This window comes from Larus michahellis, chromosome Z (genome assembly GCF_964199755.1).
Source record: "Larus michahellis chromosome Z, bLarMic1.1, whole genome shotgun sequence".
Lineage (NCBI taxonomy): Eukaryota > Metazoa > Chordata > Aves > Charadriiformes > Laridae > Larus > Larus michahellis.
The window spans coordinates 45,181,270-45,325,448 of NC_133930.1; the positions used below are offsets into that span (position 1 = coordinate 45,181,270).

Genomic DNA, 144,179 nt, shown 5'->3' on the forward strand with positions numbered 1-144,179 from the left:
ATTCAGTCAAAAGGGTCTATTTACAAGGTGTTCATGAATTCCATCTTTTTAATTTGGTGAATTAAAAAAAATCCTTTATGGAACAAGATGTAGTATTCAACCTCTCTCTTCAGGGCCCAGTAATACCACCATTGCAGAAGTCTTACACCTTTTCTATCTCTTTTGAGTCCTGTTTGTTTCATAATAGAGGACTTCAGAATCTTAAAATGGGGCAGGAATAAAGAAAATAGAGTAACTGGGGCAAAAAAGTCCTAAACTTCTGTATTTCTGTATTTCTTTCATGCATAATGCTGGAGTGCAAATAGGTCAGATTAATGTCTGTCTGATGGCCTGGTTTTGACAGACAGTTATGTTTATAATTCAACTTTATTCGAAGCCTGTTTTCAAGAGATTTCTTATTATACAAACCCAACCAAACTAGCAAGAAATACAGATGGGCAAAACCAAGCATTTGAAGCACAGTCAAAAAATTATACTACTGCCAAAGCAAATAAACAAATACAATACCAAAAACTTTGTTTTTGTTCTGCTAAATCATAACCTTATTTTGAAAGTTGGTATGTGTTTTGTAATTTTTTTGTTTTCTTGTTATGACAAAGAAAAGCATTCATTGGAGATTTAATTCACTTTAACATGCTGCTTGGGGATTTTTTTGGAAGCTGATAGTAAGAAAATAGCCTCTACTTTTTATCATAATTTAACGTTTTCTTTTAATTCTACAAATTTTTATTGCATTTTATTTATCAGGCTTCCATTTGAAAGAAAGGGAAAGGGATGATATGTGAACTTATATGGCTTCTGACACAGATGTCATTATTTATTTATTTTTGTTCTTTGAAAAATGTATTGAGACAATCTTACTTTTAGTTGTAACATATAGTACCAAAAAACACTAGGGAAGTCAGTGGACGTCCTCTGATTTTACAGGTATAACAGGCTAGGCTTTACCCCTGTGTGTTTATGTTTTGTAACAAGTAGTATACACTTGAAGTATTAACATATATAAACCTTATAAGGTTTATCTAGATATAATCAGTACATCTTAATTTATGACTAACAAAGAATTGCAATAGAAGTGTATCACTCTTCAAAGGAACTGCTTGTTTGTCCTCTGACTTTAGTCCTGATTTTATATTGAGTCCTTATTTTACACTTCTTGTGTTGAGAGGATTATGATTCTGCCAAAACTATTTAAAAGACTTTACATATATTTACAAAATCATCTGGGCTGTCCTTCATTCCACAACATACTGTTTTCCTCCCCATAAAAATCTTGCTCCTTAATGCCATCATATGTCAAACACTTTGGATTGTTGGATTACCAACCAATTCCTGTCTAATACTGTGTATAGTTAGTAGCAAGGCATTAATTTATTAACTGAGGCCTTAACATGTAAAATTGCATGCTACCTTATGCTATACTTCTGTTTAGAATCATAAAAACACAGAATGGTTTGGGTTGGAAGGGACCTACAAAGATCACCTAGTTACAACCCCCTGCCCTGGGCAGGGACACCTCCCACCAGACCAGGCTGTTCAAAGCGTCATCCAACCTGGCCTTGAACACTTCCAGGGATGGGGCATCCACAGCTTCTCTGGGCAACCTGTTCCAGTGTCCTCTTTCAGTTTAAAACCGTTACCCCTTTTCCTGTCACTACAGTCCCTGGAAAAAGTCTCTGTCCTTCTTATAAGGCCCCTTTATATATTGAAAAGCGGTAAAAAGGTCTTGACAGAGCCTCTCTTCTCCAGGCTGAACAACCCCAACTCTCTCAGCCTTTCTTCATAGGAGAACTGTTCCAGCCCTCTGACCATTTTCATGGCCCTGCTCTGGAGCCACTCTTGCAGGTTTATGTCTTTCTTGTGCTGGGGACCCCAGAACTGGACACCCCAGTACTGGCTGCAGTACACCATGTGGGGTCTCACCAAAGCAGGGCAGATGGGAAGAATCACCTTCCTCAACCTGCTGGCCACAATCCTTTTGATACAGCCCAGGATATGGTGGGCTTTCTGGGCTGCAAGTGCAAATTGTAATTTTTCATCTACCAATATCTCTAAGTCCTTCTCTGCAGGGCTGCTCTCAATCCATTCATCCTCCAGTCGGTATTGATACTAGATATTGCCCCAACCCCGATGCAGGAAATTGCACTTGGCCTCATTGAACTTTATGAAGTTCACATTGTCCCACCCCTGAAGCCTATCAAGGTCCCTCTGGATGGCATCCCTTCCTTCAAACGTATCAACTGCAGCACCCAGTGTGGTGTCATCCACAAACTTGCCAATGGTGCACTCAGTCCCACTGTCTATGTTTTTAATAAAGATATTGAGCAGTGCTGGGGCCAATACAGACCCCTGAGGGACACCACTTGTTACTGATCTTTGTTTGGACATTGAGCCAATTTGGGTGGGGCTAGCCAATTCCTTAGCCATCAAATTGTCCATCCATCAAATCCAGATCTCTCTAATTCAGTGACAAGGATATTGTGTGGGACTGTGTGAAATACCTTACAGAAGTCAAGATAGGTTACATCTTTTGTTCTTCCCCTGTCCCCCAGCGCAGTCACTCCATCTTAGAAGGCCACCAGATCAGCCAGGAATGATTCCCCCTTTGTGAAGCCACGTTTCCTGTCTCTAATCACCTCACTGTCATCCATATGCCTTGACATGGCTTCCAGGAGGATCTGCTCCATGATCTCACTGGGTAAGGATGACTGGCAGACAGTTCCCAGGGTCCTCCTTTTTACCCTTTATAAAAATGGGTATGATGTTTCCCTTTTTCCAGTCACTGGGGGCTTTGCCTGACTGCCATGAATTTTTACTTTGTACAAGCTATAAATCTGGCATTATTTAGAAGATAGTATTCTAAAGTTACTCTGCCATCTACACCTTACACAGAATTCTAAGGAAAACTTGTAGACCTCTCTTATGTATATGAAAAACATAACCAAAAGTTGTCTATCAGTGAAGGGTAAAATTTATTCTCAGCCTCCATTTGGAGTATAAAGCCTTTTATTTCTGCATAAAATATTGCATTTCCTTATTTAAATAATTTGCTATCCCTTACTATGATAGATTTTTATCTTTGTCCTTGATCAAAAAATACTATTTTTGCAATTAAATGGACAGTAAGTTCATATTGTGGCTATAAAATTTGTAATTATCTCTCATATTTTCTTTCTCTATAGTTTTTCTTATCTAAAAAATAAAATCAAGTATGTAGGATTATCTTTTCTTTAAGATGGGGACTCTTGTTGCTATAAAAACCGAACTCATTTATCACACCTTTCAGCAGAAATTCAGGGAGCAGGTGATCTGTATCCCATGTTCCTAAAACCAGTGAGCTTGGAATACCTTTGGCAACAAAAGGATGAAGAATAAATGCATCATCAAGTAATGGGGTTAGCAAAAGGAACAATTTCAGAAACTAATGCTCAGTCATTACAGAATTTCTAACCACCATACAGTAAACTCACTGTGAACAGTTATGTCTACAGCACTATAACTGTAGGTTTCTAAGCACTTTCCAAGTCGCTGAAGAGATTTTATATTTTCAGCTAGCTATATATTTTAAATGAATGTCATAATTTAGTCCTGGTAAGATGACCATAGTAATCCAAACAGGAGGTATTAGGACCAGGAGTTCCTATCAGAGAAATACAATCACTATCCACCAGAAAGATTAAGGAGATCTTGATCACTGAGTCCATGCCAGCGAGCTTTGAGCCACAGATGTTTCAGTTTAGTTAATGAAAGTAGTATGACATACTTCCTCCCACATAATGGGATTAGATATTAATTTAAGAACACTAAATATCCTAAATTATCAGAAGATGTTCACTTTATAAACAGGAAGCCTGTGTGCAGGACAGAGCTGCAGCAGGGTGAGAAGTTACGCCATTATGGAAAACTCAGTGAGGATTTTTTCAGGGTGCTAGAGAGGCATCTGAAATTGCCAACTACATTGCACCAGAAATTTATTACTATTAGCGTTGAAGGCTGATCGACAGCTCAGGGCAATGGTGATGAAAGCTTGGAAATTTTTTCTGAAAATAACTGTTTTGGATATCACAAAATCCGCATTTGAGTGAAAAGTACGAACTCCCAGACCTGAAACAAGAAAGACCTGCAACACTGGTTTTAAATTAAGTCAGAAAGAGGGAAGAAGCTAGTACATAGTAATTGTTTGGATTTGCTCAAGTTAATTTAGCAGATACATGAACATGAACAGGAAGGCTGAGGACACAAAGATATTCTGAAACAAAGACGGAGAGTGATAAATCGCCAAAGTATCAATGGGTAAGAATGAAGTAGAATATTTATTAGTAAAAGGATTTCTGATGATTAGTGCTAGTCTGGTGGGCTAACTCTGAAAAAAAAAAATCACTAAAAGTAATACTTTTGTCACAGAAAAGTGAGAAAGGAAAGAGCTCATAGCACTGGCAGCACAGTTCAGCAGACACTGGAGACAAACACAAGGTAAGACACAAACAGGGGCTCAGTTCTCCATGCTCTTTTGATACAAGACTTGGAGTGGCAGATGGTGCAAGCTAGAGTTGTTGGAGGATCGTTTGTCAACTAAAAATCAGGTGTTGTCAGGGCCTTGGTCTTGTCTCTAAATAATCCATCTCCTGTCCCTCATTGCTTCCACAAAGCATCACAGTCCAAAAATTGCAACCACAGAAAAATGCTTTTAAGAATAGAAGATATATCTATTGGCTCATCTAGATGAAGTAATTCTACAATACTCTTATAGCTGCATTTTAATACTTATATTTGTATTTTATAACATTAGCAACATTGTGGCATGTGGGGTAAATTTCTGGTATATGTGTACGTAAAAGTTTAAGTCTTAAAAAGCACATGTGGAAGGAGTTTGGGGAATAGTAGGACATACAGGGTCAAATTTGGTTCTCCTGTGCATGCACTGTCAACCACACAATTTTTTTCTGCAGTAAATGATTTAGGATGAATATCCAGCTGCCTCATGCGGGCAACACTGTTGCAGACTATTTCTATTAGCAATGTGTAGCACAAATATAGAGTAAAATCTGAATATGTCTCTTACGTCCCTGTTGTTGCGATGCAGTTTTTCTGTGTGCTTTATTCCACAGATTTTATTTTCAAAGATGTATTCTTACTCGCACTGCTATGAGTTGTATACAAATGGAAAAAAAAGTCTCATTTCAGAAACTGTAAGCATACAATAAGTAGACTACTTATTAAGTTCAGGGTCATTTTCTTAAGTATTACGTACTACTGCTTGCAGAAATCAGGTTTATTATTATTGATATTTCAGCTTTCTTGATGCAATGTTCAGATGACCTTCTGAAGTTAAAATTAGACTACAGGCCTGTCATATTTTAGTTTTGCAGGCGTAATGGGAAAAAAATAGTTCTGCAGTCTTTATTATGAAAACTCATGTTGCTATTCTTGGTGTATTCTTTAGCTTAATACCAAAAAGAACTCTGTATTTCATTCTGAATTTCCTTAAGAAAATCAAGATCAAAACATCTCTTTAGCAAATTCTTATGGTAGTCCCATGAAATTTAATGAAACTCCTATCAAATGTTACATACAAGGATGACTTCAATTTTATTTTAAAACAGTTCTTATCTTAGAATAATAATTAAAATTTCATACCTGGAGAAATATAAAATGTGACTTCAAACAGAATGAACAGATTTCTTGTTAACTGCAATTTCAGAGCAAATGAATAAAAATGGAAAATAAAGGCTCTGAAAATGGTAGTTGGGCTAGCTCAACATAGGTAGATGAATTATTGAGGAAAAAAATCAGACTATGGAGCTTTACCTCTTCTGCAAAATTATGCTATGCATCCATACCCTAACCTCCCACTACCTTCATCCCCATATTTTACCCCTTTCCTGCAAAGTCCATGTACTGTAAATTGTTACAAGTCCTAAACTGACTTGTCATATTTGGCATTAGTTTAATTAGTTTTGGCAAATGTTTTTTGGTGACTCATGGGAGAGTTCTTTTGGTCTCTTTACTAACAGATGTACCATTTCCTCTGCTAAAAGAAATGATAACAATGTCACATGCCTATAAAATTTTAGGAATTTGCTACTTGTAGTCCAATAAAAACAACATGCTTAAAAAAAAGAAAAGGAGATGGAAAATACATATTAGCAGAAATGTTTGGTCACAAAAGATCTGATCCTTTGTCACTTACCTAAACTTTGTATGTTGAACCAGAATTCCATATTATACAAAACTTTAACTTGGTGGCAATGATTACTTTGTGTGACAAAGAACACCGCTGCATTGCACAAAGCTGCCTCTTCACATTATGTGCATGGAATAAAATGGACACATATAAACCACTATCACTTTATTTACCAGCTCTAGCACAATTTGCTAGATGTTTCCCTGTTTATCATAATACATTTCTCCTGATTAAAGTGTTCTGATATGAAAAGCAGTCTCTGTGGAGTCATACCAGAAGACCAGAATACACCTCACAACAATTTCTAAATCACAATTTGTCCATTTACGTGTCCTTACTGTCCTTTTCTGCTTGCTTTATGCAGCAGAGAAGCCCCCCGAAGATACAGCAATAAGTTGAAGTCTAGCGATTAGCATATGGCAGTTTCTTTTAATTATCCCCAATGTCCCCTTCTTATTTGGAAGCAGAGGGGGACAGCACCTCTTCTGGGATAGGTGAGAAGAGGGAAGCAGCACCCTCCAGCATGCCATCTTCTTGTTCCGGAGAGGGCCCTGGGGGAGGCCACCAGATCCTTGCTGAACTCTCCTCTTCTCAAGCTTTCAGGGAAAGCAACTTAAACAACCAGTCACTGCAGAGAGAATTTTTCTGCCACACACCACTCACAACTATTGGTTCAATTAAAGTCCCGCAAACATGCGTATATATTCTCCATTCATTTAAATTTGCTTTTGTAAACATTCTGAAATCTTTATCTCTTTTATCAAAGAGTAGGAAAATCCTGTGAATCATCAGGAGGAGAGATTTCCATGTGAACATCTGTCTGGCCATTCTGAAATATTTTTGAGATGCCTGTGCTATTAAGCACAAACAGAACCGCGTGGCTTGTGCCCGGCTGTAGCACACAAATAGCTTTTCAAGGTGTGGTACAGGTATCTGGATGCAGGTAGCAGGGAAAGACCCTCCTACTGTCATAACCTGTGATTTTTAGACCTAGCTGAAACATTTTTTAGATAATTCAAGGAGGAAAAAGAAGTTAATGAAATACTTTTTGAATCACTTCTCAATCAGCTTCAATGACTTCATTCCCCAGTGCAATTAATCTGTCACCTTTATCAGAACCGAATTCACCAAAACAAAACAAAAATGAAGGGAGTGTATTCATCACTTAATTACAATTAAAGGTTCAGATTTAGACAAGCTGCCACAGGGAGATGTAATTTGCACATCCTAACATCAGCCAACCCTCCTATGCCAGAGGGGGCGATTCATCACTGTGGAGGGGTATTTGCTGTTTTGTGAGAGCTCTGCTGGCAGTAGGCTCCAAGTCAACACCTTTGTTAAACATCCTAGCCGTGCCCTCTTTTGGACAATGCTATCCACTCCTTCAGCTGCACCTTCAGTAGCAGGGAATACCTAGGACTCTATACTGATATTATTTATATTGAACCAGCAGTCTGCAGTTGCAGCTTCCCTACCCATCACAAGGTGGGGAGAAGAAAATTCCTCAACATCGGAAACAAGACGTCATGCCACAAATGTAAGATCACATGCACTTATTCTTTTAATCCTAAATGTCTGCATACATGAGGACAAGAAAGAGAAGTTCTTATGAAAAGATGGAGGTAAAGGTGAGACTGTAATTAAACCTGGAGTTGGAATGGTCTCAAATGTGTTTCTTGAATCACCTTCTTTTATATTTCCATGGTGCTTACTACAGATTCCTTCTTTCCACTTTGGTTTTGTATCATGCAAAAATTAAATGATTAAAAAAATCTATCTGTTATAGATAGGGGTCCATCCTGTAATATTTATTCAGACCTCACAAAGTTTCATATTTCTCACCTAACGCTCGAATATTTTCATGACATCTTCAGTATTTGATAAAACAATTCTAGCCCCATCAATCTCCATATTGTGTAAAATTTTACAAAATAAAATCACAGAAATTAGGTGTTCAGTGTTATGGAGTGCTAAACACATCTAAAGTTTTCTTTTGTGTGGAATTAAGGCTAACCTTGACTTCCTCTTTTTGGAGACTCTGGACAATGTTTGACACAAAAGGAGTTATTCTGCTAATAAAGAAAGCCTACTGTGGCCTTCACATTGTCTGTGATACAAAAAGCTCCCACCATAGCAGAAAGCAATGTCAGATTTAATTTAAATCTTTGTAATTTGAACTGTCATCAATGATAAGTTCTTCCTCATCAGCAACAGGGGAAAACGTGTCCAGTAGTTTGGAAAAGTGTGAAAACCTTTCATGTTAAGTTGAGTATTGATTTAAGGTTAAAATTTTGGTTGTATAAACTGAAGATGACTAAGCACGATTTTAATAGAGCAATAATATCTCATGTCAAAAGACATCAGAACACTTCAGGAGACCAAAAAACTTCAACTGGTAATGATTTAATTTCACAGTGCTAATGTAGATCAGTATAATTGCATCCCTTTGGGGATAGATAAACTGAATGCAGTTACAGTGCTCTTTTCTGAGAGATGTTCCCGGATCATTTTTTTGTGGGCATTTAAATTGGAATTAGGAATGCTTCATTGATAAGAAAGAGGGTCTCAGTGCCTAGTGTGAGTGTTAATGTATATTTAGATCAGTATCCGGTGGAATGACTTGAATCTTGGGCAGTAATTTAGCCTCCATTCATGTTATTTCTGTTACCTTCTCAGGAATTTGTAGCTAGGGAGTTGAGAAGCTCATTATTTACAAAATTCCTGGCAGTACTACATAGTTCATATTTTCTCCAATGGACTTACATGAATATTTGTTTCACTACCAGCTTGTCACCACTGAGCAGAGAAAAAAAAACAGAAAGTGTTTTATCCTCTTCCTGTTAAAAATCTAGACCATGCTTCTTACAAATAAAGGTTCAACTTTTAAAATCACATACATCATGAATGCAGGGTCATTATAAGTGAATGTTACTGCATTCCTATAATCTGTGTTTCAGATCTGCTCAGTAAACAAAGTAAATATGAGTCACAGAAAAAGGACATGTAACTTTAACTCTAGTTAAAGGAAGCTTATAATTTGTATCTTCATTACTGTTTAAATAACACACTCGGTTTTATGTAAAGTCATAATAAGCTTTGCTTCTTACCAATTTTTAGTATTTTTATAGCACATATCTTTTCCATTTTTCCTTAGGAAATGTTTGTGTTTCCAACAATATTGAAACTTGTTCAGGATGGCCAACTAATTTCTGTGTAAACAGTAAAAATAATCATAAGACATCATGCTGGAGGTCTGAAATACCACCCAGCGTGTATCTTATTTTTAGATGCCATTACTCATGCATTTACATTTTTTAGATACTCTTTTGGCTTTACTTTCAACTCCGCGACTCAGCTTGACTTGCCTGCCATTTTTGTATGTCAGCTGAACCAAACTGCAGTTCTCTCTCCGACAGAGCAACATCGTATAATTTTTGAAAATAGAGCCTTGCTTCAAATGGTCCTTGCTCCTGAAACCTTAGTTCTTGTACTGTGGAGAGGTAAGAGGTTTTTAGGCAATATACCCTGCCTGGAGCATTGGGCAGTTGTTAGCAATTAGGGTCAATTGTCCACTCCTCCACCCCAGGGAAACAGCACGACCGCAAATAAAACCTCTCTGATGCCTTTTGGACTTCATGTGACAACATAGTTTGAGAATGACAGAAGAAAGATAATGGTGGTAAATTCAATGCAGTAATATTATTTGCCAATGTAGGTGAAAAAAGAGTTCACATCAGTTTCCTACTAAAAGTGGCAGGACATCTGACAAGGATGGGGATTATGTTGACAATCTATTACTGTGTTAAGCACTAGGAATAATACTGAGACACTAGGCGTAACAGCCAGTAAACAATTTAAAAAATGAAACTTGAAAGCACGGGACAAGTCACCGTTCTTGGCTAATATAAAGCATAAATATTTCTACTGTATATTCAGTTAACAATGGAGAATTTTACTTCTGCAAAATTTTGAAACACAATCTTTTTATTTCCTAATGTGTGGTTTGTAATAGATAGGAAAGACGTTAGTGTGAGTCGTCGCAGAAGACTATTTTGCCCATTTTGTTGGATGATCTATGTAGTATATAATACATAGTTTTCAAAGAATAATGAATTTGTGAATGTGCATTTAAGCATATAGATGTTTACATAGCATACAACACAGACAAATGCTTCATGGCATATTTCCATACCCAAGGATTTAGAAGTTTTCTGTGTTTATCCAATCCATGTAGTGAAAAGAAAAAAGAAATTATCATCCCGATGATCCTTCTCATTAAATGTCACTCACACGCAGCTGGGATAGGTATACACAGCACTCTAAAATGACACTGAAGAAAAGGACAAATGCTCGTTCTTGGCAGGTCACTGAGTATTTCTTTTTTCCTTATTGATATTTCAGCTTATACATCTGGCCTCCAGAGCAGCTCTCTTACGGGGTCATATAAAACTCTGTCCCTTTTTGGATACTCTGAGTACAAAATAAGCACAAAACCCAAAACCTCTTTTATCGCTTTTAGGCCCAGACTTTCATTAAACTCGTCATTACAGCTAGACTCTACAAATGCTTCTGTCCTGCACAGGTTCAGGCAAGCTTAAGGTGCTTTTTGGCTGCTAAATAAGTAATCATCTCCTATCAAGCTCTACCTTTCCACAGGGAGCAATCTTCCTTAGTTCCTGGCACTCAGCCAGCGCTTGTACTTGCACAGTAACAGACTAAAAAAACTGTCTTCTTCCCACCCTTAAAGGAAAAAAAAACAACCAAACAAACCAACAGCTTTTCCTTTGACTCTTCCAAGAAGCTTAATGTTGGTCTCAGCCACTCCAGAGCTAATTAAGACCTCTTGGGACTCGCCGTGTATCTCTTATGTAAGGGTGATAAATCCCACTAGAGTTGTCTGAACCTTGGAATGCCTAATTCAAGAACAATTAAGATGGGATGTCTTTCTTCTAAAAGAAAAAGATGGTTCTACAAGAGGTGAAAATGAAGACCACATCACCATGCATGGTTCACAACACGGATTTTGAAGCAAATCATTTCAAGAAGCATGTTAAAGTGTATAGATTGAATTTATACCGTATATACAAACATACTGCGGGAATGTGCAAGAAGGGATGGAGGAATAAGCATTCCAAATGCTCATTGTACAATTTCCATTGTACCAAGGAAATTACAAGGACATGTGGCAGTAATTAGACCAAACAGCTTTGATCCGGGTGTTCGCCAAGACAGACAGGAAAGCTCTAACAAGTAAGAGTATGGGTTCACAGGATAGGTGTACAAAGGCAACAATCTGATAAGATTTTCTGATATTGTGATTGTTGCTTGCTCTTCCAATTATACTGTACATTAGAACTAACACATAAAGGTGGTCTGGGAAGCTCCAACTCTGTGCCAAAACTCTGACAGCACAAAACTCCATACATAGCAAACAACTCCATACAGCACAGTAAGATCCACAAATACTGGCATTTGTAGACACCAACGTGCTGATTTGCCCTAACAGCTCAAATCTTACTATCAATGTTTATTATGTAAAACAGTGCTTCAGGCTGTTGGTACCTTCCATATCCAACTTACTATGCATGTTGCAAAAAAAAAAAAAAAGAAAATCTCCATTGTATACACCTTTTGGTTTGTTTATTTTGTTGCTTACTGAACGAATTACTGTATATTGGCTGTGCCAGCTCCACTGCAGATCACAGGATTATGTCATTGTTGATTCTTAAATGCAATTGAATGCCTCATACGCTTGTTCCTATTGGTGGACAACTCTGTAATGACAGGTACAGTAGCAGGAAGTATTGCAATTGTAAGAACAAGTCCTGAGAAGCCACGAACATTACTATTAGATATTTTTGCCAAGCTATCCTACTTCCACATGACACGCACATCTTTCAAACAAAAGAACACGGCCAGAGGTTTAAGTAATGGCCCTCCAGCATTGGTTGGCTGCTGCCTATATGTGATATAATTGTGAATAATAATATATCATAAAGTTACTCAGTCTTAGTAACAGAACAGCTTCTTTTCAAACATATTGTGAATCTATATAGAAAAAAAACCAAACAACAAAACAAACTGAAGGAAGTGCTTGGGATATTCTTAGCCAAAGAATGATTTTGTACAGATCAAAACAGCTTCTCACCAATACTTGGAGGGCAATGCCCTACTGCAATTCATATTCACAACATAGAAAATATTATGCCATTGCAGGCTTCACTTTTCAAATGAGACTAAACCAGTACATTATGACCATTATGGTAATTAAAGAATTCATTTATTTATTTATTTGCAAGAATTGGCATGGCTGCTATGGCCTTCTGACCAAAATCCAGTCAAAAGTATCTAATTATCTGGTACATACTGAATATTTTATTCAATTTAATGAGCTGGATACCATACAGACTTCCTGGCCTACATACTTACATACTTGGTTATAGCAAGGAATTTATAAACAGTGTTGTGGAAAGACATATATATGAAGCCCGTTGCTTTCTGTGATCTGGTACTCGTGCAGTGTACTGAATGGGTTTCTCAGGAGAAATTTACATCCGCTTCTAGTCTGTGTTCCCAAGAGTGGTCCTGAAAACTAGTACCTCAAAATAACACAGGTTTATGCTCTCTTTTCATCAGTTATCCACCCCTCCTGGAAACAGATCCTGGCTTCAACCTTCCATGCTTTCTGTGGCTAACAGTGCTACTTTTGCATATATGATATGCATATCCATATGTGATAGGATTATCCTACAACTGGATATAATGTACCTAATGATTCATGCTCTTTTCTTCCCTAGAATCAACAGTCCTAACAAGATCAACATATCCAACAAGAACAGACTACATTTCAGAGACAGACAGCATTGTTCAGTTGTTTCTCTAAAATACACTGAAGTTTGTGGAGACAGTCTGAAATCAGTAAACATTTTAAATGTGCAAGTTTCCCCTGAAGAAGCAGGCAGGAACAGCAAATATCAGACAAATGCAGACAAAAACTGAAATGGAAATTATGCCTGTGCCAAAGGCAGGACTTTTATCCAGTGAAAGAAAAAAAGGAAAACAGACTTGAATTATGCCATTATTAATCTTTTTTCTTCTGCTTGGTTTAAAATATGGTTAATATAAAAAATTATCCTTTTATTTCTATATCAGACTAAAAGGAAATTAAGATTGAAGGAACATTCATGTCTGAGTGATCTCTACATCTTCCATTGCACCTACCTTCTGTTCCAGATAAAGCTTTTGGGTTTTGCTCCCATTTTTCCCTTCCACACATTTTCATGGTTGGTTTATCATTTAGCGTCTTTCATAAGAATAATGTGGCATGGATCCATTGGAGGATTGCTTTCAAGCCTTTTCTCCTTATCTTCCTGTACTTGGATGGTCTCCATGTTAACTCACCGAGGATAGGAAGGCTTTCTTCTTGAGCCTAGGCATGTGCTTTAGCACTCCACCTTCCAAGTGGGAGTTGTTCATTAAGGAAAAGGAGCAGACATTTCAAACCAAAATTGAGAACTTGCTTGACAAGAAGCAGAAAAGAGACATAAGATTGGACGGTGCACTCTAGCTAAATGGGGTGTTGCCATTTCCTCTCACTCGACACCTAGGTTGCCCTCCCAGATGTTAGTGTTAAATATCGAGTAAGTGTAGAGTGATTTCTTTTGGCTGCTGAATTGTATTCTTCTGGAGGCTATGTGGCACAGAATATAAAAGATGAGTTATTTGATGCAGAAATAATCTGTATGTCTTAAATTTCTAATCTGAAAACAAATCTTTATCTGTAACACTTGAATGCACATCTTTATAAACATGTATAGCTATAGGGATTCTAACAGTATGTATAAAGTTTGGGTCTGGGGCCTGATAAGATTTCTAATGAAATCAGTAGGAGCTGGCCCTACCACTTCGAATAAACTTTAGATAAAAATCCACTTCAGCTACTGAGGAAGCCATGAAGAACTTGAACAATGCTGTTTAATAATGTTTAATAATGATCAGATCTTCTCAGGCTGCTTTTAATTTCATATTTTAGAAGCACAGAGCAGCTTCAAGCCCTCTGTATTAAGACTGATATGCATAGAACTAAGGTGCTATAGCAAAAAAAGTTTAGGGAACAAAATGCAAGCTGAGACACAAAAGACTACAGAGGTTAGCATGGGCAAAAGGTAACAGTCAGACTTTGATAAGTTGGATAAATGACAATAGACAGCATATTAGCTCTCTCTAGTTAAAGGGCCAACAAATGCTTTAGTAAATTGCAGAGACTACAGATGTGCTAAGTTTTAGAGAGGCCAGCAAGGGGGGAAATAATTCATCCTTGGGGCTGTAATCTGGCACAGCAGATCCCTCTCCCCCTTCTGACAGCTACTTCAGTTTTGTGGCAGTCTACTTTTTTACAGCACTCAATCTTCCAGCTAGTTTATACACAGTGTAAACTTTACAGGTAGCATCCATAAGAGAATCACACAGCTGTGTCAGGATCCTCATGAAGGCTGCAGCCCTTTTCCCCAGCCAAAGCAAGAAAAGGAGTACAAAGTACTCCTGCTCCCCATATTTCAACTCTTCTATTGCCCATTTTAGTATCCTCCCTTTGTGTAGCCTGCCTCTAACTGACATAGGAGCTTACAATCTTTAATGTGTTTCCTACAGGTATTCAGAAATAAACTGTCCACTACATGGTCCAATGTCAAGACAGGGCTTACAGTCTTACGACTAAGCCTGATTGACTAGCCCTTACAAGATTAAGGTTGGGTGGCCTTCCTATGAACTTGAAAGATACAACTATGAAATTATAAGTAACAGTGACCCAGGCAGCAAGGAGAAGGAAAAGCAGAGTGTTCCCTTCCTCATATTCAGGCACTACCGTAACACAGAAAAAAAGTATTCCTTAAACAAAATACAAAGAACTCTAAAGCCAACATCTCAATTGCATTGTACACCTTTTTTTCCGGGCAGCTTTCAGTTGAGCTGGGAGATAGCATCAGTTTTTGTTTTCTGAGAATGCCCTCAATTCTACCTTAGGAGCATGTCCCTGGGGGATAAAATTTTAGTATTAGTTACATAGAAAAGGACCTGTTATCAACACAAGCTGCCTTTCAAGAAGTAAAGTACATAATTTTTTTACCATCAAATTATCTTTGGTTCATACTTTTGATAATATCCATCAGAGACAACTCACTGGTGCTAGCAGCAAGTGGAAACTTTAGTGTGTGGTCAAAAGGAAGAACTGCCTTAACTCATGATATATGGCATAGAATATATTCCATGAAACAGACTTTGTCTTCTCAGCACGTGAAATTTCTAAAAGTCATCATTATACAAGGCTATAATTATCAACTAAATCTCTCAATCAAGGATCACCAGCAATTCAGAAATTCAGATCTTTTGTGATTCACACCTTGAAGGGTTTGTTTTCCACAGAAAATAATTCCCATGTTCCATAATATTTCCAAGTGTTATTCTATTCGGCTCCATGAGCACAAGACTAATAGACGCATATGCCCAATTCGTTCATATGTGCTCCACTGAGAAGCATTTTTGTTACTTTTAGTCACAGAGGCCACTTTTGAGGCCTATCTTTCTGGACAAGGAGCATTTCCATTGTTTGGAGAATGCCAGATGCGTAGAAGTTGGCCACAAATAGATCACCTTCTGCAGCAAGAGAGAAGCACTTACCATAAAACATAATGCAGGGACTGCAGCCTAATATTACCAACACTGGGGATCATAAATTCTGCTATAAGTAATTCTTCCTGCTATTCTTCAGGCCCCATGCCCATATTGACCAGCAAGAATCTCTTCTCCATTCCTGAATCTCTCCTCAGTCCTCAGGTTTTGGGCAAAACTAGCAGTTGCCCAAAATGGATTTCTAGAGCCCCTGGCAGAGGATTTTTTACTTGTATTTTGCATATCATGAACAAAATATAATCTCATAGAAGCCAACACTAATAAAAAGGAGCCTACCTTCATATGCAAAAAGCTTTGATGAGTGGCACTGTGTTAGGATGCAGTGCTTTGTCTCAGGGCTGAGAAGCACCTCATCTCTACCCAGTCTTGAGAACCTACTTGCACAGCTCTTGCAGGTGTGGCTGATGTAGGGCTGTCTATGACTAAGAAGTCCTGATGTATCAGCAAGGAGTCTGCAGCCAAAAGTGTGTGACAAACTGTAGAACATGAAATGGACGATAACAATAATTTTAGGACATATACACCACACCCCACCTTTCTTATCTTTTTTCATGTCAGTGAGAATGGCTAATTATAGCGCAGTAGTGAAATTCCAGAAGGTGTGCTTGAATTATAGCGTCCTTTGGGGACAGTAAATATCTTCCAGCTCCAATCCATTTCTCAAGACGAAAATAAAAATGGAAGCCCCCACATGCCACAGGGATAGTGTCTGGATTGTGGCTTCCTAGGGCTAGTGGGGTTGGAACTAGATGATCTTTAAGGTCCCTTCCAACCCTAACAATGCTATGATTCTATGACTGTATGTGTTTATTAGATGTAGCAATGGAGAACATTGCAGGGAGCTGAAAATGTATTTTGGAGGGCAAAAGACCACTACCAAACAAGCAAAGTCTGCCAGTGTCATGCTACAAGATTGGTGTTTACTATTATTCTCAGTTTATGTGGTAGGGAATACAACTGCATAATCTTTCAGCTACCAGTTGTCAATTCAAAACTCCCCCTGTCTACAGATATTTCACAGAAGAGGAACTGTTGGTTTTGTCCAGTTTTGTGGTAAGAATTATCCATCCTCAAAATCTACCAATGCAGCTAATTTAGTTAACCTAATTAAATAATTTAAATCTTTTAGTTACCTATGAGTAAGCTTTGTCAGGAATGTATGGTCTACAGTTCCAGCCACTTCACTGGGGGCCTCTGTCCATGGTGCCAGGCCGGGCACCTCCTCACGCCCAGCCTGACAGGTACGTGGCACAATACAGGATCAGAAAGTATGAATACTTAGGGGTAAAGTATTAAAGGAGTCTTAAAGACACAATTTAAGATGTCTCTTTAATCTTCTGGAGGATCCCAAGAAAAATCAAATTGCAGCCATTTGTCCTTTTTCTAAAACAGGCTTTATAATAATATTCATGTTACTCTGCATGTGGAGAAAACAGGTTTGGTTCCAAAAGCCTACAATATAAGCAGATAACAGAAAAGGCACAACAGCAGAAGGTATGCAACAAGAGTAGAATGATACAGCAATGACACTCAGCCTGTGTCTCTGTTTTCTTCAAATATGCTCTTTCTTTTTTTCTCCTTCTGTATTAACTGCCATATTGAACAAAGGATTGAAGTAATAACATAAATGCAGTAGTATTAAGTGGGAAGAAAATGAAACTCAGCAAACTCAAAAGCCACTGTTCTGCATAAAACTCAACCTAGAAGATGTACCTTTTAAATTAACCTTTTCTGGAAAATTCTTGCTCCAGTAAAACAGAAGTAAATTGACAACACAACATAAGGCATCTAAACAACAAGCCCACTTGTGGAGATGCCATCCCTTTATCTGCTGCGAAAGAAAACAGGCCCTTACAAACTGCATTATAGCTCCATCTGTAGGAAGACTGGACATAAATAATTTTGCGAGTCAGCAAACATACGTATGGTTATGTTTCTCATCTATGGAATTTCTCGTACCTGTTTTTGAAAGCCTGCAGTGTCTAATTCTTGCTCCCCTCTGGTCCTAGAAATCCTTCCTGAAGTCAGAAGGAAAACAGGCAAAAGGGAAGGCAAGAAAGAAGTAAAAGTGGGATCTTAATCTATGTCTTTATCCCAGTTGACTGCACTGTTTTATATTACTCAAAGTTAGAAAAAGACTTTTTATGAAATACAGGATTGTGATGCAACTGGAACACTTTTCAAGGTTTAGTTCCTGTGCCTTTGTTCCTGTGTTCTTTGTTAACTCCAATGTTAAGGCAATGTTTTAAAGTGGCAGCCAGTTATGATTGTTCAATTAGAATAAAAGTGAGGTTTTTTCTCAGGGAAAAATATGAGTTTTGTAGGAACTAGGCACATTGACAAGTCTTTTTCCCTGTCTGAATGCCTGGGCCTTCGCTTACTCTATGAGGCCATGGTTATGATGCAATGGAAAGAAAATACGCAGCAATATCAATAAACTAGGTAGGTATTAGCATACTGATCTAAGAGCTTCACCTGTGACTGCATACCGAATAATCTAAGCTACCTTTAAAGTGGCTTCCTTGGGTGCAGTTATCAGTATCATTTCAACAAGACAGAGCAAAATGCAGGCTGTAAAGCCTATCAGAAAAAATACAAAAGCCCACCCTTGCTGAGGTCTTTTCTGATATGGCTGTACTCCTACTTGATACCCAGATTATCTAATTTAAAGCTACATCACTGTGGACAAGCTGAAGAATGCATTTCCTGGTACAATTACTATAATATAGCTACACTTCACTTCGGTACTCTTCTAATTTAAATACAATGCACACTGGCAACAGAGTACTTCTTTGGGAATGACTTACCCTATTTACCTAAACAAATTAATTCAGTAATTTCTTAAAGTTAGAAATCATTGTTAGAAATCATACTACTTATATTACAATACTGGGAGAATTTTTCAGTATACATGTAGACTAGCTGTTTTTGCCAAATGAAACTGCATTTTTCAAATGACAGTGGTTAGTTTTGGTGGTGTATTTTCATTGAAAATTATTTGTAAACTTAGTAAAACGGTACTCCATTCTCTTATCTTACAGGCACATTCAATACAAACCAGAGTGCAGAGTCAGTCACTGAGCAATATAGTCTTTTCTGGTTATGTTATGGAAATTACTACACCCACTTTAGTTGATAAAGGAGAATGACTTCGCTGTTCATATAAGATTATTTTCTTGGCATGAAATGATGCTGTTTCACTGCAGGTTTGTATATGATGTATTTCTGCAGCTAAGCTTGCAGCTGAGTTTGGGGTTCTTTGACTTCTGTATGAGTCTCAAATTTTTAGTAGAAAACCAACATGCTATGAGTAAAAGCTGATCTTAGAATTTGAGTTTATCAGTGTAAATCTGGAGTTTAGGAATGAGAAACTAAGAATTAAAGGATATTTTACTCCTGGCTACTGTAAGAATCCTTTTTTCTCTGGGGCAAGTTTTCACTGAACCTCCTCATGTTTGATTGCTTAGCTGTGAAATATCTTGCTGCTCTCAGTATATGCTGCAACGTGTTACTGATTAGGTACCAGGGATACTGTGACGGAAGGTATTGTTACTATTAACTGAAGTACTCAAAGAAAATTAATCAGCAGCAATTTCATGCAGTTTATGGTATATTTGGTTTTCAGTTCTAGGTTTATCCTGTCGCCTATTTTGCCATAGTACTTTCCGAAGCTGGTAATATAGCAAAGTGAAGAAGTAGGTAATCACATAGTTGTTTTCATAACATACTGCAGTTTGTTTGGCATTTGTAAGCTACAGTGTCTGACAGCAATTGGAAAATTCCTGTAGGCATTTTTCACAGTGGCTAGGTTTGTTTCTGGTGAGCAACTCAAAGGCACAAGATCTGTTTGCCCTCTTACTGCAACGGGGACGGCACATTACCATCAGTCCTGATCCCTGAAAATACTGTAATCTAGGTTTACACTGCACGAAATCCCCTCTCGTGAATAAGATGAAAGCAGTTCATTTCCCATGAATAATCATTCCTCATCATTTATGTAAGGGGAACAAAGTGCCAAATCTGTCGCATGAAACAAATTATACACCAGGAGATTTTGACTGACTTCTCCAGATCACACCTTTAAAGCACCTCTGATAACAATGAATTCTGGTTGTTCCAGTGTGAACTGCACGGTGGTTCACAGGACGAATTAATATTCAACTATGTGCAGTCTGTACTTTGGATCTTTCATTTTGTATTGCACCGTAAGTATTGTAATCTTCCATATGACTTTGCAAAGCACACGTGATTGTATCATCTACTTGTCCACTCTAATAATCTCCAAGTCTTTGGGCCATTTTCAACTGCAGGGAGACAGAATCACAGAATCTTTGACAAAGGGGTTTTAGGTGATCATACATCCAACCTCTTGGTGAAAGAAGGACTATTTTCAGGTTATAATGTGTTGCTCAGGACTTTGTCTGGTCAACTTCCAAAAATTTCTGTTATAATTACATTTCAAAAATTTAATGAAATTTGTCATGTGGGTAGAAAGGTCAATATAAGTGGCATTGTCAAAGGAAAAGCAGGTAGGGGCAGTTAATACACATTTTGCTTTGCTTCTGCTAGTCAGCTGATAGCTGATATTATTGTGTCCTACAAATGAACTGGGAAGAACAAACCTGTTGAACATATCAAGGAAACATTTTCCAACCAAAATAGGTTGGAAAATGAAAAAAAACCCATGTCAGTAAACAGAATTTTCATTTTTCAAATACTTTTCACTCATTAAATGTAGTTCCACTCCATGAATTCCACTAATTTTCACTTCCGGGCCTCTGAATGTCCCATTAGAGAAATAAAATACATGAAGGTTTATTGAGTGGGTGACTGGCATGCCAGTTGTCTAGCAATGGAAGACAAAAATCTTTCTAATGCAGTTTTACCTGCAGAATTTATTGCACTTTATCAAACACAACTGTCAATAAAAAAGCCTTAAAATATTTGATAGAATTTATTATATTACATCAGAGGGATTAACAAAGCAAACAGCTCAGACCAAATTTGGTTTTCGGACTGATTTCATTGCTGTTTAAATGGTAACTAGCCTCTAAGTATTAAAGAAAAATAGCTTTAAATGATAGAAATAAATCTCAATATAGAGGTAAAGGCTTACATTCGAACTACCCCAAGAAATCAGTTGTACATAAGCATGGTAACTGCGGTTTCTGCAAACCAGCACTGCATCCAGCAATACTTAGCAATTCATCACTATATATTCTTGAAAGGGAGAATGACATCAAAACCACTAAGTATTTCAGGGATCCAGTAATACAGACTGATTTCTTCTTATTTCAGATGTGGTTTGTTTAACTGACAAATTGGATTTTATTTCCTAGTCAACTATATCTTTCAATGACCGATCATCATCCAGCCCTGAAATAAATGTTACCTGATTAAAGTAGTAAAGGTTAAAACATTTAAAACACATGCTGCAGATCTCAGAAATCAAGTCAAGATGTGTAAGGGTAAGAATTATTAGAGGATTTATGAAATCCGCCCCGAACAAATTAATTCATCAGTTTAGCCAAAGGCCTGTCAATGAATTCAAGAGCTTTTCAAAAAAAGGAACATCTGTTGCATATCTAAAGGTTCTGTTTATATGTGAATGTAGTGGATTATTCTTTCTGAGGTGGGATACACAGTTTACATAAATGTATTTGGAAGTTAATTTGGAATTGCTCTCATGTCCTTGAGGATCAGGGGTAATCCATGGAGGATTCCAGCAATCACTAGTCCTCAAGCCTTTGGACTAATTGAGGAGAATTAGATCTTGAGTGAGGCTGCAAGATACATCCATAAATCTGGATAATGACATTGTCAAAACAACCTATTACAAGAGTTAATAGCAGCCTCTTTTTTTTTTTTTTTTTTAAGAAATCCAGATTACACGGCTTTTTAGAAAGAAGGTGGAAGTCTTTCTCCCTTTTGTGGTCTTTCTGAGATGACATAATAATCCAGGCTCTCATTTGTGCTAACATTATGTACTGTACATTCTCATTCTGCTAAAGCTTAAATCCACTCAGCTAAAAGTATTTGTTTTACTGTCTGTTGTGAAAGGATGGTACTGATCAGCAAAATGCACATTAAGCAAAAGTTTAAGCAGTTTAAGTTTACTTCAAGTTAAGTTTAGTTTTTTTCTTCTGTATATCTACATAAATATTTTGTTATAAACAAACACCCCAGATTCTGTAGAAAACTGACTTGATTGTGCTACCTTGTAGTGGGTATGTTAACTTCATATACATACAAGTATAAATGAATATAGCCACCTACAACTAAGATTTTCTAATCTTTGTTTATTTTGGCTGAAGTATTCTTAGAAAACATTACACGAATGCACGTAAATGCAAACACTATTCATGTGCCATACGGAAGATGCAGAACCTCAAGACAAGAATTTGGCTTAGATCTCGCCTTTGCCTCATCTTTATGGTGGCTGCTGCTACTCAATTTATTTTTATGGCTCCAGTAGTTGTAGTAGTTAGATGATCAGTGAAGTCATAATAACAGCACATCTGTCTTAACACAGAATTATTCCCTCCCACCTGCACACATAGAACTGGGTACAAGCGACAAGTTAATCTCTTCTTTAAGAAAAAAAAAGACATGTAATATGACTGACTGCCTGTGATAAGAATGCTCTTTGGAACATTTTTTTCTGCTATTTTTTTCTCTTTTAATTACACCTCTGACTGCAGATTTGGATTTTTTCCATGTCCTTTTTTTTTTTTTTGGTGAAAGTCAATGGACTACATTTGACAATTGGACTGGGGAGTCAGTTACTTGTGCCTTATACTTACAACCCATGGATGGAATCAGCCCCTAGGACTAACCCAGAAGGCTGAATTTGGAAAGGGCTGGTAAGCTCTGGACCGGCAGTAATCTTGAATGTTGTCAGAATACCCTGGTAAGCCTGTACAGAAGCACAAGCAATTGAATGCTGTATATTTTTGTTTTTCCTTTTGGCTTTATTTACTTACTATACTTAAAGCATGAATCTTCTTTGGTCTTGGAGGGCAAAATGAAGCATTCAGCATGAGAAAGCACCATGCTGAAGAAGGCAGGTCCATTGCTGAGTGCTGCCCTATGGCAGTGCAACTAACTTGATTACAAGTCTGCAAGCAATCATCCTCAGAAGCAAAAGTATTCTTCCAAACTCCAATAAATGCTCCCATTCTCTGGCCCTGGTCTGTTCCTTAAAATGCACTAGCAAAAACAGTAATTTAAACCTAAATTAATAGCAAATATTACCAAAAGAATAAAAATCTGTTCTGTTTAAAAATAAGAAAAAAACATTAAGGTTGTGGTCCAATCCCAGAGCAAGACTGAATATTTGGGTTTTATTTGGTTTCAAGAATTATTTTATAATGAAGCCTACAACCTGCCTTTGAGATAAAGTAAAGCTAGGAAAAAACACTGATGTTTTTAACAGTAACAGTGATTCCTTTTGTAAGCTACATTGTTTCTTTCTGTGGTTTATAAATAACTTATTTTATATGTGAAATCTTGAAAAAAATCTGGTATCAACTCAGAATTTACTGTATAAGGTGAATCACAGAAAATAAGAGAACAGTGCCATTCAAAGTAACTGAGAATTTGCTTACAGCTGAGGAAGCCACCTATGTTTGGACAGTAAGACTTAGCTATCATAGGATATGAATCAAGTTTACTATTATGTGGCTTTATTAAGCTTTAATTGTTGATACTTGCATTTGGAAGTCTTAATTACAAACTTGGAATGCGTGTCAGTTTGTCTGCAGGTCAGTGACATAGCATATGCATGTACTGATAAATAAGTCCTTTTGAATAAATCTAACAGAGATGTTACCTATTACAATGATCGGATACCTGACAACAATTGTAAGTGACAGTAACTAAATAAAAGGCATGCATGGCAACTTTTTTTTTCATTTAATATATAATGTATTTCTGGTGATTTCTTTGAATTAATTAACTTTAAATATAACTAGCTTAATAATTTCTTTGATGCTTTAGAAATCATATAATGGCATTTCTCCTATTTTATCTTCAACATTATCAATAAGCATACAATTGGACAATTGGAAAAGTCTACCAGTAGTATTGCTAGTATTGTGATTTGTTGCTGGTGTCACAGAAAGTTAGAAAGTTGGGATTTTGTTTGGTTGACGTCTTTTTGGTCATGGTTTCTTTCTTTTTTTTTTTTTTACATAACAGTAAACATTGGGCAGGGGCTCAGATTTTCTCTAAATCAAAAATATACTTTGCAGTGCAGTTCCTGTTATGTTATGAAACGTCTCTGTGCTTTGGTTACTGGTTTAATATATTTGTTATATTGAGAGCTGATTCAGCAGAAATAATCTCTGACATACTGGTCCCAGACGTTTGTGGTTTCTGGCACCAACAGCACTATGATCCTCCTAGTAAAAGAGGTTAACTGACTTCAGAGTTGGGGAAAAATCCCCCAGGAACCAAAATACCCCTGCCTTCCTCATGAACACACATCATTCTTACATGCTTTAGGGGAACTGACTGGTGAATTGTTTGACAAGCCCCCAGTTCAGCTTTTCTAGCTGCAGTTTACATCTTTAACATATTTGTACACAGCTATAATATTCTGCTAAAAACTGCCACTTCATCAAGTTACCCTGTTTTGCTAGATGTGTTGCATAGATAACACAAAGAAGAAACACAGGAAATAACTGGTATAAAGCACTGCATTCTACTCACAGTATTGGAATAGGATTTTTTGTTTAAACAGGAGTCATCTCTTTTTAACAGAGCTTCAGAGCTGCTTATTAGGATCCCTTTGTGTTTGTGCATATGTTTCTGCCTTTTTCCTCAAAAGTGTAACACATCAGGTGTTACACAATCAGATCACATTTGCATCTTATCTGCTTAGGAGGTTTTAAATCATGAGTTGCTTATCTCTTGAGGACAGCTTACCATGTTACACACCCCAAAAAAAGAAAATAAAAACCCGTGTCTTTACAGTTTTAGTCTTTTTTTCCTCTCTCTTTCTGCATGTGTGGTGCTTTTAAGTCTTTCCCTTCATGCTTTGCCGTCAATCAAAACTCAAAAATGTGAAATCAAACCTGAGGAAGCAAATACTTTTTATTTTTTCCTCAAGGAAAAAAGGGATTACGGGAACCAAACTCAACTGTAATCTCCATAAACCATTTCTATGACTACTACTCCTAATGGAAAGCTCTGTTCCATTTCTGAAATAATTTTTATTTGTAAAGTGAAATGTGTAACACATAATAAAAGATCCTCTGAAGAACAATTACGCTGATTTGGTTTAACCAGACCCAGACCGTAACTGAGACTGGTCCACAAGCCTTTCGAATGTTCACATATTTTTCTGAAACATTCAAAACTGCTCTACACAAATATCTGCTACAAATCCAATGGAGCTGACAAGCCTCATTATCCAGTTCCCACTCCAGGCAATCATGAAATCTGAGTGTTGCTGACATGATCCATTTATATACAATATTTATTTAAGGACAAAACTTTACATTTTCCTCAAGTCACTCTTTAACCAGACACTCGAAGGAAATGAATCAATACTTCATAACACTTGTGGAATCAGTCTCTCAGGTTTATTCAAGCTGAGTAACACATCATCTGGCAGACAAACTTTAAAGGACAATTTTGCAGCAGGTTATAAGAATTATACTACCCTGGCTTCTAAGAGTTAGTAAAATTTAGGACTGGCTAGATTCTTTTTCAGAATGAGTTAACAATAAAAGGGGTATCTGATTTATTGAGGTAAACTCTCAAGGTGTTACCCATTTTTCATGTGTTGTGCACACATTAAAGTGTTGTGCAGCATTTCCAGACATCCTCAGTTAGCATTTTCAAGCTTTTATTTTACAACTGACGATACAAAAGAGAAGAATGACTTGAAGATCTTATGAGTCATTAAGAATAACTGGAAGATGAGACTGGAAATATGCATATAGCTAGGTAAGCACTGGTGCCATGTCTTTTCGCGTGAGGTTACAGGGAAAACGGGACTCTGGCTAATCAATCTGCCCGTATTTAAAGCTCTTAATTTTTAAATAATAGACAGCATAAGCACTTAGCCAGAACTCAGTTTGTCCTACAGACTTCAAAGAATCACAGAAGGGCTGAGGTTAGAATCAAAGAATGACATAATAGTTTGGGTTCGAAGGGACCTTTAAAGCTCATCTAGTCCAACCTCCCTGCAGTGGGAAGGGACATCTTCAATAGATCAGGTTGCTCAAAGCCCTGTCCAACCTGACCTTGAATCTTTCCAGGGATGGAGCACCTACCACCTCTCTGGGCAACTTGTTCCAGTGTTTCACTCATTGTAAAAATTTTCTTCCTTATATTTAGTCTGAATCTTCCCTCTTTCAGTTTAAAACCATTGCTCCTTGTCCTGTTGCAACAGGCCCTGCTAAAAAATTTGTCACCATTCGTTCCAGAACCTAGAGCAGGTTGTTCAGGCCTAAGTTCAGTTGCGTTTTGAATATCTCTAAGGATGGGGATTCCATGACCTCTCCAAGCAATTGTGGCAGTGTGTGGCAGTGTTTGGCCACCCTCACAGCTTTTTCTTATATTTAAATGGTATTTCCTGTTTCAATTTGTGTGCATTGCCACTTGTCTTGGGTGCCAATGAGAAAAGTATGGCTCCATCCTCTTTATACCCTCACATTAGGTATTTATACCTACTGACAAGATCATCCCTGAGACTTCTCGAGGCTACACAATCCCAGCTCTCAGCCTATTCTGGTATGGTCAGATGCTCCAATCTATTCATCTTCATGGTCTTGGACTTTCTCCAGTACATCCATGTCTTTCATGTTATAGGGAGCCAAGAATTGGATGTAGCACTTCAGATGTGGTCTCACCTGGGCTGAAAGGAGGGGAAGGATCACCTCCCTTGACCTGCTGGGCAATGCTCTTCCTAGCACAGCCCAAGATACTATTAGCCTCCTGTGCTGCTGGGGTGCACCATTGACTCATGGCCAACTTGCAGCCCACCAGGACCCACAGGTCGTTTTCTGCAAAGCTGCTTTACAAACAGTTGACCTCCAGCCTATACTGCTGCATAGGGTTATTCCACCCCCGGTGCAGGACTTTGTTGAACTTCATGAGATTCCTACCTGCCCATTTCTCCAGCCTGTCACAGTCCCTCTCAGACAGCAGCACGAGCATCCAGTCTGTCAAACACTCCTCCCAATTGTGTAGCATCTGTAAACTTGATGAGGATACACCTTGTCCCACCATCCAAGTCACTAATGAAATGGCCAGTACTGCCTCCAGTATCAGACCCCAAAATACTCCACTAATAATGGGACTGCAGCTGGACTTTGTGCTTCTGATAGCAGTACTTTAAGCCCTGAAGTTCAGCCAGTTTTCAATCCACCTCACTGCCCATTTACCTAGCCCATACTTTATCAGCCTCTATATAGAGGATGTTACGGGAGAAAGTGGTGAAAGCCCTATTGAAGTAAAGATAAACAACATACACTGCTCTCCCCTAGCCCACCAAGCCAGTCATTTCATTGTAGAAGGTTAATGTGTTGGTCAGGCATGTGTCTGATCTCCTGAATCCAGGGTTATGATCCTGCTATTTGTCTTGTTCCCCTCCCTCAAGATCCTGGACTGTACCATCTCATGGTCGCTACAGACCAGACAGAGCTCCGTGTATCCTTGCTGCTCTCACATAAAACACCAATTCTGCTCCCCACTGCCCTGGCTCATCCTTCCTCGTCCAGCTCTGTCCGCAGCAGCACTCCAGTCATGTGAGCTCTCCTGCCATATCTCTGTGATTGCAAAGAGCCTAGCCCTGCAGCAGCACACAAGGGCTCAAATGTCCCTTCTTTGATCCCTGTGGGGTGTGCACTAGGGTACACACACTTCAGAGAAGCACCATTGGCCTGATTTCCACAAAGAACTCTGAGAGTTTATTGAATACTGTTAATGAGTAATGTGTAAAATACTGTGGCAAACGAACTGCTGGAGAGACAAATGGCCTTCCAAAATGTTAATTTAGTGCACAGTACATTACCGAGTTTCTCTTTGTAGCATTTTTAATGCCACCATGCTTAATTAATACCACTGAATTGAACCACCTCTTCTTTTTTCTAGTATAGACTTAAACAACTGACTTTCCTGCATTTTCAAAAATTCTAGGTGCTTTCCTTGGGTTTCAGTTAGACTGAGAATCACTAGCTTACTTTGTTTTCAGACATACTGACTGTGGAGGATGCTGTAAATGTAACTAAACTGCCCTTTTTAGATGCACATCAGTTAATTTATCTCTTCTCTCTGTCAAAGAAGAGTGAACAGGAAGGCCACAATGTTACGTGTGAAATGCTTTCAGGGATATAGCACATATTTAAAAAGTGCTTATCCCCGCTATCCTATTCATTTTGGTTGTTATCTGAGCCTAACACTTCTCTTATGAAGTCTAAACTAAGTCAAATAGGAGCAGAGTTCAAATTTTCATATGGAGTTTGGATATATTCAACTTTCCAGTAATGGCAACAGCTTTTCAAAATGAAATCCTTTTACAAACCTTTCCCTGCAGAAACATGGTGTGAGATATTTTTGACATCCTAGAAAACAACTTCCACCCTGAGCTAGAAAGATTTCCTGGAAGGACTTTAATGCTCCAAAAACTTTGAAAGATACATAACAGAACAAACTAATTCTCTGACCTTGGAAAACTGAGCCTGGTCCTAATCCTAGTGAGCCAGCTTGTTTTCTACCTTTTTTTCAAAGTGGAATAAAGATACAGAAACTTCTTGTAATCTGTAAGAGGAATTTTAATGGTCAGAGGAAAACTACCTGTTGACATGCTAACCAACTGCTCATCTTAAGGGTGTGTTGCTCCCTTTGTTCTCCCTCTTTAAGGGAAGAGTTACAAGAGTGTACCTAACTGTAATGGGGACTCATCCTAGTGCCTTCACTGGGATTTTCAGGTGCAATTCTGTTTCCAGCTAAATTGCTGAGGTTTTACCACTGACATAAAACCAAAACGGGATCCTTGGAGTGTAGGCAGATTTTTACTGCCTGTTTATTAGAAAAATTACAAGTGTTTAAGCAAGAATTTAATCTGTTTCTTATTTCCTTCTATTGTGAAGTCATAATATTGTATTTGTGACTATAAAATAACAGCTGTACTCTGCATGAAAGAGTCCTTATTAAGCACAAATATCTTGGCAAGAATCAAATGCAACATAGTATTCATTAAATAAACACCTTGTGGTATAAACACTCATTTATCTTCAAACATGATCCAGTTTAAAGCTTGCCTTAGAATGAAAGCCTATATTCTCACTGATTTTTCTAAGATGCTCTGCAGGCTGAGGTGTATTAAACATATGAGTTTATGGTACAGTTATATTGTGTTTATTTTGCCAAATTTTTAAAATCTGAAATGTCATTCTGTTTTCAGCTTTCTTTTTGTGATGGTGTAGTTCTTGCACATTCATTTGGAACATTAAGTGCAGTTAAGTGCTTGACTACATGTATAATTTTAAAACAATATAATTTATTGGTTCTATATTACTTTTTATTTTTGAACAACCTTCACCAACATATATGGTGCCTGATATTCATCTAGTTTATTGTTGCAGCAACTGTATTAGTGCCTTCATGCCTGCTATTCTCCCATTACTCTAATACAGCTAGCTAATCAAAACCCATACATCTTTAATTAACTTCTGTCAGAACAAAATTCTGGCTAACAGCACAAAACTTAAAGAAGCAACTAAACACTGCTACAGGTCTTCATTACTCTTAGAGCAGGCTGGTAGCTGCCTGCATGTCAGCTGCATGCAGAAACAACCCGTAGACCCATGAATTAGAAAATTTATTGCCTTGCCTTGTTTCTGAAAATATTGTAGGATGTAGAATTTTGATTAGCTAGTCTTATTATCCATTATCATTGTACGCAATTTTACTGCACAAGCCCAAAAGGATGTTTTCTCTCTAATGCTTAATCCCTCCTTAACATGTCATTAAAACAATTGAAGTTATCACATAATTACAGTGACAAGAGATTAATCCCAAACTTGTGTCTCCTGCATTAAAAAAATAATCAAAGCTGCTTTAAAAATAGATCTTGCATGATATTTACATATTCTTATTTTTTTTAAGTGGTACTATTTAGTATTGCGCTATTAACTGCATGTTAAAGCATGTTGACAAAGTAATAGCAAGGATCTGAGAACTCATGCCCTTCATGTAGCATTCTATTAAATTGCTACTGAGGTTCAAGGCAATCTGGATAGATTACTTGGCGGGGCTGAATTTTTTCAGCAAGAATAAGATGGTTGTTACTGATTGAGTTTATAATTTGCAAAGTGTTACTGCATCCAATTAAGCTCTTCTGGAAATGGACAGAGGTTGAACATGGGCCTCTTTGCTTCAGCCCTTTCCCCAAATGTTAGATTTTGCTGCATCTCCAGTTTGCACCATGCTGGAGAAAAGGAGACTCAGGGGAGACCTTATGGCTCTCTACAACTACCTGAAAGGAGGCTGCAGATAGTTGGGGGTTGGTCTCTTCTCCCAAGTAAACGCCGACAGGACTGGAAGACATGGCCTCAAGTTATGCCAGGGGAGGTTTTGATTGGATATTAGGAAAAACTTCTTCACTTGAGGGTTATCAAACATTGGAATAGGCTGCCAGGGAAGCGGTGGAATTGCCATGCAGGAGGTATTTAAAAGATGGGTAAACATGATGCTGAGGGACATGGTTTAGTGGTGATTTTGGCAGGGTTAGGTTGATGGTTGGACTCGATGATCTGCAAGGTCCCTTCCAAGCTAGACAATTCTAGGGTTCTATGCTCCCATCACCCCACTGCAGCCAACTCCTCTCTACCATGCCAGAGGCAAGGCCACTGTTTGCAAGAGCATCACTTCCACCTTCTGTTGCACCTACTGTTCTCCCTGCTTCCTTACCTGCACAATTTCCTAGAAAACAACTGCAGATCCCGTTTTTCCCCTCTCCTCTGCAGACTGGTACAATGTACGGCACCAGGAGGAAAATCAGTTGCAGTATGGGTAGTACAGGTCAAGATCCCACCATGCCAGCTGGACTAGGGGTGCTCCACGCAGGCACTACATTCAGGGCCAACTACCGTGGTCCGGGACATCTGCCCCGTGCCACAGGCCCGTACACCACCACCACCACCACGCGCACCACACTCCACCTCCGCCGTTTCTGTGTGGAAAACCAACTTAATTTGGGGGGTACAACACGGCGCCGCGGCGCCCTCCCGCGTTACTCCCGGCCCTGCGCCGGTCTTTCCCGGGGACTCGCCCCACCAGCGCCCACGGCCGCCCTCCGGGCCACAGCACCGCATCCACCGGCTGCCCCACAGGGCTTCGCCACAGACGGGACCCCGGGCGGGACCGGGACACGGACAGTGACAGGCCCCCAAGACCCGACCCCTCCCCACCAGCCTCTCGCGACACCTCCAGCAAACCTCGCGATACTTGGCGCTCCTCCCCCTTCACCGCCGGCTCCTTACAGCCCGCGGCCTTTCCGCGCAGATCCTCTCGCTGCGCCCGCCCCGGGGACCGGCTGCGGCCCAGCCTGCCGCGGCGGGGCGGGGGCCAAGGGGCCGCTCGCCCCCGTCCCCGGGCACTGTTCCTGCCCACCCGGTCCTGATCGGGGCCGGCAGTGGCGCGGCGATGGAGGGGCAGGCGACGGTTTCCCTATCTGACAGGCCGTGAGGTGCCCCCCGGGCCTCCTCAGCCCCTTCCCTGCTGTGCCTTGCCCCCGGGGGAGCGTGTGGCCTCCAACGAAGGGGTGTGGGCGGTAGACGGGCCCGTGGTCCCCCGGCTGTGGCGGTAGGCCCCCAGAGCGGTGGGCTCGGCTGGCTTCTGGTCCCCAGCTGCCCCCGGGTACCCCCGCCCCCGGGCTCCGTGGGGCCTTGCAGGGCCATAAGTTAAAATGTGTGATGGTGTCTCAGGTAAGCATCTTCCGTGTGTCTTTGCAGAGCGATGTTCAGGCGCTAATTGCTTATTCACGCTTGCCCAGATGGAAAAGAGGGCAGGTGTGGAAGCTGCTGGGTATGGCTCTGCGCACATCTCTGTGCCACGGTGCTGTGAGGCCTCGCCGAACAGCGAAGCTGGAGTGTGTGTGTGTGTGAGAAGTCTGGCAGTGTATACATGTTAGAAACGTTCAGTGAGAAAACTCTGGTTTTGTTTCTCAGAAACATTTGAGTGTGTTTCTTGGGACAGGTGGAAACACGTGGTTAAGTGGACTCAAAGCATTTTAGAGATTTTTTTAGCCTCTCTTGTTTAACAACTTTGTAGTTAAGCTTTGAATTTAAGAAGGGCAATGCTTTTCTTTAGTATCCTTGAATTTTGCTGTTACAATCGTTTTTTAGGGTGTAAAAAAACCTGCACTCTGCATTAAGTGGACAAACTTCAACAGTTATAAAGCATTCATGGAACTTTTGCTCTTTTTTTTGTGTAGAGGAGTAGTTGAAATCAGCAAATGTGTGACAGTAGGCCATTAGCAGCATGAGTTAGTACAGTCAATATGGCACATTTTTTTCAACTGTGGTAAAAGGTGTAAGTATAACCAAGCATCTTAAATATCGTCTTTTTTCATTGATGGGAAGTGGCCTGTACCCATGCTATGAAGACCAAGAAGTTAGCGAATCAGGCTAGTTAAAGGAGCAATTCTTGCTTTGGCTTGGACAGCACTATTTTCTGGGGTCTTGCAACAGTGGTGTCCTTAATGCCATTACTTTTCTTCCCCTTTGTTTCATTCTCTTGTTTACCACTAGGTTTGCAGTTTGGTAATACTGAACCTGTTATCCCACTTTGCACCTGGAACCCTGATTCTGAGAAGTCATATGCAATTCATTAAACTCAAGTAAATGCTTAGTTAAAAACAAAGGCACTGTCATCTTAAATCGTGGTTTTAACTTGAGTGTCGTTAATCTCATGCGTCACTTCAGATATTACTGTGAAAGAAAATAATTATGGAAGTGCTTTCTTATTTTAAACGTTTTGCATATTTAACAGTGCTGCCTATAGCTGGTTTCATTTTTACAGTCTTTGAGAAATTGCTCAAGAACTTAGCTGCTACTGGGGGAAGTTCATGTGCACGTTTTTTTGCATAGATTTGAGCATGTGTGAGAGAGTATAAATGCCTTAAACTTTAAGAGATTAGATATGTATTATTTGTTGAACATACTGTCTGTACTTCACCCTTTGCCTCAAAAAGATATGTTTGAGCTTCAAGTCTCTGAAAAGGTCGGTGGGAATGGCTGAAGGTATGGAGCAGCTTATGTACAGGTCACAGAGTGTGGGGTTGAAGTTATCAAGGATGATGGGGGGCGTTATGAAAGATGAAAAATTATATGTTTAACCTAGAGGTCATGGTTTATGATCTTGTTAATATAAGAACTAATGGGCCATTAGGTTATGGGATCCAAGTTTGTAGCAGGCAAAAGGTTGTCAAGTATTGGAGAGCAGACCTGCGAAATTCATAGTCAGAAGACACTGAATGCAAAAAATCTGCATGCGTTGAAGGTGGAATAGAGCTACTTGAAAAAGAGAAGTCCACTGGTGTTTGCTAAATGAGCAAACCACACCTGACCCAGGAAATCTCTGTAGCAAAAAGAATACTTTAAGGACAAAGAATTTTAGAAGAGAGGTATTCTTTATGCTTGTGCAGTTTTTATTCTTACCTGGATATCAACTTATGGCCAGTGCTGGTTGCAGAATAGGGGGTTACATGAATGTTTTTCTTTTAGTGTATATAATTTAGTAATTTTTTAAAAATTACGTATGATTATCATTGATTTAAGTAGTATGTTGTGGAGAATAATCCTGTGAGCGTACGCTTCCGTGACCTCAGGAACTAGTGAGAAGAACCTATCTTCTCCATGAGTTTTTTGCACTGACACATAAAAATGGGGCAAAGTGGCATTTCTTGCCTTCAGGACTTCCTCTTTTCCTTTCCTCCGAAAAGTAGCTGGATTAAGGCACACAGAAAGGTGTACTAGTACTGATCATAGTTACAAAGTACTTGCCCTGATGCAAAGTTGTCTCTCTTGCTCCTTCCCATAAAAACTTTAGGTGCCTCTCACTGCTGCAGATAATGACTTTTTCAGAAGTGGCAGAACTTATTCCAACAAATAAATAAGAAACAGTGAAAGTTCTGAAATAAATCATGCGTGTTCTTCTCTTTGTTTTGGGATGGCTTAGCAGGGTAAGGTTGGAAATTGTTTCCACAAACACAAAAGGCCAACAATTCCTCAGCTCAGATCTGGAAAACTTTGTGTGCAACTGTTATTTACTATGCCTTATCTTTTACTGTGAAGAGTGAAGGCCCTGTTTTTTCTGATAGAGCTGTTTTGTTGGGTTTTTCTTTGTCAGTACAAAGTGGATTCATTGGACTCTGATACACTGCTGTTATTGTCTTCCACTTTCTCTGTTAGCAGCATGTATATACCATTTAAAAAATTATCTTTGTACATGAAATGTGAAACTGAGATAGCTGAAAATGAAGCGGTTCGGTCACCTCTGTTGTTAATGGTTTGGCATGCTGTATTAAGGCCGTAGTGAGACCACATAGAAGAACAGATTTTGACAGTTCCAGAATGGACAGCCATATAAGCAGTTTACTGAGTAATTAGGCACTTTGATGAATGATATAGGCAAATGATATGCTACTAATTGTTCTTAAAGTACAGTTCTGATGTTTCTAAACATAAGTTTTTTTTTTACCTGTTCCAGACTTTATTAGGAGAAAGGTGATGGTTTCCTATGTGATTATATTTGTAGCTGCGGTACTAGATTCAGGTAGATCAAAAGTGTGTCTAATATAGAAGGCCTTTTTGACCAGTTCACATGGTCAGTTAATTGGACACTAAACCTGCAGGCATCATCTTATAGGTGTTTGACTGTGTGAAGCCACTGTGAAACAAATATGTATCAGAATATGGCTTTTACATGAGATTTTTTCCTATATACTTTCAGATATTTATAAAATAACAGCACTTCAGCAAATTATAATTTAATATCTAACTCAGGATTTTGTTCTAAACAGTAATCAGTATCTTAATTGTAATGCTGCCTTCTCTAATCAGTATTGTAACTCTGCTGCTACCTTCAGTAAAATCTTTTAAGTTGTATGCATTTTGTCAAATAAATTTATATCCAATGTTTTATTATGTGACAGAATTAAATACTTTCTACATTTGGCCAGTTTGTCACTATGTGTGTTTGTTTGTTTTGGTTTTTTTAATAGAAAATTGGCATATTGGGGAAAAATGCCTTGCCCCTTGTCTTGAGAATGGGAAACTTCATGAAGGAAAAATATCCTCTATTGAAAAGGACAAGAATGGAAAATCATTTGCTGTTGTATCATTCTTGGAGTCTGAAGAAAGGAAAATACTAATAACTAAACTTCGTAGAATTGAAGCCAGTAAAGGATCCTGGAAAAGCTTAATATTTGATGATGGTGATCTGGAAAAACCTTATTTTCCTGACCGAAATCTTCCATCTCCTGCAGTTCCTTTTAAATTATCTGACAGTGGTGATATTATCCCATATACAATCAATAGATACCTGCGTGATTATCAAAGGGAAGGAGCCCAATTTCTGTATGGACACTATGCTAATAAAAGAGGATGTATTCTTGGAGATGATATGGGCCTTGGCAAGACAATACAGGTATTCTTTTTTGATTTTACACACTGAGAGAACAGGTAATTTTTTGGGGGATGGATTTTCTGTGAGATGTAAATCTTTTTAAAAAATAATGTATTTAAGAAAGGGCATTTCAGTGAAGCTTAACCTTCCTTTTCTGTTGTGGAGTTGGAGGAGGCAGGATGTGACCATCCAGGACAGCACTTAAAGCTGGGAACCATTGTTGTGTTTGAGATTCACTTCTGACCTGCCACAAAACTGGGTTGTGAACCCTTTTAGTGTAAGCACAGGCAGTTATGGTAGTTAAAATGTTAGTATTCATTTTATGTTGAATGTACTTTGAGGATTGCTACCTGTGCATCATGAAAGTGATTTGCACAGAAGTATGCTAAAACCACTTACAGCTCTTATCTGACTACAGCTCTTTAAATGTGTTTTTCCTTTTTTCCTTGGGAACCAGTAGTTTGACTGTACTGGGAACGAGAAGGAGCAGACACATTTACTCCCATCTCTGGAAAAAGTGCATAGATGTTCCATGTTATTTTTATCGGTCTTTTGGAAATACAGTTTGGGTTGATGAAAGGACGAAGTGTAGCTGGATTTTTCCATTATGCTTTGAATCAGTGTGGCCCAACCGATTTATTTATTTTACTAAAACTGGGGGGGGGGGGTTATGTTTGAAAATTCTTTTTAATCTGTCTGGTTTTAAGTAAGCAGCATGAATCTATGCTGGCTAGTCTTTGTCCCCCTCTGTCATGTGTCAAATGGAAGCTTATTCTTACACTGACAAATTCTGGCTGTAGTGTCTGTTGCCCTTCTATTTAGGAGAATGTTGACAGACACCCATCAGTGCAAAGAAAAGTTCTGTAGCAAACTTGACAAAAGGAGTGAGTAAACTGTACTGGCAAAACTTCTCTGGACAGAGCATTTAAAGGTGCATCATAGGTTTGTGTAGCTGACAATGATCTGTTAACAGATGTTTATTAAAACTAAACTGCATCCTTTTACCTTATGTTTTACCTAACCTTGGCCATGTTTCTTGTCCATGGCAGTTTAAGAACTTGGTAGTTGTGGAAGTTTATCTCTGCTCAGAACTGCAAATGTCCAATTTCATATAGTAAGAAGCATCTTTATGAGATACAAGTAAACTGAGTGAGGGTGGTGGTGTGGAATTGAGTTTTCTTGCTTCTGTTTCTTATATTTTTTGAATCTCAGAACTGATCCTGTAAAGACCTGGTCCCATTTATCACACAGTGACTGTGTTATTGTGTGGAATTCACATCTGATTGTTATTTCTTTTAATAACAGTGTCAAGTTTGCAGAAGAAAGGTAGAAGTTTTAAAGAATACCTTGTGTATTTTTTGTAAAACACAGTTTTATGTTTTTCAAGTTCAGTACGGGAAAGGCAGTTCAGTGGATATGAAGTAAAAGAGGATTTCACTTGTTTAGAAAAGATCAGTATGTATGAAAGAATAAATATTAAACTTCATCAAGTAGCAAGTAACTGATTTAGTTTTATAGAAAATTTGTATCATGTTTGTCAGTTGGCTGAACCCTATTCTTTCTGAATTGTAGGTTGATTTATCAGATAGACTTTTCTAGAAAACTTTTGCATTTTATTATTCTTTGTACTTCTGAACTCACTTTTGCTTAAATGGCCTGACTGTGTGGCTCTTTCATTTCAAGGTGAAGTTGAGGTGGAGGCAAGTAGAATAATGTTGATTCTTAACATGATTGCAGTAAGTTAAAGTTTCCTATTAAGGTCTTTAGGATTGCTTCCTGCTTTTTCTGGAAGAGCCAAAGGTTTCTCAGCAGAGTTGCCTTTTTACAGCCTTTTGCTATTGTTACAAATTTGTGATGCATAATTCTTCCAAAAATGGAGGATCTGGAGGACACATGGAGATTTTGTGTTCAGTTGAATTTTATTCTTATTCTTGAAAGGATTTTAAAAAAAATTCAAGTCAAACAACATGTGCAACTTGCAGTTCCTCTCAGCCTTAGTTTATATGAAAAATTATGTATTAAAATGTTTGGTTTTCTTTTCTTCTGCATGTCTCTTTCCCACCCTGTGGCCCCATATGTGAGGGGTTTCCTCTGTCTTCTGCTCATCTACCTTTACTCTTCTCAGGTGTTTTTCCTGCATTTCTGCACTCCTGGCTGGTTCTTTTCCTAGCATCGCTAGAGGGAGAAAGCTGTGGAAATTTCCTTTTGTTTGGAAATCGGGAGATGACAGCTTTACATATGCCCTGCTATGAGCAGCTGTGTAGCAGCTGCAAAAGGAAGTGGCTGGAGCTGTCTGCTGAGAGTAAAGGGGGGCCTGTTGAATTTTCAAAAGAAGGGTACCTCTCTGATGATGCATCTGGTTCTTGCTGCTGCTTAGTCCCGTGGATACAAAGTGGGGTTTATGGGTTTGAATGTTCTGGCTAGATATCTCTGTGCCTTTTTCCTGTTTTGGAATACTATGGGAGCTGCTTGGAATAGCCTGTGCTGAGATGTTTGTCTGCACTGTGATGCAGTATAGTAAGTGTCTCCTCATAATCAAAGGGAAATCACCTTGACTGGTTTGAGGCAGATAAGAGAATATAGGTGCAAACATAACAGAGAGAACTGGTTTCAAGTTAACAACAGGAATTGGAAGGAATGGAACATACAGAAAACGACATATTAGTAAAAAACTCTAGTTTAAACCTCTTCTACCTTTTTCAGAAGTAGTGTTGGGTATATGGTTAGCAAGTATCTCTTCCTTCTGTTTTATCATCAAAGGCTCAAGTGCCTTGAAAATGGAAGAAAATTGCAAGGCAATGCATCATCCCCAAATTTTGTTGACTCGTTCATAATCTATTCTGTATTTTTGGGACTCCTCCACTTAGATTGGAGGGTGAAAGAGTAAAATAGAGCAATTAATTGCTCTTATCATGAATTCGGGATTCTCCCAAGGGAAGGGGTTCCCATGGGAACAGATTGATTTAAAATAAACAAACAAGCACCAAAAAAACAATTCCCCCAAATCCCCTTTTTAAATATCATCCAAGTTTTTGTCCTAAATGCTTATTTTCAGTGAAACTACTTCATTTTCTGTTTGCATTTTTCTAAATAATCACTGAGATTTGCTTTCTTTCTCAAGGTCATTTCATTTTTGGCTGCAGTGTTGCACAAAAAGGGAACACGTGAAGATATTGAAAATAATATGCCAGAATTTTTACTGAGGACAATGAAAAAAGAACAAAAGTGCAACCCCAAGAAGGTACAGCTTTTAGTGATACAAACTTAAGGATTTTGGTAAAAGGCAATACTTGGATTTTTTTGTTTGTTTGCTTTAGAAGTTTTTTATGTATATTCATTTTTTATATTCAGTTACTTAGGTAAATTAGGGGTTCATGGCCTTCCTGTTAGTGTTTGGGAATCCTTCAGTTTTCCAGATAATCATAGTGCATTATCTGGCCTTTGTTGTCTAATCTGTTAATACTGTTGATCTGCACTAACAAAGAACATTTGGAAATAACCTGGATGAGATTTTTGGCTAGAATACTTTGAAAAGCCAATGTCAGTGAGTAGAAGATTATATTTTTGTGTGGTTGTGTTTCTGAAGTGCAAAAAGCACATTTGTATATATTAACGTGATATTTAAATAATTAAGGCAAATGTATGTATTTGGAAAATTTATTGCTAATGTTCTTGTGACCTCGCATATTTTCTTGAATGACTGTAATAATGTCAGAAGTAATGCTGACTGATAATCTAGGTAATTAAATACAGCAAATAAAGATAAGTGACCAAGAGAAATGTGAAGATCATTTTAATTTTACTTACCACACGACCCATGCAATTTCTTTTTTCCATTGCTACTTTTATTTTATTGGAATAATTGGAATATTTAACTGGAAGAATGGTTCACAGGACACTAGCTTTGTGAATAAGGGGTACAGGTTCCTAAGGAAAGATAAGCAGAGAAGACGACATGAAGGGTTAGCACTTCATGTGAAAAAAAAAGGAATGCTTCTGACTGGGAATAAGAGAAGAATTTAACTTTGAGGACAATTAAGTATTGGAAAAGGTCACAGAGAGGTTGCGGACCACCCCATCCTTGGGGGTTTTGAATACCTGGGTAGAGAAAGCCCTAAATGCCCGAATTCAGCATTGCCCCTGCTTTGACCAAGAAGCTGGACTAGAAACTTCCTGAGATTCCTTCTCACCTAATTGATTTTATTATTCTATGATATTAAATGAGTTGTAAGAGCTGTCTTAAATTTTTAAACCCTTTTCAGGTCTTTCTGTTTTGAAGTCATATATTGATTAGACTTGTGGATGGAAGGAAGCTGCTTACCCTCTACATCCTTTTCTTTTCTCCATGTGTAAAACATTTTATGGTATACAGATGCTACAAGGAAGCAAAGTGATAGTGTCTCATGTCTTATTGCAGTTGTTAGTGTATAATTTGAGTAAGTTGTACTACTTTGGTAGCTTTTGTAGTATTACAGTGTTTTTCATCTGTACTGTTTACATAATCTGAGTAAACTGATTAACTTTTGAATTTATATTGGCTCTTCAGATATTTTTCTATACTGTGCTTTGAAGTGACAAATTAAACAATTCAAACTATAAATAGGTAAAATAAATCTCAAGATTTTTACTTTCCTTATCAAGAAAGTGCTATGTTGTTGTTTTTCAGTAATAATATAACAGCTATTTGTTTTCAGACTTTCCTCATAGTGGCCCCTCTTTCAGTGCTATACAACTGGAAGGATGAGTTAGACATGTGGGGGTACTTTAAGGTCTCTGTCTTACATGGCAGTAAGAAGGATGATGACTTGAGTCGCATCAAGCAAGGGAAATGTGAAGTTGCCCTTACAACGTATGAGATACTTCGTCTGTATTTGGATGAATTTAACAGGTAATGATTTTTCTACACACAGAATTTTAACTGTTTGTCTAATTTTGCTTTCTTCTTTGCAAGTACTTATTCTTTCTATGTAATGTATTTACTGTTAAATCCAGTGACTCGTGTTGAAGAAGAGAATCTGATTTAACTGTCCTTGGATAGTTTACCCTATACTACCTTTGTAGTGGGATGCTTGGGAGACATTTGAATAGTTTTCATAAAGCTAGTTTGTGCTGTTGACACGTTCATGAAGTGTTCTCTAAAAGATGCAGGAGTTGCCTACGTGAAAACTGGTAGTGGCTAAAAGATATGGAGAAGATATTTCTATCTTTCAGTGCAGTGTAAGGAGAACAAATTACGGAATTTCAAAATGTTCAAAAGGTATTTTCATTGTTATTTGCACTTTTCAGCAGCTTGATGAAGTTCTTGAGTCCTAAAAACTTTGAGATACAAGATGCGTATTTGTGTCCCTGTGTATAGTTTTAAATACCTGATGGATTTACCAGAATCAAGGCGTTTCTGACAGCAGATTGTATTAGAAATCCTACTTTATTTGCTCCGTATCTGTCAGCCTTTTCAAACTAGGAGTGTTGCCTTTGGCTGTGTTCAGAAGTACTTAGCCTGTCATCTGATCGTAGTGGTCCTCATTTCTTAGGTCATCTTGGAAGTAAGGTACCAGTTGCATGAATAGCTAGCAGTAGCAGCCTGCCCTTAAAAGCTGCTGTTGTCAGGGTCTCTGCAGATCTTGTTGTTTTAGGTGTTGGGAAAGGTCCGGGCCTCTGTGAATGTCCTAGGGTTGTGGATAACTGTCACCAAAACAATCAGATCTCCAGCTCTGTCCGCACTCAGGTCTGAAAAAGAAGATAGATAGGAGAAGACTAAAGGAGTTGCGTTAGCAGTACCCTAATTCTTTTGGTCCCTGCTTCTAGATATGTTCCTCCTAGTCACAAATTCATGAAATATTAAAACTCCTCTGCATATTGGTATCATATAGATACTAAAGAAGTTGAGTGATGCTTTCAGGTAAGAAACCATGCAGATTAAAATGCTTTCAGTATAATTCTGGTTACACTGGATAGGTTTTGTTGGAAAAATGAGGCACGCCTGTGTTAAGCGTGTTTCAATAGCTTACCTTCAGAGATTTATTTAATTTTTCTAAATCTTATGTATGAGTGGAATTAGTGCTGGTGAGATGTGCTGGATTGATTGCTCCAGAGATTGAAAGCTACTTTCTTCACAGAAAATTTGACACCGTTAACAGTAGTTTATTTATTTGGTTATATAGTTTAGCCATTATACCCAACTATGGCGACTGAAATTACCAGGCAAACAGAAAATAAGGATACTGAGTAGTATAATACAATGTAAGACAGGAAAAGTAAAAAGTAATAGTGTTTTATAATAATCATGGCTATGTGTGTGGCTGACTTCACTTTGTATATCTATGTGGATTGATAGGATAAGTAGTTTCAGTTAATACAATATTTCTTGTTGATCTGCAGCGTAGAGTGGTCTGCTGTGATAGTGGATGAAGCACATAGAATCAAGAATCCAAAGGCTCAAATAACTCAAACCATGAAGTCATTAAAATGCAGTGTTCGCATAGGTCTTACTGGAACCATTCTTCAAAACAATATGAAGGAACTTTGGTGTGTTATGGACTGGTAAATAAAATACCTTTTTTTTATGATTTAAACACCACTATATGTTAACTGTGCTGTGGGACTGGGATAGGGCTGGATGATTTGGACCCATCTTTGTCAAAAAACAACAAATCACAACCCTCCCCCCAAAATGCCCAACGTTTTGTCAGAATGTATGTATGTTTTTCCATGTGTGTTTTGGAGGTAAGCTCCTGATACATACATCTGCAGTATGTATTTTGCAGTTATTTAATAAATTTGGAGGTCCTTTTATTGCCTGGCTTCTTTGGGGAATTTGGGAGGCAGTTATGATTATTTTCTCCCCCCACCTCATTTACCTTTCTTTTTTGAGGATGCTATTTTTTTCTTTTTTGTCTCTTCCCTACAGTAGACTGAGAATCATTACACAGTTTCAAACAATGTTGTGCCTTTACTCTGTCTAATATGTGCAGGTCATTCTGACTTACTTGTAAGTTGAAAGTAATAGTATTTTACTGTTTTTCAAAATACACAAGTGCACATATTTGTAAAGCAACAGTTTTGTCCAGGAAAACCTCTGATGAAGAGGGAGAGGTGGAAATAACCCTGGATATGAATCTAAACATAGAACACTTACTGGGGATGATTTGCAGAGGAGGAACAAAACAAACATGCCTTAAATATGAGGAAATACAAACTGAATTGAAATATCAGAAAATCAATGCTTTAACAGTAAGCTTAGTGTTGCATCCTGTGCTGGTATTTATAGATTGTTCCAGTATGTAGTGCTGCTAATGATTACCAATTTCTTTTTCCTGTTGGGTTTCTTAAGATTTTATTTAGTAAACTGCAGTATCTGCATAACCTGATTTTAATAAAAAAAGTAAAAATTGAAAACATGACTGCTTTGCTTCCAATTTAGGCTCCTGAACAGTAACAGCCTTGTAGTTTAGAGGTTCTGTATACTGGTGACTTGCTCTGCTGAGCTTTAGTTTTTCCGGAGATAGCAATCCTTTCCTAAAGAGATTGTCTTAACATTGCAGGATGACAGTAAGTAACTGAAAAAATGGCATGTCTGGAAGCACTATATGTTTTTACTTATATGCACAATTTTAGTAATTTCTCTAGTGATTGTTAATTTAAGATCTCTTGCTGTTAGCCATAAACAATTTATGGTATGCTTTCAATTGAAAAAGATAGATTGCCTTGGAGTAAAGAAAATGGTGTTACTCCTTCACACACACACCCACACACACACACCCACACACACCCCCTTTTGTTTTTTAACAGGGCTGTACCAGGGCTTTTGGGTAGCAGACTACATTTCAAGAAGAAATTTTCTGATCCAGTGGAGCATGGCCAGAGGCACACTGCAACTAAAAGAGAGCTAGCAACAGGTCGTAAGGCCATGGTGAAGCTAGCAAGAAAAATGTCCGGCTGGTTTCTGAGACGTACCAAAGTGCTTATCAGTGATCAGTTGCCAAAAAAGGAAGACAGAGTAAGAGCGCTTGCATATTTCAAATACAATGCTAATGGATATATCTTTTCTTTTTTTGTTGTTTTTGTTGTGTTTTTTTCTCTTTCATCATGCCTTTAGTAGCTTATGGCTTTCTTTTGGACTTAGGAATTTAATAAGAATCCAGAGCCTTGGAAAAAATGCACATGCAGTAGTGTGCTTTGTTCACATAATTACTGTGATTGCATGTTGAAATGGAGTTAATCAAGCATGAAAAAACTAGACTTCTGACTAGTGATTTACACGTCTGTTTTATGTGCACTTTTGTATTTATCTGTGCAAACCCAATGCAATGTATGTAGACCTTTTGAAATTCTATGTAGGACTGCTGAATTCACAGCTTGACACTTTGTACGTAGAACAGTACGCTTTTTATTTTTAACTCCCTCATTTTTGATCACTAAATAAAAGACAAACCCCAAATCTAAAGCTAGTAGTTGATAGGTGTGTAATCCTGTTCATCTAATGGTATTGTAAACATTATATAAAGTGATGATACTTACGACTATAGCTAAGAGTTCTGATAGATTCTTATTACATATATTCATGCTTTCCTTCTAAGTTGAAGGAAAGTTTCCTTCTAACTAACACGTTAGTTTGTGGCTGGTTCTGTCTTCAAAATTTGGTATTTATTCTTCATCCTTAGTGTATAATAATGTCATCTAAACTGTCTTCTGAAGGAAAGATTAACACAAACGTCAGTCAGTTGCTTTTCTAAATCTAGCAGGTTTTATTCTTTTCATTCGCTTGTTAATGTGAGTATATGTTCAAGTTACTGCTGTATTATTATAGCTCAGCATGGTGCTGCTGCTGTGTGGGTGGCCTAGGTTAAGGAATGATCTTGGGATTTCTGTCTCCTGCTGCTTAAGACTAAGGTTGTCATGCAGATGCCACCCATGGTCTCTAAGAAGAGGGATAAGAGGTTTGGCCATAGCACTGTGTGGATCCTTGCCTTCCCATTGCTTATTCTGTTTGTCCTGCCTGTGGTAGTGCCCTACAACATCTAGTGCCTAAAAAGAGGAAAGAAAGGGTAAATTAAGCAACTGGCAAAGCAGAGGGGAATCCCTAATTATGATTAGGCATTTATTTCTCTCATTTTTCCCTCCTCCTATCCCTCCACAAAAGCTATACTGAAAAGTTTGTAGAAATGTTAACACAAGTTGTTGCGGCTTGATACTGATACTCTGTAAAATTTCAGAAGGGGATAAAATAACTATCCGTACATTTTGGCTACAATTTCGTATTATTTTGGTGTCAAGACCCAGATTTTTTTCATTTGGTAGTAGAATAATTTCATGTAACTTTTTGAGCAAATACCTTCTTGTTTTCTACTTTATTTTCAATATTTTATGTTTTTTGATCCAATGCTGTTTGCTTTTTATTGTATGCCACACATAATTGTGTTTTGGGGGTTCTCTCTCTTTGGCAGATGGTGTACTGTTCCCTGACCGAATTCCAGAAAGCTGTGTATCAGGCTGTCCTAGAGACTGAGGATGTAAGCTTAGTATTACGAGCAGGAGAGCCCTGTAGCTGCAACAGCGGCCGTAAAAGGAAGAGCTGTTGTTACAAAGTAAGAACTTGCACTGTTTGGAATTTAGAACATAGTCTTTCTGGTTTGAGCAACAGATAAGTTTTTCTTGAGACACTCTCTGCTGATGAAGAGCTGACTGAAATAGCTGCGTAGGCCATCTGTTTGGGAAATCCTGACCGGAAACATGGGTGGTTGCATCACGAGCATGATGAAGTTAGGCACTTTGGGATTACAGCAAAGCTACTTTGCATGCCCTGAGCAGGTGGTAGTTATTTATGCAGTAAATTCTGGATTTGGTGTATTAAGTGCACCTGTGAAACAGTTGATGTTGGCAAGGATTTTGCATTGGGGTGTTCAGTATGTGTCAGGCATGCAGCTCCCATGTGCCTCAGGTGGTCAGTGCAGAATTTGCAAATCAGGGACATCCTGGACCCAGCAGGTTGTCTGGGTTTTGCTTGTGTCATAACTGCAGTTGGATTGTGTCTTTCTATGGCACTAAACAGGCACTTTGCTTTGCATCATTGAAGGGAGAACTCCTGACAGTAGCCACAGAGCACAAGTACAACTTTGTTCACAAGTAACAGCTCTGTAGATTTCTTCTATTGTCTCTGGACTTCATTAACACTCAATTAGTCTAGCTTTGTATTTGTTTTGTCTGTATCACTCAGCAGGCTCAGATTAAGCATGTCTTTTTAACATTTAGAAGCGTACGTGTCATACTTGCTTCTCGCCATTTTCTTTCTGGCCTGTTTTGATTCTTGCATAGTGTTCTGTTTTTTTGTGTTGGGTTTTTTTTTTTTTTTCCAAATGATGTAGCTGACTTAATCTTCTGCATCTTTCTTTGAAAACAATCCCTCTATCAGCCTGTTTAATATTCCATGGATACTAGTGTTAGTTCTTCTACAAAATATCTTGTGATATTTTGTAGAAAAAAAGTAACATGCTGTTGAACTTAATTCACAAAGGGCATTAGGCAGGCCTGCAGATGCTTAAGTGCTCTTATGGACTGTCTTATTCCAAAGTTAACCATGAAGTTTAGTAACCTGAGAAGGGAAAGGAGAACTAACATTGGTCTAATAGGCCAGCCATATCCAGAAGAATAGCTGATGCTGCATTATAGAATGTTTGAAGTTGTTTGAATTATGTTACTTGGGATGTTTATAAAGCTTTATACTTTTCTACTGTAAAGAAAAGTAAAGTTAGCAGTTACAGGGTAGGAAGTAATTCAAACAGTTCTGGTTTGATTTATATATAAATCAGTTGTAAGGTTACTGTCTTTTTATCTACCAAGGACTTCTTGGTTATCTTAGTAATTTCTGTAGATATCATGCTGTCTGAAATGTTTAGCAAACTATGAACATCACTTTGTTTTTTTTCTCTTTTTGGGAAGCTGTTTTCTGTCAATAGGATCACAAAGCTGAGGAAAAAAACCTCACTAAATCTTTGTTAGAACTACAGTATGCATCTCTTTGGGATCAATTGTAGGACTACTTAGAATTGCTAATGCATTAAACTTTTTAAGAATAACACTTATTTTAGATTATTTCTTATTTTCAGGAGTATTTGTTTGCATAAACTTTCTTTTTTCTTGTTTAGGTAAATGCTTATGGTGAAACAATTAAGTCATTGCGCTTCAGTTACCTGACAATCCTACAGAAGGTTGCAAATCATGCTGCGCTGCTGCAGACGGACAACACTAGCAAGCAGCAAGTTAGTTTCAGAAGTATTTAAAAAATACTTACGGAAAATGGGATGAAAACTCTTGAATGAAAATTGCTGCTGGCCTCCTGTTTAAGTCTTAACTAATTGAAATTAAGATATTTTGCAAAATTCCTTTTCCATTCAGTAAATCAGAATGTAGCCCTTATCTAACAGATAGAGACGTTACACAACAGTGCCTTAATTTAGTTTATGCATATCTGAAAATATGGGTTATAGAAACATTGGAGAGCTTTAGGGGAAGAGTTAATTTTTAATGATTTCTAATAATCCTATTTCTGTTACACTTATGACAAGTGCCTAGTAAGAGGAATGTCTTTGTGCAAATAAATAAATAATAAGCAATTAGAATGTTGTTTTTTTCTCTAGTGTTTTGTATTCAGAGCTGAGCTGCTTTAAACAATGAGAAACACGTTTTAGTAGAAAATGCTCAACAAGAGAACAGTATCAGTTTATCTTGTTACTGTGGCAAGTAACCTACAAGACCCATAAATGGCACTTTTTAAAAATGCTTGTGTATGATCCTTGAGATCCAAAAATGAGCAAAGGGATTTAGGGATATTACTGCTTCATCTCAGAAGCCACAAGGGAATGGAAATGAAAAAATCCTAGCAAATTTTGGCAAGTTTGTTCCATTAAAGCAGTGTTGGTTTTGTAGGAAATGTTACTGTTAGTGTCCAGGCCTTGCATGCAGTAAATACCCAAACATTTTCAGTGTACCTTTTTTTATATTATGTATGTAGTATTTGTTGTAATAACATTTGAGAGTTTAAATAGCCACTGAAATAGCAATATATGAGTATTTTGAGACTTACTGTCTTTTACGGCATACATAATTACTAACCTCCCCAAAATCTACTGAACAAACTAATATTCTGTAGTATTTCTTACCTTTAGTATTAAAGTCCATCACATGTGTTAATCCTGGGGGAGAGATGAGATCTCTTCCGCTCCACTGGAAAAGTAGACTTAAAATGTGTGGTTGCATTTAAGTTTAGAGCTATGCAAATTCTAGCAGTGGAGCTTTAATGTGGTTTTTGAACAGTTTTAACTGCATTTCCCATACTGTTTTTTTGTCATATCTGTGGGACAATATGCAATTCCCATATTGGCTTACATTGGCCAGAGGGTCAAGAAAAATGCTTGTACACAACTGATGGGTAATGCAAACCTCAAGCCAACAGAGTTTTTGAGCCTGACAATTCTGGCCAGTCTTATTTCAGTCTGTGCCTGGGAGAAGAAATTTTGTGCATCTCTTACTCTAGTAACTGGAATACATTGTTTCAGATGAGGATCCTCTTCCTTTCTAAAATGAAGCAAACTAAAACATACAGGAGATGTTTTACCTAGCACTTTTGTGGTGAACTGAATTGAAACCACATAACTCTTTCTGGTTGAGTTACTTCAGCAGATTACTTGTTTCAACCTGTTGAACTCCTTGTATGGCTTACTGATATCCCAATATAGCTCTAATTTTTAACACCTGTTCAAACTTTCTGCTTTTCTTCCAGGAAGCACATATCAGACGAGTGTGCAGCCAGGTATTTTCCAGTTTTCCAGATTTTGTGCAGTTAAGCAAAGAGGCAGCCTTTGAAACCATTTCAGATCCAAAGTACAGTGGAAAAATGAAGGTAATCCTGTTCTTTAGAGGGAAAACAAGATCTGCGGCTGTATATCCTGTATTCTGTTTCCTATATCCTATGGATATAGGAAAAAATACACCTAATAGTTGTGGGTTTTAATCATTCTGTTTATGATAGTGGTACCACCGTAGAGATCTCCCGTCTTGGATCGGGGTGCCTCTAGGCAAAGACCAGATAAGAGTGATCTGTGATGCTAAGATATCCTAAGATGTTAGCTTCACATATTTAGTGGCAGTCACGGAAATGAACCTTGTAGTCAAGGGGGTTCCATGAAGCCATTGACTCAGTGGCAGTCAGAAATGTTTGGGGAAGGAAAAGAGAGTGAAACAAAATCCTTATGGACTTAATGATTTGTGCAGACTTCAATATTGTAGGTGGTTGCAGTCCCTTCTCTCAAAGAGCATGTGTTAGACCTTGAAAAGGTTCAGAGAAAGGCCACAAAGGTCAGTGCTGCAGGACAGAAGCAACCGAGTAGGCTGGGACTCTCCAGCCTGGAAAAAAAGTCTTAGGATGAATGTGAGAAGGACAATCATGAGTAGCATGGAACTAGTGAACATGTACTGAGTGCTTACTGTCTCTTCTAATCCTTTGGATATCAAATGAGGCTAATGGGAGCCAGGCTAAAGATGAACAAAATAAACATGTTAAGTGTAAACCTGTAAAACTTCGTGCCTCAGAATCTGGTTTCAGAGGGGAACAGGATGAATAACTGAAAAAGATGTCTAATGTAGCTAATTAAAAAGAAAACCATATTAAGTTTAGGAGTGTTCCTGGAGTGAGAGTAACTGGGGGATGAGAAGCGATGCAGAGTGAAGTACACTGTATTTTTGATCTCTCTGTAAACCTGGATATTCAGTTGATGATTGGGACTGGAGGGAGGCAGTGACTGGACCATGTTTTTTGTAACAGTAGTGGTTGTTATCACTTTATTGATTTTTTTTTAATTATTATTATTATGCAAGCAACATCTTTGTTTTCTGTTATTACATACACGTGAGAGGCCTGCATATTACCTTTGTTACATACACTTCGTTATCTTGTGAAAGTCAACTTTTTTGTTAAATTAGCTATCATCAAATATTTAATACATGCCTGTAAAAACCAAGACCATGTTCTTCAGTGGTGCTTATGAAGCTCTTCTTTTATTGGTTATAACTAATTTAGCTTTGTCTAGAAATTTTTCTCTTGGGGTTATTGCATACTTCACTCCAGCGTTGCCTTATGACACTCCCATTATGTATTTTTTGACACACTAGTGAATAACACAGGCAAGCAAAAATGCTTGAGTTAAGGCAGAGGTTCCAGCATTATGTGCCTTTAAAGTCTGCAGTTTACAGAGCTGCCTGTTGGGGGAATCTGTTCCTAACTGTGGCCCTAAGTCTGAGCTGCTTCTGGGACAGCATAGACTGCAGTGTCATCTCAGGGATGCAGCTGGCTGTGGCTGTGTAGGTTGGGTGTTACCTTGACTAGTTGCAGTAAGGCTCTTCTCATGTTTGTGTGGAGTCGCCTTGGGTGGTAAGGAAGAAGATTCTGCTATATTGCAGCGCCAGAGTAAGGGCATAATCATAAGGTGGCAAGAGAGCAAAGGCTGTTATCTTTTTAAGTACACTGAGCTTGTACTGATGGCTTAATATTTGATGAGATGTCAGGCAGGTTGAATGTTTACTTTTGACATGGAGAGATCCACATGGTTAGAAAAACGAATCGCTGAGCTACTGGTAGATAAGTGCTAGGCCAGTTTACACTCCTGCATAGATTGCCCAAATATAAGTACAATCATAGAATAGTTTGAGTTGGAAGGGAGCTTTAAAGGTCATGTAGTCTAATGCCCAAGTAGAAAGAGATGAGAAATGCATGATTAAAAATAGTAAGTTAATGCCATGTTGATTACTCCTGTTGGTGTTCTTTTTATTATGAGTGAATCATCTAATGCTCATCTTCATTCTGTCTCAGTAGAGAATTTCCTGATTGTGCTTGTTATTTAATTTTTGGTCTTTTAGCTTGTTACCAGTCTGTACCAATCAATATTCCTGTATTTCAAGGCTTTTTTTATATAGGTTGTAGGTAATTGTGGGGGGCAGGAGGGAACCAACCCAAAAAACAAGACAAAAAAACCCACAAGCCCACCCCCGAAAAAAAAAAACAAAACCAAAGCCTAAATAAGCGTATATACTTGAGAAGAGCTTTGGTATAGAAAACTTCCTAATTTTTATTTTATTTTATTTTATTTTATTTTATTTTATTTTATTTTATTTTATTTTATTTTATTTTTTATTTTATTTTTTATTTTATTTTTTTATTTTATTTTTTTATTTTATTTTTTTTATTTTATTTTTTTTATTTTATTTTTTTTATTTTATTTTTTTTATTTTATTTTTTTTATTTTATTTTTTTTATTTTATTTTTTTTATTTTATTTTTTTTATTTTATTTTTTTTATTTTATTTTTTTATTTTATTTTTTTTATTTTATTTTTTTTATTTTATTTTTTTTATTTTATTTTTTTTATTTTATTTTTTTATTTTATTTTTTTATTTTATTTTTTTTATTTTATTTTTTTATTTTATTTTTTTATTTTATTTTTTTATTTTATTTTTTTATTTTATTTTTTTATTTTATTTTTTTTATTTTATTTTTTTTATTTTATTTTTTTATATTATTTTTTTTTATTTTATTTTTTTTTATTTTATTTTTTTTTATATTATTTTTTTTTATATTATTTTTTTTTATATTATTTTTTTTTATATTATTTTATTTTTAGAAAAAGTGCAGCGTATTCAGGGGAAACTGGTTTTAAAATCCAACCTTGTGTTTTTGAAGTAATACTTGTATTGAAAAAATACTTCATTATGTTGCTATACTTCTTTCACAGAACACTTTATTATTCTGACCTTTGAAAAAGTCACATCAGACACTACACTGCAGTAGTAGTAGGCAAAGGTACAAAGCAATGTGGACCTTACTTTCCTCCAGTGTACGAAGCTATGATCTTGTATTATTAGGAAGGGTTCTGCTTGTTTGGTTTGGGTTTTTTATTTTATGAATTATAGAATAGAAGCATTTTCAAATGTTGCATTTCTGACAGCCTGGTAGACTTACAGAATATTTTTCCACTGTTGATGACCTCTGGTTTTGTATATGTGATGCTTTATTTTAGAAATCCATAGTGTCCATTGCAAACTGGATAGGATTTATTTAAGAATTATGGAAAGAATTACTTACTTTGAGTGAAATTGATCTGCTTTTTTGTTTCAGGGGAACTTGAATTTTGTGTCAGTTCCTGAAATACATCTTAGTAGAAACAGAATATTCTGAACTGTGTGGTGATACCTCTGTGCCTGGAAGGAGCAGTTTTATGTAATAGGCCAAGTAGCCATCACTGAAAAATAAGGTGGCTTTTGAGTCCATTAAATTTGACTTTAGAATAGTTATGATGCCAAAAATCGGTTCATATGTGTCTGGTATTGTGGTGGCTTTTTTTTTTTTTGCTGCTGCCGACTGCATTGGAGGTTTGTGTTGTGAGAAAGGGTTGTCTAGCTCTTGTTTTCTATTCTGAGTTTTAAAACAGAAGCTGTTTGGGATGATTTTGATTTTTATGCTCTAGAATCAAAGTCATTCAGAAGGTCTTCCATTTAGAATGTCCTCTTACCATCAGAAAGTAACCAGAGGAGAGTCATCAGATACTAGAATATATATTTTTATATTTTTAAAGTTTATTTGGAAACAAATGAAACAAATTATAATAAAATGTTTTTAATACTCTTGTCCTGCTGTGATAGTTTACATTTTCTAGAAATAAATTCTAAAAACTAATTGAAATAATTTTTTATCTTTAATCTGGTAGTATAGGCTGAATAGGTATTATTTAGTCCTTTAAATTAAAATTTTGTACAGGCTACCCAGAAATTTTGGCACAAGTAACTATTCTTTTGTAGATAAGCATGTTTGCAGAGGAAAAGTTTGTGGCATTTATTTTAAATGTATTCAGGGCAGGGGAAAGGCTGGGTTTGTCGATGAAGTTCATTAGCTAAGCAGTTGTAACTGTCTTGAAGGGTTGAAAAGGTTAACCTGTCTGCTAAAATACCTTCTGTTCTCTCACCAATCAAAGATAAAACACATAGGGGAGCATAGATTTTTGTACTGTGGAGCAAGACAACTGCCGCCAGTAAAACTAGAATTGCTTGAATGGAAGTGTAAGAGTGTGCCATACTGGTGTTTGTGTCTTACATTGTGTTGTGGCTGCAGTCATCTCTACATGTTTTGCAAGATGTAGGATTTAACAACATGCCGCTCCAGGGTTGCTGTTTGAATTTAAGATTATAACAAGAGCGTGGAAAAAACAGTCTCTGTAACTCAAAGGTACACATATAAGCATTCATAGTATACCTACAACTCATACATCCTCATTATGGTGGGAGGTGGGTAATAACACAGTGATGTGATCTTAAGTTCAGCTATTTTTTGTGGAGTTATTGCTTCATTTTCAATCATACTGCAGAACATACAGTTTTCAGAAGACTTTGCTTGCACTTTACATTGCAAGGTGGATTTCATACCTAGATTTTAAACTTGAAATAGTTAAATACGTGAGAACTGAAGTGGAAGGAGTGTATTGCCTTGTTTGGAAACCACCTTTTTCTATCATGAAGTAAGAAAGTGGGGACCTGCAAAGTGTGAGGACAAGTGATTCCATTGCTTTTTAAACACAAGATTGAAGACTGCTCACACGGAAATATCAGGGACTGCTTGGAAATGAATTAAGAAAAATGAGGGTAGTTTTAAAAGCCTGCACTAATTCTCATTACTATTTTGTCTAATTATTTCTACGGTTTTGTTAAAATTCTGGCTCAGAGAGAATCTATATGCTTTCTATGTGAAAAGGGATATTAAATGTCTGGGCACTTGAAATAATTTTTTTTTTTTTTAAACTATGTGTATAATATTTCCACAGACATCCATTTGTGGTGCTTTGGAATACTGTTCTTAATTAGTATAAATCTTCTAGGAATAACGATATTGGATTGATTTATTTATTTTGCCTGGCATATTATCACTATTTCAGTAGGAAAATGGAAGGCTATTGGAGCACCTTGCAAATAATAGTAACTTACACTATGAAACATAACCCTAACCCAGGCAAGCATGGTTTTGAAGGCTTAAAAACGCTCTGGGCTGGCTTGGACATCTGTATACAAACAAGGTATACTCAGATGTGAGAGATAAAATTTCATCTCAGTCAAACAACTCACAATCTGTAGTAATGGGGAGATAGGCATTCAAATCCATGTGAACTCTTACATGTTACTGTTGCTTGAGTATGATCAAGTATTTCTTCTTCAGACTAACAACTTTCAGGATAATACTCTGGTGTGCAAGCATAGAATTTATTTCTCCTTGATGCAAAACCATTCATTACTTTCCCCTGTTCATCAGAGCTGTTCTTTACTCTAGAATACCTAAAATGCCAATGGGCATGACATTGGTCCGTTTTATTTAAACAGACTGGGTGGATTTATTTGTGTGTTTTCCTATAGGAAATTCATTATTTGACCTATACTTTACTGTGATAACAACAACAATAATACAGTAGCCAGATTCCTCCTACTTGAAGAGCATGTCACTGTTTTTCTTCTATTTCTTAATATGGCTAAATGAAATGCAAATACAAGTAAATTAGATGTTGCTTAATAACCTGATTTGGATTTTTTCGGAATAAAATACTGGTTTATATGTTGTTGTACAATGAAACTAGGCAAAATTTACCTTGTTTGTACCTTGTTTTCACTTGTAACTGGCTGGCTAATAGGTACAAAAGGGCTTATAAGTGATGTAGAATTACTGTTTTATATTCTATCTACATTAATTTATCCATAACTGTAAACTTCACTTAAGCATTCCTCATTATTTGGTTGTCAAAGATTTGTTAGGCTTTTAGTGAAATCAGTGTCGATTAACCGTTTATGTATTTATCACTGAATAAATACATTTTTAAAATATTTATTGCCGAGTGGGAGAAAGCTACAGACATAGTACAGAAAATTCCTCTTTCCCCTTTGTGCGTTGCTTCTGCGCAGTACTCTGGAGCTGCCATTGCCAGATGTGGACATGCTTCTTTTGAAAATAACAGTATTACTGTTATACACAAGGCTCTGGATTACTTGCTTCCCCACCAGAAGAACATTGTGTGTGGGCGGATTATTGGCATTTCAAGGTCTGTGCAGAGGCTGGGAAGCTGGTTCCTACTGTAAACAGAGCAACTGATGAGAGTGGGAGTGGGGAGGGGCGTACGTCTCACTGATTATTTTAAGAAGACAAGTTCCAAGAAGTTCTGAACTCACATGTAGTACAGAAAACTTAAACAGACTTGGCTGTTTTCAGGGGAATTGGGTGCATTTCCTGAATGTAAATTCACAAGCTGAGCTAGCATATGAGATAGGATACATTTTTGTTGCAATCTGTGCACTGACACAAGTAGCTTCTGAATTTACCTGTTAGTAGTACGATTGCCTTGTTATAGCAGGATTTCCATGTAGATGACTGAAAAATGCATTGGTCTGGCATCTCCATTACCTTTGGCACATTTATTATGTTCATAGTGTTTTTTCATATTGCCTCTGTTTGGCTTTGCAAACAATTAATTACAGTGTAGCTTGTTTAAAGGCTGAAAACATAAGTAAGTTTATGTGAGAGGACCTGTAGATAAAATCTCTTAATTTGTGTTCTGTGGTTCATTACAGGTCCTTCAGCAGCTTTTAAATCACTTCAGAAAAAACAAAGATAAAGTTCTTCTTTTCTCCTTTTCCACAAAGGTAAGCTCCATATGATTTTTATTAGTTAACTGCAGCAGTAGATTCTGAAGCTTGAAGCACTGAGGTGACGGCTGCCAACCACACGTCTTTTCTCTCTATACTATAGGAAATGATAAGGACAATGTGCTATATTCCAGAAGCATGTTGAAACCTTATGTTGTCTCATGATAAAAATTGTGATGGTAAAACAAATATAACACTCTGCTGCCTTCCTTAGAGTTTTTTAAAGTTGTTGTATTACTTCAACTGTAGATAGCTCATACTGAGTACTGTTGTGTCTTGAGTTAGAGCAGTGTCATGGCAAAATACAACTTCTGTGTTAGCACTGAAAGTAGTTAAATTTCCTCTGTTCTACTGGCTTTTGACCATCACCAGTGATGAAACTTCAACCTTGAGACTTGTTACACCAGGTGATTTGAACTGAAAAGAGTGTTTAATTGGAGCAAGAGGTGTGTGCACACTTCACTTTTAAGGGACTTGCGCCTTGATTTTCATGTTAGGGAATAAGGTGTTTCCTGAAATGGTGCAAATGGAATATGGTTTTATTCACTTAAATATTCTTAATGATAGCATTAAAAAGTATTAAAAAATAATAGTGTGAATGACAGTTCAGAATCTTAAATATTTAATAATTTTCTGCCTTTAAGGCAGACTGCAAGTTTAATATTTAGATATAGTAGTAAAATGTTTGTGTCTTAGGCTTTGCTTCATGGTCTTTAAGACCAGACTGACTGATAGTTACTGCATTCTCTTTCACTCTGTCCCTTTGAACTCTGGCTACACACACACCACCCTGTTCTCTGTGCTGGCTCTGGTGCATGTTTACCATACTTCCAGTCATTGTAACTTCCTAAGATGGTAGAAAACAATTTAAGTTGCCTCCCTGCTTATCAGGTTGAACTGACTCATCATCGTTTAGCAGTGTGACAGGCAACCAGGGTTAGGGGATTGAGTGAGTCCGCAGCAGACCAACATTAATCACCTCGAGTGCTGTAGAATCACAGCTAAAGACTGCCAAGGACGTTGATATCAAAATGGGGAAGATTCACTCTTACTTTCAATGCTTGGTCTATTGAAAATATATTTGAGAAGCATGGCCTCTGAGATTATTTAAATTTAATTTAAGTTTAATTTAAAAAATAATAGTAAGCACTTAATCTCTTTTATTTTTCCACCCAGTTGCTAGATGTGCTGGAACAATACTGTATGGCATCTGGGCTAGATTACCGAAGACTTGATGGAAATACAAAATCAGAAGATAGGATCAGAATTGTAAGAGAGTTCAACAGCATTCAAGAAATTAACATATGTCTAGTATCTACAATGTAAGAAAATTTAACTTGTCTTTTTCACTCTGCCTTTCTAATGTTTACTTGATGACCTTGCCAGGGATTACTTTTTTGAGAAAGTGTAAACATAGACACATTGCTGTGGACTGAAGCTTCTTAAAATATCAGAAGACTTCCTCTCTTCCCCTCTCCTCTGCTTTATGAGGATTGCTAAGATCTTAAACACGCAGGTCTTCTGAATCCTAGTTTTAAACTTCCACTTGCTGTAGGAGTGAGAAAACTTGAAACTCAAGTTTTCAGTTTATATTGAACTGAAAAATTATTTCTTAAAGTTACTGTAATTTATTAACCACATTAGTTAATGTGTGTCTATTTAAAATGCTTCAAACAATCCTTGTCTCTTAAAAATCTATTTGCCTATGAGATATGCTTATCAATTTATGATGAATAGTGAATTCTTCTGAAGTAGAGCAATATGTTTAAATGAAATGAATGAAAATATGGTAACCCTTCCCCTTCCCCTATTACTTCCCCTTCCCCTGTTACTTCCGTGTTTCATCTTGGATGAAGTTTGTTGCCAGGCAAGGACAGAATGCAAATAAAGAGAAACTTCAATCTTCCTACCCAGCAGGCAACTCAGCGAAACTCTATGAAACATGGAAATTTGCTGTTCTTGCCTGTACGGTCACCTTGGTCCTTCTTTACTGATAGCACACCTGTTGGAGTTAGATAGGAGGATCCACACTACCTCTGTTTAATTAGAAGTTAGTCGAAATCTTAAGGACCGTTACATGTTCATGTCAGAACTGTCTTCATATACTCTCTGTGCATGTGGGAAGAGATGAGTTCTGTTGGTCATGCACATTTGTTTGTAATCTCTGTCAAATGTGGAATCTGGCCGTCAGCTTCCCTAAGACCTTCATGGGTCCCTGTTCTTTATCCCTGAAGACCACAGGGAATTACTGCATCTGCAGCATTAGGAAAGACTCTAGTTTGTGTTTCTGTTGGTGTAGTTTAGTTGTGTAATTATAATCTTTTCAGTTCTTTCCATTAATTTACACAGAAATAAAAATGAAGGTCAGTTAAACAGAGATGGACTTTTTCATTTCTGCTATTCGAGCTTGTGAATACAGTATTTGGTCAGCTTTCCATGCCTGCTGGTGGTGCTTGAGATGAGAGTCTTGATTCTCCTGTTCGTTCTTAGACTTTCTCGTCTTACTGAATAAAAGGAATGAAAAAACAATGATGGAATTGCAGTCACCAGTGTTTACTAAGAAAAACAGAAGGTGCAGTTCTTTGTGTAGTTTATCACAGATAACAAAAAGTTAACTTTTTGCTTGCTTCATGAACAGTAATGGAAGCAGCTTTAATTTTGTAATCCTATGGAAATCAGAAAGTTATTTACCCTAGTTCTACTTTACAGGAGATTCATCCTTCCTCTTACTCAGATTCCAGGCATTAGGACTTCACAGCATATTCCTTATTTCTCAACTCATAGTAAGCTGACAGAATTGGGTCATACTCTTCTGTCTTCTGTACTTTATTGCAAAGTTTTTGGCTGACTGTTTTGTTTAGTCAACTTGTACGCGTCCTGAATGTCCCATTGCTCAAAGAGCCAAATGTTGATTTTCACTGAAAATAATTGCACAGTCTTTTGGCTGCAAAAATGCATTCTGCAAAGGATGAATTCCCTGCATAGTGATCTTGAGTCTGCCATTATATTCTATTGGCACAGTTAATGTGCAACTTTAAACAGGAAGCTTGAATCTATAAATTAGCAAGTTACAGTGCAGGCAGTGGTGATGACTTCACTGTTAAATGTACAATATTCCTGTTTCATATTCAATTTTTTTTTTGTACAGCAAAATGCCATTTTTGCCTGGAATTGCTTAGGTATAGCCCATAGACATTTGGAAATCCTGGATTTAATTGGTCGGTGAGTTGTTTGAGAAATGGAGCCTTAAACAATAAAGAAAAAAAAACCACCCCAAACCAAAAACCTGTCTGTCTATATCTATGTAGCTTAACCTCAAGCATTGCAGTTAGGATCAAACAGAGTCATATAGCTATCCATAATGCTTTTATGGGTATCTATGATTAATATAGCTATATAGATATATTTTATGGGTATTGAGAGAAAATAAGACTGTAAATAAGCTTATAAATTCCATCAAACCAGTAGGTATAGATTATGATTTTGGCCTTGAGCTTTATGGGAAAATAGGTATACGTTTGTTGGAACTTCTAGTGCTCACGAAGTAAAATCTATTTCAGAATACTTCAGTACTGTGCTGGTGTTGCTGAGAAAATATATGATTATTTGAAAGAAAGGAAGGGGATTTTTGGTCATGCTTAGAAACATTAAAATAATTGCTAGAGTTGCTATAACTTGGTAGGAGAATATCAGAGTTTGCAACTCCATTGATGCTGCTTAGCCTGAAGGAGGAGAACTGCATATGTGTAATACTGAAGTCTACGCAGTCCTGTTCCATTGCAGTGTTCTGAAAGAAATAAGAGTAGCAAGTGTTACCACCTTTAAAGCTGAAGGACTATTTTTGGGGTTTTCCACTAGTCTTTTGCTAGATTAATTCCTTCAGAATAATTATAAATGAAAATCTATTTCTGCGTCTCAGTTTTCTTTATTATGTAAAGAGAAGTGCTTAAATGATGGTTAAATGATGGTTACAGAAATTTGTAGACAGCTTTTACAGTGAAAGGTTACAAGATGCATTTCCATTATACCTGCAGCATTCTCAGTTACTGTCCATTACTAGAGTGCTGTCCATTACTTTGTACTTTTTGAGGGCTTCACTTGAATTCTTCAGAACTATGTTGTAAATAATTTTTAATGTGCATGTAGACGCATACTCAAAGAACTCTTAGCCACAAGGTCTCACTGAAATGGAGAACTTGCAAACTATAAAAAACTTAGCTCAGTAAAGGGAATTCTATAGTCACAGCCATCATGGACACTTTGCTAATGTGATATTGTTTTGTAGCTTCTGAACATTGTGGTATTAAGCTGTTAGTAACAGGATATAGAAACAGGCTATTTATTTGACAATTTGCAGTTTTAAATAAGATATCTTTTAAAAAACTGTTGTTTGGAACTGAATCATTACAGGACATTTCATACAGGTCTCTTCACTTCAGCTGTATTATAGTAATTTGCGTGGACCATCTTGCAATAATGACTTTATCCTCTAGCTAAAATGATATTTAAAATGGAAGGTATTCTTTACAATGTACAAGTGAACTACTGCGTTCATTCTGTCCCTGAAGGATGGAGGAGCCATTTTTCTGTTTTGGAGTATCTAAATTTTTGTGGCGTACCTAAAAATATTGAAAAGTAAAATCTTCATAAAACTAAGTATCCTGTTTAGTTAATTTTCATAGTCAGTCTGTTTTACTGACGCTAAGGCTTTGCACTGAGGTTTAATTCATATTTCAGTTCCAAATATTGTAATTTTTTATGAGAAAGCATTTGGAAAAACACATTGGCTTATGTTTCAGTCAGTCTGACTGCAGTGTCAGTTTGGTAAGATGAGAGGCTGAATTCTGTCCGCACTAAAAAGAAATACCAAAATTCCAAAATACAGTAAGGTATTCTGAAAAATACAAAGATTTTTATTCAGCATTTCAAACTTTGACAGCGCTCATCCTCCGGAAACCTCCGTTAATATTGGCAGGTTCCCACATCCTCTCCCCTTCCAGATTTAACTAACCCAACACCACACCACACCTGGAAGGAAGAGGCCACAACTGTATTTACATTAACAAGGATTCCATGAAGACCAAAAGGTGGTGGCACTCCTTGAGCTTTTGGTTTCTGTCTCCATTTATGCACATCCCTGTAAACTTTACCTTTCCCACTGCTTTAAACAAGCAGAATCTAAAGTAATCTATTAAAATCAGGTGTTTGGCAAATTAAATTGGATTGACTTTTTCAGTTTTGTGGTACCTCATTCAGAAAAAAACACTTGAAATTAGTGCTGTCTATGTCAATATAAAGAATTATTTTAATAGTTAATAATAATATTTGGTGTGTGCTTGTATAGGAACTTGTTTCTTTTTGTAGGAATGTTGGTTGAACCAGCTGAAAAGAATTTTCAGTATTTGCTTGTTTTGCAGCTGGATGAGAAGTGGTATTTTCCTCACTTTTGTTCCTATCAAATCATCCAACTATGCACATGCCAAACTCCAAGTAACTGAGCAGTTTTGTTAGATTCAGCAAGGTTAGCTACCTCAGGTTAAGCACATGCTCAGATTCTTTGCTGGCTTGCAGGCTTTACCCGAAAGCATAGTACAGCTGTTGAATGTTTAAAGATGTAATTGGCATCTCTGTGACTCCTTACTCCCACTGTAGACAATTTTCTTGCAGTGATTTTTTTCCTTGTAGTGACAGGTATGAGTGTTACTGATGTGCAGCTGTGTGACCAACTATGTTTTTAACAATTAACTTACATGCTGTACAAATATTTGTGATTGTTGTTAACTCTTAAAGATATGACTTACCCTGGACTATAACTGCTTTAGTGGAAGCTACATAGCATTATTGTTAAAATTATCTTCAAGATTTAGAGGAAGTAAAATTTAATGCAAACTTTTTATTTAAGCTATAGTTTTCCTGCTTCTATAATGTTAACTGGCATAAAAGTAGTTAACGAATTTTTGTATAGTTGTTGGGGGAGTTGGCCTGGGTAGGGTTCAGTGGGTATGAAATGAGGACTTTCACTATAGTAAGGTGATGGCAGTTGGTTATGACCCAGCTAGTCATACAGTTTGTAATTTTCTTGCTGCTTTGGTGAGGTGACTGCATTCTACAGCAGTGGTTATTTAAGTACTTGGTGCTTATTAACACGACTGTAACACAAAGCTGTACCCCACTATTTTCAGTATCTCTGTTGTGCTCTTTTTTATGTTGGGGAAGGGTATGCTAATATGGACCTAATACACTGAAAAAAAAATTGTTCTGTTTTTCTTACTGTCAGTTCTATATTTTCATTTTTATGTTTTTAGGGCTGGTGGACTGGGTCTCAATTTTGTTGGTGCCAATGTTGTTATACTATTTGATCCTACATGGAATCCAGCAAACGATCTTCAAGCTATTGACAGGTACACACTCAAAATACAGAACTTAATCCATGTTGTACTATTCATTTCCTTTGATCCTGTCATTTAATTGTCCAACTAAACCTTCCTAAAGGAAGACATTTTTTACATAGTTTGACTTGTCCACAAAACAGTAAGAAATGTCCAGCTAAATTATTTTTTAGCATTTGTTTTAAACCTTGAATTTTGCTACTTATTTTCCATTTTGTTTTTGTGGCAATGTGATGGTGGACTTCTTAAAAATAATTAAAAAATAAAAAAAAGAAGCCATAGTTACTGTAACTTTCATGATCTCTGCAACAAGTATATGTGCATATAGCTGGATGGCATTTTTCCTATGTTTGTCAGGACAGAGTAGGTTGTAATTGACCCTAGTTCAAGTGATGTTTTGAATTCCAGAATCCTTAAAGAAAAACATTTATGTTCTTTTCTGCTTCACCCTAGTGGAGATCATTGTCTTTTCAGCACTCACTCCCATCTCTGATATTATGCTATTGGAGAACTTCCAGGAATATGGATCTCTCTTTGAAGGCGTTTTGATCATAGGATGTTTCCTTAGGAATTCAGGACAGACTTTTGAATAGCTGAAGTAAATAATATTGTAAGCCTTCAAAATTCAGTGGATTTATATATTATCATGAGCAGAAATAAACTTGTTTCTCTTGTCCCATCCAATTACACAATTCCATAATGCCATTTTAAGGGTCTTTCTGACCTCTAAGAGGTGTTTATGTGCACCTGTTCTAGAGGAATATGTATAACAGAAATGTGTATTGTTGAAAGGGACTGTCTTTAAAGAATCCTTGTAAGACCACGTTTCTATAAATTGATTCACCCTCTCTTGAATTTTCAGACTATGATCTCTTAGAAGCCTTGGAACTTGTCATTTAGATAGAATACTGCCTGTTTGTTAGCTGTTCTTAGTATGTTGTAACTTGCAAGGTGCTTTATAAAGTTAAGAAAGAATACACTACATGAAGTAATCCATGATCTAACTCCTGTATAATGCAATTAGGAGAATATCTTGTGCAAGAGCAGATGGGGGAAGGGGGGGGGGCTGGGGGGGGTGCAAAACAACAGGGAAAACATAGTGGAATATGGATTTTCGAGAGACGGGAGACAGGCCTTGAGATTAAAATTGAAGAGAAAGTTTTTTCAATTAGATAGGCCTGGGAAGAAACTTAGAATACTAAGGGTAAAGGAAAAGGGAATGAAATACTGAGGAAAATTTTGAAAAGTGGGGAGGAAAAACAAATAAACAAACAAAAAACCCCAAACCAAAACCCAACCAACTCATAAATGATTTAGAGTACTCCTGCTTTATTGGATTGCTTTTGTTTATTTATTTATTTTACTACCCGAAAGAGTGCACTGGTTTTCTTTAACTGATTAAAAATATGGTTTTTAATATTCCACTGTCCTTGCAGAGCTTATAGGATTGGCCAATACAAAGATGTTAAAGTGTTTAGATTGATATCCTTGGGAACTGTGGAGGAGATGATGTACTTGCGACAAGTTTATAAACAGGTAAAGTTCACAAACTGTTTAAATTGGGAGCTCTTTTTAAGTGTTTCCATTACTGAAGGCTCAGCTAGCCTATAGCAAGATTGTAGTTTATCTTGGGTTTATGATATATGCTGTCACCTAAACTTATTTAGGGGAGGTGTATTACTTAGCAATTGTCAAAGAACAAAAAAGAATTAAAGTTGTATTCAAGTTATTCTGTAACTTTTGACAGCTTAATTGTGCAATATACATTAATCAGGTTATACAGAGAATAGAAGTATTTTGTTAAAAAATTCATAAAATATATCTGCTAAAGTTGTAGATAGTATCTGCAGTGGTCTGTTTCGGGCAGCTTTTTCTTTTTGTAAGGTTGGAGAAGGAGAGCAAAAATATTGCTGGTGCTATAGAAGAAAAGCAAGATGACAATGGTTCTTTCCTGCCTTTGAAAACTTGCTTATAAAAGGAGAGGGGAAACAGCTTGTAGTTGGTGCTGTTATGAAGATAAGAAGTGTTGTTGTCTGCCAGAATATTCAGCCTGAAACAGTTGCTCTCTCTAAATTTTCCTACTTGCATTGATAGGCTTAAAAACCTAAGAGTAGTAAAAACAAAGTGTGTGGTTTGAGGAACACGTCATCTAGCAACTAATGAGATCAGAATTAAAACAAAAAATAATCAAACTCAAACGTGAACAACAAAGAGCAGGCTGCAGAATAAAAAAACTAGATGAAATATGAGCATGTTTTTCTCAATAAAAATTACTAGTTAAGAATTAAGATGATTTGCTTTAAGTTAAGGTACTGACATTGTAGGCTTGTAAACTTGGAGAAAGGAAGAAAATCAGTGAGATACAGTTGTCCTGAAGAATGCATTGCATAGAAAAGGCAAAGTAGGTCACCTAAGTGGGCAAATGATACCATGTATTAAATAAAGATTTATGAAATTTGATTAATTAACCTCAGAATTTCAATTTTTGGCCATAAATAGGAAAAATTTGGTATTGAGTCTTCAAGGACAAGCACCCTCCTGTAGCTGGGTCGTTTACAAGGAGGAGGCTGGAGGCTGAATGAGTAGGAAATGCAGTAGTAAACAGATTTTAATTATCCTCATTCTTATTTGTCACTTACTTAAACCTGTATAAAGTTCTAAGATCAAGTATTTAGACACAGAATCTGATTTCACAGAGTAGATAGTCAGAAACTCCACAGCTGGAAGATCAAATCTTGAGCTGCTCTCAGTAATGTGTATAGCCAGCTTTAAAATATCACTTTCAAAAGTGTAACAGTTGTACTTTACCTGACTTAAATTCAGTGTTTTGTAGAAGGCAAAAAAAAAAATAGAGTTCTGTTTAATTTTGACAAAATTATCTAAATAAAAAAGAGGAAACTTGTTAAAAAGAAATTAAAAGTAGTAGGTGATGGGCTGATGTGCTCACAGGTAATTGCGCAATTTTCAGAGACTCTGTATCAGAAGCTCAGAATGAAGAAGACATTGTATTAATAGTTGAAATCATATAGTAATGAGTTGAGTTCAATATAAGACACAGTAAGTCCAAAAACTACTTTTGAGGGACAGTGGTCTAAAAACATAAAAGCTAATAATTTATTTTTCGAACACATCAGGAGCAGGAGTTGTATTGCTCTATGGCCATTACTTTATCAAAGTTTAAAGGAGTGTTCATTGCAAAAAAACCCCACTTGATTTGTTCTTTATATCCACATTCATGGAAAAACTTAGAAAGCATACTGTTCCAAAGTTTCTCTTCTGTGAAGTACTTTTGTGGATTCATTTCAACAGCAAGTATCAGTAGGAGAAATCTCAAGGCTAACAAAATTATCAGTAGCAGATTACAACCAACTATATTCACTAAAATCCTGAAGGAGCGAGTCATGCTTCACAGAGGTCTTTGGAGTTGGTGATCTTGTAGATAAAGGAGACCTGGGTGACATTGTCATTTGGATTTCCAAAAGGCATGTATAAAACTTCTTGAAAGGCTCTTGTTTTGGTGTTTTTTTTTCCAAGTTGACTTGTGTTTTTTCAAGTCAAATAAGAAGCAATAAACAGAGTAATTGTAAATCTGGCATTATTTTATTTTTTTTGTCAATGCTTGTATTTCATTCCCTGCTATTGACACTGGAGCACAGTTAGGAAATTTTCAGTAAGTTGTGAAGAACTATCTGCTGTTGAAAATTCAGAAACCATGAGTATACATGTGCATGTGTGGCTTTTGGTGAACTATACAAATGTGCTATCAGAGGTAAATGTTGTCGTCTGTCCTTTTCATTAAATGAATTTATGTGAAAATGCTTTATCATGTTTGCAGTGTATTCTTACTGAGGGATCTATTTGCTTTCAAAATTGCTGAATTTCTTCTATTGGTGGTGTTTGGTTGTATGACCTACCCATATGTGATTGAAGAGTCTGATATAAATAAATATGAAATCTGACATAATAGAAAATGGAATAAGTTATATTTGTATCCTAAAGTATACTTTTGTAAATACCATGCATAATTCAAGAGAGAGTAAATTGTGTTTAGCTAAAGTTTAATTAGAATTTGACTGTATAGTTACTGGCCTACATAATTCAAGAGATGTGCTGTCTAGGAAAGTACCTGTTCAGTGATGGAACTATAAGTGAGTAGTGAAGAACTACCAACTGTTCAGAAACAGTTACAAAAAATATAACAGGTCTGGCATCCATAAAAACATGTTTTTGACATTCTTCCACTTAAAGTCAAATATACCAATTATGTACGTATTGAAACTTTGCAGTCATTAGAATGCAGCTAAACCTGCCTGTCTTCAAAAATGTTTTCATTCTGCCTGACAAACTATTTACTTGTCTTTCCTTTTCACCTGGAAGATTTTTAAGTCACTTCTGTTCAATCTATTTAGCAAGAGTGCATGATAATTAAAATATTCAGAGATAGTAAAAGTAATCTTGTGGCTTTCATGTATTCCTTACCAAGTAAGCATGCAATGCAGAGGACTATGAAAACATAGTAAGAATTAATATTGAGGAAAGATGAGCAGTCAAATATAGAAAAGTAGAGTGTGTAGTGGGTGTCTGAAATTAGACAACAATGAAATAAAAGACTTGAAATATTTTTATTCTTTCATTCAGTAAAACCAAGCAGGTTCCTATTATACTGCAATCTATTATACCAACATCTGCCAGGGAAATTAAAACAAAATACCCTCCCTTAGGAATTTCTGCCTGCTCCAACTAAAGCTGTGTATATAATGTGGATGCCAGGAAATTCTGACATATTGATGGAGCAAACACTTCTGAAATCTCTTGTGTTGTTCTGTTTTAGCAACTTCACTGTGCGGTGGTTGGAAGTGAAAATGCCAAGCGGTATTTCGAGGCAGTGCAAGGATCAAAGGAACACCAAGGAGAGCTTTTTGGAATCCATAACCTTTTCAAACTTAGGACTCATGGGTCCTGCCTTACCAAAGACATCCTGGAGGTGTGAAGTCCTACCCTTTTACTTCTGGATATTAGTTTTACTTTTTTTTTTTTTCTTTCCTCATGAGATATTTCCATTCAAAATTATGACAAAATACTTTATAAAACAGAGAAACTTAAACAGTACCTGTCTATGCAGTCCCTTAAATGAAATAGGCAGGCTAATTTCTTGCTCCGATGTGGACCAGGTATGTTTCCTTAAATCAAACAAAAAAATGGACGAAGTTCGGATTATAATTTCCAAAAGATTGCTAATATATTTCTTTTCTGAATAAAAATGCTGTAACTTATTATTGTGGTGCTTTCACAATAAGTCAACTTTGTGCACAAATACCTTTTATTCATCATGCTCAGTAGCACAAAGTGACTTTTTTAAGCCATAATTCTCATCATAAAAATATTTTTTATGATTGTAGTAACCTTTGAATAGTACATTTTGAGATGGCAATAAATGTTTAATAAAATATTTTTTATCATGCTAGATTTAAAAATGTTACAAGGTGGAAGTAAGTAACTGAGGCTTCTTATTTTAAGATTCATTTCTTGGTTACTGTAAAAAGACTGTTGGCACAATTCCAAAGCATATAGTGCACACTGGTTTTAAGTATGTGGAGTATTATACCTTTTTCTATCCAGCATGTTTGCTGCAGCTAATTTGCGTCTCGGAGTTTATTGCAGCTTTGTTCTAGGTTTTTTCCATCCTTCCCTTTATTTTGTTATTCTGCCTATACTAGGAAGAGACTGGGGAATGTGATATAGCAGTATAGAGGCAGCATAGCCAAAAGAATGATGTGGTGTAAAAAACACATACTTTGGGGATATCAAGCTCAAAAGTTCTCTAAATTAAATCTAAATTAGAACATGGCATGTAATATGGACATTGTAGCAGGTATTCTGTTTTGGAAAAAAGTTAAATTAAAACAGTGTTATGCATAAGAGCCTCCCAATTTATGCAGTATGTTACTTTTCCTGCAGGTTATAGGTTACATCAAAGAGCAGTAAGTGTCAAAATGTAAATCTGAGTCTGGACTTTGCTGATTGTACTTCTGATGCTTGTATCTCTGTAGGACAAAAAAACCCAAACAAACAAACAAAAAAAACCACAAAACCACCACCTGTTTATTTTTCCTGGGCTTGCCTTTTTCTAACTTGAACAGACACAGTTTTTATTCTATATCTTCTTGATTGTTTTAGAGGGAAGGGCGAGTAGAAGCAGGAGTCATGACAGCAACTACATGGCTAAAGGAAGAGACTCCTCCACACAGCTCAGAAGAGGTGAGGTGTCTTTGTGGACTACAAACCAGAGGGACAAGCAGGCAGTCCCTCTAGTTCCTGATACTACAGTGGCAAATGTGGACAATATGATGTTAGGCTGGTGATGCTAGATTTCACTTGCTATCTTTTATTGTCTACTTGCCCTTGCTTTTTCATATTGTAAAGCACTATCTAATGACATGCTATCTGTATTTAAAATGGAATATTCTGAACATCTGGTAATAGGGTATTCTATGACCTTTACAGCACTTTGATATCCTCAGAATGAAGATTTTACTCAACATGCTGTTATTACAGAATGATATTGTTCACTAAAGGAGCTGGGCATGTTTAGCTTGGAGAAGAGGAGGCTGAGGGGAGACCTCATTGCCCTCTACAACTACCTGAAAGGAGGTTGTAGAGAGGTGGGTGTTGGCCTCTTCTCCCAGGTGAATAATGACAGGACCAGAGGAAATGGTCTGAAGCTGCGGCAGGGGAGGTTTAGATTAGATATTAGGAAGAATTACTTTACTGAAAGAGTGGTCAGGCACTGGAACGTCCTGCCCAGGGAGGTGGTTGAGTCACCATCCCTAGAGGTGTTTAAGAAACATCTAGATTTGGCACTTCAGAGCATGCTCTAGTGGCAGAGATTGTAGGGTTTGGTTTTTTTGGTTGTTTTTTTTTTTGTGTGTGTGTGTATGGTTGGACTTGATCATCTCAAAGGTCCGTTCCAACCATGAAGATTCTATGATTCTATGATTGCTCTGTAGTGTCTTAAGAGTGACAGCCTTATGATATGACATAGCATGACATGATATAATATGATATGACAGCCCTCTGATCAAGGGGTCAGTTGAGAATCTAATACCTACTGTTTAGAAGATTTTGGATAGGGAATTATGGAAAGGAGTCCAATTGGTTTAGAGGATTGAAAGCTTGCTTCAGGTTTTGTAGATCTTGTGGAAGGCATGGCCTATTTAGTTGATGTAATCAGACAGCGATTCCCACCAAACCAGTGATCTGTTCAATGCTGGCCTTTTCTTTTTTATTTTTTTAATAATATATCTAATAATTTCGTTACAGAACAAGACTGTTTTTTTCATGTAAAGGCTTGTTTTAATGGGAGCATTTTTATGCATATTTTTGAATGAACACTGGATGGTTTGGATGATTTGGGAAACACTTAGGTCTGCAATATGGCCTCTGAGTGTGGAAAATATCATCAGATTAGATCACACTGAATGGTACTGAAAATTAACTAGTGTTTCTTACATTTTTTGGAGATTTCTGTGGGTAAATGTCTGTATTAATTTAAATCAGTATGCTTTCACATTGATGCTAATGCATCACTTTATGGTCATGATCTCACAGTAGATTTGGTGACAAACAGTAACATTTTTAGCTTGTGTTAAATGCTTTCTGATAAGCAGGGTGATATCAAGTTTAATATATTAATTTTAAAACTTCGTGTAATATTTACCCTTCTGACTTTTCACTTACTTATTGTCATAATTCTTCTCAGTAGTACACAGTTTTGGAGTTATATTTCGGAATTCTGTAGCTTAAAGATGTTTTAATGTTGCCTGGAGGTAATTTTTGTTTGATTACAGTAGGCCTCAACTAATTTCAGGAGCAGAATGTTATGTACTCATAGCGCTTTTAAGCTATGTTAGCCCCCATATACGAGGAGGCTGACTGTTCCCGAGAGATTTGTTTTGGTTTTTTTTTTTAATGAATGCCATTACACGCTATTAAGGTTTGAATCATGAAGTCACTTTTCAAACTACCTTGGAAAGATGAAAAGTTGCAACAAGATCAGTATAAACTAGAAAACTATGGGTGTGGATTGTGAAGACATAGGTTGTTTTAGCAGTGTGCAGCATATATAGTCTCAAATATATTTTTGGTTCTTTTCATTGTTCTAAATGATTCTAAATGATATAGAACACGTTTCACTGTTCTAAAAATTTTGTTCTGCCAAAGCGTTTCCTAGAATTTCACTGTATTATTTGTTTCGTATTTGCTTTCCATTTGTGTATTGTAATACTACTTTGTATATTTTTTGATTGAGTAACATAGCGAAAATCCACTTCTTTACACTGCTTTGGAATTAGGTGTGTTCCATATATTATGTTTTAAATAGCTTTACTGTAAATTACTTTCATTTTTAGTATGAACAACTAGACTGTAAAGAAGATGGAGACCCTGGAAGCATTCAAGCACAATTAAAGAGAGAAGAACTGGATTTTTGTGATGACTTTAGTGATGATGATATTCTGGAAACTTCTGTGAAAAAATCTGACAAAAGGAAGCCCTGCAATGCAAATAATTCAATGGTAACAAAAGGACAGCTTTCCTTAATGCAGTGTGGATTCTCTAAATTGTTACAGAGAGAAATTGAAACTACCAAAGAAGAGTATAATAATTCTAACTCTCATAATTCAAATTCTGATGATCGGACTATAAGAATAAATGTAAATAGCAAGCATAGTGATTTTCAGAAATGTCAAAGTCATGTGCGTGTTTTGGAGCATGGTAAAGCTGCTCAGTTACCAGATGGAACTGATAAAAAAGATAAGCGTAGTACAGACGGGCTTGGTTTACCGGGCTCTGAGGAGGAAGGGGACAGAGAAAGTGAGGATCAATACATTTCAAAGCAAAGTGATGTAGCCATTGAAACTGAATGGAGTTCTGAAGAGAATGATGATGTCATCTTTCCTACCCAAGTTCCAGCACACCAGCAACCACTGCTTACTAAAAAAGTTGGAATTTACAGGTCAGCATCTGAAAATTGTGAAGAGTTAGCAAAAGAAAAAGGTGGGTTAGTATTTAAGGCAGAGAGTAGGCAACATGGATTCCATAATACTGAGTCAAATTTCAGCAAAGTCATGTCTTTTGAAGACATCAAGAACAGCACAAGAGATTTGAAAGGGGCAAGCGATGTAAGTGATGAGTCTGATGATATTGAAATTTCTCATAATTCTGAATCAAGAAAGCTAAGAACTTTCAGCTTTCTGAAATGTAAAGAAAGAACCACCCGTAACAATGGATTAGGTAGCTTCTCCAAATCTCTGCTACAATCAAAGAAGCCCAATAGAAAAGAAAAGGAAAGTGATTCTCAGAATATAGATGAATTTTCATCCTCTGAAGATAACTTGCCAGCTGAGAAAATCCATGCCAGAAAGCAAAGCTATAAGCATAAAAGACAGAGCGGCAGAGTTCAGTTTGGGTCTAAAATGCTTCAACCTATTCAAGATACCTCTGTTGTACAAATGGAGTCTAGCAATTGTGCTGTGCATAGAACTTCTGCAAGTAAAACTGAATTTGAACATCAAGAGCAAAAAGTGGAATCAATGGACAGATATTTAGGTAAGTAGTAATTTAATTCCTTTGATTTTATTTCAACTATCATTCAACTGTCGTTGTTGGCAGGTTAATTTCTTCCTGCTTATACATGTTTTTGTTACAAGATACTAATAAATGCTGTGCTAAATTATTTAGTAATGTCTTTCTGTATCTTTCTTTTTACCTATTAGCCTTACTTACTGGGAAAAGTAAGGTGATGGGTTGCTTTGTAATATTTTGTTGAACACCTGCTGTCTGACGAAAGATGCTAAGATTGGAGATTTATTAAGAATTCACAAATCTATATATTTGAACTGTAAATCTTTAGGTCTTGAAAGGGCTGGGTTTTTTAATGTATGTAAGTTTTTATTTGTGTGATTTGTGAATTTGAAATACCGTGTACAAGATGTGATTCTGTTAGAGACTTTACTTTAAATATTAATATTGTGGAAAAAACACGCTGAAATGGAAGCAGTATTGAACTGTCAGGATAAATCTGAATAAGTGTAATGATTGTTGTTCATTTCATAGAGCTGTGAAATTTCGTGCTGAGTAAAATCATAACAAATTTTACAAATTTAATGTAAAACTTTTTAAAAATTACAGTATCCTTCTTCAGTGCTACTGTGTATCTTTCATGATTTTGGAATAAGTCTTTGACTTTTCTCCTACTATATCAGATGGTGTTCAAGAAGTGGCATATATTCATTCAAATCAGAGTGTGGTTGGATCCAGCAAGGCTGAGAATCACTTGAGCCGGTGGGCAGTGCGAGATGTATTTGAGTTGAAGCAGTTTTCCCAGCTCCCTGCTAATGTAGCAGTCTGTAGTGCCAAGGTAAAGAGAAATGTTTGGGAATTGTTGTTTTTACTGTTTTTATCCTCATTTTTCATCTTAAAAAGCTCTAACAAACTTGTTTTTCTATTAATGGCCACCATGAATGATCAAAGCCACTGAGGATGGGAGGAGGAGGCGGCTCAAATGGAGGTCTAATAAATTACCTTTGTGTTTTGTGGGTTTTTTTTTTTGTTTGGTGGGATTTTTTTGGTTTGTGGTTTTTTGTTTGTGTTTTTTTTTTTGTTACATTAGCCAACTCTGAAAGAGTTGGAAATTAAGCAGCAGAGCACCCTCTGTGGGATTTTTCTGATAAAAATGGTAAAATTAAAGATTGTGTGTTTGAGATCAAATTCTGTACCATGTTTTTCTGATTGAGGCTTGAAAAAACTTCAGTTTGTCCTGGATTGATTTAGCAAAAATCCAGTTGCCACAGTGCATGGTGGAATCTCTGTGGTGTATAAAGTCAAAAATAAATCAGTTTGCACGTTTTTCTTTTTTTTTGGGGGGTGTGGGGGCAGATACATGCAGTTGCTATAGTGGGTTAAAGTAATGGTCATTATTGTCTATGCTTAATGTCTGAAACATAAACCTAGCGTTTACTGGAAGTGCTCATTTGCAGCAACAGATATGTTTTATGCTTTTTTATGGTCATGCATCTTAATTACATTTGGAATACATACAAATCTGGAATAAATTCAGGTACAGCTTCCAGTTTTTTGTTCTTATTACATAGTGGTTTTAATCTACTCTGATTATCTGGACACTTTGTTGTTTGCCTTGTAATAAACATTTGCTGTTCCTAGACTGATTCTTAAGTTAAACTACAAGTATAGAATAAGTAATTAGTGAATGTGCAGTTTAGTCTTTACAAACATATGAGCAATCGCTATGAAAATTGTAGACAGAACACTATGTTGTTCTGGGGTGTTGAATATCCGCAGTGGCTAAAAGAATAAAGAATTTCTTCCAGTGTTGTCGATGTACTGTATTTAATTAAGCCATTAGCAGGGATGCCAAAGAATATTTGCACTGGGAAGATCAAACCAGGCCAACCAGTAAAAGTGAGGTCTTTTCAATTCTAACACATTTGCATTAGAATGTCCCTTATTAACAGAAAAGTTGGTCAAAAATAATCAAGACTGCTGTAGAAACATCCTTATTTTATGGCAATGGCAGACATCCTTACTAAAACTAAATATAGATGAAAGAAAACTTGTAAAGAGAGTACTTTCAATACACATCTGTTGATCCACGTACATTCAAAACTAGTTTGTGTGACTGATTTGTATTGTTCATGTAACTTATTTCTCATTATTTAGAGTTTGTGTGACTGCAACTATTACAAATTAACATCTCTTGATTAACTTGTCAGTCAATTTTTCTAAGGTATCTGCTTTTCACTTAGAAGCAACAGTAGTATCAATTCTCTTGTAGATTTAAGGAGGAAGAAAAGCATCAATAATTATGGAGAATGCTGCCTCTTCCTTTGCTTCCTGTTCTTTCTTTGACGTAGAGGCACTAATCTAGAAATAATCCCTAGATGGCTGCTTAAATGTGGAGCTTTGAATTTGTGCTCAGTTTAAAAAAACAGCTGCCAGAGCTTCATAGACAACTTTGAAATATGATTTACTTAGAATGTTACTGCTACTATTTTCCTTTCTTCCTTATTTTATTTTTATTTTAAAAGGTGTTCTATGAAAAACATGATCACTGTTGCCCTTCTGGCCATCAGTCTTTGTTTGTCATTTTTCACTTATTTGCCATCAGTTTAAGCTAAGTTTAAAGTTTAATTCATCAGTTTAATTCACTGTCAGAGCAACTAATTGTGTAATAAGGAGAATGCTGATTTCAAATGAAGTTTAATAAAAAAAGTTTTTCAACAGGTTAAAGTAGCATTATGTGTAATATTAAAAGTACAGCTGAACAGTTTAAATTTCCATAATTATTTTTGGTAAATAAAATTATAGTACTAAATACTGGACTGCTGATTATAACCTGATAGTTATTGAAAGAAAAACAAAACTTTGGTCAGGTGAAATTTGTCACTAATGTTGTTTCCAGCATTGTTCTAACTGTTTCTTAGAAATCGTGTAGCTGTTCCTGTTTGCTCTGCGTATCAATGATCACATTCTTAATTACAAGCATTTTTACAGTGTACTTATATTGAAGCTTTATTTGATAGCATCATGAAGACTCCTGATAACATTTATGTCCCTTTTTAAGCACATTTAATCAAGTTGTCTTATTTCTAAGTAGGAGTGATCAAAAAGGGATCTCTTCATTTCATAGATAGGTCTCTTTGGGACAAAAATAAAATATCCTATGTGCAATTCAGTTCAGCTATGCCAGCTCTTTCTTCCTGCTTTGCAATTTTGTTCTGCAATTTGTCTATAATAATGCATTTCTGACTTAATGAAGTTTAAATAATTTTTTTAAGAAATGGGTAATATCTCTGGGGAAAGAATGCAAGAACACTTAAAAGCTAGCAAAGCATTCCATTGAAGTGGCTGAGTTGTAAGTTGGGAAATACAGGTTTTCCTACAAATCTTAGTTGAAGACCAAGTGAAATATTTTGCTTCCTGCTTACATAGGAATCTACAATGACAGTTGTAATTATATACATGTTATAATAAGTTAGTAGGAGAAATTAATAAATAGTAAGCAAAAGTAATCAATTAAGATAACCTTTTGTAAGAACATTGACATTTAGTTGATATCTTGCTATTGAATAGTCATCTAACCACATTTTAGCTTCACTAAATTCCCATGAACTTTAGGTTAAGTTTTTAGTTTCGGTAGCTCATTTATGGAAATGAAGTGAATATGAGTAGCAAAATTTGCAAGCAGCAAAAATAAGTTGTTGGAATCAATGTAAAAGAAGTGTTCTTCCTGGTTTTCTAGCTGCAGTAGATAAAATGCTTATAAATTAGGTTTATTAGTCCTTCCTTTCTTTCTGAAGCACGGAGACTAATGTAGTCACTTGAGTTGCAGAAACTGCTTAAAAGTGGAGCAGACTGCAAAACCTGTGAGGAGGACTCCCTCAAAGTGAGAGAGGTTGCATGGGAAGAAGATCCTTGAGAGCCAAGGTAGAAGGGTTGGGAGGCAGGGAGTTTTGTTCCTGAAAGTAGAACGTCAAGGTATGTAGAACATCTTATTTAAGAACACAAGTAACTAACGAGTACGTAACCTTAGATTTAAGTTGGTTATAAAAAGTGTAAGATTTGACCTTTAGGATAAGAAAATATCTTCTTGATGATAGTCTTTTTCCTTAATTTGACTTCAAAACGTCTATGTTAGATCTGTACTGTTACACTAATGTAATTCACAGTCAGATCTCACTTAACCTTTTAAATTGTAGGTTTCAATTGAGCATATTTTTTTAATCCAATAATAAATAGTCTGTCCTTAATGTTACCTATATTAGTGTTCCCATACCCCAGCTACCTTTTCTCTGAGGTAATAGAACATATTATCCATAAAAGGCTTAAGGGAACAAAATTTTGGTTCCTCTTGTAAGAAGTAGGCCTTGCTACTATTTCTTCTATTATTGCTTGCTTTGTGCTGCAGGTTCCGTAACAATCCTGGTACATGGCTTCAAGACTGCTGCAGAGCCTTTGACTCTTTCTCCCAAGGTGGTAGGGAGCACAATCCTACTCTCTATTTTTGTTTGTTTGGGGACGAATTGTGCAAACTGACTAGCTTAGCTAGAATAGTTATGTTTATAATGCTGAATGCTTGTTTAGTATGTATTTCCATAAATTCTATATGACTATCAGAAATAGTTAGGTAACAGCAATCGGAATATGAAGTCTGACATCAAGAAATAAAACTAGGACATTGTGATAGCACTCTTACAACTTTCCAGCTATGAAAGGTGAGATAAAATCTAAAAGTAGTAAAAGTATCAGTATAAAGTATGCATAAAGTAACAATATAAAGCAAGCAAGAGAATAAACTATATTTTGGTTGAATATGGTTAGTGAAAGTAAGTCCTGTGCAGCATCTCAGTTAAAGAAAGATAACTATTTGAAGATAGTCTGTATATGACAATAGTAGAAGCAAACAAATGTGAAAGGTTTTATCACATGATCCTGAAGAAGCTAAAATAAATTGTGGCTTTGGGGAATATATTCCCTTTATCACGGAAGTCCATGGGTTTGCATAAAAGTGGAAGAAGATTCTGTAGCTGTAGATGAATTGGGAGTAGCATTTTCAACTAAGAGAGTCATTGTTGTCTTGTTATAGAGGGAGCTTTCATAAATAGTCAGCTAGAGCAGTGGATATCTGCTTATACTTTATTTTGCAAGTATAATCAGGGAGGTACTTAGAAGATTAACTTTTTTTTTACAAAGATGTGTTATTTATATGCTTAGTGTTCTACATTTAAGGGATATCTAGAATTACAGTAAGAATATTTTAGTTTAGTACGAACAGTTCCTGAATTGTACATATTATTCTGTGTCTGAAGGTTGTCCATGTTCTGACCATTGACAACTTGCAGTGTCAGATCAATGTAGGTTTTGAGAAGAAAGGACAGAAGAACAATATGATAATCATCCCTCAAACAGTTGATGTTTCTGGTAGTGTTGCTTATATGGAAAGCACTGAAGCATCAATAGTTAAAGGTGTTTAAGAGCCTCAGTAATCAAAACAAGGCCGGGTTTTTTGTTCCATGCAAAGGTGTGGCAGACAGCTGTTGCTGAAGAAATTTTGGAGTTACGGATTATGCATCTCGACTTCCTCTGTAGTTCTAAAAATGTATTGTACATCCCAGAACCTAAGTGTCTTAAAAACGAGTCAGGTGTCTCTTTCTGCTCTGGCTATTTGTAATCTTTCATAGCAATTCCCAAGGATTAAGGCAGAAATTATGGTTAGTTCTGTGATATCTGGATTCAGTATTTTAACCATCTGAGGGTAGAAAATGTATGGCATTTAGTGTGTCAGTTATCCAGGCCATTAAAAATTACTGAGAGTTGGTCTTTGTTGCTTCTTTATGCATATGACTACAAAATACATGTGATCTGCTATTTCACAGTAAGATTATTAGTAACAAGGATTTTCTGGTCTTCACATAGAAGCCTGAATGAAGAAGATCATATGAAAAATTAATCTATTGGGATAAATTACTTGTTTTTCCTGCATTATTTTGTGTGTTGTTTTTAGACTTATTTAATGTTATTGAGTCATCTTTGTTCTGCATTTTAGTTTCAACTCAAGTCTTCTGTTTGCACATGTGTGCAAATAGACGGTTAAAAATTCATTGTTTTTTACAAAACAAGCGGAAGGTTATTGTGTCTGTTACCCCGTTACTGTCTATTAAGAAGATAGTTCTTCATTTCGCTTTTCATCTATCTTGTGTAACTACAGAAAGAAGGATATTGAAAACAAAAGCTTCTAAACGAAAGCATGTGAAATGAACTTGTAGACTGGACGTGGTGGACTTAAAAAGCCAGACTATAATTTTCAGAGCAGACCTACAGGTATTTCGGCCTTTCAGGGGGAAGGGAAAAAAAAAAAAAGGGAAAAAAAAAGTCCTGAGCCATTCATGTCATATTGTGCTCAAAATTGTGCTGGCATAATTAATTTTTTGGGAAAGATGAAAGTGTTAAGATTTTCTCTAAGACCTTAGTCATATACTAAGTATTTTTAGATGTCTGGGGCTTTTTACCCCTTTTTTTCTGGTGGGTTCCAGGTTGATTTTCTGCAGGAACTTGTTACTTTGTTTTTTGGGTAACTTGCACTGTTACTTCTGAAGCTTTTTTTGTAGCTACCATATGAAATAGAAGCCTCCCAGAGGCAAGATTAAATAATCTTCTTTTAACGTTCCTAGTCTATTCTGAAGTAAATGACTATACTCCTTAATTAATTTCTGTGTTAATTGGCAAAAACAACCTATGTGAAATGTTTTACATAAGTACAGTAGTCTGGAATAGGCTTTCTCTAGTTCCTATAAAGCTGAATTTGTGTAGTATTTCTTCAGTAGGAGTCTTGGGGGGGGGGGTTGGAGACGGCTTGGAGGCTTGACAAAAAATGGGAACAGGGCATACTAAATTTGAAAAACTGATGATGTCTCACATTAGAGCTAATTTGCACTTTTTAATATGTGGAAAAGTATTAGTCACAAGAACTTGTACTGTACCTGTTGAATATGTGGAGTCTTTTTTTTTTCAGTCAACTGCATGTTTTCAACTTAAGTTTACTTGAAGTTTTACTGAAAAGAAATGTACAAAGACAGCCATTCAATTGAGGATTAATCACTATGGCAACAGAAATGTGGTGACTGAAAAGGGGGAGGATGTATTCTCCCCTCAGCTTCCTGCCAGCTGTCATATTCAAACTCTGCGGCATGAATTTAGGCCAAAATATAGACTGTGACCAGCTCTAAGAAACTATATCTGTATTTTTATAAATTGGTACAAGAATTGCACTATAAAAGAAGGCTTAATCCTCTGAATTGGATGACAGACATTTGGCGCTCTTGCCAGTGTTTGACAGAGAAATAACGGGATGCTTTGTAGTAAAACCTGGATTAATGGTAAACCCCTCTTTATGTTATTGCAATGTGGTGTAAATGAGAGAACTAAGCATGCTGTCAGTCTAGGAAAAAACATGCCCTTTGTATCTCCAATGCAGATTTAAGTGCTGTTGAGAATACTGTAAATACAAAAGTTGTATTATTAAGAACTCCTCTTTATCGTATTTGTATTACATTGACATTTTGTAGATTATTTAAACAAAGACTTTCTATCAGTTACAGTAACTCTGATTGCAGTGTGTTTGCACAGCTTTCAGATTCAACAAGTTTAGATAGTTGTTTACAAAGAGTAGGCTTTTGGGAGATAACATTCCATTATCCTTGCTTTTCTAGGATGAGGAATGCTATTCAGCTTTAAAATAATTGTTCCCAAATGATCGGCCTGTAATGCTGCTTTATTGAGTTTACAGTTTCAGCATACAATGGAATTAACCATTTCATTATAGTTTTTGTGGGTTTTTTTTGTTTTTTTGTTGGTTTTTTTTAAATGCAGTGAGCTTGTATGTGGCATTCTGTGCTGCATATAGTTGCATGTTCATTAGGGTGTATGTGCATGGCTTTTGGTTTTGCTGCTCTTTGATGGAGGGATGAGATGGTGAAACAAGATAGGTGCAAGTCCACAGGCTTCTGCTGACTTAACTTTGAATACTGAGATCGGCTGATTATCCTCTCCCGTTCTCAACAGTAGTAATAACTATATTGGTTTATGGTCAGATTTTTGGTGCAAGAAAGTGATATGGCTTAGAGGAGTTCTTTTTGTTAAAGAGTAAACAAATTAAATAAAAGTCCTCCCAGTGAGAAATTCTTGCTCTGTTTCCTGAATGGAGAAGAAGCAGACTCAGAAGTAAATGCGAAATAGAGAGAACACAATACGTCTTCAATTGACTTAATAGTCAATTCTGCACTACCAAGCAAATGATTACAGCTTATGGAATGTCCCTGGTCTTGGATTATACAAGCAGAAAAGCTAGATATGACAACCAGGGGAAAATAACTACATATTACTCTGATAACATTTCTTTACTTTTATCAGCAGGTATAGCTAAATACTGGTCTCTCAGTGTTGGCAGAATATTTTGGAGGAGTAATTTGGACCGAGAATAAGTGTTACATTTTTCATAGCTTGAAGATTTCAGCTATGTGTTTCCTGTGATACAATCAAATATCAGATACCTTTGTATTCAGAGCCAACATCCCAAGTAGCTTTCTTCAGTTCAGAAAGTTTGGGTGTAAATGTGATTATCTTGGAGTGTTCTAAAATTTTAAGGTAGGTTAGATTCATTTTCTAAGACAATCAAGGTACTGACCATTAGCTATACAATTACCTCTATTTCTCATTCTGCATTCCTATTTTGTTAGAACAATAGGCAAATGCAGTCTGAATGAGACTACTTTTCAGTTAAGGAAGTTAAATTCAGAGGGACAGCTAATGTCTACGTCAGAAATCATTCTAAAATACGGTAAGATTCAGGCTTATTTCAAACTGTGGAATGTGTAAGTCACCATAATCCTCTGAAGTACATAGTTTGTTCAGTATTCTGTCCTCTGCAAGTAGAAGAGCAGTTCTGGTTTATTTAAGAATCAGGTGAAAGTAGAGACATTCTCTTTATTTGCTGATTTTTTTTTTTATTATCTTGACCATGTGGACCTCGTTTTTAGAGAAACTACATAAAGTATAACAGTGTCCACATAAAACTTCGTCCTCCTTGGCACGCACAATAATTCAGGAAAAAATTCTTGTTTGATGTGTGTATATATAAAAGAGAGAAGGAAACAAGATGAACTATGAACAGTCAGGTGGCAAACATTTTAGGGTATTTATAGATGTAAAATAAAAACAATATCTAAGAGGAGTATATGTTCAAGAAAAGCATATAGAAAGGTCTTAGTCATTCATAGATATTATGGGAGAAACCTGGGGGTGGTGGAGGGCAGGAAATCTAACGGGGGTAAAAGCTTCACTGAAATAATTTAGAATTGTAATTTGGGTATATAAATTCACTGTAATGCAGTAAGCATCACCTGATCAAAATAATGACAATCATCCAAAACCCACTGCAATTCAGTGTATCTGGAAAGTTATGGGTTTTCTCAGGTTTTGAGGGGAGTGGGAAAATGCAAAGTAGAATATGGCATAAGCATTTACTTGCTTGCAAATTTTTTTTTAAGAGGACAGACATACTGAATCCACTGTGTTTCATGCTTTTGTATGATTAGGTGACTGCAAGGCAGCTAGAGGTATGAGAAGGCCTTTCTTGTTTGTTTTAGAAATGAAAACAAACAATGAAACTGTGCAGTGGAAAGTATCCTGGATATCTGGCATTAGTGGTTTCGTGCATAGCTGAAGAGAAAAGCCTGTTAACTCTGTTTTAGCTGTGAGTGGGGGAGTCAGAAGGTGATGTTGTTGACTGGAAGTCAGATACTTACAATAGTGATACTTTGGGTAGACAGGCAGTAAAAGAAAGGAAGATGCTCAGACGTAGTACAGCTATGGCTGAAGAATAATTACGCAAATGTATTTTCAACTTCAGATTCAGCCTTTTGAAGGAAGTTCATTATTCCCTAAGTCTGGTGACTTGAATTGACACAAACGTGAGACAGCTTAAAGAAGAAAAAACCGTATCCCTGAATCTCTGTTTCTCTTTTTTTTTCTCTACTCATTCCTAGCCTCTGCTCATTTACTCTCCCATATGTTTTCATCTTGCTGTACTTAAGATGATGAACATTCTTCTCTTTTGCCTTGCTTGAAGGGTCTAAAGAGAGGAAAAGGGAAGTCACAGGCTTAAGGTGGCCAGTCATGTCTGAAGATGGTTATACATGGCTTAGCATTCATTGCTCCAGAGTATAGAGCCACCTCTTTATGCCTGTTGTAGGAAGAACAGATGCCAAAATTTTGTACTGTCAAAGATAGACAAAAATTTGGTTTAGTAAGTATATATTATTTTTAACTCTGTAACTATGCAGCAGGAGACGAATTGTCACGAGTAACTATCAGATCCCAGAGTTGTTGCAGATTCAAGGTGAAATCTCTAAGTAGCAGTTACTGCTGGATTGTGGCACTTACATTCTTGCTCGATGTTCAGCTGCATGTCTTCATTCTTCTTGAAGAGTATTACCCTTAAATGTGAACTGTTGTGGGACTCTAAATCTGCAGATGTTACCATTTTTGCTGGACTTTAGATTACAGCTTGTATTTGATATGTAACTCAAAGAAATGGAAACTCATTATTCGTATTTAAAACTTGTTATATACTTTTAAGAGTAAGAGACATAAATAACAAAAGAAGAACTGGTGGAGGAAAATATCTTCTGTGATAGGAAGATATAACGTGTTTATGTTGAAAACCCCATAAACTAAATGGAACATGAAAGGTGAAAATTAATGCTTTCTCTGATGTATTTTTTTATGTGTAGTAAGAGTCCGGAGGTTGTTTTCTGAATACTTTAAAAACTATTCTCTGCACAATGGTGTGTTGATCCCTCTTCTTTCCCATTGCAATATATGGAAAGCCTCCTCAGAGTAAGCATAGTAAATGAAGAAGGGATAGGATAAGACAAGTGTAAGGCAGGAAGGAATGGCTGCACTTTTACATGTTATATTCCTTAGTTTGCAATAGCACTTCACAATTCCATTTTACTGCACTTCATTAACTTTATTTCTTTCCATTTACTGGGATATTTTCTGTACTGTAGACTCACGTAGTTTTTTGAATCCAGAAAATGTTACCTTCTACTAACTAACCTGCATCTGTGGCCCTTTGTCTTATATATATATGCTTTTGTAAAGAAATTTTTTATTTCTTTTGAACTGTGTGTGAAGATTTTCTTGACAATGTGGAAGTGCGCAAAGCCAAATAAGACAGTAAAAATGTTACATTCAGTAACTCATAGAAAGTTTTTGTCTTTGATATCAAAGGAATTATTTTGCTGTACCATTTTCCCCCTGCCAAGATACTGATTTGAGAAAGGAGAAAATGTGAAGAATGCGCAAATGTATAATGGTGTTACAGATAATTCAGTATAGGTGCACTTAATTTATCAGATGACAGATAAGTATGTGGTCAAGTTTAAGTGAAAATTTTCCACTTTACACAGTGGAAGTTTCATAATAAGGACTGCAAATGCATAATGTCTTCAGTATAGTTAAACATTTAGTAAAGACTAAGTGCTTTCATGATTGCTGTCAATCTGTTTGTAAAAATTCTTTTAAATAGAGGTAGCAGATACTGTATGCTATACTAAGTATTTCCTTAGCTTTGTATCGTGTATTTCAGACAGCTAATCAGAAGATGTGCTATGCAGTGCACGAAGAATATGTTTTAACACACAGTATGTATGTGTGTGATGGTACAATGTTTGGCAAGAAAGCTTTTGGATTTCTATACTGTGACTTTTAGGTGTCATTCAGAATAATATATTCATAATCATGTATTTGAAACTTTTAAGCATATTTACATTTTAAAGTGAGGCGAAAACATGCTACTACTTATTTAGGCACTGGATGGAATCTTAATTTCAGGAGAAAGAATTCATGTTGCTATTTGTGCAATTTGATTTTTTGACTATTTTTCTTCTCTGTGTGTTAAATTGGTTGACTTTTTCAGTAGTTACATGTCTGAGCCATAAAGCAAAGCCAGACTTGCTATTTGGCAAAACAGTTGGATTTTTTTTGACAAAAAAACTTGTGCTTCTTAATCCTTCTTCTGTCCTTCTGTCTTTTCTTTCTGTTGAATCTCTCTTTCTTTCTAGTCCTGAGATAAGCTTATGTACTAATCACTGTTGTCTTTCCAGTAATGATTTGAAAATGCTGTGGTCAGATCTTACATCATTATAATGTTCTTTCAAGAAGTTCAGCAATGTTTGTACTTACCTAAGTATATTAATTAATACACAGTACTTTAAGTTAAACAAAGATAATGTGTGCTTCCATGTGCACAAAATACTTCCTCTGTGCAGAATTTTTATTTCCTTTATTATTACATTATTTTGGTCATAACACTTATTAATTCATAAAGGGCATGACATTCAATAATATAAATATATTGTTAAATGCGCTAGTATCAGTAGTGTAAGAACAAGAGTCAGAGGTTTCTAGGTAAATCAAATTGTATTAATTTCAGTCTTGCTTTGCAAGATTGCCTTATGCGTATGATATACTTGATAATTCAAATGAACAAGACCTGTGCTGTAAAGTCAATGTGGGATTTCATGTAGGAGCAAATAATGGGGCACACGCACAATAGTTTGGTAACAAAAGAGCTTGAGGAACAGAAAATCAGAAACTGAAATGTTTATCATGAATTAGATGTCAATTGTTGCGTTAGAAGGCAAACATTGAAAGAGAATCAGAAAAAAATCAGCTCCGTGAGGGAAGAATTTAGAAGAGTAATACACGAAGTCAAATTCATAAGGAAGCAAGATAGTGTGGAACGTTGACAATGCTGTAACATTGACTGAAGTTTTCACTTTTTAATGGTAATGTTAGTAGAAAGATATAGGGAATATTTTAATCTTTACGTGTGTAAAGCTTACCTCTACCCAGAGCCTCATCTATGTATCACTTGAAGTAACAAACTTCAGATTTGACCTTTAACAAACATGAGACACTCAGTGGCCAGGGGCTTTCACTGGCATTAGCTCCTGCAGTTCTTGGGGTAACTAGTTTGTAGTAACTTTTTTTCTACCTTCAGGAAAAAACATCGAGCAGCCAGTTTTGGTAGAAGAATAGGAGCTCTTTGTGTGTATAAAGAGGTATTTTGCTGTTGTTCTTTCAGGTTGGGCAGTATGGGTCAATGTACTTAAAAGTTTTGTACTTCCAGAACTAAATATGCCATTTGTGAGTTTATTTGCAATTAGCAGAACTTTTTGCATTAATTCTGATTCTCTGCAAAGACAAGCAATTTTACAACATTCATTGTGTTTACAAGATTTGGCTTTTTTCACAAAGAGATTTTTAATCTGTGTTTGAACAGATGTGTAAACCAAAGTGTTACTGCCTCATATACTTTGGTCTTGTTTAAAAAGAGGTAGATGGATGCACATTTATAGGGGTTTAAAATACTTTTAAGACAGGCATTGACATGGTTAGGCTTGTATTCTACACAAGTTATGCTTGCTTGAATTAAGTTGTACAATCCTGATTTCCTGACAGAGTGATGTATTCACTAGGTCTTATCATAGTGAGAACTGAATACTATAAATATCTGTCATGCAAAAATATGTATTTTAATATATATTTTAAAACTAGCGATGCTTTTTTCTTTCAAAATACATTTTCCAAGTCAAGTTCTATATCACCTATGTGTATCTTTAAAAAAAACCTACCAACCAAAAAAAAAACCCAAAACAAAAAACAAACAAACAAACAAACAAACAAAACCAAAAAAAAACCCCCAAACCAAAACCACATACAGAATTAGCAAGATAACTGTAGAATATGCTGTAGACAACATGTCCTAATTCAATCTTAATTTTGTTACTATCATCATAACGTTATTATTGGGAGATAGTTTGGGATTTTTTTAATCTTAATTGGGGCCTTGGTTCTAGTTTTGTGGAGTAAAACATTTAGTATTGCAGTGAAATTTTAGTCTTTGGAGTTGTACATCTAGCTTAAAGAGTGAAAATTTATGCCTGTAGGTCCCTTACTATTAACATCTTTCTCTGTATGCTAGTTTGAGGTTACTTGCCAAAGTAGTGGATTGAGAACAAATGTGAGATCCTAAAGCTCAAGAACATTGTGAATGGCCCATGGAAATAAAGGAAGTGGACATGGATCAAATAGAAACACATTGGGAAGAAACACTGTAGATCCAAAACCAAATTTTGAACTGCAGATGACAAGGTGTGAACACAGTTTGTGTTTTCATCTCTCAAGTAGTGTTAGTAGGGGGATTGAGGACATCACTAAGCAGTTATTCTTTCCCCAATCTCATTTGGGGGGGAAAAAAAACCCTGTAGTATTGCTTTTCTGGTTTTCCTCTGGTTTTCCCTGCTCTTCAAACACATTTTTTTAATTTTCTTATTTCCCTTGGCTTGCCTTTTGGGAGAGGGGAAACTTTGTCAAGAATTTGTGAGAATTTCTGAAAAATAACTAAGGTATAAATAGGGTTATATTTTTGTGCAAGATGTTGACTGTCAATGCATGATGAGTTGATCTGTAACAGGATCTTCTTTAATGTGATTAAAATACTAGCTTTCTTTGACTATTACATTTAAAATCTTAATCTTACCAGTTTTAATCTTACCAATATTATAATGAAAGTGTAATATGTAATTTTTTTTGGTGTTCGTTTACAGTTAAGTATAGTGATACCTTGACCGAAAGTGTATTTACAACTTGGAATAATTATGTGTGTGCATTAGAGATTGTGCTATTGACAAAAATTATTTTACCTTAGCTATGGTGTCTTTGAATGGTGGTGTGATTACTTATAATTTTTCTTTGAGTGTTAAAATGCAAAAATTGTGTAACATACAGTAACAAGCAGGAAGCAGTGAATCCAAATAATCCATTAATCCTGATACATAATATCTTCCTGGATTAATTTATCTATTAAGACTGTATTAAGATTTTCTGTTTTATATTTTATAGTAATATTTGGAGGTTGTAACTGGGATTTGAGTCCTGTGGCCCAGGATTAAGTATTTGCATTACCCCTGTTAGTGCATTAGAGAGTTTATAGAGGTCTTTCATTTAGCCTCACAATTAACCCATTTGGAAAAATATCCCACCTTATTCTTAGAGAATTAAGGCTTGCCTTCAGTATCCCTGAAATTTTGTGACTGAGTAGAAAGTTTACACTGCAGCTCTGAATCCCGTTCTTGGCACTATAATCATTGAGTGCTAGCTAAGAGTGGCAGAATTGGACATAATAGAGCTTATCACTATGTCCCAGATGCACCTGCTTTGATGATTTCCATGTCTGATTTTACTAGAAAAATGAAGAAAGCCCAGAAGACGACACAGCAGACAAGAACATCATTAAGGAAGGGCAAGAAATGTTGGCAAACAGTAGGCAACACCACCTGTATGTTACGCATCCTGTGACCCAGAAAAGCAAAAAAGTACACAGAGTATGTTCAACCACCTTCTTGATTGGAAAGACACCCAAAGGAATCCGCAGGTGAGACTGTTTTGATGAGATAAGTAAAATTCTAAGCTTGAAATGAACTTACCTCTGGGAAATTTCTTTTGTCTTTGTTTCAACTGTACTCACAGAATATTGATGATTTTTTGTGGCAAGAGCAGAACTAATGGGGAACTTCCACTCACGCTATACGAAGAGTACCGTAATTGATTAATAAAATGAATTGAACCCACAAATCACTTTAACGTGCTGACTCAATGTGTCATATATTACATAGCTGTGCAGATGTCATCACCACCGGTATTCATGGTATGTGCACCATGCAGTACTACAAACCAATGTTTAAACTGTATAGAAGCAAGAAATTTTACAGTATGAGCTTCTGACTGCCTACTGGTTTTGCCCAGCTCTCATCACTTTCATTGAAAGACTGTTAAAAAAATAATTGACTTTGTATTTATTTTTCAACGTGAGGCTCAATTTTTTTGATATGTTTTTTCCCTCCTTATGTTTGGAAGGGTAATAATTTTTATGCCTCCTCATTGTTCTTTTTTCCCCCAAAAAATATTTCTATTATTAATATAAATACTGAAATTCCATTGTTACATAGATAGAAGTTCAGTAACAATAGCCAGATGGTATGTAGAAATAGAAAGCCGAAAGCTGTAGCTAACTAGGCAAACCTATGGAACTGGGATTTAATTTAGCCTTGAGACAAATATATTAGTATATGAAAGTTGGTATCTAGGTAACATCTCTAAGTGTTCAGAATCTGTCATGTTAGCCAGCTGGCCTCAGCTATCCAAACTGTTCTTGTTGAGGTGCCAGACTTGCATCCTATTATAGATGCTGAAACATCTAAATACTTAAGAGGCAGGTAGAGGAGAACCTTTCATTCTACAAATATGCGAAATTGTAATCATAGTTATCAATGACTTCCTGAGGTAAAAATTTTCAAAGGCAATGAAGTAGTTAAGGATGTTATTCCAAGATCCTAAAGCCACATCTAGCAAAAAATTTAAGCACATTCATTTAAACAGGTTAAGCAGGTCATCTTCTAGCACCTCACTTCCAGTTGTACTTTGTAGTACATCTGGATCTGATGTGCCATGGGTAAACATGATTAGGTGCCTCAGTTTGTGTTGTAACACTGAGTGGAAAGCTGTCTGCAGTCACCGCACACAAAGGGTACAGCTGGAGCTAGCCAGTCAAGCGGTATTTGAGGCCAGAGTTAATTCTCACTGTTACTGGAGTCCTCATACAGGAAAGGCTAGATGTTTCATACCCATTCTCTGACAAGGACCTTCCAGTTAGGTTACCTGATCCCAAACTATGGCTAACTTGATTGTGATGCTCTCCTTTTGGCCTCTTAGCAGAAACAAATATTCCATAGCTCACTAGATGGAGGAGGATGGGGACAATCCCTGTCTCCTGTGAATGTGTTTATCCAGCTCTTGCGTAGCAAGCCTTTTAAAAGGAGTTTGAGCAACTACTTGTGGGTTTTTCTTTTTTTTGTGTGTGCGTTTGTTTTTAAAAAAAAGAAAGCAAAAAAAACCAAACCCAAACCCAATCCTCTACCATCTGTCCATCTGTATCCTTGTGAATGTACAGAATCTTACCTACGCTGAAAGTAAATCTTTGGGTCGTAAGCTGAGGAAATCACACTGTAGTTTGTGATTCAGAAGTCGCTTCAGTTCTAAGGTCATTATTCTTTCTTCTCTTTGCTAATAAAAACAAAAAAAAAGCCCCTAATAAGGAAGTTACTTCTAGTGATTACTTTTTGGGGTATGTGAAGTATGTAAATTGAAGGAACTGCTTTAAAGCTGTTGTTGTTTCTAGTTAAAGGTGTCAATATATTTTTCCTTCTTCGTAATTACAGGAGACAATTTGAGGAAATGGTATCCCACTTTAATATGAGATCAGTGGAAGAACTGGCAGAACACATTGCAAAAGCTACATCAGAAACACGGCAGAAGATGTTGAAGGAGTTTTATGTTTCCAGGTATCCGGAGATGGAGTCTTTCTTCGCAGTTGAAATACCAGCACAAGCTTCACATGACTATGAGGCAAGAGAATTAGGTACAACAAGCTCCAAAAAAAGGAAATTCACTGTTAATCTTCAGAGATCTAAGTCTAGATGTTCATCAGCTAAAGGTCCACTTCTGAGTGGAACTACAGAAACAGAGAGCCAGCAGAGCCATAAAGGAGAAGCAGAGCAACTTCACAGTGATTCCTACATGCAAGATATATGTGTTGATGCAAAATATAAACAATTGCCTACTGTTGCTACTCAACATATCAAAAGGAGAAACAGTCAGGGATTCAAGAATTTTATGATATCTGGCTCATTAAACAGTAGATTAGAAACAGTTGAAGTGCCGTCTGTAAAAAGTTGTGAAGGACAGCAAGAGTCCAAAGGAACACAGCTGCCAAGAAAAAGATCCCTGTCTCAGTCAGAAAATGAAGAGAGAAAAGCTCAGACGTGTAAGAAAAAGTCTTTTGTGGACTTACTCGGAGATACCTCTATTCTCAATGACCTCTTCAGAAATGATGGAGACAGGCCTACAGAATCACCAAGGAGATTGTCTTCAGGGCAGGTAGAAAAATCAAAGGAGAGGCCAAAAGACTTCTGGGACATGCTGAATGAGCAGAATGAGGAGAGCCTTAGAAAGCTCACAGACATAGCAGTCATAGAGAAGCTATGTGAAAGTGCACCTCATCCCCCAGTGACAGAAGAGAGAGAAGTGTGTGAAAGTTCTCTTTGGAAAAAAAATGAAAATTTTCTATGGAAAAGATACAGTCCAGATGATTCAGATGAACCATCCACTGCTGCATCTTGTAATGTAGTAAAATGAAAGTTTTCTATGCAAGTTGCACTATAATTATCTTAGTTAAAATATGTATAACTTCATCCATAAGCTCCGGAACATGATACCTCATTGAAATTAAAGGTGAAGTGATGAATTCATATTTATGATGGAACGGATTTACATTTTACAGATGTGAATATATATGTAATTACATATGTAATATATAGTACATATGTGCTTCTATAGTATACATGTACTATATATTATTGTAAGCTATGATATATTAATTTTAAATTAAACTTTTTAAAATGCACTTTGCTTTCTTGCATCCTGATTTTATTTCTAGGCTCAGTAGCAATACAAAGTAATTTTTGCCCTTTGCTTCCATTTGGATACCCTCAGTCATCTCAGCAGAATCTAATTATATTAAAAGGATTTGACAATAGTACTCCACATATTTTCTGAGCTACTAAAGACTCAGAGACTTCATGAAACAGGATTGATCTTTGTCTAATAACCTTTGATGGATTATTTTTTTTTCTTCTAGAATTTTGCTTACTTTCTCTGAAGCTGTGGAGCTTCTAATTATCTTCAGTATCCTATAGCAGTGAGTTTCTCAGCTTGCTTGATGTGAAAAATCATAAATTTTTGTTTGTTCATTCTTCTTCAATGCAAGATCTACAGCACATTAAATGATGTTGGGTGTCAAATTTCATCTTTAACTACACTTTCATATCCCATTTTTTATTTTTAATAGACTTCTGTCGTGTCTTTGTGAGATGGTGTAGTCTGGACAATGGTGGTGTTTACTTTCCTGTGCAAGGAAAGAAGAACAGGAATAGTCTTTTTAAATAAATAAATAAAAAGTACACTGTTTCATAGCAAATTTCAGGGAGAATCTGACCTTGTTCAGTAATTCAGACTTAGTGTTGTCTCTATTTCATACATTTGAGTATCTGAGAGGGGAAAAAAAAATACCATTTATCCTGGGGAAACTTATTTCTTGCTTGGCTTAATAAATGTAACAAGTTTCATTTTGAGAGCATTGTATTCTGAAAAACTTTTAGATACATTGTTGTATTGCATGTGCACTTAGAAAATATGCAATTGCCTGTGCAGATTGCTCATTTTTTTTCTTTAGTTACTTAAAATATGAATATTTTAGTATAGCAATACTATGGGCATTTGTATAGCCACGTTTTCTTTAAACTCAGGTGTGCATACTCTTAAAATCGGTGAGGTAACTTTCATAGGAAGTTAACTGTAATCATCTGTTGGGTTAGTTCTGGTGTTGATACTGAATATTAATATTAAGTGTATTGCACCTTGAATTCAGCTTCTGCTGATAGTCAAAAGGTTTGTCAGTCATATCATGCTTACATAATTGTAATTCTTGCTGTGCTACATCAGTTTGCTCCAATATGATAATTTAATAATTTCTGCAGCAGGAACAACCTATGAGTGTGTCTTAGGGACATTTCACCAAGGATGTTGCTTACCACATTTGAAGAATGCAGATTAGAATGAAGAATGCAAGAAGGCACAGCAGTTAGCTTCCTCAGGGCATTTCAGGAGCTATGGGATCGTAGAATCATGGAATGGTTTGGGCTGGAAGGGACCTTCAGCTATCATCTAGTCCAGCTCCCATGCTGTGGGCAGGGACATCTTTCATGAGACCAGGTTTCTCAAAGCCCCATCCAACCTAACCCTGAACACTTCCAAGAATGGGGCATCCACAACTTCTCTGGAAAATTTGTTCCAGTGTCTTGCTACCCTTAGACAGAAAAATTTTCTTCTGTATGTCCCATCTAAATCTGCCCTTTTTCAGTTTAAAATCATTGCCCCTTGTCCTATCACTACAGGCCTTAGTAAAATGTCTTTCTCAGTCCTTCTTATGAGCCCGCTTGAAGTACTGAACGGCTGCAATAAGATCGCCCTGGAGCCTTCTCTTCTCCAACCTGAACAGCCCGAACTCTCTCAGTCCAGCCCTCTGACCATTTTTGTGACCCTTCTCTGAACCTGCTCTAATAAGTCCGTCTGTCTCACACTGGGGACCCCAGAGCTGGGTGCCGGTACTCCAGGTGGGATCTTATGAGAGTGGAGTAGAGTGGCAGAGCTACTATCCAACATTGCCACCTGGAGGACTCCTGTTAGTGATCAGTCACACTTAGTTATGAAGGTTTAGTTAATCACCCAGTTTCAAGTCAGACCATTCTCTCAAGCCACTCCATTATCTATCTCATCTATGCAGATGACCAGCAATTCAAGGAATAAATGACCCAAGTACGCTGGGTGTGTGCACCGTTCTTCCCTTCACCATTGAAAGAATCTGTGTTCCTGATCATATCCCACTGTTTAAATCTGTTACTCTGAAACTAGTCTCAAAGATAGGCCACAGGAGGCTGCCTGATGGCATTCTGTTTTCCTGAGCAGGTGTTATCTTGTAGCATGTGATGGGCCTTAATGGAAGTGTGGACACAGGAACGAATGTCAGTCGGTTCTGCTGTGAGGGCCGTTGCAGCACCTTATGCAGCAGTCTATGCTTGAGGAAAGCACTGGTGCCAGTCCCTGCTTTATGCCACCTCTGATACATAGGCAGATTTCTGCCAGCAGCCCTCACTTTGGCATAACAGCTGCTGGGTGCCTGTTTTGGCTACTGTGATTCAGCCAAAGCAAACGTATTTACATGTGTCTTCCGCATTTGACTTTATCCTCAACACTGGAGTTGAAATGGGCCTGGTTATGATCATAGGACTTCTCACAACATCGAATTTGTATACTATTACTTCAGGCTTACAGCTTTCAGGGCAAATAATTTTTATGTTGGGCTTTTTAAACATTAGTTTTGCCCAACAATTCACTAGTGCTATGTAGGGCTGCAGATCCAAGCTTTCAGAATAAAGATATGTAAAACTGGGATCAGGCCCTAACTCCCCTCTCTGGTGCATGTGTCAAATGCATGTGTTATCAAATAGAATGATGGATAATAATGTTTTGGGGTTTTTTTTACCCAGTCATGAATAAACACAGGCTGCACCTCATTCAACTATTTCTATAACAGGACATATTAATTCTTCCTCTCAAGATAGCGAGGAACATGACCTCAGGGTTTCATTTAGCATTTTAGATGCAAAACATAGATAAATCTATCTACCTCTGAGAAAATAATAAATACTTTCCAAGATGTACTTGGGGTGCAGGAGAAAGCTGCTGGATCTCATTTTTATTCCAATACTTAATACACTACCAATATTTCAGAAAGTAAGGGTTCACCTTGTTAGTTCTTGAGAATATGCAATGTAGTATATATGGAGTAAGGAATTTCTACGTGCTGACAAGTTACCATTGTAGTCTTGAAATGCTGGCTGTAATAACATTTTGAAATGAAAACTGTTCTTCACAGATTGGAGAAGTGTTTATAAGATAAGCAATGTCATATCCCATTTGCCAAATAGTCTGTCACATTTCTCAATGCTATGGGATCATGTGAAGGAGTACTTCATCATAACAAATCACCAAAAGAGGCCAGGGCTTCATGTTGCTCTGGAAACCTTAACCCTAATCTTTAGGTTTTGTAAGCTTTGAAATCTCAAATGTAATGCTGTATTAGTATAGGGTTTTACATTGAGTATACTGTATAAATTGTTTTATGTGAAGGGTAAATGTTATGAAATTTTAAAAGCTTGGACACTGAAGCTGCACAGCAGCAGTCTGTGAACAGTGGTGGTTTTTGTGGTCTGGATGACTGCCCATTGGAATATAAGCTTAAATTTGATCTGGAGCAGCTTCTACTTTAGGTCATGGGAAGCTGTTGCAGGCTTTGCTCTGTCTCTGTGTTAATAATTACACGCTTATTCTAAGTGGAAGCCATCTGAAAATTTAATTGAGTAATCTGACTTAACTACCTGGAACAAGGAACCCAGTATTTAACATACATGATAAAGCAGTAAGAGACTTGGTCTTTGCAGGCAACTAACATAAGTAAGATGAATGTGTTCCGTAACTGTTTCTCTCACCCTGAATCTGTGCTGTTACCGTTGTATTCTACCCAATGGTATTTAAGATAGATACAAACTGAAATTTAGGATAGTCAGCTGGAGCAGCTTCTAAAAAAAAGTCCCAACTAAGAAAATAAAAGAAGAAGCCATAAAACTGTTAGTTATTGGTACATTTGAATTACGTACAGCTGAAAGAAGTCAATTTAAGAGACAGAATAGGTGAACCCATCTTGTTGATGTTAATAAATAGGACATAAGTTAAGGCCTTTTGCTCATGACATCATTATTGGTTTTCTTTGCAGCCTTCTTCTGCTCAGACAGGCGAACTCCAGCTTCGTTACGGAAGAGATTTGGTGGAATGAAGAATGTGACCATCCAGTAGGTAGCTGGTTAGATAATGGGAAAACTCTGAAAGGGTAAATGTTGTATAATAGGTTGTGTAATGCCAATATTGGAGGTCATCAAGCATGGGAGAGAGAAATATCTGTTAGAAGTTGCACGGGTAAATTTGACCTTATTGTAGGCCAGAAGGAGGGACAATTAGTTTCTCAATCTGAAGGCCAGAAGGGGCTAAATAACCTTGTTGATTTTGGTGGTATCAGGGCACTAGAGGGAGGTTTCACCTGAGCCACTAGTTTGTCAGTCATGGTCTAAATCAGTTGATACTGGCGAGGTTAAAGTCTGATTGAGTTAGGTAAGATTTTTCATTTTACTTCTTTTAGAAGAACCTCAGAACAATGGAACTGTACAGTTACAAGGCTGAACTGCAGGGCTGATTCCCAAGTATGAAGCTGTCATCATTGTCCTGACGTACTCAGGGAATTTTGTTCTCATCTATAAGGTGATGATATGCATAAATCAAAGCCTCCGTAGAAGTGCACGTTATATTCACATGTATGCCAAGTACTGATAATGTATTTGTGGAAATGCATTTGTTATCTGCAGTGAAACTGAGCTGCAGGAAGATGTCTTGAAGTAAGGTCTATGTCACTCTATACCTTTCTGTGCAAATTTAACACATGTTACTAGGTAGTGTCACCTAAGCCATAAATTTGTGCCCTAAGGATCTGTGTATAAAATATTTTTGTCATGAATAAGATGTGTGTATGATTTTTAAAAAAGAATCTGAACAAATTCAAAAGGGAATAATTTGAACTATATTTGAAGGATGTGCCTTCCCCATTTGAAGGTGTGTCCGTCAAATATTAAAGTGACAATTTTTGTCTTGGAAATCTGTGGTTATAATTTTGTTCAGCTTTGAAAATGGAGGAGGAGTTGGGGGATGCTGTGTTTGGGATGATGGTAGTTCATACAGCTTCTGTGTGCAGGTTCCTGCATGGTTGCAGGGAGGCACAGCCTAGAGGGAAACTAACAGCCTCCTAGCCTAAGGAATGGCTTCAATGACAGCTATCACCTGATCTCAATATAAAGCAGCGGGGAGGAGAGGGTGTCATTTTGGTCATCGCTTTCAGCTGGAAATGGCTTGCTGGTTTTATTGTTACCTACTGCCATTTGTTTTACTCAGTGAGGTTCCTATGGGTCTGGCTCTGGGTCCCTGACCTAACAGGGGGTGTCAATAGTTTGCAGTGCCTTCAATGGAAATTCTTTGACTGGGGAAAAAAAACAGATTGCCGGTGAAATAGCAAGAAATCTGACCCTGCTTATGCTAACAAATGCAGCTCTGTCAGCAACCTGTTTACAAAACTGTCACCAGACCTAGTTAAAAACACTGTGTGTGTCCTGGGTCTGATTTGCGGTATAGTTCGGATCTTAAGCATGTTTTGCAAACTGGAGCTATGCTTATAACTAGATTTGGGAGTAGCCATGTGGTACACAGATTTCATATTTGGTCTGGGAGAGGGAGAATGAATAATTTCAGATAATGAATATGTTTAAGAAAGTCAGGGTGTGCATACAAACATCTTGTGAACATGATAAGACAGTTTGAAAGGATGTATTTGCTCATCTTTAGCAGGTCATGACTTGGATCATTGAAAGGCAGGCTGATGCCAGTGCTATGGCTTTAGCGCAGTGAGTGAAACAGCATTACTAGGAGGGAAGAGAAATTGGTAACAGCATAGTCGAAGTATCGCTGGATACTTCAAAGAGGAGAATACAGTTACTAGGTATGAAAAAAAGATGGTGTAAGTTACTTGCTTAAGAATCTTAACAGCAGAAGGAGGAGAGGGTTCTCTTCCAAGGAAGCATTTAACTGACTTTGCTGCTAGGTATTTTTCTGTTCCTTCAGTGCCCTGCATGTTTTATTCACTGCATACCTTCCAGCTTATGCAACAAGTGAGGTAATATTCTTATGAAAACTCTCTGTCCTTGCATTTGCACATTCCACAATTCAGTACATCTTGAATGGTGCATCCTATAGAAAAAGAGTAATTATCTAAGTAGACGTCATGACAGCATGTACATTCCTGATTAAGGCACCTGAAAAGTAGATAACTGGCTTAAGGTAACTCAGAAAATTCAGTTTCTGCAATGTAAACTGGGTGTCTAGATGTGCAGATAAGGGAGGTAAGAGTGATTCATAGCATTTAAGATCAATGCTTCTTTTCCTATAGATCGCATGTGGACCATAGGAGGATCTTTGTGATGCTATATGAATCTGCATCTCATGTGTGACTCTGCCAGCTAAATCTGAAAGAGAAGGAAAGTATGTCTAAACAAAATGATTGGAGAGCTTCAGAGTTGTTTGCTTGGCATCTTAACCTTTGTTTATTATAGAATCATAGAATCTTCATGGCTGGAAAGGACCTTTGAGCATACACACACAAAACAACCCCTGCAAGCTCTGCTACTAGGGCATGCCCTGAAGTGCCAAATCTAGATGTTTCTTAAACACCTCTAGGGATGGTGACTCAACCACCTCCCTGGGCAGGACGTTCCAGTGCCTGACCACTCTTTCAGTAAAGTAATTCTTCCTAATATCTAATCTAAACCTCCCCTGCCGCAGCTTCAGACCATTTCCTCTGGTCCTGTCATTATTCACCTGGGAGAAGAGGCCAACACCCATCTCTCTACAGTTTCCTTTCAGGTAGTTGTAGAGGGCAATGAGGTCTGCCCTCAGCCTCCTCTTCTCCAAGCTAAACATGTCCAGCTCCCTCAGCCTCTCCTCACATGACGTGGTCTCCAGACCCCTCACCAGCCTGGTAGCTCTCCTCTGGACACATTCCAGCACTTCAATGACCTTCTTGTACAGTGAGGCCCAGAACTGAACACAGTACTCGAGGTGAGGCCTCACCAGTGCCCAGTACAGAGGCACGATCACTTCCCTGCTCCTGCTGGCCACGCTATTCCTGATACAAGCCAGAATGCTCTTGGCCTTCTTGGCCACCTGGGCACACTGCTGGCTCATGTTAAGCTGGCCGTCCACCAGCACCCCCAGGTCCTTTTCTGCCGGACAGCTTTCTAGTCACTCTTCCCCAAGCCTGTAGCGTTGCTTGGGGTTGTTGTGACCGAAATGCAGGACCCGGCACTTGGCCTTATTAAACCTCATACAGTTGGCCTTGGCCCATCGATCCAGCCTGTCCAGGTCCCTCTGTAGAGCCTTCCTACCCTCAAGCAGATCAACACTCCCACCTAGCTTGGTGTCATCTGCAAACTTACTGAGGGTGCACTCAATCCCCCCATCCAGATCGTTGATAAAGATATTAAACAAAACTGGCCCCAAAACTGAGCCCTGAGGGACACCACTGGTGACCAGCCGCCAAGAGGATTTCACCCCATTAATCACAACTCTTTGGGCATGGCCGTCCAGCCAGTTTTTAACCCAGCGAAGAGTACACTTGTCTATGCCATGATTCGCCAGCTTCTCCAGGAGAATGCTGTGGGGGATGGTGTCAAAGGTCTTACCAAAGTCCAGATAGACAACGTCCGCAGCCTTCCCTGCATCCAGAAGGCGGGTCACGTGGTCATAGAAAGAGATCAGGTTGGTTAAGCAGGACCTCCCTTTCCTAAAGCCATGCTGGCTGTCCCTGATCCCTTGGCTGCCCTGCACTTGCTGTGAGAGCTCACTCAATATGATCCTCTCCATGATCTTTCCTGGTATTGAGGTCAGGCTGACAGGCCTGTAGTTCCCCAGATCCTCCTTCCGACCTTTCTTGTAGATGGGCGTCACATTAGCCACCCTCCAGTCATCTGGTACCTCCCCTGTTGACCAAGATTGTTGATAAATGATGGAGAGGGGCTTGGTGAGCTCTCCCGCCAGCTCCCTGAGTACTTGTGGGTGAATCCCATCTGGTCCCATAGACTTATGTGTGTCTAGGTGCAGAAGCAAGATCATTGACTACTTCCTTCTGGATTATGGGTGGGTTGTTCTGCTCTCCATCCTTATCTTCCAGCTCAGGAGGCTGGGGATAGCTGGTCTGACTATTGAAGACGGAGGCAAAGTAGGCATTAAGTATCTCAGCCTTTTTCTCGTCCTTGGTTGCAACATTCCCCTCGCATCCAGTAAGGGATGGAGATTCTCCCTGACTCTCTTTTTGTTGATGTATTTATAAAAACTTTTTTTGTTGTCCTTAAAGTTAGTGGCTAAGTTGAGCTCCAGCTGGGTTTTTGCCTTCCTAATCTTCTCTCTGTATAACCTAAGGAGATCTCCGTACTCCTCCTGAGTTGCCTGTCCCTTCTTCCAAAGGTGGTAAACCCTCCTTTTATTCCTAAGTCCCATCAGAAGTTCCTTGTTCATCCAGACTGGCTATTTTCCCCGCCCTTTAGACTTGCGACACTTGGGGACAGCCTGCTCCTGGGCCTTCAAGATTTCCTTCTTGAAGAGCGTCCAGCCTTCCTGGACCCCTTTGCCCTTCAGGACTGTTTCCCAAGGGACTCTCTCAACCAGTGTTCTGAACAGGCCAAAGTCCGCCCTCCGGAAATCCAAGGTGGAGGTTTTGCTAATCCCACTCCTTACATGCTTTTAGTACGCATACAATAAGCTGAATTTTCTTTTTCAAAGACCAAGTTAAGATTGTGCTCTAAAATGAAAGAAGTAATTGAATGTAGGTGTGTTGCACGTGCATGATTCTTGAGGACAGGTTATCTCAATTATTCTTTGAGTTTTGTTTGAGCTGAGAGGATGGAAACGAGTGGTCAGAACTTGACTTTGTGTCTGTGTGTCTACATGCTGTATGACTGAATTGGGATTGCACACATAATTTACACAAACTGGAGAACGAGCAGACCTGCTGCGCTAAAAGCATTGTTTTCTGAAAATGCACAAACACAGCATAATTATATTAGAATTTGCACCAGTCTATTGTAGCAAGTTCCAATGGCTGAACATTGATAGTGTATTTGATGTCAACATTAGCAATGCCTAACACTGCACCCATTAAAGACAACGGCAAAGCAGTGGGCGTAGCTCAGATGCTAAACGAATACCAGCTCAACTCAGAATGAATCTGTGTTTTACTTCAACAGAACTGTTTACACTAAAGGGATTTTATTCCTCTATGGTTTGATATTAAGTTGTTTCCATCAAGTAAACACTTATGTAAAGATAATCTCCTATATCACCCTGAAAATCATTCTGTGCACATTACTTGAAAAACAAATACCAGATGTCTATTTGTATTGTTGGAGGCAAATGCTCACAACTGTCGGCAGCACTGTCCTCTCCATGATTCAGGCTGCAGTGGAAGTTCCAGCGCAGTTTCTAGTTGTTCTGGTTTACAATTCAATGGCAAAGAAAACAAATTCACACTGTGGTCCAATTGGCAACATAATTTAAGTACCTTGGAGAAAGCTGATTTCTTAAAATTTCTCTTCTGTGCTTTGGTCTTATCACCTCTGCAGTAGATTCGGATGTGAACTTGGCTTGGTCCTTCTAGATATAGACTTTGTACTAGCATAGCTAGAGTAATTCAGGCTCCTCTTGCCTCTCTGTCCCCCACTGTTTCATAGTTGCAGTTATATATATTGCTAGATTACAATACACTACTTCCAATTTAAGAGTCTTATACTTGGAGGGACTATCAAGGAATACCTTCTCTTTAATCAAATGTTGAAGTTCTGTTCTGCTTCTGACATGTCACTACATGCAGTATTTGACAAAATTGGAATCTAAGTTACCTTGTAATGGACATTATTACTTTACAATACTACATGCCCTGATCATTAGAGGTAGATAATATATTATACTATCTATAAAATAAATTGTATTTATATTCTGCGTATAGATATGTGTAGTATAAACTACAATTATATTGTAGATTATCTATACAATATAATCTACTTCTAACATACATGGAGAGAAAATATGATTGTATGAAATGCATATTTTAGGCCTGTGGCAAAACAAATAATAGGTATTTTACCTACATACTGTTGTTTGAACCTTGGGAACATAAAATAATTTTGTGGTTCTATCAAACTGTTGTTACTGGGTGATTCACCATCTTATGGCACTTTGCTTCAAACTCAAAAACCTTAGGCTGCTAAGAAAACACTGAAAAATCATAACTTGCACCCATAACAAATACCTGAGTTCAGTAGCATTCATATCTCTGATTCTTTGTAAGCTATACACATGAACAAGGAAGAAAAAAATGTAGGAAAATGCACTTGGCCTAGACTGTGGTATTTCTCTTGAAACTTTTCTGGATATGTATGAAGGATTCTCTTCATAAATTCTAGTTCACTGAAAGAGACAGAAAGAGTAGGAAGACACTTAGAGGGAAATGTTGGGCTTGCTATTGCTTATGTAATGGAAAGGTTAAAATCCTCAGTAATAGTGAGGGAAGCTGTTTAAAGTTGTTTTTTTAATCTTTTCCTTTACCCTTTGGTTCAGGCACTCTACATATTAGCATTTGTGAATACCAGTAAAAGGAGGAATATCCTAGCTAGTGACTGAAAAAGCCAAAGACACGGAACCTGTTTGCACCTCGAGACCCTGATGTCCAGAAAGTCAAACTGCCAGCCTTATCCCAAGAAAGGTAAAACTTTAGGTGTTTTTGCAATGCTGCATTTTTTTCTCTGCATGGTTAAGTATTTAGACCATGGTAGTAGGTTCAGCGTGGTTACAGGTTTTCATCTCATATGTGAAGTCTTAGCCTCTGCCATGAGAAGAGACAGCTGTCCCCTGGTAGACTTGAGAATGATGTGTCTGAAAAAAAAATCACGGTAAGAAAATAATTTTAGAAAGTTTAAGGGAGTTTAAAAAAAATAGAATGAGACATTTTTATTTTACTTTCCTCACCATGGAAATCCCAAGAGTCATCTTAATAGAAGACTTTGTGTTTTAGACTCGGAGCGAGCAATAAAACCCTCTGTAATTGAGTTACTGTAGTTTAAGCATGTCATCGGTTTATCTTTAGTTGTTTCATTCCTTCAGAGGCGAGAAGTGGGTGTTCAGAACCGCTGGGAAGCTGCAGCGAGTCTGTTCCTCCCAGTGGCAGAGAACTTCCATTTTTAGCCTTGCAGGATTACAGGGTAACAGACATGAAGTCTGTGATATGTGTCTGGCTTTACCTTTTGTTTTTGTTCAGGCAGGGAACCGGGAATTAACTACAAAACATTACAGCTACCCAGTAGTTTGGTTTGGGTGAGTTGAGATGGCAGCCACTGTATAGCTGTGGCTTCTTCACAGCTGCAGAGGCTGCTGCTGGTCTAGAGGTGCAACCTGGAATTTCTTCAGTCTCGGGTTTGTGCTGGGACAGTCATCAAGAAAAACTGCAAGTCGGAAAGGCAAAGAAATAAAGGGATCTTTCTATAATCATGGTGTCCTCTACAGAGAAGAGGGGCGATATCCTTGGGAAAAAGTTAGTATCAATGAGCATACAGTTAAAGACTATACCATAACGCATTTATACCAGTTTGCATAAGCATTTTTAATACTGGCATTTTCTAACTTTTGAGTGTTTTTGTAACTTTAATATTTCTAGTGCAGTTTTGACAGTGTGTGTTTTGAAAACTTTAATATAAAACCACAAAGAGAAGGAATTCTGCTACACGGAAGTGACGGATTCCCACGTGGATTATCTTCAACATTTAGAATCACGATTTCTGTTACTTGACCGATTGGAGTGGCTAATAGCAGGAACCAGTAGGTTACAGTGTCTTCTGTGGACCAACCAGTTAGGGGAAGAAAAGATGTAGTTGCTAGTAGATGTCCCAGAAACTAGTTGAAAACAAAAAGGCACTGGCATTTGTGAATTCTTGGTTCCATTCTACAGTATGGGGAGAGTGTGTATTTAGCACAATGGATCATTATGCTCTGGCTGTTCTGGTCTCCTGTTGCATCTGTCTCTTGGAGTCTGCTCTGCTTTTCCATTTCTTTCTTGTTACCCCAAGCTCTTCAGCTTGTTTCCAAGCTAACCAGTTTCCTCAAGTGTACTGCGTGGGCACCATCAACGGGTGTTGATAGTACAACAGGCAGAATGTCTCAGCTCTCAGTTCTGGTGCCACAGCAGCTCCTGGGGGCCAGAACTAGAAATTGCATGGAAGGTCCCAGACTGTCCTGTAGATCCTTTTGTAATTGGGAGGCTGCTCAGATGATCTGTAGGAAGGATGCACACGCAGTCTGGTGATGGACACGGAGGAGGTGCGCGAGGTCATCTTCTATTTCATTTTCTGAATGAAAATAATGGTGTTACTCTCTAGGAGACTTACACGGAGCATGTACAAGACCCAGTTTTTAGAACTTTATAACGTGGCTAAAATCTGCCATATTTTCAGAAGGCTAGTACATGGCATGACCCTGACAGTTTGATCCCTCACAGTAGGGTAACCCCCTTTCCCTCCCTCAATATCTTTCCCAAAGCACGCAGACAAAATAAATTTTCAGTGAAATGGCTGTAAGAAAAACATGGGGAAAAGGGAGATTGGTCCCCTTTAACCCTGTTTTCAGAACAGCTGTACTATTTTAGTTGAAACTTACCAGAAAAATTCAGTCTGACACAGACACTCAGCATGGAAAATTTCAGCTTGAGCACTTAGAGTTTGGCAAAGTTATAAACAACTGAAAGCAGGGTCCTATAATGGAAAGTGTTAAGCAAGCATAACTATTGGTGGAAGTAACAGCAGTGCATGTAATACAAGTATAGATGTGCACTTGTATGCATAAGCAGATACAGAATATTCAAGATGATGGAGGTAGATACCAATGGCTCAGTTGAACAATGATATTACCCATCAAGTACAAAGCAAAAAATGAGGTACAGAAGCCAATTTTTGCTTGTTCATTTTTAGCTCTGCAGGGGCAGTTCAGCAGACATGGTACAATTGTAATGCAGGAGAACTCCTTACCAGTAGAACAAAATGAAGCCTCTTCTCTTAGACCAGTGTAAAGGAAGTATTTAAGGAGAGTTGAGCAGGGGTTTGGCTAAAGTCTCAGTGCTTAAGTGTACTCAACTGCTGCAAGGCTGAGAGAATTAAGCTCTGGAGATGATATGGAAGCAGTGGAGTAACAGCTGTGGAAAAGTTTGCCCTTTGCCTATTCCGTGTGTAGTTTGTTCTCACCAGCCATGCGGCATAGTTCCTATGCTTGGGAGAGGAAAGGATGTGAGTTTTTTATGTGCAATAAACTTATCTGTCTGTTTTACTTCACTGGATTATAATGGAAAATAATATTTGAAACACTCACTAATTTTAGCTTAACTAAACAAGGAGTGACAGAACCAACATTATTCTTTATGAAAATTGTGGGGAGGGCTTTTCCTCATCTCCTTGTGCAGTAAAAATAGCTTTAATATGTTTGCATCAGCAGTTTCTCCTCCTGAAAGCTGTGTTTAGATGGCATAGGCTTTTCGCTATTTCTCTTTGGCATGCGCATACTGTAGTAATACATTTTTTCATCAGCTTGTTGCTAATAATAAGCCACCTAAGCCCTGAAAACCTCCCTCTGCTGTTAGCCATAGAAGAATGCTTAAAGGATTTAGGGATGTCAGTCATCATCTTGTTTTTTAACAGGAGTGTGTGTATGTGTGCGCGGGGACGAGGGGAAGAGAGCGCGAGCTGGAGTTCAGAAATTGCACTGTGTGTGGTCTGAGGTGATTTCTCATTTCATGAAATGCACGCTTCATTCCTGGCTCAGGCAAAACTTGCACGTCACTGAATAAGTCCCTTATCCACTTTCCAAAACACTGAAAAGATTTGAAAGGGCTCTGTGGGTGGACTGGTACTATCAGCAAAAGCAAATAAGCTAACCTATTTAGCTAAGCATTTTTTAATACTTAAACAGAATAACCTCCAGCAACACTTGAACAGTTGTGGCCAGCCAAGGGAAGAGAAGGGAAAAAAATGCCGGTTTAAGCAGTCACACCTTAATTAACATTAAAGACTGGATTATAGCTCTTGTGTGTGAAGGTGCCGTCTGATCAGCCCACGGAGAACACTGGGAAATGATTAAATGGACTGACTGTGCTGCTGGGAGTCCCCTGTGGTGTGCTGGTCATAGTTTATTCAGCATTGCACCTTCCTTTAATCAAAAGTAGTGCAAACTCATTATAGTCACCCCCAAAAAGATGAATCCAAAGACTCCTTGTATCAAGCTGTTTTGGTGTCCAACATAAGTACCTGGAAAACCATGGGTGTCCAGCAGCAAAGCTGGAGTAGTAAGTGCTAGCTCTGTGCTAAATCTCAGCATCCAAAATAAATGATGGTTTATTTCATGGCAAAAAAACCAAACCAAACCAAAACAAACAAACCAACAACAAAACCCCAAACAACAAAAAATCCCAGAATGCAGTCAGGATGCTAACGAACCAAACCAGCAACTGTGGGTGGGTGAAACCGAAATGACAGGACAGCACCAGGGAGCCTTACAAAATGTTACTATTCATCTAATTGAAATTATTTGGCCAGAACAGGGTTGAATACTCCAAATTCTGTTTTCAATCTGTTACAGAGTGATCAGAATATCATTGATCTTGATAGATTTACTCTAAATTAGCAATGTAGCCAACACCACAGTTGTCTGACCCATGTATTTACAGGATTAACTTCATTATTGCTCTGAGCTAAATCAAGATGACAATCTCTTTCAAAGTGAATCTCAGACAGAGATCTTGGAGTCTGAGAGATCAGGACAAAACACGGTAATGTAACTCAGTTAAGGCATCCAGTGACATGTATCTACCTCTAGGTAGCACAGGATGGACCCACACCTCTCAGAGGTCCAGCAGAATGCAGGGCTACAGGCCTTCGCCTGAGGAGAGAGGTTCCTGCTTCATTGTGAGGAATGAGAGAGGAAAATGTTGGGTTGAAGGAGAAAGATTTTCCTGAGTCCTTTTCAACCCAAAATGCAAGTTCGAATAAGTCTCATCTGCCAGTACTAATGTTAAATTGGGTCCCAAAGGGTGTCACATTCTGAATAAATAGTGGAGATATGCACATTGCCAAGAGGCTGTTGAATCACAAGGGAGAAGGAAAAGGTATTTGATGGTTTTTCTTCCTTCATGATATTAGCAATTCCTGATTGCCCAGTGGCAGGCTGAAGACTGATGAATTGCCAAAGCCATGTTGCATGATGTCTTTGCAGCGTGCACAGAGCCAGAAAGAACTGGTGACGCTGCAGTTCTTGTCTGTGTCCATTGCCCAGGGCCACAGACCTCCCCCATCACATCTTCCACGTGGGAATGAGAGGGTTGGTTTAGCCTTCACTTTGATGTCACTTCTGCATCTGTCTGTAGTTACCTTCTCCCCGTGGGGAAACTGAGGTGTGAGGCAGGTAAACAGTGCATACAAAAAGTCTGTGATGGGCTCACGCTGCTGTAGACCCGAGCTGCAAAACAGTTCTTCCTTTCTGAGATTGTGTAGCATCCTGCAGCTGATCTTCCACTGGGCTGGTTGGCAGGCCTGCCCAATCAGTGAGCACTGGAGGGGGTTGTGACATGAAGCACTTCGTGTGGTCAAGAATGGTATGGAAATCTCCAAACTGTGTGCAGATACAATCTAGACAGCTTCGTCAACGTAGGACCAGAAAAGATAAATGTGTTGGGGCATGTGTAATTAAAAGTTAAGGGTAAACAAATCTGGACAGCAGAACAACTCAGCTGATAGGGAAAGGTGGGATTTGAAGACATTTTTAGGGTTTACTACAGGCCTATCACAGGTCCAGAGAGAGTTCTGAATAATAGCATACCAATGCGCTACAGAAGTCATTGTATGTTTTCCGTGCCCTTGAATGACAACAGTTGATGTTGAAGTTCTCCACATTTTCACCAGCTCCAAAGCTGAAATTTATCTTGTGTTGTTGTTTATTTAGTCTAACTACTTCTGGACAAGGTGTTAGCCCCTCATTTATTTGCGCTTAATGCACAGCGGCAAGACCAGCTGCTGAATATGGGGCTTTTCTTGGCAGTTGTCTGCATTAGCGTCTGGCTACTAAGACCAAGCTGAGCTGCCAGACCTCCACGACGCTGTCCAGACAAGGCTTTCCCAGAGTTGGATGAGCCTAGGAAAAAAAACAAAAAACAAAACCAAAACCCTCTTCGAGAAATCAATGCCAATTTCAAATACCGCACTGTAAAGTAAGTGCTTCTGCTTGTGAAGCTAGCAATCAGAAAACCTCTGCCTGGAAGAGGGCTCTGAACCAGCTCCTATTATAGGACCTGACACTGAGTTCTTGGTGGTAAACGACCACATTACTCTTTGGGGCCTGTGGGTGTCAAAGAAAAGATGCATGTGAGAAAAGTCACTGGCTGAAAGCGAGGGCATGTTTTGAACACTGGGGGTAGTTTAGTAGCCCAAGCCTGTTTCTGATTAAAATCAGAGTCCTTCAGATGAATGGAATGTAAACCACATACCAATTATTGGAATCCCATAAAGGAAACTCCCTTTTCCGTCTGTCTATCCATCCATCCGCCCACACACACGAGTACAGTGTCTCAGAAATATCCCTCTGTAGAAATGATGGAAAAATTCAGTGCTGGCTTCCCTTTTCCTTACCTCCCAGGTGCTGGATGACAACTGAAGAGATGAAATTGCAGTGAAGCCACTTAAACACTTATCAAAGAAATGGACCTGCTAATTAAAAGGATAATATTTCCTGGCAACAAGACAAAACACACATAGCTAAATCTCGAGGCCTTCCTCAAGCAAACTTCTGCAGGCGTGTAGCTGTGTGAGGGCTGCAGGAACAAGCCTTGGAGTAAGGCCCGCTCAAAGTGAAAGCATTAGATCAGTGCGCTAGTTAGAAGAAAACAGTAAGGCATGCGGACGCCTGTTTCATTTGCCACATGTCTCGTTGCTCGTTGCACTCTTTATTGAGGCTCTGCTGTGTAACTGATTACAGTAATTAATCTTCCCATCACTTCTATGAGGCAGGAGGTGTTTCTCCCAGGCCAGCTGTGCATTGTAAGTACTACAGTATCTATTTTAGAGATAATAAAACCAAGACATAAAATTCAGAGACGGCAGATCAGTGCCAGAGAATGGTAGAGTCCCATTCCTGGCTCTAACCACATTATACACTGTTTCTCCCAAGTATGCACTAATCTCAAGCACACTGCTTAAATAAGCAGATCTTCGCTATATGAATGAAGGCAATACATCTGTTTTGGTGAGCACTGTCTCCTTATAACATCCATGACCCCACGTAAAGAATTTAGATCCATGATAAAGGTAATACTGTGGCATGCTTTTTACATTCCTACTATATTTGCAGGACAGTTCAGACTCAGTGCAAAAGGCAGCATTTGAACAGCTGGAAGAATTTTTAAATGTTAGCAATTTGGATAAGCATTGGTTCTACAGTGATATTATGACCTAGTTCATGGTAACTGTTTTTTGATACTCTGCTGGCCTCTAGAGGGATAATTTATACACAGGCTAAAGCAGTAACCTAGGGATTTTAAAAATTGCTGCCTGCTCTTCGATCTTCTTGCCAGGTAATTCTTTTCTATTTTGCAAGGCCTTTAAGTAATGAGACTTTGTAGCCCTTTGGAAACACTTTTGTTCACTTCCATGATTTTCCTTCTCCCTGGGCAATAGTATGTTTCTTCTGCTCGAATAAATAAGGGTAGAAGATCTTGGCAATAAACACCTCTCAACTGCTGAAGTGAGAAGCTCTGAGGAAAATGTGCCAGAGTGGTGAGTGAGAGAGACAGAAATGTAGAAAAGAAAATACAGCTTTCTATGTATAACATTCTTCTCATGGATCATGTCATGCTCAGTGAAAAGCATAACTACGTTGCTTTAAAAAAACAAACAAACAAACAAATTGTGGCTTTGAAATCCCCAGAATGCAGCACATCTTCCTTGGCTTTTCTGCTTTCTGTTTCTCTACTTGCTACAAGCTTTTGCTATATTTTCCGCTTCATTCCCAGGCTCCACCTTTTTTATTTCTTTCAGAAAATCTGAGATAAAGCCTAAACAGAAAGGCTGACAATTTTCTGCTAAGGGTAGATAATGGTTTGTAAGCAGTAGCTGTTTTCAAGCAGCATAGTGTACTTTTTGTAACTTCAGAGCATAGAAGGCATCTTGGTACATCTATGTGAAGGCCCGAGTTATTTTTCTAAAGTCATCTATACCCTTTATCCAATACCAGCAGCATACATCTCCAGGTCCTCCGCTCCGTCCTGGCCCTTTGCCTCCACTCCCCATGGCTGGTTCTCTCCCAGTCCAAATGTCTGTGGTCTCCTCAGGGTATCTCTGTTACCATCCTGTTAGCAGTTTTCCACTTGAAGCTGGCTTGCTGGACACCAACCTGAACTATTTTGTAACTTCTCTGTGCCTAATAATACAATAATTGTAGAATATGCTGACATGAGCTGCTCCTTTTCCCTGGTTGTAAGCATGTCATTGGAGGTGAGTATCAGGCACTTTCAGTGTAGTGAGGAGCCTCATCTAGAGACCATCTTAATTTCAAATGCTATTTTAATGTTTAAATTGACATATCAATTTCTCCCGCAAAGTCGTTTGCACCATCTAAACATGTATGGCAAATATTATTGGGTGTGAAAAAAGGTCAAGTAAGGCCTCTGCAGTAGGGTACACTTCAGTCACTAGATTTGCTTCTGTTGAGCCTTATTCTAGTAAAAAAACCAAAGGAAGTAAAATGCTGTCATAATCAAGATCTGTGTCTGTAATCCACAACAGAACCCATTTTGGCTTCAGGAGGGCTAGGCTTCTAGTCTTGTTTGGAAAAACAAAAGATCCCACATGTCTCACGTGTGCCTGCCTCCCATGGAAAGATTTCCTCTTATTCCTCCTCTGTGCTGCTATTCTGCAGATCTGTCATCAAAACAGCACACTTTGAGTTACCTGCTGTTCATCAAAGTCTGCATATACTCTGCAGCGCATACAGGAAGCTATCATCGGGTTAAAAGACTGAAGCATAGTGTAGTGGCATACAAACATTTGGTGAGAACTGTTACAATTGTCTGAGCAGCTACTGATGCTTGCTGTGTCCCACCTGAGAAGCCAGACAAGGTAGCCTGTATAAAGCTAATCTTCACGGGGCTGTGTATCTACCAAGTACAATTATCAGAGATGATGGCAACACTATGTAGCTTCTCTAAATGTGTCTCCAAATGGAGAAAGAATGAAACAAAGGAAATTCTGAGTGTTTGATTAAATTAAGAAAATTAATGGAGCTGTGTAGAGCTGCGGAGTTTCAATGTTGTTTTCTGGGCTTGGCTAGTGTGTGGTGTGCAAAAGGAGGCACAACCAAAAAGAAGCAAATGGCTGGCTTGGCCCTAAAACACGCACTGGAAATTACTGGATTAATGGCAACGGTAACTACAGATGCCAGGGAACTGCAAGAGCGACATGTCGTCTGTGCAGCAAATAACTGGGGTCAAAGAGAAAGCACAAAGACCACATTCAAAGACTGTGTCCTTTTGTTGTGGGAAACAGCCTCACAATGCAAATGCTTATTCGTTCAAACAAACCTTGAAGAAACTGCTGGAAATTGGGACAAATTAAAAAAATATGCAGGTCAGTGGAAGCTTTTCAGGAAGTCAATACCAGGGTATTTTGGATTCATCAGGTTGCAGGTGGCAGCACAGAACCAGCTGAAAATGTTGTAGCAACTCTGCAGCTGCAATGTGACACAACAATAATCACCATTTATTAAAGGAGAGTTAAAATGGAGCTTGATGTGACCTCCATGGTTCTTCTAACTTTGCAGCCAGACTATCACAGACAACCTAGAGGGGTGAATATGCAAAAAATCTTGGTGCTACGAGCAACTTAAACAGGGAAAATCCATCTCTTTCTCTCGGGTGTTATTTCAGTAAAGTTCACACGTAGTTGTTAAAAGCCGAGGCTAAAACTCTATGTTGCAAAGCACAGGAGTGATGCATTCTTTGGCAGAGAGTGGCAAAGGGATAGTCATCTGATCTGCTGAAGAACAGAATATCCACATGGCTTACTGTGGAGACTAAATTAGGTGCTGAATCTCACTGTCTTCCCTGCCCTGCTCCTGCCCCAAGATTTGGTCGGAATCAGTCATTATTTTCCTGAATTTGCAGGCAGTAACAGGCATGCAGCATCACTGAATATGGCCGAGTGCCTGAGGGCTTGGAAAGGCAGGGAAAAAAAAGATCCTGCCTAAATAAAAAAGGAGCTTCACTTTCAAGTATGTCAACATTGGATCAAAACTTCCGGGAAGTCCAAGAAGTCCATGGTTTCTGAAAAGGTTTCACCTTTGCCTAGAAGGTGAACATGTGGTTTTCCCAGGTGGAGTAGAGGCATGCCATGTGCTGGAAGGTCTTTCCCGTCCTTGTGTTTCAGTCTTGTGCATCAGCAGAATGTCACCGTGCTCTTGTTGACAGAGAAATTTAGCAGCTACTAAGGGCTGCTGGGTAGGAATTATTTTCCTCTATTGCGAATAAGCAACTTCTAAATCTTGCTCTAGGACTACACATAAAGATCTTATGAGAATGGCAGAGAAATTAGGTCTCTTATGGCACCAACTGTTACGATATTAATTTCAAGCTATCAATTAAGTTGCAAGTGTTGCTTACTTGCCAGTGAAACCCGGAGGTAATAATAGCGACAAGGACTTGAAGACAGTTGTTTTATGGCATGATCTGATATGATGGGACAAGATTTAATATGACCCCACATTGGCTAAACCATAGTGTATTATGGCAAATGGGTTGACTCATATACACAAACAGCTGGTTTAGCCTTCTTTAGTTGAAAACGAGTTAGAGTAGCTAAGTTGTTTTTTCAGATGATTGTTCCCGTGAATCACAGGTCTTTTGTACTCCAAGTGACATCAGAGTCTTGGGAAGATGCTGAATCAAAAGTCTTTGAAGGAAGTTACCGGATATTCATATACAACTAAGGGAGAAATTTTATGTTATTAATCATAATGCCTCTGTAACTTTTTAATATTTTTTTTATAGATTCACAGAGTTTAAAGCCAGAAGGGACCATTAGCTTCCTTCACAACCATTAAATTTAATTTGCTCTGTGTTAGGACCTTAAGCATACTTACACTACAGGAACTTTAAACAGTTTTCACTGTGTTTTATATTTTCAAAATTGTCCAGATCAACATATGCATAGATAGCCTTCAGATGCTTGTTATAATTAGCAGATCTTAGTATCCAAAAGCCAACCATTCCTATATGTTTTTTCCACATTATTTTGCTGTATAAGAGGGGAGCCATTCTCACCCATCTGCAAACACTGTCAAAAAGAAGACAACTGATTTCCAGTAAATCTGTTGAATTTTTTTAGTTTTTTTACTGGAAATGGGAATACAGGGATCCATGCTGGATTTATATTTTCCAAACTCCATCCCACTACCCTGCTTAGGTTTGAAATTGCTGAATAGGATTTCTGGGAACTCCAATATGCAGTTCACCTTTCATGACTGGACCTTTTTCCTCAGTGAGATTTTAGACATTTTCCAAGAAAAGGAAGAAACTCATTGGAATAATAGGAGAAAACTGCTATTTTCAGTTTGCAGGGGAGACTGTTTCTGGCAACAGCCTGAGTAGATCTATTCAGCACACTGAATGCAGCAGCACAAGGGACAGGACTGTTTAATCAAAGACATTGTTATCTTTTCTTTATCGCCTTCATTGTTAAGGAAACTGGAAGGTATTTACTGAATCAAGCAGTGATGCCCCTTACAACTGAATTCTCTCTCTCTAACACATTTAAGGTGCAGCGTATTGACAAGAATTTAGCAGGTAATTGCTAGCTGTGTGCAGGGGTCTCACTTGCAGAACTGCAGAGCGCTCGCAAGAGCCATGGAAGTCAATGGAACTGGTGTCTGGAAAATGTAAAGTGCCTGCTAGTGCCAAAAATTCTGGCACTCAATTTAGGCACCTGAAAGAGGTGTGCGCCTTGGACATTAGTCTGTTTGTGCTTCAATTCCCATCTTTTATAGTAGTCCCTCATTTCATAGGCTTGCAGCCTGTGAAGCACTCAAATATTATAATAAGAAGGGAAACAGAGAGACCTGCAAGTAACCTAGCACTTCTGTCTTCATAGTTGTGCCTGAATTATGCAAAAGGCACATGCAGAACACTGGGGCAGGACACACTGATGACTAGCAGCCCTCTCAGCTCTCGCCATACCCTGAGGCACACAGGCAAGTGAACCCAAGGAAGATGTTATGAGTGAGGGAAGTTCTGGTATTCTTCATTTTAAATAATTGAATCTCAAACTTCATTATGTATTTTTAGTTCTACATGTGCGCACCACACATGCAAAATACTGCCATCCCTAACAGCTTTGCTTTCCAGGATCTTTATAGTCCTAATCCTAATTGGAGATTCCTAAAATTTTCCTTATTCCTAGGCTTCTCTTTCACTAGAAAACTGCTTGTGGATTTTCTACGTCATGTCATCATTTATGTCTAAATCATAAAAATAAATATTTATTTGTCCAAAAACACTTCCTCCATCTCTCCAAAATCACAAGAGAAACCAAGAGCTTTGCATTCTGTAGCAGTTTCCTGTCCTTACCTGCTTGGGCTCTCACTTCTGTAAGTGATCATTTACTGACACAGTTGACAATTATTTAGCTTCTGCTTTGTTTTTACCTCCCTGCTCCCTGTCTTTTCCTTCTTTCTGAGGATGTCCTGTCCAGTATTTCAATGGAAGTATTTCTCTGATAATTTCAACATTCACAAAAATTGCATCATCTATCCTGTGCACAAAATTGTACATTCTTTTTCTAACACAGCATGAGTCACTTTCTCGTCTTCTCTTGTAAGAGGTACTTAAATTTGCAGTATTTCTCACTTTAGGTCCATCAAATACCACAGAGGTTTCTTCTACAGTAAAGAAAACCTCATAAATTTTTAAAGGCTATCATTCAGTATATTCCTTACTTCAAAGGCACTTCTACAATCTTACTGGAATTTCCCTTCTTGGAGATACATCCATCAAAATTGTCATTAAATGTAATCATCACTGGAAAAGCAAAAGGTTGGCTAGATACTGTATACACTTACAGTAACTGTAGGGATATGGCTGAAAGATCACACTTACAGATGTAAGCCTCAAGGGTGTCTGCTCCCCTTCCAATGCCTATCTATACAACAAAGGAATTTTGCAGTATACTGCTCTCGCAGCCCAAGTCTGTAGGACATTTCTCATTCATCACACAGAAAATAGCTTAATTTGTAATGAAGCCAACAAATCTCTAGCTGGTGCATGCTCCTTATTTGACATGCTATGCTTCTTTTTGTTCCTTTTCTCTAGTTCATAGGGACCAAATATTGTGTCCTTGGGTGAAACAGGAGACCGGGGGACTGCTGGGATCTTCAGGATTTGCAGCTTCCAGATGTTTTTACACAACTGTTCGAAATTGAGATGTTGGGTGTATGGCTTTCATTTTGTTTTTCTACAGTTCGCTCTTTTGCTCCATTGCTCCCCCACCCCCCCCTCCCCGCCCTTTCCTTTGTGTGGTATTTGAGATGGTTTAAGGTAAGGGCATATATTGTCTATCCATTTTTATTGTGGCTCTGGATCCAATCAGGGCTGCTAGTGGTTGAGTGAACTTCTCTATCTAGTAGCTTTTTACAAGCTTCTTTACGCTGTCTGAGTACTTGTGTCTTTCTTTGGCAAAAATGTTTGACGCTGCTGGATTGAATGAAACAGAAATTTTCAAATTAATTTCTGAACTCTGCTAATGAAAAGGAATAATGTGAAAAAATAAATCATTACTTTTAAAAGACCCCTATGTTGTGTCTCATAAAAGTGCCTTCAGATGTTCTTTAGTATGAACTGTATTTATTTTTATTACTCTTCCTAATATCTAATAATGAAACCTTCTATTTATGTGCTTCATCTTCAAAGTGCCTTGAAAACATTTGTTATCTGAACATCTGCAGGATTGGATGTCCTTCTACCATTCAAAGTGTCTCCCACTACTACACGAGATAATCTGATGTCTTAAATGATTCCAGCACGACTTTACCACATGCCAGACTCCTGGGAGAATGATTTTGCTTGAACTTTGAACTTATCTCCTGTTTGCCCAAAGGTTTGCAGCATATTTTAGACATTCTTGGCTGTGGATTCAAACATGCTACAGCAAAATAGTACCTTTCTGTATGACACAAAAATTGAATTTGATTCTTTTTACAGCTGGAGTTTTTTAATACATACTACCTGGTACCCTTAATTTCAGAATCATGTGAAACTCTAGTGCAACCCAAATGTATATTAAGATCTTCCATTCCAGTTGGGCTTATTTACCTTGTTCTTCCTTTAATGTGACAAATTTGCATTTTTACTGCTGGTTTAATTGTTCCATCGCAATTTAGTTACAGATCGTGATAGCCTCACCTATTATGTGAGCTGGTCATGTTCATGGTCCTCTGCAGGAGTCAAACTTTGCCTGTATGGGTGTTGAAGGGGATTGCCAAGCAAGGTAAGTGAGCACAACTGATTGAGTCACTTGTAAAATGCTCCTTCCTCAGACGCAGGCTGCGGTGCCTGAGGTGGCAGTGGAAGTCTTTAGTATCTAACAGGGCTACTCCTCGCCACCATCATTTGTGATTGACCATCTGTGATTCTCCCAGCTCCCACTACAGAAGGATAACAGCATGGTCCCGGATTCCCTGCAGGCAGAGTTGGCTATATTAACCTAGCAGTCACTTAGGGTGATTTACTGTGGTTTGCAGCTAAAGGGAGAGTATTATCAGGCAGTAAAGCAGCTCAAGAAGTCCATAGCCTCCTCCACAGCATCTGAGATAGATCCCTGTACAGCAGTAGAGCTCAGGAGTAACTTTCTTTATCAGTGACATCACACTGCTGAAAAAGAGGATTAATGAATGGGTAACGAACAGTTTTGCTGGGGGCCTTAACATTCAATGGAATCTCACATTACACTTACACAGGGTATGAGTCTAGGTTCAGTGAAACAAAAAATAACAACTCAAACCCCCAATTTGCATAGACTTTCAAAGGAAGAGCATAGTAATTCCACAAACTCAAATTTGGAGCTGAAATTTCTTCTCCTGCTCCTCAAAAGTCAGTCATGGCCTATTTGTCCTGTTTGGACCTATTTAATTTCTCTTTTTTCACTTGGATCCTTTGGTAGTTGAGATTGGGAAATGGCAGATGAATGTGTTTTATGGGCAAGTTTAAAGGAAAGAGTTCATGCACGGCGTGTTATCAATCATGTCTTGTAAATATGATTACAGCATTTACACTGCATCACATCAAAAGCCAAATGTTATGTGACATCTCCACCATCGTAAACTTTAAGAAAGCTTTTTTAAAGTATAGTAAGCCATCTCTGAAACTGGATGCCTGCTGTCAGCATTGGAAGCAGAAGCGCTCTGATCTGAAAGAGCTGGTCGCAGAGGGTGCAAATGCCAAGCTGTCAGTGGTGTGCCTGCTTAGGGAAGAACCAGAGATCCACTGTACCCTGCACCAGTCCCAGTGAGGAAGTTTGGCATCTCTCCAGCTGTGCCTGTTATGAAATAATTATGGGTGTCTTGGTACAGCATCTGGAGAGTTGTCTGTCTTTAACCTTTGCCTCCCGCCATCCTAGTAGGATTAGCTTTGGTAAATCGCATTGGCATTTTATTGATAGCATTTGGTCTTTTTTTACAAGAATTTTACAATGTATGTGACTTTTTGGATATTTCCATGAGGACTCAGCAAAAGTAAGTTTTTCACATTATGGCTGGGCACATGGATCTGAACGGAATCCTTGGGTCTGAATTTTCACGTGTTATTGAGAAGAATCTAAGTGCAACTGATTTCTGGCTTATTTTTACCTGCTGTCACCATCATCCAGTGTGTACCTCTGTACAGCTTTTATACAAGAAAAAGAAAAGGAACGCAGCGACTGAGCTTGATTTATTCTTCACTCATTAGCTACTCGTCAACTCCCCTGTCAAGGATTCTGGGTAATGTAGTCCACAGGGCCTCTCCTTGGGGTAAACAGTACCAGATGGTTAACATTAGTGCTGTGAGAGATCATGCTGCAAAGAGCCTTGGGCACAGGAACCTAACACAATACAACTGCGCTCCAAAGAGCAGGCTGTGCGCCTGTGCTGTCTGCAGAGGCTGTTTCTCAAGAAGAGAGCCTGTGAGACTCTACACAGCGGGACTTGTGGGTACGGGGAGGTGGAACAGGGACAGGCACTGGGAAAGAAGTTTAGCCTCTGGGTGCTGGGATCTGGGATGCAGGAACAATGGGAACAAAAATGGTTGGGAACTGAGATTTCTGTTCTAAAGGAAATTCCAATGGTTTGAAACAAAGCTTATTCCAAAACAGAACAAAATGCTAACATACTCCCATCAAACAGAAGTCTGACAGGCTTTGATTACTGTGGTAGTATTGAAAAGAATTTTGTTTTAATATTAGTGTTCTAGTTCTATGGAATGTTGAAAATTAAATTAAATTAGCACATGTGATAGATAACGTCAGTAATGTGTAACTAACATTCTGCATATATAGATCGCAGTGTTGTATAAACTTGAGATTTGTTACAGTCTGAGCAACTAAAACTTAATCAAAATGGAGAAATGTCAGGCAGAGTTCTTCCTTGATTTGCTCAGGGGCACCTTGGGACATCTCTTTGGAAACCAGCAGCTGGATCCAGCAATTAGGAAAACGAAAACCATAGTTTTGTGTAAAGACATATTTGTGGGGCCATGAAGCTTTGGCCTCATGACTTCTAGCAAATTGGCTAGTTCTCATTTCCAGCAGGCAGTAAGGAGAGATCCATGCATCCTTCCTAATCTTTGGTTAGAAAGTTAGAACTAAACAGGAAGAGTAGAGACCTGGACAAACCGTTAAAACAGCTTTAAGTATGGTCTCTGTATCCAAACAAGATAATAACTCAGGACAGCGGTGATTTCACCAACCTGATGTAAATACAGTCTGTATTTAGAGAAGGTAGCCTGAATCTGCAACTGGAGCTCATGTTTGTGCTGGTCATTGCATACTTAGGGTCATTTTTAAAAGGGACATATGCTATAAATGGCTGTGGTCTCCCACTGGAAGTCACAAGGTATCACTGAAATCTGTACATCTCAAAAAATTGTCCAGCAAGTCTTTGTTGGTGGAAGTAAACTGTTTGCATTTGTATGTATCCATCAATGTGAATAGAGCCCTTTACGTGCAGATTTCAGACTAGGACTTTTAATCAAGTCAGCAGTAACAGTGGGTACCTCTTGCTATCAAGAGGGGTAAGCATCCACTGTACTGCAAGCACACCCAATCCACTCTACATACTGACAGCAGCGTACGGCTGTCCTTCTGGAAAGAAATAAGAACAAGTAGTGTTGGGAGAGCTTTGACGTCGTTGACAGCCTATGAAACGTAGTCACACAGCAGAGGTGAGCAATTTCTCTCCTGCCAAAAGGTACCAATTGCCAGAGCCCCTTGTGTGATGTCTTGTCACGTGCCCTGCTCCACGTCTGTCCATCAGCTCTCTGAGACATGTCAGACCACTAGCGCTCAGGCTGGTCTGTACACATCTGGCAACTTGATATCACTTTCATCACTATCCACTCTGCTTACTGCCAAAGACCAACAAAATGAAGCTGGATTTATCTAAGGCTGAGGTGGGTATGATGAGGCAAGAGACCCTTTCAAAAGGTTCAGCAACTTCAGCTGCTGGCAGATAAACAGGGTATTTTGTAGCCTGAGGATTCATCTAGATTTGTCACTGCTTCATGGTAATCAAGAAACAACAGCTGAGGTAAAGTATCATTTCAGTTCCGTGTATTAAAGTATTTTTTGTTTTATCCTTCTTTCACATTTCTTTGATGCAATGGGAGAAATTCAGTTGCTTAAACATAGGTGTCTAGCATCATTTTAGGTGCTATGGGATATCACACCTTATCGCCAGCTGTTGTGCCAGATGGCTACAGGGCTCCCACAAGTCTTTTACAAGGGTTTCAGTTATCTGAGCGTGTCTCATATCACCGTTGGCTGCAGCTGGACTACGTTTCCGATGGGGTGCCTTAGCTATAACAACACTGCTATGGTGTAGAGGAGTAGCGCTGGCTTTTTACCAGTCCCAAGTTTTTATTAAGAAGAGGAAATGCATGTATTATTGCAAAGGGACGAAAACACCAACAAAGAAAAGTTGTATAATTCTCCGTGCTTTTAGCTCATATTTGGAGAAGTGACTACTTCAAAGCACTGTAAATAGATCTTGTTCAGCCTCAAGCTTCAAGTATTCATTGCCCAGCTTTCTGAGATCCAGATCACTTAATCACACCACAAACTTCATCCATCACCTCACTCAAACCCATTCTTGCCTTCGTGGTAGGCAAGGGACCCATGGAAGTGGCAACCCTCTGCAGATCCACTGAGGTCTTCCAGCAACCCTTTGCTAGATCCCACTCCACAGTACATACACCCATACCGTCTGGTGATACCAGCCCTGTTTCTGCCAGCCAGAAATTGCAGGGAGGTTAGCTTTGGGTGGCTGCCACCAGCTAGGTTCCTGTGTAGCCAGCTTTGCACAGACGCTGCTGACTCTGTCCCTCCTTGCTGTGAAGTCAGCTCTGCACCATGGTTGTGGCTCCTCTCCGTGCTTGGCACAGGCTGTCCGTGTTGGGAACACAGAGCAAAACAAAGCCCTCTGACACCTCCGGCTGAGCTTTTTAACTTTGTTACTAAGCCAAAAGCTGTCACTTGTAAATTCAGTGTCCTTCTGTAAGTACACTTAGAATAATAATCTATTAACAATCAAAACATAAACAAGTTCCAACCAAACCTTCAAAACTCAGCAAGTGAACTTAACAGTAAGCATGTAAATGAAGACCTCCATAGCTGTATTTTGTCCTTCTCTGGGGAACAGAGATGGGTTTAAAATTCAAGCTCTCCCCTGCACCTCAAAGGAGACCTTTACCTCATCTTCTCTGTCTCTACTTTAAACCCATCACTTCAGACAATGTTTATTCTTTTCTCATCATTCCTGTCTTGAACTATTGTCCTCTGCCATGCCTTCTGTTTGTCATGCCTGAGTTAAATTTAAATTCTTTGGGACAGGGGAAATATCTGTATTTGTAAAATGTCCAGTAAATTTATGGTGCTGTATAATTTATGATTGTAAGTGCAGGACATATTTCAGTTTGACATTCCAACTTATATTTTCAAAGCCATAAATAAAGTATTTATGAGCAAGATCTTGAACATTTTATTTTTAACATGTTATACTTGAATGTTTATTTCAAGGATGGATAAATATTGAAATAATGTGGGCAGAACATATTCCTCACTTTCTCCTTCTTCAGGCAATATTGAGGGGCCAATGCCCTCTTTACTGCCAGAAAAGGGATATTTTACTCTCCTTATGAGGATCCAGCATACTGTGCGTCACCAGGCAAGAGCGAGCAACGATGGTTTCATCTAAAAATGGCTTCAGAAAGGACAAACAATAACTCCCTTTCAAAAGCACTTGTGGACTAAGCTGATATACAGAAATGTTATTTTGATATAGCACAGAGTGAGTATGAATGTTCATCTCTTAAGAAAATATTTGAGTGCAGCTGTTACTCTCTTGTCCCATATGGTTATGCTTTTAAGCATGGCTTGAACTTGAAGCATTTTCCATTAAAAAAAATAAATTCTTTAAGAAAATCCTTTTTCCAAAAATAATATTCACATGTGAGCCTCTGCTTCTGATATTTTTCTAATTAGTTAATCTCTTGATGCATAGTTCCCTTGTCCCCCTGCTCTGCTTTAGATGCATTTTATACCCGTGGCTCTGAAATCTTCCTAATCAGTTCAAGAGTGTGGAAAGATTAGGCTGCCTTGTTTTTGCTCCAAATGATCTTAACTTACCTATTATGACAGAGTGTAAAGTCTCAGAAACCAGGTGTGCTGCCTCTTCGTTACAGACTCAAATCAATCCTCCTATGTTAATGTGCTCACTGACAGAGTTTCCTGCTGTATTTGTGAGACTGTCCTAAACTCATCCCTCAGTGTGGGCAGATGCCGCTGTTAATGTACCACTTACATCCTTATGAAAAAGGAACGTTGCTTTAAACATGGGAATGTGTTCATGCAATGCACTCTGGGCCACCTGGCAACATAGCTGAGATTGTACGTTAGGCTCGTATCTGTACTGACAGTGAAGCATGGCTGTAGACAGGTCATTTTCTTTTAAAGGTGATGTTCTGCATGGGATGTTAAACAGATGCCCTTTCCAGTAGCCATACAGATGGAAGCAAAAATTGCACCCAGCCTCCCAAAGAATATCGGTAGACTTTAAATCTCACTGGCAAGGCAATTGCCTAGAGTGCTCGCTGTTTATCAAATGGCCTTCAGGAATGCCTCTTTTGAGCATCACATTATTCTAAAGAAAATAAGGAAAATAAAAGCAGTTTGTCTTCCCATATGTAATCTATTACCGGTTGAGCAAAAAAGACACATGCTGTTTCTGCATGTAGTTCCATGGTGGATCTTTACAAGGGAGATGAGAGCACAACTCTTTATCTTACTGCAAAATGCTGAAAAGGCTATGATCTATGGCTGATAGACAAAACCAATACCTGAACTGGGCAATTTCTGCTGTGCAAGCAGCACATTCATTGTGACATTAGATACCAGATTTTGTTTTCACCTGAGCATCCTGTAGAAATAGTCTGCGACGGTTTAATAAACCCAACTAAGTACGTCTGTAACCCTCCACTTTCTGCCGCTCCTAACCATTGCATTCTGTATATGTTGCTGGGAGAGGATGGCATGCAGAGTCTCATGATAACATTTCTCCATTACAGACTTTGCAATATAAAATGGTTTGCGGTCAGGCAGCTACTGGTAATTATTATATTTCCTCATCTTTTTTTTTTTTCTTTCTTCTTTTTCTTTTCTTCTCCTTTTGCAAGTGTTCCCTGCATCAGTTAACACTGTACTCTGAATCATGTGTATATCAATACACCGCCTTTTCACAAGTGTTTAGTACCTATGGCTTCAACTGCTTTCATGCCAGAGCTAGGAGGTCAGCATTCAGGGCTCTACAGTGGTAAGTGCCCAGTTTGAAGCCACCTTCAGAAGATGTGAAGAAGAGATCCAGATGCTTAATATTAGCAGAAAAGACACTAGAAATGATGTTGTCACAGTGAGTAGTTAGGGAACAATTATTACTATTGCTGACCACCCGATAACAGAAGTTTAGAGAAGAAATGATGCTTTTTGCCAGTTCCAGAGATTATATAATAATGGGTCGAGCCTCAAACGTTTATGAAACACTCTTAAATCAATGGTTAAAAATATATAATAATGAAAGTCACATTCTTTTTATTTTTCTTTCTTTGTTTGAAGCTTATGACTGCACTGCAGTTTTCAAACTTTAGTTGGGGAGTCTAGACACTAGTCACAAAAAACCTTGAGTCAACAATTTAGGTGCTTGAGGCTTTAAGAAAGAGGATCCAAACAGCCTGAGGATCTGGATAAAATCATACATAAGCAACTTTAAAAAGATAAAAGCAAGCTTTAAAATACCTGAAAATGCATCAGTGGCCCAACTGATTAAATAACAATTATGCAATCTCTTCATAACTATTTTAAAAAAGGACGATGTCTCTGTTCTTCCCAGTCTTTATGTGTGATCCAGAGTCTGCTGAAATAATTGGTAGAACAACGAAATTATTTCCATCAGCCTCCGAGCAGGCTTTGAACAAATCCTGAACTTTGGTCAGGATGACAGGAAGGCTGGAGCTGCAACCAGGGAAGCTGGAGAACATGAGGAAATACAGGGCTTTTAGGGTGATTTTTGTGTATGTTTGTCCTTCCTATTTGCCATGCGATTGATGCCATAGATGGTGTTCAGCTACAGAAGTGAAGTATTGTTCCAAATTTGGGACCATTCAGAACTTGCGCTTTCACTGCCTTTTATCCAGAGGGAGAGTAAATGTTCAAAGGATTTTGTATAAACATGCCTTTGAATTCTGACTGCAAAATAAAGCCATGTAAGATACATCTCCAGCTGAAGAACTACATCCTATAAGACTGAAAATGAATATGACCAAGTTTTAAAATGTGACACCAAAGAGTCAGAAACAGCGTATGTCTGTAAAAAAAAAAAAAACCACAAACAGAAAAGAAAAGAAAATCAACATGAATGTGAACCTCCAGTGTTCACTTCTATAAGATGAAGGCCCGGTGGTAGGGTTTCACCCTAGAAATTCCACTGTCGCTGGTTAACAGGTGACTTTCATGTGTACTTTAAACTCCCAAGCAGTTCCTTTAGCTTTCTTGGGACTAAGCTAAGTAGCCACCAAAGCGTCCGAGTTGTACGTCCTGCTACCCAGGCATGCTGCGGTCTCGTCTCAGTGGGCAGTTTCCTTCCCACTGGCTGCTGTGGGGAGGCAGCTCATGAAACCGATGCTCAGCTCCTGGTCTTGAGAATTCTGAATTTCTGAAACTCAAATAACAGAAAGCCTGCGATAAAATCCTACTGACATTATCAATATTTCCATAAGAGCTAGGACTACTTAATCATGGTCTACTGACTACCAGAAAGTTCTTTATCTTCCCGGATATGGTGGTCTGAGAGGGTTTATTTTTCAGTATAGCTTTCTGTTAATCCTAATTTTGATCAACATTGGGAATAGTGATTACATACACCTTCAAATCCAGGTAAAAACAGTAACAATTGTGGTGTTTTTTAAAAATCCTGGCAGTCATAGTTCTTCTCTGTTCTCTTTTTTCCTGCTTTCTTCTCTGGCCCCTTCTCTGGTTCACCTACAATAGCTGTATGTAATGTGTGTTTAGGTGTCTAGGAAAAGAGCAACTGGTACCCTTAGGAGTGACGAATGCATTTCTAAAGAAACATTATTTAATCTTCTCATGCATGTTGATACATAGACTTTTCTTAGTTCTGAATTTGTGTATTTGGGTCTTTATAATCTCTGTAAGAATTAGACCTGTGAAACTGACTTATTTTTCTCTGTTGCTGTTTGATCAGATTCCAACTGAATTTAATTCTGAATGGCTGTGAACCTTTGGTGTTTGCTGTCCGCAAATATTGGATGTTCGAGCCTAAGAATAAAAAACTTCTTACCCCTTGTGAAAGGAAGGGAAAAAATTTTAAATAAGCACTTGAATGCTTGTTCAATAAAAAGTCGTTTATGCTCTTGGCTGTGGTGTGTGCAAATCAGAACTCACTCTCGCCAGCACCAGAAGAATTGGTTTTAAATATGGAGGTTTGGGCAAGCCTCTGTGTGAAAATGCCGTATGAAAGAGGTGCCATCACAGGCAATGGAGTACCTATGGAGCCAGGCAGTCTCTTTCCAAACCACAAAGACAATTAACCAGGGTAGTGTATATCACCTCAGATGGGGTGAGGAGCTTGCACAGTGAAAACCCTGCTTCTTCAGTGCACTGAGAGCCTCTGAGCTTGCTTCAAAGTCAACAGAAGTAAAGGGCATTCAATACCCTGATATTCAGCATAAAAGGGGTGTGAATGAATGCCGATGTTGCCTTACTTTCCATAAGTGCCAGCACAGCAGCGCCAGGGTTGGGTGCCCACAGACGGTGAGCCTCTCCACAAAGGCTTGACAGGGAGCACTGGCAGAACCAAGAAACGTAGGCAAAGTCATCAGTGATTTCTTCAACCCCAGTTCCCTGTGCCTCTCCGCCATTCCTTACAGGCCTTCCAGGTATAACAGCCACCATAAACAATTAGGCCTCTTAAGTGACAGGAAAGATCACAGGCTTGGATTCTGTCTTGAGGTTGCCCAACAATAGCCATCATCTGGCTAAACATCACTGTGCAATAAGTAACTCAGATCAAAAAGCAAGCCGTATTTACCATCCTCTCACATCAAGGCAGACTAAGAGAGAGCTATTTATGTACCACTAAAGCTAAAGCAATACAGAGATAATTTAGTCTAACATCAGAAAAAAATCTGTCAGAAATTCCACTCTCAGCAAAAGCTATTATCGTTATTCCTAGTTCAAAGTCCAGGAACACTAATGTATTTCAGCAGCTAATAAAATTACTCTCTGGGATTTTTTAAATTTGCAATCCACTGTGCTTATATGTTCCAGGGATAAAAAGGAAAAATACATCAATGCTTTGAAGAAATGCTGTCTAAAATGGAGTCATTCCATCTGAAAACAAATCTACTGTAATATTATAAATACCTAGCTGTGATACAGCAGACATTGAGGCAGTTCACAAAGAAGTCATTGTGCAGGTGGGGCAATTGCAGAATGGTCTGTGGAGGTGGTTTGCAAAGGTTACCCAGAGCGGCGCTGGTTTCACACGTGAACACCGAGGAAGTGTGCCCAGCAGTGCGTGCACTTACCGGGTCAGTTTAGGTAAGCGAGTCTCCTTCCTTGCACGAGTGTAGAGGAAAGGAAGACAAACACAGAGCAACACCTGGGCCTCTGACAGGGCTTTCTAAAACTGACAGTGCTAGGCTAACGAAAAATACAAGATTACAATCTGAGCCTCCTGAGCCCGTCACATCCATCACCATGTAATCCCTGCCCCTGTTCTCAGTCAGTAAATCCACCGATAATGTAGTGGAAAAGAGCACACATTTTTTTACCTTGTAGTGAAAATGTGATTGAATTTTTGAGATACATTATGACCTTTTAGTATGAAACTCTTGCTAAAACAGCAGAATTTCGGCAGGCTAGGGAGAGAAGAGGAAGAGGCCTACTGAAACAGAGGAAGGCAGGACACCAAGGTACCCTTCCTGCACTAAAGACCTTCTGAAAGTGTCAGTGAGTCTGGGGTGTGCCTGCCTACGCACCCTTGAGCTGCCCAAAGTAAGCAGGTGACAATTTGTGTGATGCTGCTTGGATTGGAGGAAGGCAGGTAGACCTTTGTGCTCCTGTATTTCTTGTTCCGTTTTTGGAACCTCATTTGAGGTTTCCAGCAGGTGTGGCTTGGGGACCTTGGTAGCTCCAGTACTACCCCAGCAGGAGTGCAGGAGCGGTGGGGAGTCCCTAGTTTCTTTTTAACTACTGTCTTAGTAAGATGGCCTCCGTTCTTTACTGTTTGCCCCTGCAGTTCTTTCACTCCTACATTTGTCCATTTTGAGGCAATATAGTATTGCCAGAGATAGGGACTCACCTCGCAGAAACTCTATTTCACCCTCACACTTCGCTATTGCTCCTGCAGCTGTTGTTGCCTCTCCCTTCTGCTGTACCGAATAACAAATAATATGCACCAGGGAGTGGAAAGGGCCTTTTTACAACTACATATTTTGGTCACGCTGTAATGAGATGAACAGGAGAAACGTCTGACTACTGACCACCCCAGGTGCTAGGCAGGAGGGTGGCTGCTGTTGTTTCTCTTGGTGTTGCTACAGCTGTTGTTCCCCAACAGGAATATGCTGCCAATATTTTAACTCCATCAGTTACACAAGTCTCACTTCCTCTGCAAAATGTACATACGTCTATATACACACCTAAATATATAGTTCCCACAGCTCGACTTTCCTCCAACTTCTCCCACTTCCTTTCCTCTTTAGCTGGCTGAAGCTTGTTCTCTTGGTCCCCAACTTCGCAGTAGCATTTGTGGAGGGCAGGTTTCTGGCTGGCCTGGGGGGAATAACTTCCCCTCTGACCATGCGCCACGTTCATGGTAGATAAACTGGCCTTACTTCTGGCTTGCTTGGTGGGCTGTGAGCCATCCTTCCCTCCCACAGCACCCACTCCCCTGGCTAATTCAGCTGGGAAGGGAGGCGAAAACAGCTAAGGAGAAGGTGGGTACTCAGCCATACAGCTTGCAGCTTTGTGCCTAGTGAAGTTGTGAGAAATACGACTGCGTGAAATGAACGCTAACTAAGGAAACATTAAGATTCAGAAGTTAGCACGGAAAGGCAGTGCAAATGTAGCGTGGACGAAGAATGAACCAAGGTGAAAGTGTTATTTGTGGCGTGCACAAATACAGCCTCGAAAAGACATCACCAAAGATTCCTTCACACCCTAACTATTTCTCTTCGCTTAATTACATTGTGTTCAACATTTTTTTCCGGAAAATCTTAATATGGAGTCTCTACACAGATCATTGTCAGAGTGAGAAAAACAGTACTTTGGTAATTATTAAAATATTGGATGCAGTAGTGCTTGTTTTGCCTTTTTTTTTTTTTTTTGAATGCTTTTAAAGCTTAGCTTCCTAATTCACTTTTATTTCTTTTCATATGAGTAGCAACATATATGTACACTGCAGCCAGCCTGGTAAGGTTTGTAATTTGCTCAGAAATTGAACGTAAAATCATTTTCAAATTGATAGTAATCTCCCTCCCTTTAGCTCGCCTCTGCACGGTTGTTGGAATTTTGCTTTGACTGTGAACCAGAGGTTGATGAAAAAGTCTTCACTTCTCATGTTTGCATCCTGCAAATGTTATGTCTTAAATCCCTCTTTTTTCCACATGACTTCATGTGCTAGCAATTTGACTTAATGAGTAGTTACAATAAATGTACAGTATGGAAATATTGTTATAAGTCTGCTAGAGAGTTCCCATGCTTAAACAAAGTGTTGTGTTGAAAGAGATGTAAAATACATAATTACACTGAGGCCTTGAACAAAATCCCGCTTCTTAGTTCATTCTTACCCTTTTTTGGACTGTGTGAGTGGGCCTTGTTTATGCCTTCTTTTTGAACAGTATTGCTGAGCTTCTAAGCATCAGAGCTTTACTTTCCCTATCATCATCCATGGATGCATTCAAGCTCTTAAAATGAATAAGTTTCCTTGTGTATTGTTTATTTTATTTGAAGCTCTGCCATATTTTTTATGTAATGATGTCATTAAAAAAAATCTTACATATGCCCTTTGGTAATTTTATCTGGAAATTTAATTTACTGGAGGCAACAAACAAGCAGAGCCTAGAATTAAACTCAGTAAGATTTCCTCTCTGGTGTATTTACAAATATTAGATAAGTTAAAACTGCCTTCCCCTCTGCTTCAGTGCCAGCCTCCTCACAGTCTGTTTTTTCCTGCCGACAGGAGCACAAGTCATGGCTGCAAGTGAAGATTCCACAGATGGGGATTGCGATTTATTTTTTAAGTTGCTTTTTTTTTTTGCAGTTCCCTTGCAACCCAGATCTTTCAGAAGTTAAGGAAATAAGTTAGTTCTAACTTATCACCTGAACAGCTCCAATCTGTCCCATCCCCTGCCTCCAGGCTTCGGAGAATTGCGTCTGCCTTGTGCATTTTGGGGGGCACTTGGATGCCATTTGCAGGTCTCTACCTGAGTAACTGAGGAGCTGGTGTGGTCACATTTTGTATTTTCCACTGACCTGCCAGTGTTAGCAAGGATTTCTCACCTGAGCATGGGCTCCCTCTGAGCCGTGTTTTCCCTCCTGCATCCCAGTCTTCTGTCTTCCTGAGACACAACGTGAACACTAAAAATCCCTGGCTAGAGTGCACCATGGGAGACAAAATGTGGCTGGGGAGTCCTGCCCCGCGGGCCATAAGATGGCCCCATTTCAGCCCTCATGCTATCAACAGCGTCTCCAAAATGGGAATACTTCCTGTTGACCCAGATGTTTTGGTTTGTCAGTCAGAGATTTTTATTATTTCTAATGTAAATTCAATATTTTCTCCTGGAAGCAGACTTTTGTTGGTTAAAATTTCATTTTTCCTCCAAGAGAGTGTTGAGTGTAAGTCCCCTGATCTACCACCACTCTGCTCCCCCACCCAGTTAGTTTTAGACACTCTTGGGGTTTGTACTAAACCACCTTCTTTACCTCTCACCTAGGAAGCTCATATATATTTTTATCGTGTTAGCATTTTAGCTTCAGGAAAATTCTCCTTTCAGTATTAATATTATAGGGAGGCCTGGGCAGACTACAAAAGGCAATGCAGGACTTTTTGCAGCAGTGCTCAAAAACCGTTAGATAAACTGTCCTTGATCGTGACACCCTGGTTCATCCTTGTAAAATTGAGATAACAGTTTTCCTCATGAAATGTTTGTTTCCTGTTCTGCTAGAAGATGAGAAAGAGCTGCAAATCCCACAAGAAAGGCTGGCAAGTCCCAGCCTGATACTGGTCCAGCCCACCACAAAGAATGGCATGCCACATCACATTAGGTCCTGGTTCATGGATGCCCTCCCTGAGAGGACAGGCATTACTCTGAGTTATCCTGCTCTGCTTTACACTACTCAGCATCACAGACTCTCTCACCTGCCCAGCTCCTGAGAATATGTTGCAAAACTTATTCAAAACTCTATTTTAAGCGTTTTGTAGCAGCAGCACAATAACAGCACTGTCACACTGTTTTACAAGGCCGTAATTTGGTTCCCTCCCTGGCATGAACCAGGAGAACTTCAGTCTGGTAGTTTCTCCACTTGGTGACTGGCTTACTGCCTTGTAAAACAGCACGATGGGACTATTACTACTGGAGGAAGGGACAAGCATCAGGAGATCTGGTTGGTCGACACCTCTCTTTCATTTGGCATAATATTTTTCTTCTTAGAAGTAGCGTATAAAACAAAACGTTTGCAACTGTAACACCTCATAATTTATTTTTTTCCCCTCAATGCAAAATCAATTTAATATAGTTTGCTTAATTTATAACCAACCTACAAATGCTATTATTCGTTGTTTATACAGCGCCATAAGCAGGGAGGATGCAGTCACCAGGCAAAGCCAGGGGGATGAGGTGGCCACGCCGCCCCATCACACCGAGTGGTGGGTGGTGGCAGGGCTGCAGCCCCACGCTTCTTCCTGTAATCCCTTCCCAGATGGAGAGGCACTGGATGTTTCATAACACTGACAGTGTTTTTCTAAGCACTCTCAAAAAATTGGTTCACTTAGGCTTGCAAGGCTTCTACATGGTAGGCAAGCACTTGCTATCCCGGTTTGACATTAGTGTGGTTTGGGCCGGGCTGGCCACTGAGGTGATGTCCTCAAACCAGGACAGACGTATGAATATTTCAGGCAGAGAGGGGCAAAGCTGTGCACCAGCTGGCATTTGGTCACCAGCACCAGTACAGACCCTCAAGGCCCAGTGTCCTGGTTTGAGCGACACAGGACTAATTTCTCTTCTAATCCCTGGGAAAACTGCACTTTTAGAAAACTCTGGTGTCTGAATTTGTGAAAATATTTACTTCTTAGCCAGTATGTGGGTTTCAAGGTTTCAAGTTAGCCAGGTGCACAGGGATGAGGAGGAGTGAGACCCGGGCACTTGACCCAGGCTGGCCAAAAGGATTGCTTTATAACATGAATGTCATATTCAAGATAAATTAGAAAGTTTGCTGTTTAGTCATTCTCTCCCTTGATGGCAGTGGTCCAGAGAACTTCTTGCCCCAGTGCTGGACCCCTGAGCCCTTCCCTTCTTCCTGCAGCCATAGCGCTCACAGTGTCCGACATTTGCTGCCCACTGCTGGGAGTGCACATCTTCCTGCCGATAGAACTGCCTCAGTATAATCCTTGTCTATTTTATATTGGTGTTGGGATCAATATTGCTTCTTTAGTGTTATTAGTGTTAATTACCTAGTCTTATTCTATTAAATTTGTTTATATTTCAACCCGCGGGTTTCCTTGTTTTTTCCCAATTTCCCTTCCAGGGTGGGGAGGGGTCATTAGGTGATAGAATAATTATCTAAGACAATAAATTGCTGTGGGTGTCTCAAATCAGCCCTTTGCCACCTGCCCTTTGAGATCAAACGCTGTCCCAGCAGAGCACACGCAGGTTGCCCTCTGAGTGGTGCCCCATGTGCCAGAGGGAACCCAGGGCAAGGGGCTCTGACCATTCCACCACCCGGGCTGTAAGGGCCCAGGCTGAGAGGAGACCTGTGCCACTGCTGCAGCACGAGGACGGTCACAACAGCTTTACTTCCTCTAAAACTAGGTGTATTTTGTGACTAAATGCCTTTTTAAAAGAAAAAAAAAAGAGAGAGAGAGAAAAAAAAGCTTTATGATTTATTTATTATTATAGTGATGTTTATTCTTATTTATTATATTTTTGTTATTGTCTTCTGCTTTGGCACCCTTTAACACATGCAGTTTGGAGCGCTGAATTGTCAACCCGAAGCTGAATGACCTGTAAGAAAAACAAGTCTCCTCTGAAATAATGCCACCTAGGCTTAGTTCCTGGGCCTGGTGAGCTTTGGCTCTTAGGGCCAAGGTTCCTCATACCATCAGACCCAGTCTCTGTAGATGACATAAGGAACAGCACTGGTACAATTTTGACTTATGTGAAAATAGCAAGCAAAGAACAAATTTTGCTCAGACTACTGCTTGGCAATTTTTCCTTTTAATTTTTTTTCCTAATTGGCTTTGCTTTGAACCAAATTCTGAGACCATCTGCCCAGCAAGAGGTCAGGGTACTGCTAATAGTGCTCATTTAGTGGCAGTCTTTGTCAAGACCTGTCCCGGGGACTTGGCTGGTGTGGAGGTCCCCTGCAGACATGAAGGTTTCACCTCCTTTTTTCCTGCATCTTCTGAGGCAAGGGACTTTTTGGGAATGGGTCAATGTTGCACCAACACCAGGTCGTATTCCAGCTCTACCTGGCCAGCATGGGACCCCGATGGCCACAGTGAGCCGTAACAAATCAGAAAAGTCCTCAGGCTGCTACAAGCTTTGCTAGGGCTAGGTCAAATAATTCAGCCAACTAGCTCTTTTTTCATCCTTAACCTGATCTTGTACAGTTAATAAACATTGCTAAACATGATGCAGCCAGATGAACAACATTTGCTCTTCTAACCATGCAGTTGCATATCTCCATGTGAACTTCACAAATTTCTGGCCTCTGAACTGCTACGAAATGACCACTTTCAGGTTCCCTTACTCCAGGATGGCATTGAGCTGCCTAAGTGTTTCCGCAAAGCCAGATCCAATCAAAAATGTGAAAACTTGTCATTAGAGTGGGGTTGACCTCAGTTCTTTTTCATGCATTTGCAGCTCTAGCTTGAGTTGCTTTAGAGAACTGTAGCAACAAGTGGCAACCACCACTGGGGCACCACCTCTCCTGCAGGTGCTTGCTGTGTCCTGACTCATGGCTCCTTGCCTGATTTCGCAGTGGCATGACATGGCCCAGCTGGTGGCCCTGTGTCTCAGCTGCCTGCTGCTGGTCCTGCTACAAAGGAGCAGAGCAAGCAGCGTGAACCACCGTGGTTCACATCCCACCATGTCCCTGCAAACCCAATGAATGAGCTTATTGCCATGGACACTAATAGCTGGACTGTGAATGGCGGTGGCTGAGAAGCAGGGTAGATCACCAGCCCACCGCTTCTGCTGCAAGGGTGGTTCCCTGCAGCCAGGAGCAGCAACTGCAACTAATTCCCACATAAACTTGCGTTGATTCCCTTTAGGGAGCAGCGTGCTCATACATTTCAAGCTGACTAGGACAAGTGTATCAGAAAAAAGCATGTATGTGCATTCAGTCTTGAAAATACCCTGGTAGCTGTATATCCCTAATGTAAATCCTTTTCGGACCTCACGGGTAAGTTTCCCTGTTAAACCCTATCCACTGAACATCTCTTCATGGTGAACCTGCCCAAGATGTGTACGGCGTGATGAAGGCTGGGGGCCGGAGGGCAGCAGGGAAGGGGCTCCACGCCGTGCTGCCCCTCCCGGCATCAGCTCACGGAGGGTCGCCCACGCAGCTCCCCACCGTCCCCCTCCACCCCGCAGGCTCTGGCCGCGGCCATGCCTGGCCCACCAGCCGTGGAACTGCTGAGGGGGAGGCTGGGGGGACACATGGGAAGACTCCGGGAGATGTTGTCAATGTCAATATTTTTCCAAGAAAATGGAACTTTTTTATTTAAATTGTGGAATTCGTTTCTCTGAGGGGAAGCATGGAAAAAATGACATAAGCTCGCAGATCAAAATCTAACAAGTTTATTCAAATCCCAGATCCCCCTTTTTTTTTCTAATTGAAGAAAACATTCTGTACTGGAAGGAGAGTCTAGTTCCCGTTTGGTAACTTTCCCAACGCGCCGCATGCGTCTTGGCTGTGTCTCAGAGAGACTCTTCAGAGTGCTGCTGACAGGATTTAAAGCTCACCAGTGGTGCTGGGCTGAGTTTAAAGCCCAGAGCCAGCAGCCGTGGGGGCTGTCTGTGTTTGCATGCATGGTTAATCAGACATTGATTAACATCTTCAGCGCAACAAATCCCCGTGGATCACAATTTAATGGATCCCTCCTCGGTCCTACAAAGACAACGTGGCGTAGCGCAGTCCGCATGAGCTTGCAGAAAACCAGCTCCTGACCGTGAGTTGGGAATGTTTCTGGTCATGTCATCAGCACTTTAGACAAGTTTCTTGCTTTTGTATACATGTTTGAGGGTGCCACCTTTTATTTATTAACAAGCCCTCCCCTCCAAAAAAGCCCCTCATTAGTTTATTCACCACTGAACTTCCTTTTGGTTTTTTTTTGTTTTTTCAAAATTTTCAGTTAAAACCACGACTGATCACTTTATTGGCCCAGTGTTTCTAGTTGGAGAGATTGCACACCTGGAGGTTTTTACAGGAGTTTAGTTTTGGTTTAATTCCTATGGGGTTTTGTCCCCCTCTCTTAACAAGAATCAGAATAGCTTACATTCCTGCACCATGCCTTTCCTCCCAAAGGATCCTAAAACCATTTACAAACTATAAAAGCTGCTTTTTCTGTAAACAGAAATCACTTTACCCATCAGCAAAGTGCAGCCACCTGGAGGGGAGGGAGAGCGGAGAGCAGCAGCTGTTTAAAAGGACCCTGCATTGTTTCATTTTAAGCTGGAAAGTGGTAAGTACTGTATCCAGCTGAATGTATGGCTGGAATTTAAGAAGGTAGTATGTAATTTTTCAAACTGTAACTTGACCGAGAGAACATTCCCAGCCCTTGCCCCAAGTGCAAAGAGGCATTTAATTTTAGCAGGCACTCAGGATAGCAGCTTATGACTTATCAGAAAGAAAATCAGGACCTCTGGCAGGAAATTATCCTAAAGCTATGTAGAAAGGAAGAAAAGAACCAAGTGGATAATCAGCTCCCAAGCACAACTGTGTAATATTATTTCATGAAGGACTAAGTGCTGAGCAATCTCAGTCTGCTTTGTTTTGCAAGTCTCAGAAAATTACAGCCCAGGGGCATATGGCTGCAACAATTCTCTTGATGGTGCTCACAAAAATCGTCTTTCTCATCATTGTCAGAATATTATAATGCTAATACTACTACTACTACTAATAATAATAATACACCTACTAGAGATGATACAAGTAAAACCAAGTTCATGTGAACACACCTGAGGCTGGTTTTGTTTGTTTTCAAAGAGATTTCTTTTTAATGACTCAGAACAGATACTAAGCTCTGTTATGGCAAGTTGTGTACTGAAAGGTACAGAAAAATCAGCACAAGTTTGGAGTTATCATGTGAATCTTTCTTACCCAATTGGGGATGATGTGCCAAGGGAGAAACCTATATGCATTTTAAAACACTGCGGCGAGAGTAAAGATTTTAAATGAGTATCCTACTGAAAAGAGCTTTCATAGAAGACTTTAACAGCTACTGAGGCTGCAGTTTTATTATCATCACAGCAAGAATAATTACTGCTTATTTAGCACTCTTCATCCAGGGGTCTCCCAGCAATCCCAAGGGACTACATGAGAGAAAGGACTGTTACTCCAACCAATGGGGTAAAAAGGCACCATTCCTCTTTCAATTAATAAATTCAGATTTGTTGAAGTCAGAAGAGACTGTTAAATCACCTGTGCTGTCTCCAGGCTGTCACAGAGCAGGCAATTCCCCTGAGTCGCTCCTTTGCTGAGCCTGGTGCTTGGATGTGCTCTAGGAAGAGGCACTTCTCTCTCTGACAACAGGAAGCAAAGGAGTGTCCACCATTTCCCTTAGAAATATTTTTCCACATTTTCCTAAAACAAAATGGTGTTAAATCACCATTGTGTCATCCAGTGAACCACGTGACAAACACAAAGCAGGAGTGGAGAGCTGAAAAAGGACGGAGTGGTCTGTGGTGGCATACAGGCGAAACGGAGTGACCTGAGCCCAAAATGGCAAAAATGATGAATTTGTGCTATTCCCTCTGCATTTGCCCCAGAGGTACCTGAATGCCTTATATGACTCCTCAAACCAAATCTGCATCCTCCTCTATACTCGTCTGTATTATTCATGTGAAATGCCAATGCTAATGCACTTTGACCAGGGTATTCATTGCTGTTCTAAAGTGCTCTTGGCAGAGTATGAAGAAAATAACACATTTTTTTTAAAGATGGAAGAGATTAATGGGTAAAGTAGAAACAGGATAAATTCTTCCTGAATTTCTAAATATATTGTAAATTGCAGAAGTGAAAAGAATTTTAAGAATAGGAAGCTCCCTGTACAGCTCATTTTTTTCTTTTCTTCCTATCTGGCCAATGAATACAATCTGGTTTCACTCATGCCGGTGGAATCCATGATGAGGTCAGAGCAGCACCATCATAACAGAACACCTATACACAAATACCAAGTAAACAGGTTTTCTGCAGCTTGATTCTTCTTCTTGATCCAGATTTTGTGGCTCGATTAACATCTTCTTGATAAATTTGCACCTTTGTTCAAAGGGAAATTAGATTTTCGTACTACAGTTACTTCCTCAAACAAAAAGCCCGCTAAATGGTAAAGTTAGAGTTAAGGTGGGTTGACTGTAGCAGTCAGTACATCTAATTTATTTTCTTTTATTGGCTTTAATTGAAGATAACCCTTTTAATTCCATTTGCTTCCCACATGCTGTTTCCATGTTAAAAGGTCATTCACAAGGTATAAGTCATAACCAGGTTCGCTCCATGGAAAGACAGAGCATGTAATTCTTGCAAGGAGATCAACTGATATTTCATCCCTTAGCGATAAGAGTCCACAACAGGATGAAGATAACATCAGAGTCATTGAGGGAAAGAGTAACTGTACCTGAAAAATACATCATGATCAAACCTGTAAAGTATGTCTGCAGGAAATCATAGAAGGTCTCAATGTTTTTGTCAACTCTATCTTTTTTAAGTACTGAGCGATATAAAAGCAGGGGGAAATGATTACAGAATTTCAGTTCCTTTGCAGTATTTCTTTCAAGGCCATGGGTCAAGTAGAAATGCACCAGAAATAACACGGGCCAAATTTATTTTAAAAGTATAAATGCAACCAAAGCCATGGAGGCTTTGGAGGCACATTATTTTAAGTATGAAGTTCCTTATCCAACAAACGTTTACACACCACCTGATTTTGAGAGTATCAGATCAAGTTCAAGAAGCCCAGTAAGGTGCATTATCTTAAGCAGTCCTGAGTATTTAAAGGTATTTTTTGTCTCTACTTCAGCTTTGTTCAGCAAAATGTATTTTGAATATATAGATAAAAGCTGATTATGCTTTGAGAAGCCTGCCTAAAAGTGGTGTTAATTTGTATAATGGACAAAAAAGAATTTGTACCTTGGACACATGAGTGTAATATGTATGTAAAGGTGTACTCTAATATGAGGAGAATCACATGGATGGAAGAATAAAAGTCCTGCAATGATTTTACGTTAGCCTGAAATTTATGGGAGCTAAGTATACTATTTGGGCGGTTAGTGTCCATATTATCAAAGCTGTGTTCTGAATGTATTTGAAAAATTACTTTTTGGCAACCACATAACCCAGAGTAAATTACAGTATTAGCATAAATAATTCTGGCGTAGGTAAAGTATGGCAATGGCTAGAGTTTGTAAATGTGCATCTAAGTATTATAGCTTGAGGGTAAAAACAGAGCCAGAGAGAACTGTTTTCCTAGGAAGAGATCTCTGGCATCTGCCACTTATTTTTTTCTGCTAAATATGAAAGGAGGTTTGTGGGTATGAGAAAAGGCTTTGACTTTGTTAGAAAGCTTGCTCAAAGAGTAATTTAGCTTATACTTTGTGTAACTAGTATTTATTGTGCAAGTATATAATATCTTCTGTAATAACTTTAATATGTCCATGTGATTGTTCAGTAGGATGTACCAAATGAAAGGGATATTTAACAGGTCTATTTTTATCACTGCTTCTACCTAACAATCTAATCTACCACATATGCGTACCATGTGGAAGACATGGGGCCCAAATAGGCAGACTCTGAGTAGAAGGACAATATTTTAGGCAAAATTGGAGCTTGGATTCAGAAGTAGATTCCAGGTCAGCCTGAAATTGCCTTTTCTGTTCGTACAGGACTTCACATCTGCATGGCAGGCAGAAGGCATGAGAGGACTGTTCTTTGTAAGTTTTTAGTACTGGAAACCTCACTTGCTAACAGTCATCCTTGTGACTCCACTGCTTGTCCCCACAATTCCTTAAGTAAAGCTATCTTCAAGAAATTCTACTTGCCTTTTTACCCCATGCAGAAGAAAAAGCCCTTTCAGATTTCAGATGTGATCCAAATCTGTGGCAGAGTTTCTGATCTGAGAAACCACCATCTGAGATTCAGGTGGTCTCTGCCACCTAAGTCCCCCACGATGGAAATGATCTGTTGGGCTGAGTAGGACCTTGGCTCTGTAGCAATGTGATATGGTCCTATAGAAAGGGATAATATCATTTCATAAGACTCCTGAATCTTCCTATTCTGTAACAAGGCTATAATTCCCTATTAGTAGAGGATAATGCAGAAAGGCCTCTATTACATTTTACGGGATCTTTCCATGAAGGTGTGTTCTCTGCCCTCTTTTCCCCTGCAGAAATGCAACATGAATCCAAATTGAGTCCATCCCTCAAACTTTTTAAAAATAACCGGATGGGTTGCACGATCTGCAGTGGTGTACAGTACCTTCATTTAAATCTGACCTAGAATGGGAGGAAGTAGCCAGCCATTTCCCAAAATACAAACTTTCCTCATAACCATCACAGGGCTTTTAAATGTTTTAAATCCACATCACAGGATACTAGTGCCACTAATAGTACTAAGTGGCTCCCTTTTCTGTTCAGGTAGATGTCTACTCTTAGGACTGTATCAGACCTGAACACTACTTCTAGAAGTAGTTCTTACATGTTAAGTTTTGGGTACTCACACTGGTAAGGAAATGCCAATATTCATGCTGAATCCCATACAACAGTCCAGTTCCTATAGCTATTTGCAAGTTCTACCCATCAGCTGAACCATTTCCAGGCACATGAACAGCAAGAAAGGATTTTTTTTTCTTTTTTTCTCGTTTCAAACATGAGCTGTCTGATTTAAATTTGATACTGTAGATGCAATATAGTTATTGAATTTTCCTACCTCTGTACATTATGGAACAAAGACACTAGTTTCCCAGGGGATCTTGCTGTTTCTTTTTCTAAGGAGACCAAGTATGTATTCAGGTGAACCTGTTTCATATTTCATGCTTTTTTGGTGCTTTGCACCATTTTAAATAGAACTGAGTTCACAGCATTCTGTGAAGCCTAAACCATATTTTCTAATGATTAGCGGAAAAGCATCAGACCAAATTCTCCTGCAGACTGTGGTTATCGTCATCCAAACCCAGACCTCAGAAGTAAATACGCAGACCTACAAAGATTGCTCAAACGCCAACGAGGTTTTCGGGTGGTATTGAGTTGGCTTGGAGGCTCATGTTGTATTCTCTTTCCCTGCTGTCCTCAGCAGGAGGAAAAAGGCCAGGCTGAAACTGTGCTTTACCAGTTTGTGGGTATGGTTTTAATTCCTTGGGGCTGAGAGCTGTAGTTGGCATTAGGTTGCTCTGACTGAGCACAAGAAATCAGAACGTAACTGAAACAGGAAAGGGATTAGAAGGATGGAAAAAAGGGAAGGGACACAACCCCAACCCCAAAGGAGTTCCTACTGCATACAATTCAACCCATGCCTATTGTGCTTAGCTGCCTTTTCCCATGCACTTGTTTTTGATCTACAGCACACGCGACAGTGGTAAATACTAAAACCAAGGGAACATTTGCAAGCTATCAAAGGAGGTGGAGTCACTCAGGCAACTGGAAAGGGAAACTCTGCTATTTCTCAGGATATTTATAGAAGGGTACCCCCACTGCCATTTGTGCTTCAGGGAGGTCCTTCCCTTGATTGCTGATAGTGTGTACTTTAGCCATGTGTGGTGCAGCAGATTGGGCTCAGTACTGCGAGCCACAGTTCCCCTTTCCCAGAGCTTCCTTTGAACTTTGCAGCCCTACGCAATAAAGTTATGTGTGGTGCTGGGCTGGGCCACCCAGAGAGCGAGATACTCCTTAGAAGCTGGCTTCCACTTCCCTATGGCAAGCTACTGTGAAAATGCTGCGGTAGGCTCTCTGTGTCAACACTGCTTCCCCCTCCCCTCCTCGCTCCAACCTGCCCGCTGGAGGCAGGCTAGGACTACCCCAGCCACAGCAGTGGGACCCTTTGCTCAGTGTTGTCTCTGGCTTGGGACCTCTCATTACTGCCCCACTGCGTATGGCTTGCTTGCAAAGCAGGATGTTCAGCGACAACATCACATTTGCCCAAACCTATTGTTTCAGCTTTTGTTTTTAATTGCAGTGTTCTCAATAGCTGGACTTTTTTCCTTTTCTTTGATTGTGAGAGAAACGGGGCTATGTTCCATGTGTTTCGCTACTGACGATGCCTTTTAAATCTCTAGCCCATTCTCAAAACAACAGTTGGAAAATACTTTTCAGGTCCCTCTCCTCAACAACAGCTGGTGCATTTTCAAGGAGTTTGGTTTAAGATGAGAGAAGGGAAGGGAACACCAGAAGGGGCGACCAAGGCCGACAGCTCTCTTATCCAAACACACTGTCACTCCCATGATTGATGGGGTCCTTGGCCAAGCTCTGGAAGACTTTCAAACACACTCTGTTCTGGGGTGGTGTGAGTTTCAGAGGGTCATTCTGGCAGGTGTGACTATACACAAATTAAGTGTTAGCTCCCCAAATAAGTACTGACTCCAGGAAGATAACAAGTACGATTTTCACAACTCACTACCTTTGAGCAAAGCAAATTGTCTTAGAGCTTAGGGCTATTCAGGACAGACTCTGAGAAGTTTACAGTTCACTAGGCACTGAGCGTTAAATCAGTCATTTACTGCTTCTGCCAACAAATATATGCTTCATACCCCAAACTGTGAATGTATGTTTTTATTCCGTGGGTTTAAAAAAACAAATCCAAAACCAAGCCATATATTCAAAGTAAAATTTTAGTCTTGCATCCAGGAAAATATCCTGTTTACTCAAAAACATCTTCAACGACTATCTTATCAGCAGGAAGAGGCTTGTGATAGAGCGAACTTTTTCCTGAGAAGAAAAAAACCCTAACTTCAAATGGCTTTAATAGAGTCCCAAACTTGAAAAGAAGCAGCCTTACGTTCATTATTGGTACCACAGAAAGCTAAATGCGAACATGACTCAAATACACTATCTAAATGGAAAGGTCAAATAACTATGCACACCTTTTAAATTGAACTCTCAATTATGATGTCCATAAATTAGAAAGATGTGTTTTTGTAGTGTCTTCTTCTACTGTGAACTGTGACTTAAAGTGTGTATCAGCCTACAAATGCACTGCCCGGACCCCTGTTTCAATGTCAAACAAAAGTACTTCTTTCTGCTTCCAGAAAGTTAATCACTATCTTTTTTCTTTCATAAATAACGCTTGACACGTGCAACACCTTCCACTGAAATTTCCAGAAGTGGGAAAAATTCTCCCTATGCATTTGGGAGACCGGAAGGTGTGACGTGAGGAAGAGAGAAGGTGTTAAGTTCCCAGTGACCTAGGTAAAGTCAGAGCATATGTAAAGAATCAATTCCAGTTCATCCCTCTGCTAATGTGTTGCTGTAACTATTAAACCTTACCCTCCTCATACTCATAACAGGAAGTCAGCGGACAGTTACCCACCCAGCTCATGGATCCACTTGGAAATATGCTTTTTCTGTGTTTTCCCAGGGTCCTCTGGAGAACAATAGACTCATAGGTTTTCTCTTGAATTGGCATAGGAGGATTAAAAGATGAAACCCCAAATATTGTGTGATGTTTGTGGGTCTTATACATTTGGCGGGGCTCTTGGTTTTGCCAGCAGGCAGACGGGTAGAAATCAAAGACTGTATTCAGTCACCGTATGTGTTTTTCCGCTGCTTACAGATTAAATACTCTGGGAATTTGCCTTTATCCTGGAAAATGCTGGAATTAATTTTGCTTTTACAATTGCACTAACCATGGTCAGTGCTTCATCCCCTGTCACTGAAGGACAAGAGAAATTTTCTGCCATGGATGAGTCAGATTTGTCATGTGCAAAAATCTTGCTCTTGGCAGACCTTCATAATCAAGCCCATTCCTCATTAGCACGGATGCTGCTTCGCAACGTATTTTTTCCTCTGCTTCGCCAGCTGCCTCAGATCCTTGCCTCTTTAAAAGTCCCAACTAACTTGTTGCAGGGACCCAAACTCCTGCACGTGTCTAAGACTGGAACGTTTTAGCACTTTACAGCCTACTCAAATTGGATCATTGTGCATGTGCCTCCGGTCTGCCCTGGCACATGAATCACCCTTTAAACGAGAAGTCTTATTTACCATTATACCACTTTAATGGTATAAAGGCAACTAGATGTTTCATTTACAACTGGGTTCTGCATCTTGGCCTTGAGGTTCTCATTCTGGTTTTAATTTCTTGAATGCTTTTGTTTTGAATACGTTGTAGTGATTGAAAGCTTATACGGGGTGGGAAGGGGAAAGACAGCAGAAGAGTCACCACATTACATAGCTTGTGAAAGGCTGGAACGGGACGGCTGCTGTAGAACAATGCACATTTAGAAAGGCGCAGAGCCTGTTCTGGCAACTTTAGGGAGCTTTAAAGTCATGCAGATATAATATGTCCCCAGCATGAGGCTGCATTACTTTGCCAGAGTACTGCAATGGAGAAGCACTGCCAAAGGGTAAATGCAGAAAAGTTCCTAGTATCTCACTGAACACAGGAGCTACCAAAAGCAGTCAAAGATGATGCTTTGTTGTTGCAAATGCAGGAGGGGCAGGGCTGATAAAGGGAGGGAATTACTGTCTTCTACCACCCTTGCCCCCATATATGTTCACAGTGTTGTCTCTATGGTTGTTCTACAGATAGTGGAGAGAAATCAGCCCTTTGTGGGAAATAACAGACTATTTCAGAATCTATTTTAAAAAGGAATAAACCATTCCCTACACCACTCTGTATATTGACTTGATAGTTACAGACTATTAAAAGACTCTGGAGTGACTAGCTCATAGGCAGAAGTCTACATTGTAGACTTTATCTGACTGTAGTTAGCCAGATAAAATCCTACCCAAAATACCTCAGCACTGCGAGGACATCTTCTAGAGTGGCTTCATATACCCCTTGACTCACTGAGTCTTTTTGGAGGGAGAGCCTTTGATGCCAGCATGGGAAATAGTAACTTTTGTATTGCTTGAAGTCTTTGGACTGGGGTTTGCAGCCTTTCCATAGGTCTTCATAAACAGATACTCCTGTGGGAGAAGTGGAATGAAAAAATAGACATATACACACATTTATATAAAATACATACAAACATGTATATGTAAAAATATGGAGATGAAAAGTCATATTTTTGTTCTGAGTTTGGAAAAATGGCTGTTAATGTGCAGGTAGGTGAGCTCATTTTTTCCTTACTAGTCCTTACTGGTGTCATTACATCGGGGAGGTGGCACAGTGTTAGCACTGCATGATTACACATGGACCCACTGTGAGACAGGGGTTGCAAAAAGCGAGAAGAGAAGATTCATACTGAGTGTCATGTATGTAAAATTAATAAAAGTGAAGTGCTGTTTCTTGTCACTTTACATACATGACTACCAAATTTCTGCTAAACTAGTTCCTTATGTGTGGTGTATTCCTTTCTGACAGTGAATATGGTCTGGTCTTGAGTTACCATTCTAGAGTTCATCATGCTATATTTTAGGTATTTGCTAATTTACAGTAAAGCTTTAATTCTGTTATACTCACAGTTTATTTGGAAAAAAAAGATAATCCCAAAACACCCACCCCCAAAAAACCCCACATAAATGGGCAAATTTAATTGATTAGATCAAAACAATCAGTTAAGTGGTAGCTGCGCTATGGATATTCTTTTCTTTCTTGCTGGGCAGTTGGCTAATAGATTGGATTGCTCTGAAGGTTGTTCTCAAATATTGGTTTTGATCTGTGGCAGGAATCCAAACTAAACTTGCACGTGTTTCTAGTAATGTAGTAGTACAGCTGTTACTTAAAGAAAGGAAATAAGTTACCTAAACATGTTATGCACTCCGAAGGTGAGCTGAAAGCTTGTGAAGGGGATGGGTGTCAAACCTCCATTAATTTCCTTACGAACTCAGTTTCATTTTCTTCTTTAGGGCAGACCCACAGTATACTAGAAATAGGGTGTTTTTTGGGTTTGGGGTTTTTAGGGTGTGGGTTTTTTTTGTGGTGGTTTTGTGTATGTGTGTGTGTTTTTGTTGTTGGTTTTTTTGTGGGTTTTTTTTTTTTGGTTTTTTGGTTTCTTTTTTTTTTTTTAAATAAAAGAGGATGTTATATTAGAGTTTTCATTCACCCACATGAAGGCAGAAAGGGGGTAAGTCAAATAACAGTTCCAAAGAAGAAATCCTACAGAGAATCAACCTTAGAAATAATGAAGTTACGTGGAGAAACTTTTGCCAACATTCCCATAGTATCCCAAAATATCTGAGCCTCAAGGAGAGGTGTGAGGAGCAAAGGGAGCACAGAGGAAGGAAAGCACCCAAGCAAGAGAAACAATCTGTTTGTAAGGTTGTTGTTTTAAAATGGTCTCAATACTATGCTTCAAAGAACAATTCAGTGCTACTATTAAAAGAAAGGAATAAAACTAGGCAAAGAGTGAGAAATTAGGATGAGAACAGTTTCTTCTTGCTCTTACTCCTGTGTTACTTCTGTGAAAGTACCTACTTTCTGGTTTATTTAAATACGAATGCCTACGCTGAAAAGCATGTGACAATGACTTTGCTCTTAAGCCTAACATTAATAGATGTTAATAATTTACAGGGCTTTACTGAAAGCTGTTATTGTTTAGATCCCACACAAATAAAAAGCATTGCTATCACCTGTCATAATACGCTATATAGTTGTAGGTTAAGATAAAAGTCCATTAGAGTGATTGGCTGACTCACTGCAAGAATTCAAAGGCTGTTTATCTCGATTAGTTAAAGACCTGTAATTATAGCAGTTTGACCTCGAGGAAGGTAATTACTTCACAAAAGCTCTCTACAGGAAACCAGACATTAGCCTTGGCTAATTAGCTTGACATTCACAAGCTGCCCGTATCAGAATGCAGATGGTTTGGCAACACCAGCATGCAAACAGCATCTACAAATGCTGCATGAGCAGCCCCCAGAAAAGCAACTGCCTGTCAATGATGGCTAAGAGTGAAATTATTTTCTTGATGGCTTTTATAACTTGCTTTAAGAAAAATCCTTTCCCAGAGACAATTTCCCATGGAGGAAGATGGAAGAAGTGGATGGCAGCCTGGGAGACTGACTCAATTTATTATGGGAAAAAGTAGATGAGGCTGGTTCCGTAAACTTTTCTGTTATTCCTGGTCCTTCTGACAGTGATTAGTCTTCTCATGCCTATTGGCACATTCTTCAATCCTTCTTCTTTTCACTCTCTATAGGGTTTATATTTAGGATGCAGTAGGCTCCCTACATATGGTCCAAATACATTTCAGCAACAATCAAAGAAAAAAATAGCATTTAATTTACACCAAAAGTTGCATCATTTGCACACAAAATAAAGCTGAGTTTTGGTTTGGATTTACAGTTCCAACTTCCATAGACGTATAAATAATGATTCAATTAGTCCTGTAGAGACGTTTTAACGTGTACTCAGCGCATAGCTCAAAATAAACTCTAAGCAGAGTTCACACTTTTTTAAGAAAAGAGAATTTAGAATTATTTATTTAGTGTCCTTCACAAGTGACAGCCAAATTCTAACCTATATTTGAATTTCTTTTTCTCCAACACACTGTCATACTGCCTGTCTTACCAGGTTACTGATTTGGTGTCATTTGTGTGAATACAGTATAATGAAAGAAAAAAAATCGTTGTTCGGCAAATGTATGGTGTCGCACAGCAAAGTATGGTAAGCCTAGAAACTGAAATGCCAAACTTCTTCATGTTTGTCCAGCAACAGCTACAGAACAAAAGGTTTTTCTGTTACAAACAAGTGTTTCAGCAAAAGATCAGCCTGTGAATTTGGGTGGTCGCCCAATAATCCACATCAGCAGCCAGAATGCCTTGGCCCTGCTCTGAAGGCATAACTGCAAGAGACAAGAGAGCCGCTTGCTCCTCTGCATGTTCAGTGTGCCCCACCGCACCGTTGGGGTGTCTGTCCACTTGGGGTGGCAGCAGATTCTGACAGCTAGAGGTTAGAGTGGCACAACGCCTCACCAGGAAGGGCTGGCACAAAGGCGGCAGTTTGTGATGTCCCTGATTAAATGGTAGACTCTGATAGGATCAAACAGCAGTTTCAC

General features: G+C 38.5%; 1 protein-coding gene across 14 annotated transcripts; it reads left to right on the forward strand.

The window, feature by feature from the left end:
• The first annotated feature begins 31,361 nt into the window (after positions 1–31,361).
• Positions 31,362–93,962, forward strand: ERCC6L2 (ERCC excision repair 6 like 2). Of its 14 annotated transcripts, XR_012584911.1 has the most exons (21): positions 31,362–31,812; positions 35,112–35,536; positions 38,637–38,756; positions 40,210–40,403; positions 41,894–42,055; positions 43,304–43,511; positions 44,959–45,099; positions 46,657–46,770; positions 48,291–48,410; positions 55,159–55,230; positions 56,410–56,555; positions 61,539–61,634; positions 63,059–63,158; positions 66,454–66,606; positions 67,800–67,880; positions 70,031–71,228; positions 71,885–72,039; positions 86,513–86,700; positions 88,544–89,615; positions 90,022–90,081; positions 93,775–93,962. XR_012584911.1 is itself a non-coding variant. In XM_074569964.1 (19 exons), exons 1-19 carry the CDS (start codon positions 31,794–31,796, stop codon positions 89,517–89,519), a joined length of 4,668 nt encoding a protein of 1,555 aa, XP_074426065.1. In that variant the 5' UTR covers positions 31,362–31,793; the 3' UTR covers positions 89,520–89,781. The 14 variants fall into 14 exon arrangements, 11 of the variants coding, with proteins under 11 accessions (XP_074426065.1, XP_074426070.1, XP_074426075.1 ...); XR_012584912.1 differs by lacking the exon at positions 90,022–90,081; XM_074569964.1 differs by lacking the exons at positions 90,022–90,081; positions 93,775–93,962 and having other exon boundaries at positions 88,544–89,781.
• The last annotated feature ends 50,217 nt before the right edge of the window (positions 93,963–144,179 follow it).

Excerpts from the sequence above, each read along its gene's own strand:
- ERCC6L2 (XM_074569964.1), top strand. Across the intron at positions 48,411-55,158 it reads AGTACAGTGGAAAAATGAAG|GTCCTTCAGCAGCTTTTAAA; the intron begins GTAATCCTGTTC and ends GGTTCATTACAG. Across the intron at positions 61,635-63,058 it reads GATCTTCAAGCTATTGACAG|AGCTTATAGGATTGGCCAAT; the intron begins GTACACACTCAA and ends CTGTCCTTGCAG.